The 139,865-nt window shown below is 55.9% G+C and overlaps 2 protein-coding genes and 1 long non-coding RNA gene across 8 annotated transcripts; 1 reads left to right on the top strand and 2 right to left on the bottom strand.

The window, feature by feature from the left end:
- Positions 1–35,059: 35,059 nt before the first annotated feature.
- On the bottom strand, positions 35,060–42,519 carry DUSP7 (dual specificity phosphatase 7). The gene is made up of 3 exons (XM_004780068.3): positions 41,871–42,519; positions 39,996–40,430; positions 35,060–37,237 (listed from the first exon to the last, which is right to left on the bottom strand). The coding sequence occupies exons 1-3, from the start codon at positions 42,385–42,387 to the stop codon at positions 36,930–36,932; spliced, it is 1,260 nt and encodes a 419-aa protein (XP_004780125.2). The 5' UTR covers positions 42,388–42,519; the 3' UTR covers positions 35,060–36,929.
- A 1,025-nt stretch (positions 42,520–43,544) lies between these two features.
- On the top strand, positions 43,545–45,590 carry LOC101677970. 2 transcript variants are annotated; one of them, XR_201342.3, is made up of 3 exons: positions 43,545–43,878; positions 44,587–44,663; positions 45,233–45,590. It is a non-coding gene; the product is annotated as an uncharacterized LOC101677970 (long non-coding RNA). The 2 variants fall into 2 exon arrangements; XR_001177448.2 differs by lacking the exon at positions 43,545–43,878 and adding an exon at positions 43,888–44,262.
- Positions 45,591–59,709: 14,119 nt separating this feature from the next.
- Positions 59,710–127,017, bottom strand: POC1A (POC1 centriolar protein A). Of its 5 annotated transcripts, none has more exons than XM_004780065.3 (11): positions 126,669–127,014; positions 124,367–124,451; positions 122,981–123,152; positions 122,402–122,581; positions 120,983–121,090; positions 119,940–120,055; positions 112,035–112,168; positions 102,868–102,936; positions 100,897–100,995; positions 79,665–79,808; positions 59,710–60,458 (listed from the first exon to the last, which is right to left on the bottom strand). In XM_004780065.3, the coding sequence occupies exons 1-11, from the start codon at positions 126,684–126,686 to the stop codon at positions 60,360–60,362; spliced, it is 1,224 nt and encodes a 407-aa protein (XP_004780122.1). In that variant the 5' UTR covers positions 126,687–127,014; the 3' UTR covers positions 59,710–60,359. The 5 variants fall into 5 exon arrangements, 4 of the variants coding, with proteins under 4 accessions (XP_004780122.1, XP_012905221.1, XP_004780123.1 ...); XM_013049767.2 differs by lacking the exon at positions 126,669–127,014 and adding an exon at positions 126,401–126,585; XM_045079317.1 differs by lacking the exon at positions 59,710–60,458 and adding an exon at positions 60,489–60,650 and having other exon boundaries at positions 126,669–127,016.
- Positions 127,018–139,865: the final 12,848 nt, after the last annotated feature.

Here is a 139,865-nt window from a genome sequence, read left to right as displayed (position 1 = left end):
GATGGCAGGGCCGGGAGCTGGCAGGCTGAGCGGTGGTGGTCGTGGTGGCTGGGAGGGGCATACGGAGACCCCTGCCACTCCTGGCATCCAGGCCACAGCCCCAGGAGCCCGAGGGTGAGAGCCCAGTGGACCTGAACGGGCCTGTCTCCGAGCGGCTGCCCGCCTGGCACAGGCCTGGCAGCTCTGGTTTTAATCGTTTTCCACCAGCAGCTCCTGGAGGTGCGGGGGCGGCTTCCCCTCCACTTGCGTCTCCTGGAGGATGAGGCTTGGCTAAAAATAACTTGAATTGCTGTGCTCCCACCCTAGCGGGAGGAGGGGCCTGGGGGCTGCGGGGGTGGGAATGTGGCAGCAGCCCTGAGAGGGGGTTCCCTGAGAGGAGATGGAGAAAAGCCTTGCTGGTAGGTGGGCAGGGCTGCAGGATACTGCAGGGGACCTGGCCCTTTCTCACCTCCTTCCCCGAGGCCTGCTCCCAGGGCACACCCAGGGCACAGTGCTCGAGGAGCAGAGCTGGGGGCCGAGGCGGGCCTGACCCCTGGACTCACATCGGGGAGGTGGTGGCAGCGGCTCCTTCCAGCACACAGTCTCTGTTGGAGGATTCCCCCCACCAACACACACTTTCAGGACAGGGGTCCCTTCCACTCATTCCTGCCTAGACCGGAGCTTGGATCTAGACTCCTGTCCCCTATTTCTCCCTTCCCTGCCATGTGACACTGAGCCTCACTTGAAGACTGGGTGCAAATATGAAGCCCTTGACTCCCGGGCCTGCTGAGGCTTCTCCCCATCCCATCTTCTCCATCAGTCTGGAGAGGCGGCGTTGGGCTCCCTGAGGGACCGTCCTCAGAGAGGTGGGGGCTGTGTCGGGGTCCAGCAGCCAGGTTTCTTGATACCCTGCAGTAGGGTATCAAGAATGGGGAAATTTCACCCATGAACATCTCTCAAGAGCCCACAGGGTACCGGACACTGTTGATGCTGGACGGGGTGCGGCCGGAGCGAGACAGACGGGAATCTAGGGGCTCAGGGAGCTTAGGTCTCTCGAGGCAACCCTCATTCCAGGCTTGCGTTGTGTGATAGATTGCAGGTGGCCATTATATTATTATACGTGTGTCTCCCAAATATTCTTTTATATTAAATATTATATTTAAACAGGTAAGGAATAAATACAAATGTAATTGCTCTCTCCCTAAAAAAAAAAAAAAAAAAAATCAAACAAGAAAACCAAAGTGGATGGGCTCGGGGGGCTGGCCTCCTCTCTCTGCCTTCTCTCACTGATACTTCATCACATCCATCCAGTAGGAGTCCCAACCCCTGCACCCCGATCATCCCTCCAACCTCCAGTCCCAGGAGAACATGCGACAAGGTCATTCTCTGACTCTTTGGCAGGCAAGGGTCAAATTTGGCTTGGAGTACCAGACTGGTAGATGGGGTAGGATACTTGACCTCTGGGAGAGCCAGAGCCAGTGGGGAAGATAAAACATGATAGACAGGCGTGCAGAGCCTGGGAAAGATCCCTCCCTTGGCCCAAGGCTCTTGCGCTACATTAATAGAAGCAGAGGATGCAGAAGATAGGAGGTTAACATGGTGCTCTGTCTCAAGCTCTTTATCGCCACTTGGAGGGCTCAGTCGGCTGTCAGCTCATCCATGAGTCCATCCATCCATCCATACGTCCATCCATCCATTCACCCGTACATGTGAAACCACGAATTCATGAATCCATGAAACCAACTATCTATCTATGACAGAACAATGGCCCTCAAAAGATGCCTACCTTCTAATCTTCAGACCCTGTGAATATGTTATTTAACATGGCAAAGGGGAATTAAGAGTATGGGTGGAATTAAGGTGGTTAATCAGATGACCTTAAAATAGGGAGATTATCCTAGATTATCTGGGTGAACCCAATGAAATTACAAGGGTCCTTAAGAGTGGAGAGGGAATCAGAAGAGAAAACATGATGGCAGCAGGAGAAAGACTTATCCCAACGTCGCTGGCTCTAAAGATAAAGGAGTGAGATCATAAGACAAGCAAAGTGGACGGTCTCTAAAAGCCGGAAAAGCAAAAGAGGGGAGTGAACCTTCGGAAGGAACACAGCCCTGTCAGCGGCTTGATTTCGGCCTCGTGAGAGTCATTTCAGATTTCTAACCTCCAGAACTGTAAGATAATAGATTACTGTTGATTTCTGCCGCTAAGTTTGTGGTAATTTGCTAAAGGCGCCAGAGAAAATGGATACATCATCCAGTGATCCAATCCATCAGGCAACCGTCTGTCCATCCATTTATCCATCTGTCCATCTGTCCAACCAACCAACCACTCCTTTTAGAAATATTCACATTAAAGGGGTGTCTCCTTTGTGGCAGCAGCCAGACCGCGAAAGAGAACAGTGGTCACCTCCCGGGAGCTCCCTGTCCACTGAGGGAGACAGGCACAGGGTGACGATCCGGGGCCCTAAGTATACCGTGATGGTGCACAAGGCACTTGGGAAGGATTACGGGAGGACTCATGGTAGCAGGAAGAGGACAGGAAGCACAGTGAGACCACGGTGAGTTGACAGGGGTGGGTGCATATCCGTGGGCACGCACGTGAGTGTGGGTGTCACGGCACTCTGGCTCTTGGCAGGAGCCTGGAGACCCCACATCCCTACAGCTGTGGCCACGCAGCAGATTAACGTGGTTAGTAGGAAATGCCTGGGTAGCCATGGCGATCAGTGTTGTGGAGCACAGGGCAGTCACACCGGTGATTGTCAGGAAGCCCAGGCCCTTGGAAAGGGATGGAGAGGAAGGGGCTTTCGGCCACCTTGCTTCTAGACTATGCTGCCGCTTCTGACCTCCAGCCACGCTGAGTCTTGCAATAGAGGAAGCCCACAGGCCTTCCAGGCCACTTCACCAGGGCTCCCAGCTCAGCCTTGTGGGACAGATGGGGAAACTGAGGCTCGGGGAGGAGCAGTCTAGGGCACATGCCTAGAAGAGGCACCGCTGGGCCCCTACCCACATTTGGCTCCGAGTGTCCTCTGCAGAGTGAGTGCATTCTTAATTTCCTGGCTTGAAAGATGGTTTCCCACAAGACTAAGAATGGGACCAGGGAAGGAGCACAGCTCACGGAGTCAGGAGACCTGGCTTCAAAGCTAGGGGTGAGGGTGGCAAGTCCAGGTTCAGCCCGCACCTGGAGTCCCTGCGCCAGGGCTTCCACCTGTGACCTTCACCTTCTCACCTGGTCCTGAGTGGCTCCCTGAGGGCCATCCTAATGCTCTCTGTCCCCCAGGGCCCTGGCACTCAGCACAGCGCCTGCTGGATGAACACTGTATTCCTGGAATGCCCAGGGGCCTCAGGAAGGTGACTGGCTGGCTGAGCCTCAGTTGCTGCATCTGTAAAGGGGGATGGTCACAGCAGCTCTCGGGAGGACTCGGCATGTGTGGGAAGGCCCCAGGACCTACCACACCATCCGCGCTGCTGTCGTGATTCTATGAACTCTTCTGCTCCTGGGACGCCGGGTGTGCTTGGTTGGCGCAATGTGTGACTCTTGATCTCGGCTTTGTGAGTTGGAGCCCCACGTTGGGTGTAGAGAGTACTTTAAAAATAACAATCTTAAAAAAAAAAAAAAAGGGAAGAAGAAAAAGCAATCTTCTGCTCCTCCACTCTGACACCTGTTCGCTCTCCTCTTCCCAACTCTCCCAGCCCCTTTTCCACCACGACCACCTGCGCTCCCGCCTTCATGACTCAGCGCACAAAGCTTCCTTCCAGGAATGTCCTTCTTCTGTCCCTCTGCTCATCCAAAGCCTGTTTTGCCTTTTGCTTTCTGCAAGGGCTCCCTCCCTGTCTCCTTCTTTCCTGGCTGTCACTGACCTCCCCGCCACTCTGAGTCAGTCTCTCTCTCTTTCTCTCTCTCTCTCTCTCTCACACACACACACACACACACACACACATGGGACCACGCCACATTCCTCTCTACTCCAGTCCACTCTGATCCCCTCGTTACCACCACAAGCAGGCTCTGCCTGAACCACAGGTCCTTGAGGCCCCTGGTCTCCTGGAGCCTCCCCGCTTCCTTCTGGATGGATGTTCGTGCCCCTGCGAGGTGTCATTCAAAAGCCCAGAATCTGGAAGTTCTGGCGCATCTCAGTGACGCCCAAGGGCAGAAAGTCAGAATGTGGGGAATCAGGATTGCTTCTGACTTTCTGGGCTGTGGGACCCGTTTCACAGATGGAGAGACAGAAGGATTCGAGAGCAGGTATGCACGGCTTATCTCCGATGACATGTTTTGTCTCATTTTATTCCCACCGTAACTTTCAAGGGAGGCTGTCTCCACATCCCCCTTTCATAGATGAGGAAACTTGGGATCTCAGAGGTCTCAGAAACTCACATAGCTACGAAGTGAGGGAGTCACTTAAAAATACTCAGTGGGTCTGTACTTCACAAATGTAGCAACAATGAGAGCTTCTGGATGATTTCTACCTACAGAAGAATGCTGGGATGTTCTGAGCCTCTCCCGACTGTCTGCCTTCAGGCCTTTCCGAGCACATCCCTACGGACCCCTTCCTATCTCATACCTGCCCCAGAAGGCAGGTCCCTGGGCTGTCCCACTGCCTGGAAACACACAGGGTCAGGGTCTCTTTAGGGTTCTGGTCTCACTACCCTCCCCCCATTTCTTTTGGAGAAAGAAAAGTCTGGAGGTGGAGACTAGGCTGGGAGATGGTTTTGGCATAACTTTGGGCAGCCAGGGAGATGAGCTCCCAAATGCAGGGTTCAGCCTCTTCCCCCGACCACCCCACCGTGTGGTCCTGCCTCCTCCCGGCCTCTCTCTTACCCTGCTGCTGTGGTTCCGTCCCCGGCTGGGGCTCAGATCTCAGCCTAGCGTCTTGACCTCTCTGGGCTGAAACTGGTTCCCTGTGCAGCAGGCAATTTGGGGCCTCCAAGGCCCCCAGGGAAACAAGGGAAGGGACTTTCAATCCTACCACAGAAACCAGGAAAGGAAATAAGTCAGGGAGGTAAGCCAGTTCCTCTCTGAAAGCTGCCCCCGAGCTACTGTGGAGCACTAAGAGAGGCAGGCCCGTACTCCCAGACCAGACTTCCTCCTCCAGGCCCTGTCTGTGAAGGTGGCATCTCCCAGCATGCTCAGGTGGAGGGACAGTGCCTTTGCCTCCGCCAGCCCCACTGTGTCCACCCGGCTCCCCTGCTCAGGCCCCCGGGACCAGGCGGGTGTCACTGCCAGGCGCATGCCAGAGCTTTCTGTGGGGGAAAAATCCACCTCAGGACCCCACACTCCTTGCTCCCTCTGCTGAGAATAGCGCAGCCCTCACCTGGCTCAGCCTAAAGGTCATTGCCTCTGGGAGGCTCTCTAGGACTACCCAAGTGGAGCCAGGCCCCTTTCTCCACACTTCCCCGCAACACCACAGGCTTTACTCTGTTCCTGCTTTGTCCAGGTCCCGCTCCTGCTTTGAAGAGGGGGATTCCCCAGGGGCAGTTTTGGTCCAGCATGCCCTGACCTGGCTCCCAGGAGAGCTCTCAGCTTTGTCTTCTGGGCCGTTCCTATTTCCAAACGCCATCCGGTATATTTTCTTTTTTCTTTCTTTTTTTTTTTTTTTTAGATTTTATTTATTTATTTGACAGAGAGAGAGAGGGAGAAAGGGAATACAAGCAGGAGGCATGAGAGCAGGAGAAGCAGGCTTCTTGTTGAGCAGTGAGTCCTCGATCCTGGGATCCTGAGATCATGACCTGAGCCGAAGGCAGGTGCTTAACGACTGAGCCACCCAGGCACCCCATCCAGTATATTTTCCCCAGAGGAGCCAGGCAGAAGGGGGAGGTCAGTCATGTCATTCCCCCCGCACAACCACTTGGACTCCACTTTCTGAGTCTTTGCCTTGCCCTAGCAGCCCACCCGTCTTCCCCGATACCTCCCGGGGCTGCAGAGGCATCCTTCCCTCTTCTTCCAGGACTGCCCTTGTCGGGAGAGATTGTGGGTGGGAAGGGCTCAGGGCTGGAGCGGGGGTGGGGGGGGTGGGGGGGTGGACTACAGAGGTTCCCTGACAGACATCTCCGCTGCCTCCCACCCCCGCGCCCCCCGCCCCCGCCACGGCCTGTGATGCATGCCCGGTGGGGGAGGGGCGGCATGGCAATGGCTGCTCCTTGGTCCAAATCCAGGTCACTCCCAGCCTGCTCAGCAGCCGTCGGTAATTACGGGCCAGCAGGACGTGGGCAGGCGGGTGGCAGGAGGCCTAATTGTCTGATTTTTCAGGTAATTAACGGGAGGCTGTCTGGCCTGTCCCCACAGGGCCCAGCATCCGCCACCCCATCCCCTGGGCAGCCCCAGCCGCCTAATGAGGCCAATTACGGAGTGGTGCCCAGGCCCTCATTAGCCACCTGGAAAGGTCATGTGGAATGGCACCGGGGGCAGGGCTCAGCCAGCCGTGGTGGAGGCCAGGCCACCCCTGGAGATAGGGGTGAGGACGCACTGGCTGTAGTTCTCTGCCATTCCCTGGGGCAGGGTAGCCCTAGCCTGTCCCACACCTGAGACCTCACTCGTGCCCCTCCTCTCCGGACAGCAACTTTAGGTCTTTTCATCCCCTACTGCTTTCCAGCAAGGTGGCCGTGGGTGTGTCACCCCATCTGACTCTGTTTCCCAAATTATCGATGAGCGCACAGCAGGTGTCCCATGTGCGGTGCCCACCTTCTTCCAAAGGTGCTAACTGCCTTCCTTCACTCTCGAGGAAAGGGAGCCCAGCGAGGGTTGGACCTGAGGCCACTGATATGTCCAGAGCCCACTCTGCAGAGTTCCCGGAGACAGCAGGGATGGGCCACTGGGATTCACCCCAAGGTACTCAGCATCTAGGCACGCAGTCCTGGAACGGGTCGACAGCGGCAGTCAAGTGCAGGCCGGAGGCCTAGGAGGGAGGCCTAGGAGGGGCTGGACCTTCCCAGGCACCTAAGCCGAGTAGAGGTGGAGAAGAAGGAAATCCCCCAAATCCGCCTCAAATGGGAGGCTTGGAAGATCCTGGGGGAGCTGAAGGGCCCCTCCCCAGTCCCTGGATGCTGCAGGACTCCCAGGGAAAAGCAGACGGGTGCATGCCTGTGCCCCAACCTGCCACCCGAGGCGGGAAGCCATCCTTTCCTGGTTGATGCACTCCATTCTTGAACTAGGAGAGCACAGTGCCTTCAGATGTGCAGTTTTTGGCTTCTGTGGCTCCTCTGTTTTTAAGAATTCTGTGACCTAATTCCATGCTGACAAATTCCAGGCTGTTCCGTCTCCTGTAATCATCGACTAATGCTACTTTTGGTCCTACTGCCAGCCTAGAATTTAGGTCAAGGGTTTCCAAACTGTGTCCCCCAGGGGCCCTTAGGTAGGAGCGGAGGGAGAGGCTTTCCACCCTCCAACGGAAGCAGCAGGGCTTTGATCTCTGGTGGAATATTGGCAGCTGCTCCTGCTTTGTGTGGGGCATACACAAGGATGGCATTTCATCTTGATAAAGGCCTGTGAAGAAGGTAGCATCACATTCCCATTTTACAGAAGAAGATGCTGAGACCACTGGAGGCCGAGCAGCATATCCTAGGTCTCACAGCCCGTGGGAAGGACAGCCAGGACTTGAACCCACTTTCTAGTGTGAGCTCCCCTGCGATGTGGGTTCCACCGCTGGAAGGAAAACAGGGTATGTGTTGGGGGGGGTCACATTTACCATAATTTTTTTTCCCCCAGATCAGGGTGGGCAGGCATGCCTGCCTCTCTGCCCTGGGGCAATGTGGTCCCAGCCCCAGGTTTCCCAGGGTCCCTGCACCCCACTACATGGTGTCGGTGTGCATGAGGGTCCATCTGCCTGGATGCTTCCCTTCCCTCTGCCGTGGGCGCTGCTTTCCCCGCACTCCAAACCAACAGGATCCAGCCCTGAAATAGCATATGTTTCTAGCCTCTGCTCATCCAAGTCATAAATCGCCTGGTGTGATGTGCTCCTGTGTCAGCTTGCTTCAACACTCAGGGTGGGGGAGGCTGAGTGAGTACAAGGGGCATATGCGGGGCCTCCTCCACATGGAGAGACAAAGCTGGAAGCCGGGGTGAGCCCAGGACGGAGACTCAGGAAAGGAAGTGGAGGGCCCGTTCTTGCCAGGTCTGGGGCTGGGCCTGGGGCTCAGCCTGGGGTGGGAGTCAAGGGCTGACGGCCCAGATTCGACCTGGGCCTCAGGGTTCAGACAGACTGGAGCCCAGGTCAGAGATCAGAGGGTTAGGCCTCCATCTTGTCCAGCAGCCAAGGTCCAGACTTTGCTTGGAGCCCAGGGGTCAGAGGGCAGGAGCCATGGCTCAGAAGTTGATGAGGTTGGAGAGCCAAGCACTGTCTCAGCTCAGGGTGAGGACTCAGGCTGATGTAAGTTCAGAGGTCAGAGGTCAGGATCGGCCTGGGGCTGAGGGCCGCAGCTGACCAAGGAGAAGGTTCCCGAAGACCCAGAAGCCTTCCTATTTCCTGGAAGTGAGTGGGACAGGACCGGTGACAGAGAGATGCCTGTGACGATCAAGACTTGGGATTGGGGGGGTGCTCCCAGGGATTGAACGAGACTACGAACAAGGCCATCCATCCCTGCTCCGGGATGGGCATCTCAGCAGCACGTCTCTGACACTCACATGATCTGGCCGCTTCCACGGTGCTCACGCCCTGGGGGGTTGGTGGTCGGCATTCAGTGCTGCATTTCTACCCTCATGGCTATGTATGGTCAGGGTGGGGCCTAGGGGAGCTGCTGGCGAGAATGTGTTGTCGAGGTATGTTACATGCCTGCTGTGGATATATGTCCCTTCCTGATCTCTGTGGGGGCACGGGGGGGGCGGCCCTCGTCAGAAGTGCGCCCAGGTTTTGGGTCCCTGCTCATGGCCCGGGGGCCCTGTGGCTTCCCCACCTGCCCCACCCACCCTAGCCTCGTCCAGGCAGGTTTTCCAGGCCTCCATTCCGACAGCTGGATTTTCCCGCCTCTTCCTGTTCTGGGCCCAGCACAGACAGATATTTGGGGACAAGCCCACACAGCAGCCAGTGGGGAATCTGGGGGCGGAGCGGGCAAGCAGGAATGAGAGGCCAGCGGGCAGAAGAGAAGAGTGCCAAGGAGGAAGCCTTATCACAGGCCTCTCTGTTCTCATCTCCCACGGGGCCTGGGCACAGACCCGTCTCAGGCCGTTCACCAGGCTCTGGGGCCCTGACCCCGGAGGTCCCCCCTCCCCAGGGCACCACAGGGAGATTCAACCAAAGTGGGGCAGGGAGGAGCATATGGGAGGGGGTGGCAGCTGGAGGTTGGTGGGAGAAACCCAGGGAGACAGGAGCAGCAGAGAGCCCATGAAGGCCGTGCGGACAGCTAGAGGGCTGCCCTGCCCACCCAGGATGCAAGGCCTTTAGGGTTTGGCTGTGAAAGTCCCGGTCACCTCCTCCAGCTGAGCTATTAATACCCAACTGCGACCCACGCACCCTTGTTGGGAGGACGCCGAGTTCCTCGGGGGCTAAAAACGGTCTGAGATGAGGGTGAGCCAGGCCTTCTCCCTTTCTTCTTGTCTGAGGAGATGGGGCCAAAGGCCGGGCTGGCCTGGAAGGGAGTGGGGGGAGAGGGGGGCGTGCTGAAGGTGACAGAGCCCTGGGGCTGGCCTGAGGATTCCAGCTGGGAGCAGGAAAGTGTTTGGCCAGGCCAGGCCCCTGGAGACCTTGCCTGGACATATAGGGCGGGGGCTTGCCAGGGGTCTCACCTGGGAGGAGACCACCGCCTAACTCTCCTCACCCGCACCCAGATCTCCTCCTTCCCATCAGACCTCAGCTTGGTCTGCCCCAGGCTGCAGTGGGGCTGCGAGCTACCTGTCTGCTGCTGCCAGGAGGGGCCTGGAGGGGAAATGGAACTCTGGTGGCAGCCGGGTCCTCTAAAGCAGAGCCATTCATGTTTCAACTTCGTGTGCGAAGTTTCAGTTTTTCACGGCATTCTCCGAGGAGGGCATCACTGGTAGCCCCATTTTATAGATGAGGAAACTGAGACTCAGTCATTTCTCTGGAGTCAGAGCTGGATAGACCTGGTTTGTCAGATTCCAAACCCTACCCTGTGTTGCCTCCTATTACATCATTATAAAAGGAGGTTTCTGGTTTGTTCCGGGGATCCATGAAACAGCTGTTTCCTTCAAAAATGCCCCAGTTGCTACAGAGTTCCAGGCCCACTGGCATGGCTGGAACCAAGCACTGGAACCTGCACGGGCGCCTTTCTCCTGCACTGATGAAACCCCTTCCAGGGACTGACAGCCGCTCCTTCATTCCTGGGGCTCAAGGGCACATCATGGGTCCCGTGCTGGTTTTCCGGGCTCAAGGCCACCAAAGGCCACCTGTTCCCTGCTGTGTCTCCCTCCTTTTCCCATGGCAGATGCTCCAGGATCCAGACGCAGACCCCAGCAGAGTACTGACTTGGCCGGGAAAGTCCAGATGAGAAAGTGGCTGAGAGGTGTTAGCCCCAGAGGCCCCCCGCCGGAAATCCCGACAGCTGCCTGGCTCGCAGGACCTGGGCCCTGGGCCCTGACTCCAGGCTGGCTGTGGCTGTGTCAGGTGTCCAGAGGAGTTGGGGGAGGGGATGGCTAGAGCCAGGGGCAATCTGCCTGTGGTTATGGAGGCTCTTGACACCTCCCAGGCTGCCAAGGCAGAGAGAGGCCAAGGGTTGGGGGAGGGGCACTGCCCTGGCCTGGAGGGTTTGAGGAGGAGAGATGGGCCCTGTCTGAGGGTGGAGACAGGCCCTGTCCTGAGGGTCTGAGGGCAGAGGCAGGCCCCGTCCTGAGGGTCCAGGGAAGGAAGCACAGTCCTGTCTTAGGCTGGGGAAGAGACCTCTAGTCTTGGGGTCTAGTAGATGGGATATATTTTCTAGCAGCTGGTGGGGATTGGGAGGTTGTCCCAGTCTCCCAACAGGGAAGGCTGCCTGCAGAAGCTCCGGACTTGCTTCCCCCCGTCCCCCTTCAGCCGGCAGGCAGGAGGCTCTGCATTTCCCCGGAGTTTCTCCTAAGCAGCTGGAAGGACATGGCTCTGCAGGATAAGACAGGAGTCCTCTGGCCTCGGGCTGACCGCACAAAAGAGAGGAGGTGGATGAGCCCTGCCTGGACTTTCCTGTCCTGAGGGAGGGTTCTACCTCTGCCTGTGGTGTCAGGCCAGGCTTAGAGAATTGGTTCCGGGGGCGCCTTTCCCAGAATGAGCCCCACGGCTCACTCATCCCATGCTCCCTCAGCTCCCCTAACGCCCATGTGCTCACGTCTAGAGCTTCCTCCACAGGCATCTTCCTGGATTATTAATAAGGATGCCTCCCACATCAGGCCTGGAGTGTCGCTCCCCTCCCCTCCCTGTTTCCTTGGAGCCCCAGCCAGCAAAGCCTGACCTTAGGAAGGCTTTGGGCCTCCATTTCTCCTCTCCCATGTTCCTCTCAATTCTCCTTCCCTCCTGGCTCCAGTTCACGGACGAAACCAGCCCCTCCGCCACACCAGCTCTGGGGCCTGCTCCCACCTCGGCTGTCCTTGCTGCTCGGCCGGGGCACCGGCTGCCACCTCTTTGCTCAGTCTCCGCCCCTGCGTCTCTGTCCCTTCTGTCCACATTTCTCTTTGTCCTTTGCTGACTCCGACGTGGCTCTGTCTCAGTGTCCATCTTCAGTTCTCTCTCCCCTTCTGGCTCTCTCCCACCCAGTCTCCGATAGCTCGGCCTTCCTGTCACTGTTGCTCTGGGACCCTGGCCTGGTAGGGTCTTCTCTCCCCATCTGGCCAGGATGCCTTCTGAGACATCTGCTCCGACAGCCACTTGCCGGGCCCCTGGGAAGAGCTCAGACGATACTTGTGGTCTCGGCTCTGGCCCAGCTCCAGGGGAGTGGCTGTGATTCCCAGAAGGCAGGCGGGAGACATAGACCAGAAGGCTGTGTGCTCGCCTGTCCCTCGGAGGGTCTCCCTCTGTTCAGGCCACTGATCTGTTCCCAGGACCCCGACTTCCTCCTCCACTTGCGGCTGTGGGACCCTGGGCGGGCTCTAAGCTTCTGTTTCCTCCTTCCCAGGGCCCACCACGCCTGCTGCAGCAGGTGCCACACGACTAAATGTCAGCACACTTGGCAGGTACTTGGCACCGTACCTGGCACGTAGCAGTACTAAGAGAGTCCCTGTTATTGTGATTGTAACTCCCCAGGGTCCCCAGAGCCATGATGGGTGGAGTGGGGGATGGGCTGAACCTAGGCCGCTTGTAGTGTCCCATGTCCATCCCGAGTCCCACGCCTGTCCCCTCCTCTGGGGAACAGAACACGTCCCCCCACACCTGGGACCTTCCTGTCCTCAGAGTAGGTCTGAATTGCACACTGTGGTGCTCACCAAATTAATTACTGCCGGCTTGGGGATATACTTTTTTAAGAAGACATTTTCCAGGGGGAGAAACACGCAGGAGCTATAATTAGTTGGTAAAAGGAAAGAAGAGCGGCGCGTGTGAATCACCAGCTCCAGTGACAGACTGTCAGAGCTGAGCAGAAGTTTTGGGAGAAGCCGCTGAGGTGTGGGTGAGCTGGGGACGGGGTGCGGGTAGGCTGGGGTCCTGAGGCACGAGGCACATTCACCTGTCACCCCAAAGTCTTCCTACTCTCCCCCACCCCAGACTTGTCAACCCATTGCCTTACGCAAGGTCCAGCTTCTCGGCTCCCCTGCAGCTCCTGTCTGCCTATCCCCAGGGGGGCTTTCGCCCATTTCATCCCAAGGTCACAGCCAGTCCATGCTGATGCGGACCTGGGCAGAGACCCTACAGCTCAGGTGAGGAAGGAGACACTGTAGAGGGTCTGAGCTGCCTGGGGTTCGAAACCATCTAGTCCAACTTCTCATTCATTCATTCGTTCAATCACTTGCCCATCAAGTGCTGAAATACTGTGTGTGCCTGGCCTATAGACAAACAAACTGAGGCCCAAGGCTACAGATCTGTGAGTGGAGCAGCCTCTCTGCCCATCCCGTCACACCAGCTGTGCCAAGCCAGACCCACTGAGGTGACCAGGACCAGACTTCCTCTTATGGGGCCCATATTCCAATGTGGGAGGCAGCCAGGCACCAGGGCAGAACGCACAGTGCTGTAAAGCGGGGAGCCCCAGGCTGCGGGAGCCTGGAGGTGGCCTTTGATCCAGGGCGGTGGTCACGGAGGGCTTCACAGGGAAGGAGGTGAAATGTGTTCAAAGGCTGGAATTGGCACTATGGCCCCATCATGCCTGGAGGGAGAGTAAGTGACTCTGTGGCTGGGCTCAGGGAGCAGCAGGTGTCGGGGGGGGGGGGGGGGTGGTTGCTGGGGAGGGCAGCTTCTGAGCCAGCTCACGATGGTGCCCATCCCCCCATGTTTCTTCTGAGCAGCCCAAGAAGGGGCATGACCTGCTGGGTGCCCCTAGGGCACTGCGTACCACGCGGCCCTGGCCCTTGGGGGCCCTCTGCTAGCTCTGTTTGATATCTGGGACCCACTGACTCAAGTTAAACTGTGTCTGAGCAGTCAGTGGCCAGGGAGAGGAGACCCAGGTTCCTCCCTCCCTCTCTCTGGCCGAGGGCTGGCTACCCAATGCTCTAGGTGGCCTCAGACCAGACCTCAGGGGGGTACACGAGAGCCATGTGGCCTGGGCCTGAGAGCAAAGGCCCCAGATCTCCAGCAAGAGGACACTTCCTCCCCTCGGAGAGTATGGCATCATCCAGCCCACAGAGAGCTCCCTCCTAACCCCAGACCAAATTAGCCTTCCAAATTACAGGCTGCATAGCCTCCAAATTGAGGATTGGGTGGGAGAACAGAGGCCCAGCTCTCCTTCCCACTTCCTGCTCCCCGACGACTCTCAGTTGGTCCATCCGTAAATAACAGGACCACGTTAGGAAAGAATTCTGGGTGCGCACACTCTCCCACCCCAGGGTGCAGGGATCCCCAGGTCCCAGGCCCCAGACTAACATCCAGGCTCAGGACTAGCCGTGCTCTCCTGGGACTGGACAACGAGCTTGGAACCAGGACATCTAGTCAAAGCCAGTTCAGAGTTCTGAGGACGTTTTGGAGGTTACTCATTCATTCAGTACTTTCTGGAAACATTCTCTGTGCCAGGTCTTGCGCTGGGCCCTGAGACGCTGAGCGGCGTGGAGCTGACAGACATGTGACCAGGCAGGCGTGGGACAGAATGAACAGGCTTGTGGTGGTGGTGGGCGGCGGCGGTGGGGCGGGGGGTTTGCTCAGTGGCTGTGGAAGCCTCTGGTGGGGTCAGGGAGAGCTTCCTAGAGGAAAGCGGTTTATAAACTAAATCTCTCCTTGGCCAAGGGAAAAGATGGGGGGGCAGTTCCAGAAGGAAGAACATCATGTTAGTGCAAAGACCAAGAGCAGAGCAAGGGGGTGGCCTCGAGAAGTGGGTGGAGACCCTGGTCTGATCCAACTTCAGGGTCTTGTTGGCCATGTTGGGCGAGTGGATTTTATCAGCAGTGCGAGGGAGGAGGCAGTCTGGGAGCAGGGGTGAGGAGGAGGATGGGGGTTGTGTGCAGAAGCAGAGATGGACCCATAGTCCCAGCCTGAGGGGTCCTGGTAGGTGGAAAGGGGACTGAGGGGGTGGTCTCGGGGACCTCCTACACTGGCCTCCCTCAGACCTCTCCCAGACGGCCTCAGACCTTTGGAGAAATAATCCAGCTGGCTACAAGGAAAACACAGGAGCATGACTGTATTTCTTTGTGTCCTGAAAGGAGGGTGATTTTCTATGTTTTTGCTAATTAGTTTGGGATTTTTCCTGTTTTTGTTTTAGAAGAAAATCATTGTAGATGCTGAGAATAAGGTGCTGAAGGCACGGAGTGAAAGAAATACCGCCTGAGCTCACCCACTTTTGTGTGGCAGAAGAGGCAAGGGAGGCGGGGGCATGGAGGGATGCAGGAGCAAGGCCACACAGGTGCCCCACCTCAGCTCTTGTCCCCGGGGGAGCAGGAGAGGGCGGGGTGGTTTCCAGGGCTCAGGGGAGCAGAGGACGCTTGGTGGGGGGTTTCTCACAGTGGGAGAGGAGGAGAGGAACTGGAAGCTCCTCCAGCTTCTGGTCTTGCTTACACACTTCCTGGGACGGAGAGCTCACTGCTTCCCGTTTGCCTGGGGTGAATTTGACCAGCTGCAGCTCTTTGGCCATTCTTCCTGAGTAGCTTCCAGCTCCCACTCAAGGTTCTCTGCATCCTAACCTCTGCCCTGCCCTAACCTCACCCATCATCTTCACCCCTGCCTGGGGTGAGGCCGGGGCCAGGGTGGACTCCATGGGCAGGGCCCTCTGGGCTTCTGTAGCAGTCTGCTTCCCGGATGCCTGGCCTGTTGTCCAGCACATTCTGAATGGCCCAACCTGGCCTGGCTGAGGACATGGGCCAATGGGTAGAGGAAGGCCCTGACAGACCATTCTAGGGGCATGGAGGAACAGACAGGCCAGGCAGCAGATCAGAGCACTCCCTCACGCGGCAGGTTCCTGCATCTGGTCCTAGGATGCTCAGAAATGAATGAATCACCAACCTGAGCCCTGCCCTTGGGAGCCCATGGGCTGGAAAGGCACGGGGAAGACAACAGACCCCAAGAAAATGCCTGTGTTGCCAGCCCTACCAGCAAAATCAGCTCCAGACTTTTGGGAGCAAAATCCTACATAATCCAGCTTCCACCCAGCCACAAGAGAGGGACCTCTAAGTCACCTCTGGCCTCCTGCTCCCTGTGCTTGAGCTGCCGGGGCTCCCAGTCGCAGGGCCCCGGAGGCCCTGTGTGCTCTCTGTTCCCTCCACCCCCCAACCCCAGCCTCTCCTGGAGCTCGACCCTGCTCAAAGCACTGAACATTCTTAGGTTTTAATGGTCTCTCTGGCCCTCTGGCCTTTTCCCAGGTTGTTCTGTCTGTCTGGAAAATGTCGTCTCCCTTTCCCTTGCTAACTCCCACTCACTCTCCAGACTCAGCATCCCAGCCCTCTCCTTGGGCAGCTTTCCCGGGTTTTAGACCATGACGGCCCCCTCGTGCAGCCCCCTGCACTGCCCTTGGAGCACTCATGGAACCTTCCATCAGATCTTTAATCCTGTGCTTATTTGATTGGCATCTGGCCCCATCCTGGAGAGCAAGAGGGGCAGGTTTCTCTTGGTCCCTGCTGTATCCTTTTGCCTCATCCCCAGCTGAGCCCAGACCCCACGCTTAATCGATACATGTTGAGTGATGAATAAATAGATATAAAAACCAGTTGTTTCTATTAATAGAAACTTAAGTTCAGGCCCATGGGGCTGGTAAGATTGGAACAAGCCTGTGCTGGGACTTTGCAAAGACCGATACACATCCTCCTAAAATGTAACCAACCCCTGGCCCTCCCCAGCCTGGCTGGCCGTGGCTGGTTCCAGGCAGCCTTGAAGTTAGCAGGCCTGGCCATGTGCTGGGAGCTACCTCAGCACTAAGAAAGTACAGAATGTTTTTTCAATGAAACATTATATTTGGATGCAAGAACCTAAGGTATCAAAGCTTCATGTGACGCCAAGATTCATTCATCAACAGATATTTCTCCAGCACCCACTGTGTGCCAAGGGTTGGCTGAGCCCCAAGGATTTGGCGGTGGACAAACAGACTTGCCTTTGCATCAGCCTGAGGCCAGGAACAAAAAGTAGGATCCGTGGACCTTCCTGCTGGCCCTCTGGCCAAGGGAAGGGAAGACATTTACTCCCACAGGACGTGCCACCTCTGAGCATAGCTGTTGTCTGCATAGAGGCACAGATTGACCCTGTTCTGGGGGTCCCTGGAAGGCCCAGGCCAGCCGGGGACCCTGGAGACTCCAGTCCTTTTGCCGGCCAGGTGCAGTCCTAGACCAGGTGGCCTCACACTCTAGGGCCAGTGTTCAAGCAGCAGTGAGAGCTGGGATGGGCCAACGGGCCCCACAGAGGCAGGCTCACTGCCTTCCCTTTCCCCAGGGTGCTACTTGACGGCATGTGCCTGGGATCCAGCCCCCTCCCACACTCCCCAACCCCCTCACCCCCCAATCCCCTGTCACCTTCTGCCGAAGGTCACATAAGGGGCAGGTACAGGTCATAGCTCAGAGCAGCCCCTCCCCGCTCCCAGATCATGGCTCAGTGAGTCCTGCTGTGTAGGTGTGTATCCGGGTAGGGGACACGCAAGGGACAGAGGGGGCTCCGGAAGAACAAGGCCTCGCCATCCCCTCACACTCCCCCAGACAGGGCCTTGTCTTCTGCTTCAGACCAGAGGCCCCAAGGGCCTTCACCAGGAAGATGACTGAAAATGAGACCAGAGCCCCCATCCCTACCTGGCAAGACTCTTGGGTCAATGGCCTGGACCCTTCAATCGCCGTGCTGACGTGCTGAGCAACCAGTCCTCACCCAGCTATGCCCTGCCAGGGCAGCGAGGGCTCTGAAGGACACAGACTGCTCTTCCTGTCAGGACAGTGGGGCCATTTATCAGGGAGATAAGCAGTAGCCAGAGGGCAGAGTTGGCGGAAGGAGCTGTCTGCAGGAGATAACCTGCGGTCACCCAGAGGACACAGGAGGGCTTCTGTCCCTAACCTCAGGCCAACCAGGCTCTGCCCCAGACCCTGCTCAGACACCTGCCTTCTGAAACCTGCCGGCCTCAGACATCTGACTGTCTTGCCTCATGGAAAAAGCTGCTGTCTTCCAAGAACAAGGAGCTCGTTGCGTCGTTCAGGCATGGAGTATGCCTCCCACTGCAGGGCCCCTGTGATTCTGCCTTACCTAATTTACAGATGGGGAAACCCCCAAACTGTCAGAATTTTCCGAGGCTGTTCCGCTCACTCTATTTCCCTATCCTGGCACTCAGTAGGGCTCAGCAAATACTTCTGAAATTAAGAAGTCAAAAATGGGGGCGCCTGGGTGGCTCAGTGGGTTACGCCGCTGCCTTCGGCTCAGGTCATGATCTCAGGGTCCTGGGATCGAGCCCCGCATCGGGCTCTCTGCTCAGCGGGGAGCCTGCTTCCCTCTCTCTCTCTCTGCCTGCCTCTCTGACTACTTGTGATCTCTCTCTGTCAAATAAATAAAAAAATCTTTAAAAAAAAAAAAAAGAAGTCAAAAATGAGCTGCCACAGTGGCATGGATAATGATGTTTCCCCCACTTCATGAGCTCCCGGAATTGGTCGGGCCCACACGAGGGGCTGTTCACACTGGTCTCGCTATCTTCCTGCCTGGAACATGCCTGTCCATCCCCTGCTCGATCATAAAAGATAGGGTCACCCTTGGGAACCAAGGTGAGCCCAGGCCTTGGATTGCAGAGATGGGGAGGAGGAGGAGGCAGAGGAGGAAGGAGGAGGAGACGCCCCCTCTCCTGGGCTGCGGGTCGGACTCATCATCATGCCCCATGGGGGCACCTCTGCAGCCCTCGCCAGCAGAGGCTTTATGGGCTAGTGTTTTCAGCATGTTGGACGTCTGGAGGTCTGGTCTGGGGATGAACCCCAGCTCTCCTCTCTCAGCCCCAGTGTCCCAGGCAGTGATTTGATCCAGAACTGCAGAGGCTTTTTTGGAAAGTGTTGAAGGGAGCATGCTAGGGAGCCTTGGAATTCATCTGGCAGGTCCTGGGGTGAGGAGGGTGGCTTTTGAGAAGACTGGGGCCCCATGACCCATGACCACCTTTCAAGGTGAGGGGGTTCTGGGTACCCTTTAGCCTGGGCTATATATGGATGGTGCAGGAGAGGGTCCTGGGGGCTGAGGAGGTAGGCTGTGAACGTGACAGTTGTGCAAAAAGGAGACCACAGGGGACCGTGTTGGGGAGGGGAGGATGACAGACAGGCACAGCATTACCAGCTTCATCCCCCAGCCCTTCAGGGGTCCCCCATGTCCAGGGGGGCCCTGCCTTCAGTCTGGCCGGGGGCATTGGAACTTCAGGTGTGGAAGGGCTTTTTCCCCTCTGACACTGATTGGGACACTTCATGTCAACCCAAGGGAAGATAGAGGCCTCCAGTCCTCAGGAGATAAGCACCAGGCTGCCCCCTGAACCAGCAGAGACCAGCCCTGGGAGGCCTTCTCCAGAAAATTTCTCATCTTTGGAAGCAGCCCCGGGGGTGGTATATGGGAAGAGGGGCAGGGGTTGGCAAACCCCGCGCTGAGCTGGGCCAGCCTCTCAGGGTCCAAGCCAGACGTGTGACAATAATATTGATGATTTTTAAAAAATGGGGTGCCTGAGTGGCTCAGTGGGTTAAGTCTCTGCCTTCGGCTCAGGTCATGATCTCAGGGTCCTGAGATCGAGCCCTGCATCAGGATCTTTGCTCAGCAGGGAGCCTGCTTCCCCCTCTCTCTGCCTGCCTCTCTGCCTACCTGTGATCCTCTCTCTCTCTGTGTCAAATAAATAAATAAAATCTTAAAAAAAATCTTGGGGAGTAGCACTGCTGAGCTCTCCACACCCCAGTCAGAACGGAGTTGAACCCCCCTGCCGCTCTCCCATTTCATTTAAGTCTCATTGTGAGGTTTGCACAATTACTCCTCCTAGTTTTACAGACAAGAGCCAAAGCCTAGAGGGGTTAAAATCCTGGCCCAGAGTCACAGAGCATCAATAATCCTAAAGGCACGTGTGTATACCCTCAAAGGGTCCACCCTCAAAGGACGCTTTTCCAGGGCATGTCTCATTGCTAGTAAGCACACTCCTGACTGGGATATCTGGGATCTTAGAATCCTTAATGCGTGGGGGAGGGGTGATCCCTGGGTAACCCAACTTGTCCACCAATCAAGTTCATGCTCAGAACAGGAAGACCTCGAGGAGGGGGGTGTGGAAGCGGGCACAGAAACTGGTCCAGGCCCAGCGTCGGGGGAAGGTAATCGCAGTTGACTCAGAGGAACCCCATTCACATACGTTATGTGCTGTGTAAGCCCCAGGCCGGCGCCAGGACACCTTCTTACACACACGCCGGGGGCACCCAGATAGGACCCGAGGCCCACACCTCCGGGCACCTGGACATGCCTGTGCACACAAGGACTGCTCACAAGGATCCTGCCACAGTGCTCTTGCGCATTTTTCTCTCCTTCTCCCCTACCCTGACCCCCCCTCCCCTTTTTCTCTGGGTTCAGTTCCAGGGTATGGAGTCCTGGCTAGGGCTGGAGAGCTACCCCTTCTCCACTAGCAGCTTCCTGCCCCCTCTCCTCCTCCCCTCCTCTGCCTCCCTCTTGCCTGCTCCCACCACCCTCTCTCTTCTGAGAGGTTCTGAGTTCCCCTCAGTGGCACCAGCCACACAGGCGACAGGTCACCCTGCCTCAGGCACACACAATCCTGCCTCCCATCCTGGAGTCCCTCATGGCCTCCAGGCATCCATCAGCGGTCAGGCTGGCCTGTGGCGGGACCAGAAGTGATGGCAGCGTCACTCAAGCTGGCCTTGAGTCGCCATCCCCCTGTGGCAGCCCTGGGCCCGGGGGAGTTGTCGGAGGATGGAAGCTTTCGGGGGGGGGGCAGTGCCCAGGGCGGGCATGGAGGATGGAGAGGGTGTGAGAGAGGAGGGGTGAAATGGAGGTTGGGGTGAGGCAGGGGCAGGTCTGTGCCCCTGCAGATAGGACTCCACGGGGCAGGTCATGGCCCCCGTGCTTCTCCCTCTCCGCCTCTAGCCCCAGTGCCTGCCCGGCTGTTTCCTACGGCCTGAGGACACAGAGGGGGCAGGAAGCTAGGCAGCTTCTGGTGCACACTTCCTGTGGTCTTGGGCCGGTCAGGGCACCATGCTAGGCTCAGTGTCCCCATCCATTAAATGAAGCAAGATGAAGATGTTCTAAGGAGAAGACGAAGACACAGGTCCTGGAGATGCCCACCAAGAACCAGGGGGACAGCGACCAACCACCCAAAACACCACAGGCTTACCCAGAGTCAGGCCCTTTCCCACCCTGCCTCCAGCTCCTTCGCTTCGGTACTGTTGGCTCTCCTCTGCTGCTCTGAGCCTAACTCAGAACACTCACTTGGCAGGGGTTCGGGAAGAGAAGGTGAGGCTGGCCCTTAGCTTGCGGTCTCTAGGCTGGAGTTGGTGCCTGTTCATGGCAGTCGCCCAAGTCCCCAGTGCTGGCTGTTTCTGCACTTGCTGGGGGAGGGGGGGACACGGAGGGGGTGCCTTCTTGTTCCATGACTTCCCTGGGAGCTTGGTCAGCTCCCATGTGCAGGTTGGAGAGTTGTCCATCCTCCTGGGCTGAAACTTGGGGGTGAGGCAGGGACTGTACTGATGCCCCAGGGGCAGCGTCAGTCTGGACCAGGCCCCATTCCTGGCCTCCTGGGGTCTGCTTGACTCCTCCTGAGCTGTGATCCTGCCTGTCTGTGCCTGGCCAGGCTGAGCTGCATTAATGAGCATTGAGGATGAGAGTCTCCTGACAGCAGGGCCTGAGGGCTCTGGCCACGTCCCCTCAGACTAGACCCAGGACCTCCGCCACTGCCTGCACCACCTCCCTCCTCAGCAGTTTGGGAGGTTGTTTGGGACCAGGCCCACCCCAGACTCTCAACAAGCTAGTCTAATACCAGTGTTTGCTTGGTCTGCTTCCTCTCTGTTCCTGTAACCCAGACAGGGCCCATGCCCCTACCCACACCCCATTCCTGCCCTCAACCTAAAGTGCAGCAGGCTGCCCCCTCAGACAGCACTCCCTCACATCCTCACTCCCATCACTCCTTGAGAACAGGTATGTCTCAGCCTTGCTAAGCCTCAGTTTGCTCATCTGTAAGAAGGGGACAATGATGTCCATGTCATGGGATTTTTGTGTTGCTAAAGTGAGATTGAGCGTATGTAATGCTTGGTGCAGGGTCTGTGTAAAGCAGAGCTGCACTACAGGGGAGGATCCTCGTGATCACACCAGGCCAGACATGGCTTATGGGAACCTCAGAGGTATCAGTCTGACATTCCCCATTCCCCCGATATGGAATCTGGGACTTTGCAGGGTTGCCAACAGGCCCGAGGTCACCCAGCTCTAGCCTGCGGCCACAGCTCCATGCCTGTAACCCGTTCAACCCACACAGGGAGGTCCTCAGCCCGGGGTGACCAGTTTTGTCCCAGCTTTTCAGGGCTGTCTCACAGAGGGTCTGAACCCACCCGTCGCGAAGCATAGCTGCGTGGCTCAGTGTGGCCCTCCAGAGAGGGCTCTGCTGGAGCCCCCTTTGCCCACCCCCAACACACCCCTCTCCTGGGTTGGGAGGGGCAGCAGGCTGCAACTGAATTCATTCCCCTTCTCTCTGTACTGTATGGGGATCCCTGAGGTCGGGCAGAGACTGCAGCAGCCAGGACCTGGCCTGGAACCGCGGGGCTGCCGGGCCAGCGGAGGCTGCAGCTCTGTTTTGGAATTCCAGGCACATCCCGATGCTGCCGCAGAGGCTGCGGGGCTGAAGCCAGGGCCCTGGCTGCACGGCCAGCCGATAGAAGCCAGAGCAGAACTGCCCCCGCCCCACAGCACCTATGGCAGCACCTTCAGCGGGGTGGGTGCGGTGGGTGCTTAAAGGACTCCCACCCCACCTGCTCTCCAGCCTCCCGGGGGCCTCTTCCCCACGGCCTACGGAATCACAGCTCAGTTCCATGGCTCAGTGCCTCAACCTCCCTTCTGTTGCTCAAAAGATGGGAGCAAAGGAGCCCTCCCTATGAGGCTGAAATGAGGTTATATGTGCCTGGAATAGAGCCTGGCGCACAGGGAGGAGAATCCATGCAGGTGCCTCATCCCTGACTCAGGCGACCTGAGAGCCCTGGAGCAGGTGTCAGGGCTTAAACGTTCCAAGGTAGCCTGTGGTGATGGGGGTCTCATCACCTGACCGCTGAGTTGTCCTCCTGGTCCCGCAGCTTGTGTTTCCGTCCCACGGACCCACACAGAGTGCACAGGCCAGAAGCTCCATTCTCCTCCAGTTGGGAAAACAAAGGATTTGCAGGCAGCAAGGCCTGGAGGCAAGGAAGGGACAAATGTCCTCTGGAGGTCCTGCCCGGCCCTCACCTTTTCAGGACCTAGACAGGTAGGGGAAGCAGTGGGCTAACGCCATGTGGATGCTGGGGAAATGGCCAAAGAGGGGGAACGTGAGGGCAGGTCCCAGTGATCACCAAATGGGTCCCTGTGGGGCGGTGGGAGCACTTGCGGTCAAAGTGGCCACCAGCCCCTCCTGGAGGACATCAGCCTCACACCTTCCCAGAAAGTTTGGGAACTAAGCAAGGAGTGGCAAAAGAGCTCTGTGAAGCGCAGAGCCCATCCCGCTCACTGCAGCCCTCATCAGCACCCACAGGCCGGGCATGGTCCCCCAGTGGCCTCCATGGGGGATGGGGGTGGGGGTTGGGCAATGGGTATAGGACTCAAGGTGAAGTGTGAGCAGGCTCCCCAGAGGAGGGGAGCTCTGAAAGACCCATGACTGGGGAGACAGGAGGCTTGAGTTCCAGAGAGGAGAGAGGGAGGGCTGGGAAGGGTCATAGATACGGGACATAGGCCCAAGCAGTGGGGAGCTGGTGGGCGTGACTAGAGCACTTCTTCCTGTGGGAGGGAACGACCCACCCAGGAGACTCTGGACACCAGTCTCTGGGACTGATGTGAGCCAAGGATGGGTGGCTTCAGGGTCAGAAGACTCAGGTCCTGCTTCTAGACGTGGTGCCCCCACCCCTCACCACGAGAGGGGTACTTCTGGAAGGACAGTGTTCTTCCCCACAGCTTGCAGAACTGCCATGTCCCACCCACCTGTAGCCCCAGAGAAGGCCTGGTCTGCTGAGTCCCGCAGAAGCGTCTAGACCCTCACAGGGTACCCTAGCTGGAGGGCACTGGAAGGACCATCCTGGGAGTAAAGGGAGGGTTCTGCTTCATTGGTTCATTGGTCGAGGGCCTCTGGAGCCCATCAGAAGACACAGAACTCAGGTCCCTGAAGGAGTCTGTTTGACAAAGATGGCCCATGGACCGGCTAAGTTTTGACGGCTGTATGTCTGCAGCCCTTCGTCATACAGAGCGGGAACTGTATGGGGAACTCTCCAAAGATCACAGAGCAAGTTAGAGGCTAACTGCTTCTACTTTCCTTCAAGCAGAGATTTTCCTAGGGCAGTTTCCCAGACCGGGAACTGCGGGGTTAAAGGTTATGTGTATTTTTAGGCCTTTTTTTTTTTTTAAGATTTTATTTATTTATTTGTCAGAGAGAGAGAGAGAGATCACAAGAAGGCAGAGAGGCAGGCAGAGACAGAGGGAGAAGCAGGTTCCCTGCCGAGCAAGGAGCCCGATATGGGATTCGATCCCAGGACCCTGGGATCATGACCTGAGCGGAAGGCAGCTGCTTAACCAACTGAGCCACCCAGGCGTCCCCATTTTTAGGCCTTTTAACTCAAGTCGTCAGTCAAATGGCCTCTAGAAAGCATCTCCAGGTCCCCTGCCCCCCCCCACCCCGTGGGTGGGCCTAGAGGCCAATCCAAAGGGGAGGAGCTACCCCAACCCCACCCTGGCAGTTTAGTTTTACCTGTGGCCTGAGACTGAGTCACCTTAGCTCCCCGCCCTATGGTAGAAGAGCCCACCTGTGGGGACATCCAGGCCCACAGCCTCACCTGGCCCCTAACCTGGACCGAACTTCCCTGGATCTCAGTTTCCACCCTTATAGTAAAACGGGGACCTGGTGGAGGAGTTTGGAGAGCTCGTGGGAAGTCTCCAGCTCTGAGCAAGGGTCCATGCTGGCCCCAGACACCCAGGAAGCAGAATGCTCCTGGGAAAGGGAGGGTAGCTGAGCCCACTGGTCACTGGCTGAGGGCCCAAGACTACCCCAGCTCAGAGTTCAGGCTCAGAGCTGCAGGTCCCTCATGGCAGCCTCAAGCTTTCTGTTCCCTGAAGGGACACAGCTCAGGGATTGCCTCAGACTCGAAGTTCTATAGAACTGTCTGTCTTCAGAGTCCAGGTCTTGGGCTTTGGGGGCTGGAGTTACAGTAGGGGCTCAGCCCTTACGTCCTCCCAGGGTCCCAGGCTCGAATAGGCTGGGGGAGGCCTTGGACACGAGGGATTCGGGGGCTAGGGATCAGGAAGATGGGTAACCTGGCACCCTCTAGCCCCACCCCCACCACATGCTCCTGGGAGCCCAGAAGAAGGGGTGCCAGGGCAGGCAGGCTCCAGGGAGGGCTGGGCTGGGCATTTCCTGCCAACGGGTGCCAGGCTCCAGTCCCCTGAAGGCACGATTCTTTAGTCTTAGTCAGAGGAAGTGAGGCAGGGCAGATGGGCAATGTGTGTGCAGGGCCGCCGGGCACGGCGGGCAGGGTTGGGAGGACGGCGGCAGTCAGAGCCAGGGAGCAGCCTGGGCCCTGCACCTCCCTGACTGCTATGCCACCACGGCTGCCCTCGAGAGCCAGCTGAGCACCCCGCACCTGGGCAGGTCCCTGGAGACCAGGACCCTGCGGCGACCAGCCCCTGATTCCAACTCCCTCTTACCCAGGTGCTGAGTCTCTGCTTTGTTGCTCACCTCCCGTGTGGCTTACACTTGTCACTTCAACTCTCTGAACCTTGGGGTTCTCACCAGTGAAGCGGGAAAATTGGGGAACCCATATGCCCCTGGCCTTCCCCTGCCCCAACATCAGTTTGGCCCACCCCCGGGGTCCTGTGGAAAGAGTGGGGCAGGGTCAAGTCTCTGCCCTCCCTGAGCAGAAGGGGTAGTCCTGGGATCTCTCAAAAACTGGCTGATCTGGGCTCCAAAGTGGGTCAGTCGTTGCGTGTCTGCCTTTGGCTTAGGTCATGATCCCAGGGTCCTGGGATCAAGTCCCTCATCGGGCTCTCTGCTCAGCGGGGAGCCTGCTTCTCCCTCCTACTCCCCTGCCTCTGTTCCCTCTCTCGCTGGGTTGCTCTGTCAAATAAATAAATAAAATCTTAAAAAAAAAAAAAAAGGAACTAGTTGCTCCAACAGTTTTTATTGTGTAATTATGCCCAACAGTGATCCCCCGTTCTCAGTTTTGGCCGAGCTCTCTGCATCCCCACCTTTGGCTGGGTGCCAGACCAATCAGCCTTCCCGCCCTCCACTGGTTGGTGGTTGATCAATACCGCAGCTGCCTACAGGCTCAGGCTGTGGGCACCTGCCCCAGGCCACTCCCCAGCACCAGCCCCTGCTTCCGAGTGTGCCTTGGGCCCCTGATGTCCGGGTTCTCAGGCTTTTCTATGACCCGGCTCTGACCACAGTGGGTAGAAAAGGCAGTTTCTGTCTTGGCCCATGGTCTGGGATCTCTTCCCCAAGGTGCCACCCCTCTCCCACTGGAGAAGCTTAGCAAAGCCTGGCCAGATAGAAAAAAGAGGATGCTTGGGGGTTCAAGACTCCAACCTCCAGCCTCTGACAAAAGGAGGTGGGAGATTGAGGCTGTGCATGCCAAGAAAGAGCCCTGGTTGTCTTGGCCTCTGTACAGACAGGTGCTCTTGAGGAGCTGAGGCTAGCTCAAGAACAAGCAAAGGTGGCCTTGAGCTAGCTCACACCATGGAAGGTCCCTGGGAGCAGAGGCTGGGAAGGGACCTGGTGAAGACTGAACTGGAGAGTTCCCCTTGGGTTAGGGTCCCCTCCCTACCTCTGCTCTCACCAGGCTGGAGCAGGGACACAGGGGGGACATCTTACCCCTCTGGCTCCCAGTCACCCAGCCCCCTTCCCACAAATATGGGGACCGAGAGTCCAGGAGGGAAAGAACCGGGGGCATGGCCTGTTGCTCTCATAGTGGCTGGCTCTGTCCCAGCTCTGAGCTGAAAGGGAGGCCAGGTTAGGAAGGCCAGGAGGGTCTCCGGGACAGCCAGGACCACGCCAGGTGGAGTGAAGGTGTCGGGCTCTGGCCAAGCTGGGTAATCGGCTTCCCTGCCCCGGGCCTAGCTGGGTGGGGGCAGCCGGGCTCAGGCTGGCGGGCTGTTGATCCAGCCCAACAATGATGAAATGGCCCCTTTGTCCTGCGGCGCCAAAGTTACTGTGACTGGAGGAGGCGTGACGTGAAAGGGTCATTGTTCCCACTTGGGCGGCCACTCAGGGAGCTGGAGGACCGACCCAGAGCGGGCTCCGTGCCAAGGCTGCAGCCCCGCCTGCGGCCTGCGGCTGTCGGAGTGGCCTGGGCTCTCCGACTCCTACCCACGGCCACCGCCCCGCAGGGCCGGACTGAACACAGGGTTCCTCCTGCACAGCGTCCTGTCCCCCTACCTCTTCTGCGCTCTGCAGCTGGAATGATACTGGGGATCATGAATGGGATGCACCCGCCCGTGTGGGGGGCTCTTCTCTTTGCATACATGGAAACCGGATGCCTGTGGGCTTGAGGGGTAAAGAAGGTGTTTTGTCCTGGGGCAAGCAACCTGTCAGTGACATTCACATCCTAAGGGTGTGGCCTCAAGAAACCCCTCCCCCAACCTTCCAGATGAGGGGAGAGAGGCCCAGAGAGGGGAACTGGGTGGCCCTGAGCCACACAGCAGGAGCTTTTGGCTGATGCACCTCCATTCCTGCTGGACCGTTGAAGCCCCCTCCTTGCCAGTCCGCTTCTGCCACCCCCTCCAGTCCCTTCTCCCCTGAGCAGCAGACCCTGAGATCTTTCCAAAACCCAAACCTGACCAGGTCCCTCCTTGGCTTCCAATCTGTCATGGCCTCCCCTATCCAGCACCAAAGGTCAAGCTTTGGTGCTGGCGTTCAAGGCCTTCACTGTGCCGTAGCTGTCAGACGGGGAGCTCTGTCTATAGTACGGAGCATCCCTCAGCCCCTGTGTGGGAGTACGGAACCCAGCAGGGACTACTTTCCATCTCCAGATCCAGCCTTCACTCCTTGCTCCCGCAGGTCCTGCCCCCTCGAAGAATCCCCTTCTCCTCCACGGCTCGTCCGGGTCCCATTGCCTCCAGCCACTGGGGTCCAGGAAGCCAGGCGAAGGTGGTCAGGGGGGGTTTGGTCCAGGCCCAGATTGGAGCCTCTTCTCCTCACCTCGGGGGCCCAACTGGCTCCAGGGCCTAGAACTTACTCTCCTCCCCGACTCGCCACTGCCCCCAGCAGCTGGCATCAGGTTCAGCCTGACCCAGGCTAATTAAACCCTCCCTCAGCCCAGGCGAGGCTCTGGCTCTAGCTCTAGACTTTTTTCCCTGGAGGGACGGAGCTAATTAACCGAGAGGGTTTAATTAATCAATTAGCGTGGCCTCCAGACCCCTCCACTTAGCTGTGGCAGTAGCAGATATTTATAAACAGGAGTTCCAGAGCCTTCTCTGGCTGGCTGGGACTGAAAGAGAAAGCAGGCGATCACGGTGGGCGCAGAGGCTGTAAGAGACCCAGCCAGTGGCGCAGAGGGGTCCAGGGCCACCTCCTGGGCACCACCATAGGCCTCAGCAGCTGCAAAATTGCAACACTGGGCACCCGAGTTTCCACAGTGAGGCATGTACCCCAGATCCACCTCCACAGGCATGGGTCACGCAGGTCTGACATCCAGAGCCAGGCAAGTTTCCAGAAGTGCCCCCAGACAAGGGCCAGAGAGCTGATGATGCCCGGCTGGACCCAGCGCGGTGGCTAGCAAGGTCTCCAGGAGATGGGGCTGCACAGACGTCCATGGGAGCTAGAAGAGGCCCCAGAAGCCCAGCTGAGGGAAGAGGTTGGGAAGGCTTTCTGGAGGAGGAGGCATTTGAGCTTCGCTCAGGGAAAGAGTAGGAGAGGTAGCCAACTAAAGGGGCTATAGGTGATGCGAGTATTCTTGCAGGAGAAAATAGCATATGCAAAGCCCCAGGGGCAGGAACAGAAGGAGGTTCTCCACCACAAGACATCCCCTTCTGTGGGAAGCCTCCCAGATGGCCTTACCTGTTAGAATTGGTATCCCCCAGTCTCTGCCCCTCCAGCCTACACACTCCAGGACAGCCCAGATTCAACACCCCTCCCCAAGCCTCCTGACCTACTACCAGCATTCCTCCTCAACCTCCCCTGCCCCGTCCTGAAGAACCCACAGATGCATCCCAATCTCTTCAGAAAGGGGGCTATGGACTTCCTCCTCTGAAATGCTGCTTTCCCGGGCTTGGCACAGTCAGGAGCCCAGGAGGGATCTGAATTGGGTGGGGTCAAGGGCTCAAAGCTAATCTTAGCCTCTCCGGCCTGGGTTAGTTGAGAGGAGGGACTCCCGATCTAGCCAGACTTGCACCCTGACCCCAGAGAGGCACCTTCCAGGCTTCGCTGCTCTGTCTTGGCTTCTTCCTCAGGTCATCGGGGATAATCTAGCACCTTCCTCTGAGGGTTGCTGAGAGGATCTGTTGAATTTATCATGTAAAGTCGGCAGGGCACCCTGGCCCAGAGCAATGGTCACGTACGTGCTTTGCTATTATTACTCTTACTGCCGGAGGAGACATTCAGCAAAACTCCCAGGCAGGGCGGCCATGAGGGACCGCTAGAGCTGGTGACCCAGGCAGGGGCTCCCACTGAGGGATAGTTCAGCCCCCAGTGCTTTGCCGGGCCCCTGCTGGGTGACTAGCATGACCGACCGACATTCGGCTTTTCCGAATCAGCTACATCAACAACCAAACATAAAAGGTAAACGATCCTGCTTTCCTTTCAAAAACCAAGCGGCAAAATGGAGATAGGTGTTTGCCCCGGAAATGCCACTTCTGGGCATGGGGCCCAGAGAAAGAGCCTGAAATGTAGAAAACACTACACCTAGAGTCCTGGCCCAGAGGTCCTGATGGGACAAGGAAGACTGAAGACAACCTGAGTGCCCAGCAACCAAGGAGGGGAGGTGGTGTCCAGCCCCTCTCTTTCTCAGGGGCAGGGGAGACAACTGTGAGGCCTGGCTCTAGGGATCTGAGGGAAAGCGTGACTCTGCTCCTGCTGTGCCGTGACTTGGGGTGCCGTCACACCACCCCTTACCCTCTGTGGAGGAGAGAAGAGAAGCAGCTCCAGCCAGTCCAGGTCTCAGGCACCCAGGTGAGGGGCTGAGGATGGGCAGGACTTGGGAATTTGGGGGGCTGGTGAGGAGGGACTATGGACAAGCAATATGGGGTAACAAACAGTCTGAGCAAAGAAATAGAGCGAGAGGGAGGGGGTGAGCTCAAGGCCCTTTCTGACAACCCCACGAAGACATCTAGACTTCCAGATCAAAGCATCCTCCTGCTCCCTCATCACTTGGGCAGGCTAGGACAGGGATGGGCAGGCCATAGCGGTAGGACCAGGCACCAGGGCTCACCTGGGAGTAACACTCTAAATTTCTCAGCCTCTCAGAACCGGGGGACACTGTGAGAGAGTCCTCTAGGCAGGTAGATGGAAAGAACAAGTGTCCTTAAGGGACTGTAGCAAAGGAGTCTACTGGAGCAGAGAGGGGCCTGGCCTGGCCCATTCCTCCCCAGCCAGGCCCCCTGCCCAAGGTTCCCCAGCTCTGAACTCCAGCCGTCTCCTTGTAGGTGGGATATTGGCTCCTAGGCCACTCCTGATGCCAGGCTGTCCAGCCCTTGGGATAGAAGTGAAGGTCTGGGCCATAATCCCTAAGTTCCAAGTCTGAAGGCTGGGCCCATCGGAGTCATTCTCATTTGTCACCTGTGCAAACAGGGAACCTGGGGACCGGATAAGAAGGAAACATGTCTGAGATCACCCAGCCAGCCATCAGCAACAGCTGGCCATGGGAGGTGGCCCCTGGAGGGTGGTCACAGGTAAAGTGGCATCATCATGACTCACATTCCCAAGGCCTCACTGGGAGGAAGGCCCTTCAGCCTGCTTTCTCCTCTTGGACCCACCGTTCTTTATTGTTGTTGTTGTTGTTGTTTAAGATTTTTATTTTTAAGTAATGTCTACACTGAACCTGGAACTCGAACCCACAGTCCCAAGATCAAGAGTAGCATGCTCCCTCAACTGAGCCAGCCAGGCACCCTGGGACCCACGGTTCATGTCTCTGATGTACAGAAGAGAAAAACAAGGCTCTGAGAGGGGGCATCAGAGGTGTGCTGTCCCAGGAAAGTCTGCAGTAGGAGGGAGGACCATGGTGACCCCCGACTCTCTCTGGGTATTTGATGTGTGGGTAAACATTATGGGGGGCAGGTAAGGGGGAACTCAGACTCCAGTGGCCAGGATTCCACATGTCCTGGCAAAGACCCATGGTGGTGCCTTTCGGATCATGGACGTGGAGTCAGACAAGCTGGGAATTTCTACTTTTTTTTAAAGATTTTATTTATTTATTTGACAGACAGAGATCACAAGTAGGCAGAGAGGTAGGCAGAGAGAGAGGAGGAAGCAGGCTTCCTGCCGAGCAGAGAGCACGATGCGGGGCTTGATCCCAGGACCCTGAGATCATGACCTGAGCTGAAGGCAGAGGCTTTAACCCACTGAGCCACCCAGGCACTCCAGGAATTTCTTTTAAAAAATATTTTATTCATTTATTTGACAGAGAAAGAAAGAGAGACAGAGCATAGAAGGAGGGGAGCAGGAGAGAAACAGGGAGCCTATTGTGGGGCTCGATCCCAGGACCCTAAGATCATGACCTGAGCCGAAGGCAGATGCCCAACCAACCCAGCCATCCAGGAGCCCCAAGCTGGGACCTTCTGTCCCCACAACGGGCCCTCCCTCCCATGAGCTGTCTCCCTCCCTGCTTGTTCTGCAGATGTGCCTCACCCTCTCCTTGTCCATGGGGGTCTGCCCTCCCCCCCGAGTGACCAGCTCAGCCTCCTCTCTGTCCCCTGTTCTGCACATTCCCCTTGAGGATGTTCTCCACTTAGTAGCTAGGGGATCTTTCAAGTGACAACCAGCCACTGTCAGCCCTCGACTTAAAGCTTGTTAGGGCTCCCTGGTTCTCTGGACAGCACCTCGTCCTCCCTGGCTCATCCAGCCCTGGAAAAGGGGCTGCAGCTTCTCCTTTGCCTGCACCAGGGGTGTAAGGACCATGGGGCCATGGCGCGGGTCGATGGAGCTCCTACAGATGCGCAGAAGCCAAGCTGATGCCCCTGGAGGTACGTGACGGGGTAGCCCGGGGAAGGGGGTTGGCTGCCTGAGCAAAGGGTGTTATGGGAGGCACTGGAGTCCCTGTGGAGGCTCAACTGACCCAGCCAGAGACAATGGGGCTGAGGCCCCTTGAGAATTGTTAATGATGGTCTTTAATGGCCCTGCCTGGGAGGGGATGACCTCACCCCGCCCGCGCCCTAATGAGAAGAGGCTGGAGTCAGAGGCAGGCGGCTCCTCCATCACTATGGGATCTGCTTGGGCTTGTCCTGTCTGAGAAATGAGGGGGCCGTGGATGTGTGTGTGTGTGTGTGTGTGTGTGTGTGTCTGCGCGCGCACGTGCACACACACATATAACTTTGGTCCTTCACAGGGCCGGATAGAGAAGGCTCCCAGCCCAAGGCAGGAGGCCGGACCTGGACGAAAAGACTCAGGGCAGCAGCGTGGGGAGGCCTAGCTTCCTCCCTGACTCACTCTATGACCCTATCTAAGCCTCGCTTTCCCTATCTGCATGGGGTTGGAGGGAGCAGGGCCATTCTGAACCGTCTCCAGGCTTTCAAGTCTGCCAGGTATCAGGAATCAGATGGGACCGACCCCAGAAGACCTCTGGAAGGAGGTGAGAGGGCTGTATTCCAGTGGGGTCCAGAACAAACAGGGGAAATAGATCAATCAGGACCCAGATTACCCCTGCGCAACCCAGGCTCCAGGGACACCTGGCTCCCACGTCAGGCTTTCCAACTTCTGTTAAGAGTTTGGTTTGCGTGCTGGTGTCCCAGCCACGTCCAGACTGACATGGAAGGTGGCCTGAGATAGACACGGTGTCTGGAAGCAGGTCTGAGGGTGTCAGGCAGCAGGGGGGTGATAGGGGAGGGCACAGGTCCCAGCACGGGTTCTATGTTTGCATCCCGGAGAGAAGCCCTGGGGGGGGGGCAACCCCTCTCCTAAATGCTTCCTGCCCCTTCCCTAGGAAAGGGCAGGGCTACCCTAGGAAAATGTTCATCTCTTTTGTGGTCAACTTGTCAGACGCCCCACAGCAGGGACTGCTCCATAGTGTGGCAAGTTCTTTCTCGTGTCCAGCCTTAGTCACTCCTGCTGTTGCACCTGATTCATTTATCAGAGGACAAGCTGAGGGCCCCATTATCCTGCCACCCAGCCTGACATCACCAAACTGCCCTCGGGCATGTTCCCACTCCTAGGGCAGCCCAGCCGACACAGGAAATGGCTGCGGGATGAATGTGCCCATGAGTGAGTGGCTCAGATCTTCCTCCCATGAGAAGGCTGGGAAGTGGCTAAGACTTGGAGGGAGGGGGCCGCTCCTGGGGCCTGGGCTGAGATGGAGACAGAAAAAGGAATCCAAAGGGAGGCAAAGAGGGGATCAGGAGGAGATATGGGGCCGAGAACACATGGACTAAGCAGATCCACCTCAGAGAGCGAATGTTCCAGAGCTCAGGGGACACTGGCATCAAGGGCTTCAGCCAAAGGTGGCCTGGGCCCAGCGGGGAAAGGACAGCAGAAACCGGGTAGAATAACAGGAGCTCAGAGAGGACTATGAGGTGGGAACCTGGGAGCCACGGAACAGGCATGTTCCCACTCCTGGACCATCCGGAGTAAGCATGGCCCAGCCCGGAGTCACAGAGTGAGGACCCCCAGTCCCAGCTGCCCAGCTGTGACCAGGTTCCTTGTCCCCACTGGAGAGAAGCTGAAGGAAACCCATAGCCAGGCATGGTGCTGAAGTTTGAACTTCCTCAGATGAGGACACGGAGGGTCACTGAGGCTGCCTGGCCTGAGGTGGTCCAGGAGGTCAAGCCCCCTCGTCCTCTATTCGAGGAGCCGCCTTGGGAGGCAAGGCTACTCCCACCCCCCAGCCTGCGCTTGGGCACGCTGGTACTGCCAGGCACTCACTCGGCCTGTCAAGAGCCCAGCCCCCAGCCCGGCACCCGCGGGCTTCCCCAGCCCTGGCCAAGGGCAGCAAGAGGGAACAAAGGCCCAGTCTCTGCCTGCTCGGGCCCCCACCCCCTTGCCCGCCCCTGGCACAGAGGGACCAGGGCCGGAGGGAGCACCCGCCTCTTCGCCGAGGCCGTGAGGAGCCCCCGTCCCTCTCCTGCGGGCCTGCTGACTGCACCAGTGTTCCCCCATTCTAGAGATGGGCAAGCTGAGAGGGGCAAGGAGCTGGTAGCCACAAGTCTGGGATTAGAATCAAGATCCCTTTGTTTGAAGCTGGACAGCTCAGCTGGGAGTCTTTGAAAAGGGGCCGAGTTGCCCTTACCCACCACCCTACCTGCCGCCAACCCAGTGTGGTCACAGCGGAAGGGATAAAACCAGATGAGAGGCAAAGATGAGGAAACGGAGTCAGCAGCTAGTCCCCGACGGGGGCTCCCTCCATCCGGCAGAGGCAAAGGAGACATAAAGCCTTCCGGAGCCCCTGTTCCCCATTCTGGAGCTCCATTCCACATGGAGCTATGCCCCCACGGAGGGCCTCACACCCCCAGGCCATGGCCACCATCCTTCTCCAGTCCCCTTCCCTCTTTCTTGCTCCTTGCTTCCACCCAGGTCCTGGCCTGGAGCCCCCAGGGGGGCCCTGCATGGTGAGGGGGCACTCACTGGCTCTGGAGAAGCCAGGCATGGCCCCCGCTTCTCCTCTGCAGGCCCAGACCAGGAAATGAATAGAACCTGCTCCTCGTGCCCCAAATACAGAAGGCACTGGGTATCTCATGCCATTGGTTCTGCTTCAGAGATGGAAACAGAGGCTAAGGGAGGCTTGAGGGACCTGAGGACTGCCCAGCTCCTGAGGAGCAAAGTGGGGCTGATCTGTCACCAGCCAGGTTACAAGTCCCACTGGCTTCCCAGGGACTGTGGGGGTGGGGGAGGGTGGGAGTTGGGTGGAAGGCTGAGGTGACCAATGCACAGCCCCTGTTCCACCCACAAGAGCAGCAAGAGGAAAAGGTCAGGGCCCCCAGGGCCTGGTCAGGAGTCTGAGGCCCTGGGGCAGCTCTGGCCAAGGCCCAGCGGACAGCCCTGAGCCATTCAGGGTGAGTGAGGGCTGGCTCAGTTGTATGACCTTGGTCCACAAAACCTCTCCAAGCTTCCATCTCCCGTCGACCAATCAGCAAAAGCCCACGGAGAAAAGTCGCAAGGTCCCTGCCTGTAGTGTGTCAGGGCTGGGGCAACGCCACCCCTCCCTTCCTCCCCACCGGGCTGGGCCCCTCCTCCTCCTGGCTTAGCGGACTTCACACAGAACAGGTGCTAGGACGCCTCCTGCCTCTCCTCCCCACCTCCCTCCCCACTGCCAGTCCCTTATTGGACATCACACTTTGTTTTAAAGAAAAAATAATATTTATTTGCAATATAAACAAAGTCCCGTTGCTGGTTCGGGATATATATATATATATATGTATGTGTGTGTGTGTATATGTAGGGTCACAAATTTTCCTTCATAAGGTCATAAAGCAAAACTGGCCACCCTCTTCGCATACTCTCACGTACACAAATCTGATGCATCTTTCTGGGGTTTTTTTTTTAAAGGTAAAAAAGAGAAAGAACCATGTACAGCATGGAAGCTTTTTGTCAATTTCTCGACTGTGGCAAGATTTTAATCCGCTGCCTTAAAGAATCCCTGAAAACCGCCCCGTGAGGTAAGACGCAATGGGGCAGAGCTTCCTCGGCCTCGCTCTCGGGCCAAGTGCTGGCTCACTCAGGGACCCCGGCCTGACCACTCACCTTTCCCCGGGCCCCTGTGCAGTCCTGACACCTGGTGGGACTGAGGCTGGAGAAGGAACGAAACTGGAGGATAACGGAATCCGTGGCTTTGTTCTGTGGATCCGGGGGGGAGGGGGTGGACAGAGCCCCACGCCCCTTTCTCTTGTCCATCCTTGCCCCTTCTGCCCCTGCCCTGGTATTTTCCTGGTGCGAGTTTCCTGGTAGTAGAAGGCATGGGCAAGAGGAGTGCAGGGCCAGCTTCCATGGGACACGGGGGCTCCGAGTGGCAGCTGGACCGAAGCATCAGCCAGGGTAAGGGACAGAAACTAGGAGGCAGGGCTGGGCCTTGGCCACCCAGGCTCCCCTGCACCCCCGCCCGCAGCCGGGCCTCCACTCAGTCACAAACAAACGGGGAGAGAGAGAGAAAGACAGAAGTAGTGGGTACATAAAGAAAGGGCCCTGGGCCCAGACCCTCCTACGGGCTGAGCCCAGAGGGCTAATGCTACTGCTTGGCGTCCCCCACAGCTCCGCCTCCAGTGGGCCCGCTGCAGGGCCTCCCATCTCCTGCCTCCGGGAGTCTGCCCAGTCTGCAGGGACCGCTGGAGGGCCCAAAATGCAAAGGCCACCCGCAGCCCACCCTTTGTGACTTGCAGAGGTCGTCACGGGCAAGTGCAGTGCCACGGGGGCTGGGCCAAGAGATGTGGACACGACTTGGCGGGGGGCGGGGGGGGGTGGTGGTGTTGACGCCAAGAGAGCAGCAAGCCAACCCTTCGAGAAGGGCCTGCTGCTGCAGAAATGGGAGGCTTCACACATGTGCAAAACGCATTTGGTCAAGATCAACACGGGGTTTGTCTTTTCCATTAAAAACAAAAACAAAAACAAAAACAAAAAAAAACCAGTAATTGCTTTTTGAAGTAGTAATAAAAACAAAACTGAGAACATGTCTCTCTCTCTCTCTCTCTCTCGCGCGCGCGCGCGCGCACAGGATCAAGGAAGGGATGAAATACTGGTTTATACAATCCACTGTTGCGTGTAGCCTGAAAATAACACTTTTCATTAAAAAAGAAAAATCAAGAAGAGCTTGAACACTTGCCGTGCTCCAGGGAGCTTGGATTACCTGCCAAGAGTAAAAAGTAAACTCAGGTCCGTGGATGGGTCCTTAAAAATCAGCCCAACTGGCTGGCCCATCTGCTGATGGAGTGTCCTGGGACAAGGATGAGGCCTCGCTGGCCTCCCAAGGCCATCTGTCCCAGAGCTCAGGGCCTCTCCAGAAAGTCCTGTGGAGGGAGGCCTCGCTTTGTGGTCCGCCAGCCCCAAGGCGGTGAGGGAAGCTCGGCCACCTGCCCACCGGGGGCCTCCAGGCACTGGCCATGTCCGAGGCTGCCTAGCTTCTGGCTGGACGTAGCAGGAGTGGGCCACCCACCTGGCCCGAGGAGCTGTGGGGGGTGAGTTGGGGAGGGGCCGGCCCCCACCACCTGTGCCCCAGCCTCACGTGGACTCAAGGGTGTTGAGTGGGAACAGGTTGTGGTTGGTGGGCGTGGAGAAGTAGAGCTGCTCGCTGGGGGTGTGGTTGTCGCACGGGCTGCTCAGCCCCAGCGTCCGCTCGAAATCCAGCAGCTGCCCCATGAAGTTGAAGTTGGGCGAGATGTTGGACTTTTTCCTCTTGACGAAGTCGTAGGCGTCATTGAGTGACAGGTTCATCTTCTGCATCAGGTAAGCCACGGTAACCGTCACCGAGCGGCTGATCCCTGCCAGGCAGTGCACCAGGACACCACACTTCTTGGAGCGGGCCTCGTCTGCAACACACAGGCATGGGTCAGGAGGACACCTCTGCCAGGGAGCCGGAGGTGGGGGGCTGGGGCACAGAGGGCAGCAGGTTCACTGGCCGGTGCTGCCCAACACTTGAGGGACCTGGTGAAGGCCCACACGGGTGGGACAGCCACTTGGGGTGGAGGTCAAGAGCGTGGCTATGGAGAGGGCTCTGCCACCCGTCAGCTTCGAGTCACTGGACGTCCCTGTGCCTCAGTCTCCTCATCCATAAAATGGGCCCCCATGTTCCCAGTGCTCTTACAAGGACCTGAGCCAAGAGAGGGTTCTCCAAACCCTGGTGCTTGTGATGGCTACACAGTGCCCAGCCTGTGCTGAGGGTGTCACCTGTGTCCTTTCAGGCCATCTGCACCTGAGATGGTCAGCAAGTTCATTTTATAGATGAGGTTCACAGGCACAAAGAGAGTGATAGGCCAAAGGCCACAGACAGACTCCTCCTAACTCCTGGCACATACCACGGTCAGTCCTCGACTGGTGGCAGAGGCTAAGCTCACTCTTCTGGTGCGGCTCCCATGGGGATCCCCTGAGGGTATCCTGGGAAACAGGCCTGAGGGGAGCCCTGGAGAGGGAATGGAGGGCCCCGGCCCAACACCCAGCTCTGCCCTGTCCCCTGCCCCTCAGCCTTACTCCTGAACAGCCAGGGTTGGGAGGAAGGCCACACCTGAGGTTTCGCCAGGGAGGCTCTCTTAGTTGAGCCCCCTCCCCCACCTCACTTACTAGACTTCCCCCAGAAGGCCCATGCACCAGCGACCTCTCCCACCACCACCAACCAGGTTCTGCCCACCCTCCCAGCTTCTCCCAGTGTCTCTCTCAGTCTCCTCAGCCTGACACACAGTAGGAGCTCAATAAACACTAGCTAAGCCACTGAACAACTCAGTCCCATAATCGCTCCTCCCCTAGGCTCTAGGGCCTCTATGCCACAACTGTGCCAAGGATGGAGGTTAACAAGAGGCAGCTCTCTGGGGCCCTCCAGGTCCCTAGCTCTCTGATTCTGAGCCCACTGGGAGCCAGGCATACAGCTGGCACTCAATCAGTGCACTCCCACAAGATGATGCACAGGTTCTCAGGCTGTTCCGCCTCTGATGCTCATTCCCTCTGGCCTGGCAGAGCTTCCCCTCCTCATCCCCATGAGGGCACCCAGGGCTAAGCATGCAGTAGGCACTTAATCCAGATCCAGGCACTGCCTGGGGGCAAGAGAAGCTGGGGAAGAGAGAGAAGCTGCAGCCTGGTGCAGAGTGGTGCGGTCTGACCTTGAGACTTGGGGCTAATGGGGCGGTGGAGATGAGCCCCCCAATGGTGACACACCAGGATATGGGGAATGCCTGGCCCCCAAACCCACTCCCGGGTGATCCAAAGTGAAACTGCTTCCACGAGCTTTATTTTTAGCCTTCTCAGGGTGTGGCTGAGCAGCGTGGGGCTTGAGGCTTGATCTAGTCCCAGCGAGTCCTGGGGGGTGCTCAGGCCTCTATTCCTTCACTTGTCCCCCTCCCCCACTCCTATACCCTGTTCTGTCTCCCTCCCCAGATGCAAAGGGACCTTCAAGAAGGATAAAGGCACCCATGAGCCAGGCTCTGTCCTGGGAGCCAGGGATCCCCCTTCTCTGCTCCCCTGTCTTGTTGGGGAGAAGGAGTGAACGCTCAGGCAGGACCCAGAGACCTCCTGGCCTTGTCCCTCCCTGGGCAGAGCTGGGAAGCTCCCAATAGCCATGGTCACAGCAGCCCCTCCCCCAGGCCTCAGCTTCCTTCCTTCCTCCCAGCCAGGCACCTAGTTTTGGTTCCCAGTAAGCGGATGAGGCGGGGAAGCCTCCCACTTCCTGTTATTAAAGCTAGCCCGGCCCAGCTGACACCAAAACGCCCTCCACTGGACACAGCGGCCAGCGGGAGAGGACTGCCCAGGCCACCTCCTCTCTGCCACTGGAGGCTGGGGAGAAACACGGGGTCATCAGGCTCCGAGAGCCAAGGGTTTACATTCATGCTGATCTGGTAGCCCTTCCCTGCACCCTGGGTAAGAGCTAGGGCCAGGAAGATGACCTGCTAACAGCTTCCAGCTGGCCGCAGAGGAAGCAGGATGGGGAGGTCGAAGATAAGGCAGCTCATGGAGCTTGAGTCAGCTGGGGCCATCGGGGGCTGATGGTTCTAAGCGCAACAGGGGGACATACTGCTCTGAGGGAGGCCTCCTATACTCCAAGCAAGCCCCACAGGCTGCCAGGAGCACCCAGGGCCCTACCAAGTCACTCTGGCTCGCCACATTCCAATAGCTGCCCATCTGGGGTCAGCCTTCGGCTCCAGCACCACCCTTTAGCCCCCTCAGGTACAAAATAAAGTCCAAAGAGGCACAGTGGCAGCCCCCTCCCGGAAAACACGTGTGCTGAGGCATGAGGACGAGCAGGCAAGACCTGTGGGAGGTCTGAAAGCTGTGATGCTTCAGCTAGCCAAGCCCAAAACAGCGGAGCCACAGAAACACAAGCTGGACAGCAGGGTCCGTGGGTGAGGCAATGGGGCGGGGCAGGGGGGGGGGTCCAGGACTCAGGGGACCACTTGGGTCCCAAGGGCCTCGGTGACTCACAGCAGGCATGGGTTCGGCCACGGGCACATGCCAGCACAAGCAGGGCACGCACAGGCTTCGACAGGCCCAGAGGTACCCAGCCAGGCGCCAGTGACACCCAAGTCCCATACACACCTCGACACAGCTGCCCACCCACCCCGCCCAGAGAGCAGCAGCACCTACCAATGAAGCTGATGGCCTCGGGGAAGAACTGGGAGAGGTTCTGGCTCCAGTGGTCCGAGATGGGGATCTGCTTGTAGGTGAACTCGCCACCATGCTCAAAGGCATTGGGCAGGTTAGGCGTGACATTGAGGATATACTTGATGCCGTACTTGCCAAGCACATCCAGGTTAGTGGAGTCCTTGGCGCAGCCGAGGTAGAGGTAGGGCAGGATCTGGACGGGGAAGGCTGGTTGGCTGGATGGCACAGGGCTGCCATCCGACTCCGTGGCACTGCTGGGCAGCTCTCGGTCGGACTCCCCGTCTGAGCAGTCAGAGCTGATCCGTAGGCCCCCCAGGCCCAGCACGGAGGTGGGAGGTGAGCCACTGGGTGAGGATGAGCTGTCCACGTTGGTCTCGCAGTGCTCTGAATACTCCGTCTGGAACTTGTTGAAACCACCTGTGGCCAGGGTAAGAGGGCCTGGGTGAGAGACTGCCCATGCCACCGGCCAATGTCTCCAGACCAGTGGGCTGCCCACATCAAGCACTTTAACACCGACAACAGCCAATGTGGGCCCTGCCAACTGGGTTACACGTGTACCTGCTCCTGTGTTCTCTACATCCAGCTTATGACCCCCGACAGAATGGGAAACTGAGGCCCCCCAGGAGGTGAAGTAACATGCCTAAATGCCATATCCTGACCCATTAGGCTTCAGGGCCCCAGCTCATTTCGCTTCCACAGCCCCCAGGCACACCTGGCACCCATGGGTGCTGAGTAACGGCTCAGTGGTAAAGGAAAGAAGACAACCCCGTCTCCGGCCAGCACCTGTGGGTGTGCAAACCCCTCTTACAGAGGGGACTGCAGGGGCCAGAGCTATGTCTAGGTCAGTGAGAGGCACAGAGGTCCTGGGCCTCCTGCCTGGGAGTCCGGTCCCTGCCCCCCACCCCAACCACAGTCAGGGAGGACAGTGTGAAAGTACTGGCTGGCCCTTCCCTCCCACAGTGGCAAGTTCATAAAAGGGGTCCCAATCCACCTTTCCCCCGCTTAGATCTCAAGGACCCTAGTTTTGGAAACACAGGGGGAGGGCTGCTGGGGCTTTACAGAGACAAGAAATGGGGAGCGTCTTGCAGCTAGGCATGGGCCCTGCGCCCGAGGGTGCCGCAGGCTTCCCCTCCCCTCCCTGCCTGCACGCCTGCTGCCAGCGAGAGGCCATTTTGGAATGTTAATTGGAAACACCGGCTGCAGCCACTCGCCCCCCAGCTGCCTCCCCCTTCCACAAGCTCAAGGGTAGTAGGCTGGGGACTTGGGGGTCCCAGACAGCCATGGCAGGGGACCCTGGTTACAGTTCTGCCCCAAGTGTTTCCAAGAGGCTGTGATCCCCAAGTAGTGAGCCCAAAGCCCAGATGCCCAGAGTTCCCCAACCCAAACGGTCCCTATACCTTAGGGGCGGGGATAATGCTGCCAAAGGTTCCTATATCCTGACTCTGGTCTCCCAGGGACATGCATTCTAGACTGGAGCAGCAGGACCTGGTGTCCTGTCGCCTTTGGGGTCCCAGGAGGCGGCCCCTTCCTCCTCTGAGGGGCTCAGCAGGAGACTAGGCGCTGCCATGGCCCCAACAACAGGAGAGAAAAAAAAAAAAAAAAAGGAAAGCCCAGGTTGGCAAAAGTTTCTTCAGCCCACTCGAATTGTGTCGAGGACGAGATGCAGAAGGGACCCTCGCGCCAGCCTAAACCCTCACCGCGGGGGCCGAGCTCCCGTTAGAGGCGGATGCGAGCCGGGGGCGACGTGGCGCCGGCCGGGCAGGCGGAGCGCACGGAGAGAAAGCAGCCTCCGGCGGGGGCGTCAGGGAGCCGCGGGAGAGCCCGAATCCCGGACGGGGGTCTCAGTGCTGCCCTCACCTTGGAGGTAGTAGGCCTGGCAGCCGTCGTCGCGCAGCTTTTGCAGGAGCAGGCCAAGCACCGAGGCGGGAGCGCCGGTCTCTGGCTGCCACTCGGCCGTGGCCTCGTCGTAGAGCAGCACGGTGGCCGCCTTGCAGCGCGTGGCGAAGCGCTCCTTGTCGGCGTGGTTGGGGATGATGGAGCGGATGGGGAGGTTGCCCTTGCGCAGACGGCGCAGCATGAGGCCCGGGATGGCCAGGTTGATGGCCGTCTCGATGTGCGACGACTCGAAGAGCTCGTGCGGCCGGCAGTCGAGCAGCAGCAGGGACGCGCCGCCGCGCGCCTCCAGCTCCTCCTGCAGCCACTCGGCGCTCTTGCACGGCATGGCCCCCGCACCCGTCGCCGCTCCCGCGCCGGTGCTAGCGCCGGACCCTGACACCGCACCGGGCTCCGACCCCGCACCGGTGTCCCCAGCAGCCGACGCCCCCGAGGCCGACATGTGCGCCCGCGCTGGGGGGCCGCGGAGCTGGTTTTTCATGGGGAGCGCGGGCGGCCCGGGGCAGGGGCCGGGCAGCCCTGCCCTGGGACGGCGCCCCGGCCGCGCGGGCCCCAGCCGCGTCTCCGGGCGCCCGCCTCCCGCCGAGCTGCGCGCCCGCCGCCCCGGCCTCCCGGCCTCCCGGCCTCCCGGCCTCCGTCCCGCCCGGCCCTCCGCGCGCGCCGCGGCCTGACAGCCCCAATTAAACGGCGGCTCCGGCGGCCGCGCGCCGAGGCGTCCTCGGGGGGGGGGGGGCGGGGCCGCGGGGCCGGCGCCCGGGCTTAAAGGCGCCGCGCCTCCGCCGCCCCTCCCCACGGAGTACGCGAACGCGCTCGCGGCCCCGTGCACCCTGAGACCTGCGCCCGCCCGGGCCCTCGGCCCACCTCAACCCCGACCTGGCTAAGACCAGCCGGGAGTGTCCGGCCAAGACCCTTCCTCTATGCCCGCGCTCGCAGCGCTTCCGAGTCCTACCGTGAAGGGCTGCCCTAGGAACGTCCTGCGCCTCGCATCCCCTCCCGACTTTTCCCTGAAGCAGAGCCTCCCCAGGGATAGGGCGGTGGGTGGGGGCGGTCACGCTGAGGCAACATCCCCCTCCTCCTGTCTGTCAACCCCACTCATTCATTTTCTCAGCGAGTTCATTCAACAAATGGAAACTGAACGCCTACTACGTGCCAGGCACTGTGCTTAGGATAAGGTCACCGTTTCAGGCGACCGACTGGTCCCTAGGGTGGCCACAGGCTCCGAGACCTGAAAGGGGATCCCACCCCAGCAGGCCTGATGGGTAATCAGCGAACAGGGGACTAGAGGACTAGGAGGACCCAGGGCCGCCCCACACTCCGCAGGCAGGAGCGGAAAAATCCTGGAAAGGGCCAGCCCCAAGAAGACAGAGCTAGCCCTTTAAGAAAGCTTTACAAGCTGGGAGGTGACAGGCGCCGAGTGAAGCGCCACGTGACTTTCTCTCGGAGGGGCGGGTGGGCGGGGAGCTCTCCTTTATCAACCTCTCTCCTCGCCAACCTCCTTCCCAGTGCGCCAACCAACTTTCGCGGTAGGCGGGAGCGCGTCGCGCAGATGGCCAATCGTGACTGAAGGAGACGGTTGGGAGGGAGGGCGGCTCGTCACCCGTTCCACCCGGCGCAGGGAAGTGGGCGGGGTCTCCGCGAGCGCGGTGTGTTGACTCGCTCGCAGGCGGGCGGGGCGGAGGAGGTGAATGGAGCCGCAGGTAGCGCAGGAACAAAGCGGCTTGACTCCAGCGGCGCGCGTGCGCACGGACTACCGCGCTTTCCCTACGGAGCCAGTGTTGTCTGCCCAGGAAGGGAGCTAAGGGCCGGGCCCTGCGGTCCGCCCGGTCCGTTCCCAGCGGGCGGAGTGCCTCCACTTCCTCGGGGTTCCCATCTCCCACTCTGCCCTAGGCTGGTTAGCACACAGCCACCTTGCCTGGACAGAGCCCAGCAGGCCCGTCACAGATCTATCCAGCGATGAGGGCACTTCTCTGAGGTCAGACCCTCGACTGGCAGTCCACGTGCTGGTTGTCAGGGACGGCGGCAGCACTGGAAAAGGAAGCCTAAGCAGACCCACACTGGAGGGGACCTGCTGGCTGATGAATCATTCCTCAGCGGGCTTGTTGAGGGCTGGCTGGAGCTTTGGGGACAGCAGGGCCTGGTGAATTGGTTACTGCTCTCACTAGTGGGAAATGGGAGCCTCCGCTGTGTCCCCGCAGTCCCTATCTCCCTGGACAGAGGAGGGAGGCCGTGCCACCCCCCCCTCCCCATTAGCTCGTGATGGCTCCCTTGTCTCCCCTTCAGGACTCCTCCAGGGGAACCGTACAGGCTGGAGGAGAGACCTGTGAGGATGTGAGGAAATGGAGAAACTCCCCGGGAGGTGGGTGCATCCTCCAGCACGGAGGAAGAGGCAGGGTTCAGATGCATCCAGAAGGAGGGAGGCACCTGAGGAGAAGGTGACAGTGAAGCAAAGGAGTGGAAGAGAACTAGCCTGGCTGTAGGAGCTGCCTGTGGGGCCCTGGACCGCCATCTCTCAGCTTGGAGGCATAGCCCAAAGCCTTGGTTCTTGGGTGGAAGCCCTGCCTCCAATCTTGAACAGCTAGACACAAGGCATAAAATGGATCATATCCGGGATGCCCTGGGTGCATATGCATGAGTGTGCACGTGCATGCAAGGGGGGGACACAGAACTCTCTGACTTACAGAGCACAGCAGGAACTCGCCCCGTGGTCAGACAGCAGGAGGCCAGGACCACCTCTGCCCAGGACCTTGCCCTACAACTGTGAGTCTCCCTCCAGAATGCTGCGAGACATACCTGGAAGAGGGAGCCCTGTGCCCTGAGCAAGGTCTTGGGATCAAAGACATTTTTCCTCTTCAGGAATGTGGCCTTTCCTGCCCTTCAGGGTTCAGGCCCTCCCCCATCTGCAGCCCCCAGGAGAGGTGCCCCACCTCCCCCTCACCCCCTCACCAGGGTTTCCCTGAGGGGCAGGGTGGGGACCCCCAGAATAGGTCCGGGTCCCTGGGGGTAAGCTGGAGGTGGAGTATGGGTGGGCTGTCTCAGGGCTGTCCCTTTCTCCCACACACCTTCAGGCCTTTGTACACCCTACCCCCATGGCCTGGACATTTTTTGGCTTCACCCTTTGCCAGCCTTCTAGAAGATCACAGTTCGGTGTCACCCTCAGGGAGCCCTTCTCTGCTAGAATTAGCCCCCTACTCCATGCCCCTGGGACCCTTGCCCCCAATTTTGCACTGGAATTATCACTGTTGTTGTCCAGCAACCCCACCAGACTTTCTCCCTTTGGATACCCAGTGGCATGTCTGCCTCCCCAAGTCTCACCCCTTTTCCCCCAGGTGCTAGGCCTGAACCCATGAGGCGTGTGTGGAGCTACCTTCCCTATCTGCTCATATCCAGCCCCAGAACCAAGCAGTGAAGGGGACTTCCAGCACGACAAGGCTTGGCTATGATAGTGGGATGTTTGATGTGAACTAAGCCAGATGTGAGCTGGTGTGCAGCCTCCCTGCCATCCACCCCTCCCCCATCCACGTGGCTTGGTGACCCAGGAACTATGTCGCCAAGAATAATTTAAGCATTGGGGCGCCTGGGTGGCTCTGTCAGTTTAGCTTCTGCCTTGGGCTCAGGTCAGATCCCAGGGCTCTGCTCAGTGGGGAGCCTGCTCCTCCCTTTCCCTCTGCCCCTCCCCTCTGCTCATGGGCGCACAGTCTCTCTCTCTCTTGCTCTCTCTCTCAAATAAAATCTTTAAAAAAATAAGAATAGTTTAAGCATCTTGGAAGCAGACTTTCCTTTTCCTACCAGTGTCCATGGATTTCTTAGAAATGGGCAAACATGTTTTGAACAGCACATGCCAGAGGGAGAGGAGGGGAGGAGAGTCTGTTCCTCCTATCCTTAGGAAACTAACACAAATTTCAGGTGAGCTCCTGCTGCTTGCAGGAGGGCAGTTTGCAACGGTGATTGATTTCACACCCCGCCATGAGAGCTGAGCAGGGGCTGGGGAGAGTTCCGGCAACTCCAGCCCATCTGTGTCTGAGACCCAGACTGGGGGTCACTATGCTTGTCCCAGAACCATGGGACAGCTTCTTCCCCATCCCCCAGTGAGGTGCCTGCCTGGGTTGCCGTGGGAACAGGTAATGTCTAAACCAGGCCAGAAGTGAACCGTGAAAGGCCTGGCAACTCTCCTGCCCTGGGCAGAGCTCTGGCTGTGCACGCCTGAGCTTGTACATGCACATGCACTCAGGTAAAGACACACACAATACAGTCCCAAACACACATAGACCTACCCTGTATCCACATATGCTCACAGGCAGAAATATGGGTGTGTGCAGAAATACACAACACGCATGTGCGCACACACTCTCCATTAGCTACATACACATACACAGACCCTGTAATGTCTGGACATTTGCCATTCTTGTTGGAGGAGTACCCACAGACCAGTCACAGAGGGCTTGTTACAGGCTATTGGCTATTGCTTGGATCTCTGTGGTGACAGGTTCTAAACGGAACCAAATTCTGCCCCTCCCTTCCTTCCAGGAGGGAGCCACCAGACCCTGGGTGATAGCAGTGTGGCCCGGAGAAGCTATTGCCTGGAACAGCTCTCAGGTTGGGGAGCCACATGCCTATTCATCTTCCCTTCTACCCTGCCCAGGTGTGAGGCAGAGGGATAGGAGGAATAGGGCCCTGGGGAGCAGGTGGGAAAGGGTCAAACTCAAGAGAAGCAGAGACCAAGAGCTGGCAGGATGGAACTCTCCAAAGCTCCCTGGAGGAGATAAAGGGGAAGAAGTGAGGAGAGCCAGGCCACTGTGGAGCCTCCCCACTGTTCCAGCTTACATGTTTCCTGCCCTAGGCCAGGGCGTATGCATTGGGACCTCAAAGGGGAACTAGACCAGCATAATCGCTCTCTCTCCCAGCTTCCCACAACGGCAGAGCAGGCCCTTAGCTAACCTCCCCATGTGTGTCCCCCACTGGGGCCAGCCTGAGGAGCCAGACTAGAGGACAAACCTATACTACTCTGCCTTGCTTTGTCCCTGGCAGACATTACTAGTCAATCACAGCACTCCTGATTGCTGAACCACCCTCTGGCCTCAAAACCGTCCTAAGCAGGCATGACCAGCTGATTGATTGTGGTAGACAAGGGAGATAAAACCTATTTGCTAAAGCCTCAATTCATAGCCAGGCCAGCCATGGCCTCTCTGTCCCCAGCCCTGGCTCATGTCACCCTGGCCCCTTCCTGCCCCCTAGTCTGTGCCCAGACATGGCACCCCTGCTTCCACACACTTCCTCGTTCTGTGACCCCTGCCTTCTGAAATCATCTGCAGCTTCTGAGGGGTGTTGACCCCAGGAAGTCTTCCCTGCCTGACCTCAGCAGAGTGTGCTCCTTCTCTGATCCTCCTGGGTGTTGTTCCTGTTTTCTACCCTCTCCCCACTTAAGGGCAGTTGAGCCTGGAGGGATCTGGGAGGGAGCCGATCCAGCCAGGGAGCATCTGTGTGACTTCACCTGTGTGAGCCCCTGTTGTCACTGGAGTTCCCGAGGTCCTGGCTTCTCACCCAGAGTCCGGCCCCTCCCCCTCCACTCCCCCCGTCAGGCCTTCCTCCTGGCCCGGCCCTCTGTCCTCCAAGCTCTCCTCAGCACGAGGGTCCCCGTAAGGGAGATGGGGGCCTCCTGGGATGCTCTCTGCTCAGGACAGATTAGAGACTGATTTCAAGCAGGCCCAGTTTCTGTCCCAACGCAAAGGTCACACCCTGTGCTGCCCTCCTCCTACGTCCTACAGCGTTTTTCACATCCTCAGCCCTGCGATCCTTGGCGATTCCCCAGCGAGACCAGAGCAGGCCTTGTCTGTTCTGCAGGTGGGGAAGCTGAGGCCCAGGAAGGGAAATGTCTTGCCCAAGGGCCTGGCTCCAGGCCCAGCCAGTTACTCAGCCATTGGGCCTGAGGTGAGTCATGGTGGCCCAGGTGATGGGAAGGAAACACATAAACACAGGCAAGTGGGAAGGGCCGTCTTGGAGGCGGGGTGAGTACCTGCCTCGGGCTCCAGCTACAATCTCCCACACGCAGACCCCTGTGGGCTTAGTGGGCAGGTGCACACCTGACTGTCTCAAATCACGTTCCCTTTTGGCTCCTCGTCCAGCCTTTAATCAGCCCTGGAAAGGCTGTCAACGCATTTGACGGATGGGGACACTGAGGCCCGCGGTTACCAGTCAAGCTGTGGCAGGGGCTGGGCCCCAGACTAAGAACCCAGAGCTCCTTTCCCCCGGGAGAGGTTCCCAGCTGGCTCTTATTGCGACTCCCGGCCCCTCCCACAGGAGGGGACCCAAGCACAGTCCACAGGGACTGCTTACTCTTTGACTCCTTGCTCTTTCCCATTTCTGGAAGGTGGGGGCAGGGGACAGACTGGAGGTATGTGAACCTATTCACCCCATAACAAGAGGGGCCTATCTATACCTTGCACATAGCGTCTGTGCTATCAAACGCTCTTCCCATGTCCCAGGCACACCTGGCCGATCCATCCCATAAGCCGGTTTCCGAATCCACCTTCACTGACCGTTACAACGTAGTCCCGGCCCTCCTCCCTCTCCCTGGCCCACCCTGCCAGCCTCGTTCCCAGCCCTTGTTCAGTTCCCCTAGGTGCAACCAGAGGCATCTTTTGAGAATGTGGAATCAGACTTGGCCTTCTCCCGCTCTGGAGCTTCCCATCGTCCTGACAGAGTCCCAGCTTCTCTCCGTGGCCAGTGTGGCCCTTAATGAAGCGGCTCAGCCCCTCTCCCCACTGCCCTGCCTCTCCTCAAGGGCCAAGATTGTCTGACTCTCTTTCCCTCACTCTCCCAGCCCAGCCCTGCCTCCTTTGTTGTCCTCCTGCACCGTCTCTAGGGCCTTTGCACTCACTGGTCCTTCTGTTGGAAACTTCTCCTAGTTCTTGCCTTTAAATTAAATACCTTCTTACCCATTTGTCTTCCAGAGCTGGAGTGGGCATCTAGGAAGTGGCTGAACCAGCATTAGAACCCTGGCCTCCTTCTAGACTTTGTGTTGTCAGCCACCAGCCGTGATTTCAAATGCCTTTGGCTCTCCCCTGCACACTGGGTGATTCTGGAAGCCTCCCACCTCCATTTCCCACTTGGGCCTCTCAGCCTGTCCTGCATGACCTGCTGGAGTCACTCAGTGAGATTACCTGAAGCCCGAAGAGGCTCCTTGCTGTCGAGGGATGGATTCCTGCTCTCAGTGTGCCTAGCAGCACCTGGTCCCCAACCTCCAGTGGCAGGCCTCAGTTTCCCTGTTTTGGAGAGGGCTCCCCTTCCCTGCCATCCAGGTGTGGCTCACCCTTTCTCCAAAGGTCGAGCCAAAATGCCCACCTCTTGGTGGACTCAGAGGGCCCTGGGTCCCCAGCCTGCGTTCCAATCCTACATATACCACTACCCACCAGTTGGAGGAGGGGCTGGCCTGGGGGTTAGACTCAGCTGGGAGCCCCACCCACTGACAGTGAGGTCATCCCTAGAGGGCCAACAGCAGCTCAGCTGCCTCAGGAAACCAGGCAGGCCAGGCCAGCTTTCCTGGGTGTTCAGAAGAAACAGCAGAGGGGTAAAGAGCCCAAGTGAGCTCAGGACCACCCAGTCCCTGCCCCAAAGCCACATATGAAGGCCAGAGCCCTTTCCTTCCCGAAGTCTGTACTCTGAGTTGATTCCCCCTCCCTCTTGTGAAACTTGGAATTTGGGGGTACCCAGGCCACCCAGGTCCTGAGGGATGCAAGCCCAGGCTTAGGGGGAGTAGGAGTCCTAAGCCACCTGCCCATCTGCTGCCCTGGCCACCATGTTGCCCTTGGCCTCCTGCTCCAGGCTTCTGATCCTTCTGAGGCCACCTCTGTCCCGAAGGGCCTGGAACCCTGCGCCTGGAGCAGGGGTGGAGGCAGGAGGGTGTCTTCGACAGGCACTGCTGGCCAGAGCAAAGGCCATAAGTAGTGATGGAGTCAGGAGCGGCTGCCTGACTCCCGTTCTGTCCTGTCCGAGTCTGGGTCCCGTTCTGTCTTGGCTGAACCAGCCTCTGGTTTCCCCGTCGGGAGAACCAGCATGGGCAGGGTCCTGACGGTAAAGGCGTTCCAAGCTTTGAGGCTGAGAGGGTGGAGGAGGCTGGGAATTCCCAGGGTATCTGGCGGGGCGGAAGTGCCAGGGGCCTGGGCTGGGTCTGCTGCGGGTGGGCCAAGGGGTGGAGACTGTTCGGTCTCTCTGTAGCTGCCAGGCCTAATTGCCTCATTAGTATCTGCCTGCCGCCTGGGCCTGTCTGCTTCCCTCCCCACTGGCCCACACAGCCCTGTTTTTCAGGAATCCATCCTACGAGGCCTTGGTGATGGTGACCACATGATCATGATGAGGCCGGGGGAAATGGCCTGGGACCCAGCTGTCCTGGGCCAGGCGCGAGGTTGCGGGGTTGAGGCCTCAGCACCCGGTGCCATCCTGCATGGGCTCAGCCGTCTGGCTGCCTGGGCTGGACAGCACCAGGGGCAGCACCAGGAAAGGGTCTAGAAGACTCCCCTCCCCGGCCTGGCCCTTATGCCGCCCTATTCCCGCCACAGAGGCACGTGCCCTGGAACTTGGCAGAATCCATCCCCACAAAGGTTAAGATCTCCTGCGGGAGAGGAATCTAATGGACTCTGAGTCTCAGGGCTCCAAGCATAATCCAAGGCGTGAGTGTGCCGTGCGTGTTGCGACAGGGCGGGAGAGGAGGGGTGGTGGGTGGAGACTGGGGTGGGGGGGAACCTGACCAAGAGAGACCTGGTTCCAGTCCTGATTCCACCCCCAGCCTCTCCTCTTGGGGCCTCAGCTTCTTCCTCTATAAAGTGGGTGTGCGCTATACCATGCCAATTGCGAGAAGGCAGGAGGAAGCCCACCCCTGGAGGCCCCAGCCCAGGGATGAGCACGTATCCCTGGGCTCAACCCTCTTGGGCCAGGACAGTGGGGAGAGGGCCCTGGGGGCAGGCGATGACCACCCCAGGGAAGGAAGCTTTCTGGAGCAGAGGGATGAGAAGGGGCCTGCAGCAGCTGTGCCAAGGAGTGTGAGCAGAAGGGGCTCGAGCAGAGAGGCCGGCCCCACAGGGAGGTGAAACGGAGACAGAGGAGACCGAGCACCACTGCTGGGCCTGGCGCTGGTGGCTGCCCTGTCCCGAGGCTGATGGTTGGGTGGGTGCGGTGGCGTGGATGCTCCCAACACCTGGGGCCTGCCGGTGCAGGTCCCATCCCGTGGTGCAAGGCCCTGCCCGCCGGCCTCACGCCTTTGACTCTGCAGCCACGCCTGCCCACCCACCTGCCTGCCCCCCCATGATGAAGGGCGGGGAGGGAATCAGTGTCGTCAGGATCCTAACAGGGCTCAAACATGATCCCACCTCCAAGCATCGGCCACACCAGACCCCTGTTGCTTTCTCTTACCCTTCCTCAGCTGTCACCCCCATTCAGTTCCCACCTTTCGCTCAGACCCAGCAGACAATAGTCCCTCCTCTCTGAACTCAGAGAGCCTTTCCATCAGGGGGCTTTGACCCAGACCTCCTGCCTCCTCAGGGCTTTTCCCAAAGTGGGATCCATGGAACACTGGGCCTCCCCAGTACACCTTGATATAAAAGGTTATGTGGGGCACCTGGGTGGCTCAATCAGTTAAGCATCTGCCTTCAGCTCAGGTCATGGTCCCAGAGTCCCCAGATGGAGCCCAGCATCAAACTTGCTCAGCGAGGAGCCTGCTTTTCCCTCTGCCTCCCCTGCTCCCCCTACTTGTGCTCTTTCTCTCTCTCCTTCTCTTTCTCTGTTAAATAAATAAATAAAATCATTTTTTTAAAAAAAAGTTATGTGGTCAAATGTCTGGAAAACACTATGAGCGCTGTGGCCCAAACTGCCTGGCACAGAAGTGTGTTAAAGGCTCTGACAAGTCCTGCCAGGATCTAGCTGGGTTTATTTTGTTCACCTGGCATTTCCCAAACTCTGGAGACCACAGCGGGGACCTGGGTGGCTCAGTCTGTTGGATGCCCAACTCTTGATTTCCGCTTGAGTCATGATCCCAGGGCTGTGGGAGCAAACCCCCCGTCGGGCTACACGTTCAGTGAGGTGTCTGCTTGTCCGTCTCCTTCTGTCCCCCTGCCCCCTCAAATAAGTAAGTAAGTAAGTAAATAAATAAATAAGATCTTTTTAAAAAAAAACACCAAAAAATGCTGGAGACCACAGCATCCGTTGCTGACATGACCTCCACTATCCGCTCACGGGACTATGCCCTCAGCGTGTCCTTCAGGGGAGAAAGTGGCTTTATGTTGCCCAGTGGCTTCTCACACATCTCTTCCCTGGAGTGTCCTTCCCATCTTCAGATGGAAGCGGAGGGTCGGCCAGATGATCACGCGGAGCCCCACGCCCTTCCAGGCTGCTGTAGGACCCTGCGGTCTATTTTCCACCTCAGGCCCAGCCCATATTGCCACCCCCCCAACTCCAAACCGTGGGATCAGAAGCTAGCCTGTTGCCTGGTGGGGAGGCGATGATAAATGGACACGGTGGTGGGGGGCAGGCTGGAGAAGGAGGAGGTGAGCCAGACACCCAGCCATGCCTCCCCCAACCAGCAGGCACCAGCCCTTGGCCCTGACCAGCTCTGGTGGCTGCTGGCTCAAAGCTGCTCGGGGCAGGGCCGGGGTGGATGGGGAGGCTGCTGTGATTCAGCATGGGAGCCATGGACAGGGCCCCCTCCGCAAGCCCAGGCCAGAGTTGGGTTACGAGCCCTGAGGGTCTCCTAATGAATTCCACATGTGAGTGGATGCCTCGGAGAGGAAACGAGGAAACGGGAAGGGGCTGGGGTTGGGGAGAGGGACCTGAGAGAGGATTGGAAACATGTGTGGAGGAGGAAGAGGAGGCAGAAGGGGGGAGAAGCATGACAGCAGCAAGAGGAGGAATCTTTATCTCCAGAAGTTCTGGTGCCTACCTCCCCACCACGAGGTTGGCTGCCAGGATCCCAGGCCCTCTAGGAGGCCCCAGGCTACCAGTCCCTTGGGGGAGTGGTAGGAGAGACCCTCTTTCAAGTGGAGAAAGCCCTAACCTCCTAGCCTTGCTTGGCTGGGGTTCTGAGCCATTAGGGGCAAGATAGAACAAGCTCTTGGTGGGGGGCAGGGGTGGCTTGAGGAAGCTCCCTCAGAGCTAGACAGCTGGCCAGAAGCAAAATGCTCCTTGGGATCCAGCCCCTCTTGGAGCTGGTGTAGGGAGCTTCCCCTACTCCACCAGAGAGCCCTGGGGTGAGCAAGGCCACTGACATGTCAGGCCTGACCCCCACCTTTGCCGCTCTTGGCGAGGTGGTGGGCAGGGAGGCCTGGCCTGTAGGTTGGCTGTCCCCGCCCCTGTCAGGTGGGGGCCATGCACAGGCACCTGGACTGGCCTGACAGCTGGAAGCCTCATTAGGAGAAGAGTGTGTAGGGAGCCATGTTGACATGTGTGTGCATGTGGTGGGGGTGTTGTCCAGTGAGAGAGACCCATGGTGGTTAGTGCCAGAGTCTGGGGGCTTTGTGGGGTACAATGCGTAACCCCCCCCCCCAGAAGCACTGGTTTTGAGCCCCAGGTTTCCAGCTGGCCCACCTTCAGGACTCCAATGCCAGGAGCCGAGCCCTTCAGCCTCTGCTTCCAGCCCCTTCTCCAGACCATGTACTGGAGCCCAGCAAGGACAAGGCCTGCTCTTAGAGCTTTGTATGAATTGTCTCAGTGAAGCTTCTCAACAGCCCTATGCGGCCACTCCTGCTCCCATCCCATGTTCTGGATGAGGAGGCTGAAGCGCAGAGAGGTCGAGTCCCAGTATTCCTGGCAGCAGGAACAGAGTGGGTGCAAAGGCTCCCTGGGGCTGAAATGCGCCAGGTATGGCCAAGGCTGCTGTGGCTGGAGGAGCATGAGAAGAGGGCAGAGGGTGGCAAGAGACGGGATGGGGGCCAGTCAGGATTGAGGAGGGCCTCAGGGCTGTGGTCTGCACTGGGGCCTCCACTGGCCATGGAGGAGGCTGGGGGACCACCGGAAGCAGCTGAGCAGGGAAGGCACGGGCTATCTTCCCAGTTCTTGCTTATTATTTATCACTTTTTCTTCTGATCGCCTAGCTGCCCCTGGCCACTCTGATGAGAACGGATGGGAGAGCAGAAGTGGGAGACCAGGAAATGATCAGGCATCTCAGCGGGTTCTGGATCCTTGTGGGGGGATGGGGGTGGTGGTTAGCTCTGGGATGGCCTGAGTGGTAGGCAGGCCCAAGCTTCTGGGGGAGGTTGAGAGGGCCCTCACCTCACCTGCACCAGCTGAGGCTCCCATCCCTCAGCAGAGGGGCCTGTGGAGCTGAGGATGCCTCAAACCAGAGGCACTTATCCCTCAACGGAAGACTTCAGAACATCTCTCCAGAGCCATGGGCATTCTTATAGGGGATCACAAATGGCTCTCAAACACACCCTAACTACCAGGGGTGCCAGACCCAACCCTAGGACCAGGGCAACCCCAGGAGCAAAGGTCAGCTTCACGGTTTGAGCTAAGAAGTCCATGGCAGCAGCCCAGACACGGGCTGGCCCCAGCCTCTGCAACAGAAAGCACCTTCTGCTTCCAGGTAGCAGACGTATGTGACAGGCTGCCTGGAAGGTCTGGGAGGACTAATTATACTGCTTTTCTGGCTCCAAGTTTTACAAGCTTCTGAGGAGCCAGTCTAGGAGCAGTTGTTACAGAAGAGATTCTGGGAGCTGATCTGGGAATGGGGGGCACGACTTGGGCAGGAGGGCATGCCTTTGGGTGGGGTCAGGGTTTAAGGGTCTCAGTGCAGAGGTGGGGTGGGGCATCACAGTTCTAGAACTAGGTGGTTCTAGAGAGATGTGCCAGGGAGAGCCAGGGCAGGGAAAATTCTGTAAGAGGCCAGTTGAGCAGAGCATCAGTAGGACACATGAGCCCTCCTTGGCCAGACCTGAGACCAGGAGAGCGACACGGGCTGGATAAACACAGGCCTCAGCGCTCAGGGACATCCACGGCCCCGAAGGCTGTCCTGATTCCAAAGCCGAGTCCAGGCACCCAGCAGGAGGAGAATGGAGCTGGACCAAGGCCGACGTCAGGATGCGAGGCAGAATGACACTGCTGGTGTGAGCCCTGGCTCCTGTGGGCCAGCCCCCTGCCTCCTGGCTACCCACGGAAGGTGCCCAAGTCCCACTTGCAGGAACACACACTGTGCCTGAAGGAGAAGCTTAGAGCCAAGAAAGGGAAGCTGCTGTAGCACAGGGCTTCCTTTCCTGCCCAGGTTCCCTCCCCAGGTGCTCAGATCTCTTTGGTAGGAGAGTGGGGGTCGGGAGAGGCATTCCTGCAGCCAGAAAGCACTCCCAGGCAGGTGGGGCTCAAGGTGGCCTCACCTGAAGTGAAAGCTCTCCTTGGCCTTGCTCTATAAATAGGTTCTTGGGAGACTGTTTGCACACAGCGGCTCCCAGCCCCAGGAGAGGCTGGCAGGAAAGCCTCCTAATGCCTTCGCCCCCGGCTCTCTGGCCTGGCTCCAGTCCTATCTTGAGCACAGGCTGGGCTCTCCTCGGTAGGGAGTCAGGGGCAAAGCCTCTAGAAGACTTCCCCAGAGTGGCCAAGCCAGTGAGCCTAGGTTGCCTCGGCCTCCTGGCTGGGCTGGGCTAGTGCACGTCAGGCAATGGGACGAGGCCCTGCGCCAGGGCCCGGTGCCCAGTGGAAGTGGAACGGCACCCTGGGCCCCTGGGCCCCCTCCGGCCTGCCACTGCTGTCTTGGCCGGGGGTCCCTCCTCAGCAGCCTGGAGCGGGTGGGGTGGAGCGGGGGTGCTCAGTGAGAAGCCCTGGGGGGATTTCTGGCCCCCTTAAATGGCCACACACCAATTAAGGCAGGAGCCATCAGGGGCCCATCTTGAGCACATCATCTAGGAAAATGAGGTTAATGACAGTGAGCCAGGACAACAGGGCCAGTGTGAGTCACCATGCTCTCGCTTGCTCAGCGGGCTGGGTTTCCGGGATTCCGGGTCATCACAACACCCACCCTCTAGCCCGTGCTGGCCCGGGTGGCGGCCTTGGTGACAGTCAAGGAGGTGGCCTTAGAGTGCTTGCCTTTGGAGCAGGGGTGGGGCTGCCTTGAGCCCCTTTGCCCACCAGCTGACCCAAATCCCTCTTGCACCCCTGGGGATGTCCAGGGCAGGGCCCACTGCATCAAAAGATTGTAACTCTTGCCACCCAGAATTCCAGAGCTAGAGGGACCCTGGGACCATCAGCACATGGACAGAAGGACTAACTTCCAGGGAAGGGGCCTGACCTGCTGGAAGTGACAGCACCCCAGGCTGGTGGAGGGGGGATCACACAAGGACCACAGTCACGCTCTGTGCCAGTCACTGCTCTGAGCACTTCATGTGCCCGATTAGACCAGTAGCACCTTCCAGATGGAGATGCCACAAGCTTAGGGAACTCGTTGGAGATCTCAGAGCCAGCAGGTGTCAGAGTCTGGACTCGGGCAGTGGGTCATGGGACCATGACTTCCAGAGCGAACCCCTGGCTCCACTGCTCCGCCCTCTTGGTAGACAGACACACAGCCCACCAGCACGGCGAGGTCGGGAATCTGTGGCCAGTGGGTCCTGGGACAGATGGACAAGACGGTGCTGGGTAGGAAGATGGCAGAGTTTCCAGGTCAGCCTGGCCGGTCTGTCAGGACCTCATGGGGAGCAGATACTCGGGAATGAAAGGGGACTGGGCTTGCCACGGGTGACAACAGGACTAAGCTGCTGCTCACTGGCTCGGTCGTCCAGCTGGCCCGAGGGACCTCCCCCAGGGTCTCTGGCAGAAGTACAGGTTCATCCTGGAACCCCAAGAATCTGGCAAACGTAGGTGGGGGAATCACAATTTAAATCACCAAACAGGGGGCGCCTGGGTGGCTCAGTGGGTTAAAGCCTCTGCCTTCGGCTCAGGTCATGGTCCCAGGGTCCTGGGATCGAGCGCCACATCAATCTGTCTGCTCAGCGGGGAGCCTGCTTCCCCCCATGTCTCTGCCTGCTTCTCTGCCTACTTGTGATCTCTGTCAAAAAAGTGAATTAAAAAATCTTTTTAAAAATAAATAAGTAAAAATAAATCACCAATCAGGGGCGCCTGGGTGGCTCAGTGGGTTGAGTCTGCCTTCAGCTCAGGTCAGTATCTCTGGGGCCTGGGATGGATCCCTGCATCGGGCTCCCTGCTCAGTGGGGAGTCTGCTTCTCCCTCTCCATCTGCCTTCCCTCCAACTCGTGTTCTCACTCTCTCAAAATAAAATCCTTTTTTTTTTTTTTAAGATTTATTTATTTATTTGACAGACAGAGATCACAAGTAGGCAGAGAGGCAGGCAGAGAGGGAGGAGGAAGCAGGCTCCCCGCTGAGCAGAGAGCCCGATGCGGGGCTTGATTCCAGGATCCCGAGATCATAGACCTGAGTTGAAGGCAGAGGCTTTAACCCACTGAGCCACCCAGGCGCCCCAATAAATAAAATCTTTAAAAAAAGAAATCACCAATCACCGACACCTGTTCTTTTAGTTCACGTTAGGAAAATTGGGCCATGAGAGGAGGGGGTGGTGGGAATTACCACTGTATATACCTAACAAAACCCCCTAACCAGCTCACTCTTCTAGCAAACAGAGAGAGAGAGAGAGAGAGAGAGAGAGAGAGAGATGCAATTTGGTTTTTTTTTTTTTTTTTTTTTTTTAAAGATTTTATTTATTTATTTGACAGAGAGAAATCACAAGTAGTCGGAGAGGCAGGCAGAGAGAGAGAGAGGGAAGCAGGCTCCCCGCTTAGCAGAGAGTCCGATGCGGGACTCGATCCCAGGACCCTGAGATCATGACCTGAGCCGAAGGCAGCGGCTTAACCCACTGAGCCACCCAGGCGCCCCTGCAATTTGGTTTTTACAGAGCTCGGTTATCAAAATCCACAATCAGGAGAGATGGTGGCTGAGCAGAGGCATTTGCATTTCCAGACGGCTGCTTTTGAGCCTGGCAGCACCAGCGGGAGGACTGGTAGGAGCCCCTACTACAGGGGAGCTGCTGGCGAGGCCTGGCAGGGAGACACCATCACAAGAAAGGCCCTGTCCCGTGGCCCCCAACCTTGCCAAGCCGCCTCAAGCCCACCCGGGCTCCATACTCCTCTCTTGCTTATGAGGCCCCCACAGCTGACCAGCCCAGTGTTGCCCAAGTCAGGGTCCTGCACGGGGCGGGGAGTGGGGGGGTCAGAGCACCTTAGGGTCCTCTGTCCCCTTTCTCTCAGGGGCAATCTGGGCTCCTAGGTCCTCAGAGCAGTGAGGTCCCAAGTCAGGCCCCACGGGAGCAAGAAAAGGAACTCTGGGCAAGAACTTGGCTCCTTCATAGTTTTGGCCTGTGTGTCACATGCTGACCCTCAGGCTTGGAGGAGGTGGGTCTCTGTGGTGATTCAAAGACAAGCGCTGCTCTCCGAGAACCATCTTGCCTCCCATTCCGAGTCTGGCTGGTGACTGCATCCAGGCGGGTGTGTGAGTGTGCAGAAAGCCCAACAGGAGGGCCCTGCCTCTCAGACCACCTGTGGCTGTCTCTTGGAGAGCCCAGGGTGGGGCTTCCAGGGACCCAGAGACACCATTGCCGCCAGGCCATTTCCCAAATCCCTGACAGGGTCTCAATCCACATTTTCTTCACAGAGAAACTCAAAGCTCAATCCTGGTGTAAACTGAAGGCAGGGAGATGGTAACCTGGCTTGGCCCGAGCAAAAGCAGCCACACGCTGCCTGGAGACGTGGTTTCTGTCCTGCCGTCCCCAGTGAGGGGTACCATCTGTGTCCCTGCAGATGACCTTCCCCTGGACTGGTGGCTCAGATCACCAGAGCCCCAACACTGGGGTCTCCAGCTTCAGGTCTGGAAGCTCCCACAAGTCCAGCATGGGAGAGGATGACCAGACCGGCCCCACAAGGGCGTCCTGAGCAAGCTCCCTTAGCGTTGCCCAGACTCCCTAAGAGCCTTCACGCAGGGGGAGCTCCTGACCTCCTGAGCAATCTGAGCACCTTACCTGCCAATTCAGACCCACAGGCCTGCCTGGCAGTCTCTTCCCCACTCGCAGAGCTCCGGGGGAGACGGTCTACCTCCTAAGCCCCTGGAGGGGTACTTACCAGCCCTGCCTAAAACAAGAACTTGAGACTCAGAGAGGTTATGTGACCATGTCAAGGCTACACAGCTGGCTGAAGCCTGACCCTGGACTGTGGCTTTTCCCCTACTAGCTGGGGGAGGCAGCTTCCCCCTTCTTGCCGTTCATCCAGGCTCCATGGAGGCTGCCTCCGTGTGGGTCCCAACTCCTTCAGGCTCTGCTCCCACCTGGAAGCTGCAGAGGCTGGGAAGCTCATTAGCTGCGTGGTACCAACAGCTCCTGAGAAGATCTAACGCGGGACCCCCCAGCCCCCCAGGGCACAGCAGGTATGTTGAAGGATAAATACCTCCCTGGCTGGCTGGGCCCCAAGAAGCCAAATGCCGGAGACACGGACAGCACCCAGACACGTGGAGGGCACTCGCCTGGCTCTCCCTGTGCAGTGCACAGGAAGAAGCCTGTGGGAACCCTCCGGAGTTAAGTGGAAATGCAGCTGCCTGAGTCCTCCAGGACCCAATTGACGAAACTGGCTGAGGTCAGCCAGAGGGAGGTGGGTGCTGGGCTGGGGCTCTGGCTGTCCTGGATCCCCCAGTTCCCTGAGCAGATGCAGATGAGTGTCCTGAGTGCCCAAGGTGACCTGGTAAGGGCCCTCCGAAGCCACTGCTTTCATTCTCCCTTTAGGGGCCCTGAGGAGTGTGTATGGGGGGGGGCACTGATGAGGTCTCACTCAGAATGAGCCACTTTTATGACAAGCTCAATAAAGTCCATTTTAATTTCAGATTCCTTCACCCTCAGGTGTACAGAGGAGGAAGCCACTGGGCCCCAGTGAACACGTGTGGGGCAGAAATCCAGGCCACAGTGAAGCCACCGCCGCCCCACCGCACGCTTGTTCCTGGACTAACCTGACTCAGATGGCCCCCATGGAGCCTTTTGTCATATTTAGAGGAATCTCCTGGCTGGCCCAGCCAATGGGCAGTCAGTCCACTCCTAAGCTGTCATGGGTGGGAAGAGTCAGGCATTCAGCAGAGAGAGCGACAAAACCCCATAAGGCGGCCTGGGGGCAACCTCTTCTGGGGGGAGGGTGTGTTGTGATCTTCAGGCCCACGAGGACTCCGAGGTAGCAAACATTTTCAAGTGACTCCTTCCCATTAAACCAAACGCAGTCCTCTGTGTCTGTGCAGGCACTGCCCAGAGGGGCCTTCTGCTGACAGGTTGCAAGCCTCCAGCGGCAGAGAGCAGGTGGGGGACAGAAGTGCCTAACCCCGGGGTCTCGGGGGCGGAGCTGAATCCCCTTCGTTTATTGACCCAAGTCCCCCAGTACAAATCCCCGGCCTGCCATCCCCCACCCCACCCCCCCAAATCGAGCGAGCTCTTGATCCTGGCTCCCCTGATCACGGTGGTGTTCTCTGCATGATTAGCTGCTGGTTCTCCAAGCACTGCTTCAGCCTGTCTTCCGTCAGCGTCAGCCGCTGCTCCAGGATGGAGACCGTCTGTAAAACAAATGGCACAGTCAGGCCTCAGAGGACAGAGGGGCTACAGGGCTGCCCTGGGGATCCCCTCAACCAGTCCTGCTCGGCTGCCCAGCCTGTTGTCCTGCTGCCAGGTCCCTGTCTCCGGTGGCTGCTAGGGATAGTTCAGGCCTTTGCGTCTCCTCCTGGTTCTGCGTGGCTGTCCTCTGATGTCTGCAGGCAAGGGGAGGACACAGGGAAGGGAGGCAGCGGGTCTCAGCCTTGGTCATTCCCCAAGACAACCAATGGTCAGGATCCACAGCCCCGAAAGTCTGGCCTTTAGACGGGAATCCAGAGCAGAACCACTTCCTCATTTGGACTAGGCTTCTGTCTACAATCAACTGGAGATCACCACCCATCTCCATTCCAAAGGTAAGAAAACACCCCCAAATGAAGGCACCCCATCTGGGTCCTGCCCACGTCTCAGACCCTTCACCTCCACACCCGGAGGGGCTTCCCAGGCTGGGAGGTGAGTGACTGAGCAACTCTGAGCCTAGGAGGGCCTCTGCCTTAAGTCCAAGGAGGACCACTGCAGGAATAGGTCGTCTGAGACACAGGCGCTAACTCCATCTCGGAGCCCCTTTTCTCCTCTGTGATGGAAGGACAATGCCAAGGTCACAGGAATCCTGGAGCCTAGGAGGTGACTCAAGATGGTGGCCAGCACTTCTTAGCTTGATCCATGCTGGGAACGTCTGTCATCATGTTGGCTTCCAGAGGCTGAGCCCGTAGCTCCCTGTCGTCTCCTGCCCACCCAGCATGGCTGGCCTGTGGACCTAGCCATCTGGCTTGCCAAACGCTGGTAGTCCCACGTGCCGGGGAGGCATGTGCCTCATGGGTCAGGGCCAGTCTTACAGACATGGCTGCTGGACAAGGCTGTAAAAAACATGCCCACCTTCTCTGGCTTGGGACAGAGTGCTGGCAGAGGGGTAGTGCTGTCTGGGAGCCCATGTGTTCCCCACAGAGCAGCTGGCTCACTGCCCTCAAGGACTCCTGCCCAGGGCCTGCCCACCAGTCACACAGCCAAGCCCAGCCCTCGCCAGGCTGGCCATGATGGCTGAGTTCTCCTTCACCTCCTCCCCGAGGGCTGGGTGAGTGCCAGGCCTGCACCAGGCCTGGGGTGAATCCACCATGAGCGAGGCAGGCTTGGTCCCTGTGCTGTGCAGCTGACAGCCAGCAGAAAGGGGTCAGGTTAAGAAACAATACTTTCTATTAATTTTGCCCATTTGTCTATGGGCTTTCCCAAGAGGTTCTGCCACCTTCCCTGAGGCTCCAAGGAGGCTCTGGGCCTTGGTCCAATGAAAAGGAAACTTTCCTTTCATACATTTAATAAACCATTGAAACATTTTGGGAAGGAGTTTATCCTCTCGGGCAGCTATAAATTCTCACAGCATCCCGCACGGATGTCGGCTGCTCATGGAGGCTGCTCCTCAGGGCGGCTGGCCATTTCTGAGGGAGCTGACCTGGGCTGCAGGGGCTCTGAACCCGGGGGTATAGGCCTGAAAAGGAGCACTGCACCCCAAGAGGCAGAGCCGGGCTGAAGGGAACAGTCACACTCCCCCTGTGCTGGCCAGAAGCCGCTGAGGGGTCTGTACCTCGTAAAAGGGGCGGCGGAAACAGCCCCTGGCTGGCCCAGAGCAGCATTCCTGGAAGTTTCCACTGGCTGCTGTGAAACGCGCGCTGAGCCAAGCTCCAAAATCCTTCCCCATCCAGACTTTTTCCGATGGCCCTGGACTCCAGGTCACAGTAGGGGAGCCAGCCTGCTCTTCATCCGTGCCCACCCCCTCCCCGCCCTTTTTAACTTTCCACAGGGACCGAATCCGCAAATGTGGAGGCAGTGGGTGCGGGGCGAGCGTCAAAACCGGGGGTGCCACGCATTTCACGAGGCCTCCACTTAGTTCCACGGGGGGCCCATGCTTCTGCTTGGTAGAAATACGGCCATTTGTCCATATTATACTTCTTTAAACATAACTGCACACCCATCTCTTCCTTGCAGCCCCGGAAGGAGGGTGCCGGCTGGTTGTCCGGCTGGTTGTGGGCCCTCCCCTGGGGAGCTTTGAGGACGTGCTTCCTGGCCTGTTGCAGACAGGAAGGCTTCACATCCACGACTCCTCAAAATCTGCAGCCCCCTCCTCCCTGTCGTTCTCCCGCCTCTCCCTTTCTCCAGCTGCAACCGACTCTGGAAGAGTCACCATCTCTGGTCTCTACTTCTAGTGCCCCCCGGCTCTGCCCAGATGCTGAGTGACAGTCGCCATCCGGGGATGAGGCCCACCAGGCTCTTCGCACTCACATTTGATCCCACCCGAACCCGTCTGAGCCGGAAGGATGGGCCAGGGAGAGGAGGACGAGTTTTGGATTATCTGTATGTTAGAATGTCGTCTGGTGTTCTCTGCTCCACAAGTTTTCCTTAATAATCCTACTCTAATAAAGCATGGGGTGTCGTTTTCATGGAAAATGGTGTCTCTCAAGGTCAAGTGAAACCTAGAAATCCCAATGCCTGATATTGCTGATGTGCCTTCCCTCTGCCACGGAGAAAGATCTCTCCTGAGACCGAGTGGGTGCCTTTGGGGCACTCAAGGAACAGAGGTCAAACATGCTCAGGGCTGGCGGTACAGACAGCAAGAGGGCGGGTGGGCCATCCGCAGTGACTCAGCCCAGGCCACTATGGTGCCACGGAGCCTCCCAGCTGCTGGGGCCTCTGGCGGAAGGGGAAAGCATTGGGGATAGCACATGGGTGGGTGAGGGCGTCCCCAGCAAGGACTGGTTCCAGGTCATACTGCATGGCCTTGTTCAAATGTCAGGCATACCACAAGCCTCAGTAAATGCGTGCTGCCTCAGCATTCAGATGGCAGAGGCCGTAGTCCATTCTTCCAGCTGCCCAGGGCCATCCACGCTAAGCAGGCTGCTCACCCCGCCTTGCACTCTGGGTCCTGCCACATGGTGCCCAGAGATGAGGCCCACCTGCCTCAGAGGGTGGGGAGGCGCACTACTGAAGCAAACAGCCCCACAGTCTTCCAGACACCGTCACCCCTGCCCCCAACCCACCCTTTCACCCTCCTTCCACTCAGGGCAAATGAGGTCTGGCCTTGCAAGCAGCCCCAGGGCCCACAGGCCCCTCCCCTTTCTCTGTGCAGAGGAGCGGTAGGCCGGAGGTCTGGTCCCAGCCTCTCCCCCTTATAAGTCCCACAAGTCCCCAAGGAGGTCTGGTGGCAGATGCCAATGAGGGAAGCAGCCCTGACTGACCCAGCTGTCTGTAGGCCTCTGCCCTTGCAGCAGGGCAAAGGGAAAGTGGAGAAGCGGCTGAAGAGGCCAGGGTTCTGGCTGCTGGGCGGACCTGTCTGGGCAAGGTAACCCATGTCCTAGGCCTCCTGCACGCTGGGGTCCAAACTCCTTCGGAAAGGTCCCTCTTGTCTGTGGACTGGGGAGAAACCATGCAACTCATTCCCTCTCCCTGGGCCTTGTGCCATCTGGGGAGCTTACTCGAGTCCCCGCTGTAAATGGAGTGAGGAGTCCAGACTTGAAGGGAGAATGGTGGGAAGACCCAGGACAGGCTTGGGGAAGCCGGGGGTGTGTGTGTGTGTGGGGGGGTGGTGGCGGTCATCCTCATGATTTCTGACACACTTGGCTCCAGGGGCCGCTCTTGGCAACTGCCGTTCACGGAGAGCTCATGATACGCCAAGCACTCCTCAAAAACCCTCCGGGGTGGGAGGCTTCATCATCCCCATTTTTCACATGAGGAAACCAAGGCACGGTGCTATTAAGCAGCTTGCCTGAAGTCACACAGCTTATAAATGACAAGCCAGGGCCGTGAACTAAGAGGGCCCAGCTTCAGAGTTTGGGCTAAAGCACCATGAGTTGCACCTTTGCTCTGTTCCCATGAACGAATAAGGTGAGGCCTGGCCTTCCTCCTCCCCTGCTCCAGCCACGCCTGAAGGGTACCAGCCATGTAACCCCAGGAGACCTGTGTGTCCCCCACCCAAAGCCCTAACTCGGGCAGTCTAAGGAGAACCTCGTGCATCTCTGTTCTTATCCATCAGAAGACACCTCTGTCCTGTCCAGGTCACCTGACCCAGTGGCTCCAGTTTAAATGGGAACGAACAACCCTCCAGCGTCACCCAGCATCTCCTCACACCATCAGGCCGCCCTCAGAGGTGGCTCCCAGGCCTCAGATGCCCCCAAACCCCACAAAGCACTCTCTCATCTGACTGGATATTTAGGTTTGGAATTATCACAAAAGTCACAATTTTGGCTACAAAAAGGTAATGTTATATGGACAAAAGGGACATTATCAACAAGAACCTTTTAATAGACACGTGATGAGAAACCACGCGAAAACTTGAATTTTAGACGCTTTCTTTTACTGGGGGCCGTGTCACTCAGCATAAATGATCAATTCCCAAACACGGCATGGAACTCACCCCATTCCCTGCTCGTGCCCCACCCCTCACAGCACAGGGCTTGACTACTCTCTCCCTGAACCACAGTGACAGGAAGCAGAATTCAGACCCCACCGGGGCGCCTGGGTGGCTCAGTGGTTTAAGCCTCTGCCTTTGGCTCAGGTCATGATCTCAGGGTCCTGGGCTCAAGCCCTGCATCAGGCTCTCCGCTCAGCAGGGAGCCTGCTCCCTCCCCCACTCCCCCACCTGCCTGCCTATTTTTGATCTCTCTGTCAAATAAATAAATTAAAAAAAAAAATTCAAACCCCATGCCTGGACACCATCACCCCTCACCTAACACCCTCCACGTCCAAGGTCACAGCCTTCACCTGCCAGCTACGGGGGAGCTTCATGGGCGGGCAAGGTCACAGGAGACCCAGAATTTTCATTCTCAAAGTCACACCTGGTCAGCAGGTCACCTTGGAGGGCTTGTTTCTGAACCACTTTCTGCTGCTCCTGTCACTGGTGATTTCCAGGATGCCACAGCCCTGGTCATGGGAAACAGTGCCCTTAGGAACATTCCTGCTTGCTGCCCAGTTTTGTAAATAAGGCTTTATTGCCATGCCCGCCTGTTTACATACCGTCTATGGCTGCTTTCTGGCAAGGATGGGGTTGCACGGTTGTGACAGAGACCCTCTGGCCCACAAAGCCTGATAGCTACTGTTAAGAAAGTTTGCAGACCCTTGCCCCAGACTTTCTTCACGCTCAGCCTTGGCACATGGTCCCTGGGCTGACCTATGTCACCGAGGTTGACAAGGGCACACACCGACTTGGCGGGACCCGTGGGGTACACGCCCCATCCAGAAGCCAAGCACTAAGCAGCAGCACAGAGCAGGAGGGTGTGCTGGGAAGAACCGAGGGTTCTGGGTGGGGGAAGGGAGGGGTGAACAGAGGCTAAGGAGGAGTTCACCAAGCAAGCAGGCAAGGAGGGTGCTGGGCCCAAAGGGTCAGTGGGCACAGAGCCGAGAGGTGGCAGGGAAGAAAGGAACAGGAGGGACAGAGCAAAGGAGGGCCCTGTACGGGAACGAGGAAGGGCCTCATGGAAGCAGGAGATGGGGCAAGGCACTGCCGGCCACGCCCGGCGGCCTTGCCTTCAGCCTTAGAGCACAGGATGGTGTTTGGTGGTCCTAGGCTGAGTGGGGAGCAGACCCCTCTGGCTGCCACACGGGGATGCTCTGGGGAGAGCCTGCATGGCCCTGGTTAGGTGTGTTAGAGGCCTAACCAGACACACCCACAAGGTATGAACCGCCAGCACCCGGTGGTAAGTCGGTGGGGGGGATCGGAGAAGGGACAGGACAGCACCGCAAGAGGTGAGAATGGGCTCCCGAGAGGACAGGTTAAGTGTGAGGCCCCTCTGAGGGCCCGGCGGGGGATCAGAGCCAGCAGCAAGGCTATTTTGTTTTGCTGACATCATCTTCACTGCTGGGGGCAGAGTGGGGGACACAAGCAGGGAGAGCAATGGACCCATAAGCCCCGGGTCTCAGACAGAACCAGGGGCACAAGGATGTCAGGGACACGGCTGAAGCCCCCTGGAAAGCAGCCTGGCCCCTCAGTGGTTGACAAAGAAGGGACAGCCCCACACAGGGGACCAGACAGGGAGGAGGGTGATAGAGGTGTTGGGGACCAAAACCATGAGCACGAGGGAGTCCAGCTCCAGCTGGAGCAGGGAATGGTTTCCAGCCTGACTTGGCTGCCTGAGCTCTCCAGGGGAAAATCCTCCCGGGAGAGGCCGAACAAGGGCATCTCACGCGAACCCTCATTTTCCTGCTCAGGGGACAGCAGACACTGATCTGTCCCGTCAAGTCAACATTAACAGGCGAGCGGCTTCTCTCACTCACAGTTCAAGACGTGTAAGACGGTTCATGTAACACCCTGAAGGGCCTTCTGAGTGGGGTCTAAAAATAACCGATTTTAAAGTGACAGGCTTGTATTTTTAGTCCCCTAAGAACCTGAGTGATGCTCAAAGAAGCCACACCAAAATGCCAGTCCTCAGCCACACGTCTGGCACCCAGGGCCCCCAACTCCAAGTGGGAGACAACACAGCACAGGGGACATTTCCACAGACACCATGGCTCCATACCTCATGGCCTTAGACGCCTTCTACCAACAGGCATCCAGGTCTCCACTGCCTGCCTGAAGCCGTGGGGCTCTGGCAGCTGGAACAGCAGAGCCCAGCTCCCCCTACACTGTCCCTATGCCCCCCAAGGGCTCAGATGGGCCAGTCTTGGTGCCCTATGAGGGACAGCGCCTGGTGTGTGCATCTCCACTAACTTCTGAGGTGGCCAAGGGGAGGCCCCGACTCCTGGTGTGTGACAGGGATTCAGGAAACGGTAGTGCCATCAGAGGCCAAAGTGGGTTTGCAGGGCATCTGCCTGAGCGCGCTGCCCAAGGGGGCTGGTGCCAAGGCTGGGGAGCCAGGATGCTCCCACGGCCGCTGCACGGGCATCGTGTGAAGGTGAGAGTCCAGTGCTCCCTGGGAGGACTCCCCCACCCTCGGAGGCCCCGCTCACCTCCTAGAGCAGTGTGCAGTCCTCTGGGGACCACTCTCTCCCTACCAGTTCTGCCATCGTGCTTTCCCTGGGCTTGGTGGGCTTCTCCTCTGTCCCTTCTGCCTACTTCCTGGCCCCCAACTTCCTCACGGCATGACCTCCCCTTCTTTCAGCCCTGCTGGGTTCTTATTTCTCCCCAGACTGGTTTCCTACTGAGGCGGGCTTGTCTTGCATTTTTTTCCTCAGCTCCTTCCCCCACTCCTTGTTTCTACCTGTTTTTCAGGTCATTTTTCATCCCCTTTTCACTTGTGTCTGGAGATAAGGCAAGACAAGGAGCAGGATGTATTCACACAGAGTGAGATCCAAGTGAAATCTAGGACCCTGACACGGCTCACCTACTCTGGGGCTGACAGACCTGGTTAGGAGACCTCCAACTCTGACCAGGGCTTGGGAGGCCTTTGTGAGGAGACAACACAAGATGGGCTGAAGGAAACGAATTCCAAACCCCAGGTACAGCAGGTACAAAGGCCCTGAGGCACAGAATGGTGCACTTGGAACTATCAAGGAGCTCGGTGTGGTTGGTCTGGAGTGGCTGAACAAGGAAGAGAGTGTGGTGGCCACGGGCAAGGTGGAGGAGGGGCCCCAGGGCCCTCAGCCACAGGGGACAGGAACAGGGAAGCCTCCACTCCCTGGCACTGCCTTATTGCATTCACAGGTCTGAGCAAGTTTCAGAGTGGCCAGTTCTCAAAGCTGATTCCAAAGCGAGTCTGGGGAAGAGGCTCAACCCGGGAACTGACCGTGGCCAAGTGGTGCCTCAGCTGGAGGTGAGACGGAAGGGAGTGACCTGGCACTTCAGAACACAGACCCAGGGCAGACCCTCCGAGCCAGGGCACCTTCTGCAGCTGCTCCTCCGCCCAGTGCACGGCTGCTACCTTGACCTTTCCTGAAAATCTCTCTCTTATATAGCCTGCGGGCAAATGTAGCAGCAAAACTGGAGCCCAACTTCCATAAAGCCCCGAGGGCACCACAGTACACCAATGGGGCCCTCTGGACATCCCCACATCTGTCAGGTCTGTCACCTGCCGCCAGCAAGAGACTCTGGCTTGTGGGGGCTTCTAGGCACTGGCGTGGCTGCCGCACCTGTCCTGTCTGGGCTGGCTTCTGGCGAAGCACCTCGGCCACGACTAAGAGTGAGTAACGTTTTGGAAGGCGGAAGAAAGATGAAGGGAGACCAACCAGCCGTTCTATGTGCACTTTTCAGCTATCCGGCCAGTTCCTTACAGAATGCTCCTGCATATGGAGGCCGTGCCCCAGCTTTTCCCACAGCGACCCCCTCTTCCCAGGCTTCTCTCCCACAGCCCCCCACCCCAGCCAGGGAACTTCTCCACATCCGCCTCCTGCTCTCAGTAGAGCTCTGGGTACAGCACGAGGCCCCTCCCAGGCCTCCCAGACCGTGGAAGATGTGGCCCAGAAGTGACACCCCCCCACCCCCACAAGCACTCTGCCAGGCTTGGGGCACAGTGGTGAGGGGAACTAAACCTGTCCTAAGACAGCAGTGTAGCTGAAAGCCAGGAGACGGAGCCACCAGTGCCCGAAGGGGGCAAGACAGGCAGTGAGGCAAGAAGGCGAAGTGGTTGGGGTGGGGGGTGCCACTTGTGCAGCTGTGTGCCAGGGCCACCGAGTGGGGAGAAAGTCGGAGGGAGGGAGGTGAAGTATGCAGGGCGGAGGCAGCCCGGGGCATAGGCCCAAAGGCTGGGAGAGGGCAGGGGGAGTGGTGAGCACAGGGGGGTGCTGGAGCGGGGAAGGGCTGCAGGAAGGGCTGACCGGGTGCAGGAAACCAGTCCCGGGACTGGACCGTGCTGTCTGCGACCCCTCTGGCTGCTGAATCAGGCTGGGCAACGCCCTCACCTCAGGGCTCTGCTCGAGGAGTACCCTCACCGGATACAGGCAGGCTACCCCTGCCCCAGGGCCTCCCCCTCTGCTGCCTCAGCTTCCCGGGACTCCTGGGTCACCCTTCCCCTCCACCTGCTTCTCCCACGTTACTTTCCTGTGCAGGAGCTCAGGGCTAAAGGCTGGACTCCAGGCCCGCGCTGCCTATTACCACGGCTCTCTCTGACCAAAGCCCCACTCCAGCCCTCTTCCCCTTGAAGACCTCCGGGTCCCATCCCACACTCAGTGCCTGTCCTCCTCCTCCCCCAGGATGTCCTGGCCACAGCATGGGGGTGGGCCCTTGGAAAATGCTGCCATGGTAACCTCCGGTCCCCACCTTTATCCTGTGGGAAGAACACAGGCTCCAGGGCTGTTCTTCTGGGTTCAGATCTGAACTTGACTCTTAGCTTGCTGAGCAGCCTTGGGCAAGCTACGGGACTCAAGGTTTCAGATTCCTCATCTGTACAATGCATCTCTCTGGGCTCCACTGTAATCCTGTACTAACAGCTCATATTTATGTGGCCCTTGCTCTAGACACGGGGGTGTACTCCCCACCTCACAGGGGCCATGGAGGAGCTCTGGGCTGCAGGGGGCCTTGCGCACAGATGGGCCTGGATGGGGCCCTGAAGAAGGCAGCCTGTGGTCAGGCCTGGTAGGGACTGAGCCATCAGGGCACGTGGTGGTCTGGCTGCTCCTTAAAGTTCTCTTGTGACGGAAAGTTCCTTTTAATCATTTCCAGGCTTGTGGTTGCTTTGGGCTCCTCCAGGCGGTCTCCCACAGGGGTGGGGGCATCCCAGCCCCCGCCCCCCACCCCAGAAGCCAGATTACTGGTGGTAGTGTCCCAGGCGCCCTGGGGCTTCAGGAGAGAGCACAGCTGCCCAACCACACTACTGGGGACCCTGGTGCCAGGCTGCGGGAAACATCCTGGCGTTGGCCATTGGCTCAAGGCCCCTGTCTTGACTATGCCGCACAGAATGTCGAACTTTCCTTTGGTTTCATTGCAAAGATGGAAAAATGTGGAATTAATCTCCCCCATAGCATGGTTTTGACTTCACTCAGATTTTAAAGATCTAAAACAGATGCAAGAAAAGGGGAATCTCTTTGCTGTGGGGTCTTGTGAGCTATCAAAACAAAGTGGGTTTGCCAGGTTCAGCGCCCGCACAGCTCTGCCTCGTCTCCTGCCAGTTCCAGCTTTGTCTGCTGGTGTATGTCTGTGTGAGCACACATGTGTGCATGTGCACACGCAGTACCCTGTCTTGGGGATGGTGCCCTGGCCAGCCAGTTGCCCTGTGTCTGTGGGGTGAATGTGGGCTGGAAGGGCCAGCACACCTTCCTGAGAATGGGGCTGCTGGTCTGAGCCCTGCTCTTCCCACCAGCCAGGGCTCTGGCCCTCTGCCCCAGCCTCTGTCTGGCACCCCGTCATCTGTGGCACAGGGGCCCTCAAGTTGAAGGTGCAGATGCTGGCCCTCGACAGCCTGTTGACCTCCATCAATCTAAACGTCAGCTTCACGAGGACAGGGGTTTTTGTCAATTCTTGCTCACCGCTATCCTCCTGTTTCCAGGCACAGCTCCTAGCACACAGTAGGTGCCACACAGGGCGCTGGATGGACAAATGCCAGGCCCTGAGCGCCACGGAGATGCAGAGAATTTGGGTGCTGCCCCAACCAGCCCAGGTCCCCATGAGCCCGACTGGCTGGTAAGGAACCCGCTCCCCTCCCTCTAGCCTGGGCCTTGGACCTGGGAGGCTTGAGGGAACGGTGGGGGAGGGGTTGGAGGGTAGGTAGGACGGAGGGGCCCCTGTCCGCTGGCCTTGGCCTCAGCAGGATGTGGGGGTGCACAAAGTAGGTGGGGAGTCCAGGAAGCAGCCCACTTCCTCCCCTTCCCACCTCAGACCTCATTTGATGAGGGCGAACAGCTCTGAGCCCTGAACTGTAGAGGGGAAGAAGGAGACTCCCTCTCACGCTGGCGTCGGATAGACTGACTTGTCTAGGATCACAGAGTCGATATACAACAAAATGTGTTTTTGAAGAAATTCTTCCCAATCTCCCCAGGCTAGGCAACTGTCTTTTTAACCAACCCTTTTCACCCCCCAGTTTGCTGCTAACAACACAAAATGAGCCTTTGTCCCTCGAGCCCATAGGTCTATGTTTCTGTTTCACATTATCTCAGGGATATAGGATTTCTCTGACGTTTCTGCATCCCCCAATCCCCACCTCTACGGAGGATTAGCTCTCCTCGAGAAGTACATGAAATACTATTTTCTATTGGTGGATTAGCCATGGGATTAAGGAATCTTGGCTAATTTACCTTCCTTGTGACTTAAAAGCAGCTCCTTTTAAATGAACACAGGCTTTTCCATCTTACTACTTACCCACAAAAGAGAAGCTATTAAAAGTGGGTCCACTCACCACCATCCATAAAACCAAATGCTCCTGGGACCCATGGGGGGCTACCTGCACCAGGACAGAAGATCTGAGCTGTGTATCCCACCCACACTGGCCTGAGTGCAAGGTCTTTGTCAGCCCTGGGCAGGCCACCAGGGAGGCAAAGGGTCTAACGGGGACAGCCCCAAAGTGCACGATGCTAGTCACTGCTGGGCCAGAGGCTCTGTACTCTGACCCCAGGGTGAGTCCAAACAGGGCCGAGCATGGGGCGTGAACTTTGGCTTTGACCACCTCCTGCATTCTGTTTCTTTGGAAGCTGACTTTTCCAACAATCCATAAATGAACATGCTAGTTAATTTACCACAACCCAATAAAACACGATCATCCCAAGTCAGACAGACTGTCAGGTAGCTTGCTGGAGGCCTCAGGACAGCCTGGCAAGTCAGGCGGTAAGCCCCAGCCCAACAGGACCAGCTCAGGCAAGAAGGGCTCACAGGATTTCCCTGCCCTGCTGAGGACCCACTGATCCATGGTAGGAAACGTAGCCTGTCATCTTTAATGGTTTTCTGGAGCCACCAGCAGGGCCCAAATCAGAAGGAGGCAGGCATGGACCTGCTCCTCCAAAAGCCATGCCTCCCTGAGTTTAAAGCATCTTTCTGCCTTTCCTCCCCCATCAAGGAGAGGATCTGTACTGGCCGTCCAGGCCCGGAGAGGGCCCTCCGAGGGGCAGGGGGAAGGAAGGGGCCAGCCTGACTGTAGCTCTCCCTGCCCCTGCTCTAGCGGCGCCTCATTTGGGACAGTGCCAAATGGCCACAGGGTCAGCTGTGACTTGGTTCATCACAGAGCCATGCAGGCCTATATGGCACTGCTTGTCCAACCAGAACAGTCATAGACCCCTTCTTGTGGCCAGCGCTTAACCCTTCCCCGGAGGGCCCCTGGGTCCCAAGAAGAGTGCGAGCAAACAACCTGCAGTCCCCTTCTTCCTTTCTCTAGAGTAATCCTGGAGTCAGTCTGAAAGCGATGCCCCTGCATGGGCCCTGTTATCCCACTTCAGCCCCTGCTCCCCCACCCCTCCCCCCGTGCCGCCCACCCCAAGCAGGCTTGGGGCCTCACAGGAGAAATCTCCTAGGACCGTGAACATTCCGGGCCCCGGAGGTAACCACAGCCATCCCAAGTCCATCTGGTGGGCGGGGGGCATTCGATCTGCAGCCTCTTTGGAGAGGAATGCTTTTTGCCACAACCGCAGACGGCAGAGAGGACAGAGCTGCCACGAAGCCTGCCATGCACTCATGAACGTGAGCTTGGCCTATCTTTGAGTGCCTTGAGCAGCGCCAGCCTTTGCTTTTTGCAAAGCCAGAGGGGCCTATGGACACATGGCCCAAAAGAGCAACAGGGTGGGGGAAGGGCCAGAGCCCAGCCCCTCTGCAACCAGCTGGAGTCAAACCCCAAGTATGCCTCTGACACAGACCACAGAGTGTCCTGTCCCCAGGAAGCAGCCTCTTGACAGAGGAAAAACAAATCTCGTCTCCAAACCCCCAAGTGGCAGGAGCGCAGGCTGTCCTGAACTTGATTTTGGCCCAATGGCAGCTTTTGAATGTCTGTACAGAGGACAGCTAGACCCTCTCTGGACTAGGTAGGCCTGGTGGTCAGATGTGCTGATGTGGAGAGAAGCACCACGTTTGCCGGAACCTGCAACCACCACTCCAGGCTGCTGCCATTGGAGGGCTGCACACACTCTATAAATGGGAGTCCTGGCAGGGGTTGGAGCAGCCAGGAAGGCTGACTTTCACTCTACACCCTCCTGAAGAGTTCGGTCCAGGCACACCTGGGAGGGCCCACCCCCAGCTAAAATGGCACAACTGCTTCAAAATCGAGTCTGTTTGTACAAACAACAGTTCATCTGCCCAGGAAAGAAGTAGACCGAGAGCCCCCGAGAGGAGTCAGGTGGGCCCTGCGTTCGCACCTTCCCTGCCAGCACGGAACTAGGTGTCTCACCCAAGCAGCTCATCAAATAGGGAACCACCAGGACCATGATGGGGAGGGTCGGGATGTCTCAAAATAAACAGGCCACTCCCCAACTGTCTAACTCCCCGAAGCACACAGACACAAATCCTTGGCCCTGCTGAGTTAGGTCAGCAGAGTTACAACCTGGCTATTTTTCTGGCTATTTCACGAACTCAAATGTCAGAGGCCCACACTGGCGGGGCTGGGTAGGCCTGCCCCCGCCTGCTTCCCACTGCATGCATGTTCTAGTCCCGGAGCCCAGCGGCCCCTGGTGAGTCACAGGAACCTGAACGTGACATCACAGCATTGCTGTGGCCAGCCCGAAGCACGGGTGCCATAAAAAAAACATAGCTGGAGCAGGAATTTCATGGTTTGGTATTTTTAAAAAGCAGCAAGATGTGAAACTAGAGTCAGAAATAACTCTGCTGTGGGCTTCAGAGGCAAAACCTCCAAGCTGTTTGTTGGGCCCAGGCCCCTCACTGTAGCCTCCCCAGCTCCCGGGTACTGTCTGCACCTCAGCGCCCTACTTCTGGCCCTTGAGGAAGATCCAGGGACTCTGCAAATCCCAGAAAGCCCCTGAAGCTCTGTCATACAGGAGTTGCAAAGGAAGCAAAGGGGACAGTGTGGGAGGGGGAGGGGAGTTCACGCAGCCAGGCCGGTGATGGGACGTGGCCCCCAGATCACCTGACACAGGCCCACAAGAACATGAGAGGAAAGACCAGGGCCTCTGTCTGGATACAGAACCCCAAGCAGGCAGGTCTGGCAGCCACGGGGCCTACCCTGGAGTGCTTCCTCAAGGGGAGCAGAGATAGGAAGGCGACTCATGGAAAGAAGGCCCTAAGGGAAGTCCTGGCCCCATGTGAGGTGCTGACCTCTGCTGCCTACCGCACGGGACAGGCAGATGGGCAGTGCCCAAAGTCTCCCGTCTGTAGAGGAGGAAACCAAGGCTTACTCAGATCTACACAGACAGAAAGAGGCAAAGCTGGGCCGGAGCAGTTTTTTTCTGGACCTCATAGTCCTCTAAGGTTGAGTCAACTTTCTCAGGAAGAGAAGACTTGGGACAGGCAGTGACCCCGTGATAGCCATAGGACAGGTGTGTGTTCTCTCCAGGGTGTGTGTGTGTGTGGACAGGGTCACAAGAGGAAGACGGGGCACCCACTCAGCCCTGGCAGCTCCTGAGAATTGCCATCTGGGTTTTGAGGAGCAAAAAGTTTCCAAAGAAAAACCTAAATCCCAGTGCCTGGGTGGCTCAGTTAAACATTTGCCTTTGGCTCAGGTCATGATCTCAAGGTCCTGGGATCAAGCCCCACATTGGGCTCCCTGCTCATCAGGGAGCTTGCTTCTCCCTCTACCCCTCACCCTGCTTAGGCTCTCTCACTCTCTCAAATAAATAAAAATTTAAAAATTTAAAAGAAAGAAAGAAAAACCTAAATGCCATTATTAGGAAACACATTTCCCCCAACAATCATTAGGATAACTGGATTAAAAGAACAGCTATCACAGTAAGTATACGTCTTTGAAGAGCTTCAATCTTGGCCAGATGCCTGGGTCCAGGTTCAAGGCTCCCATCTCTAATGGGCCCCATGACCCATCTCGGATTTTCAACAACCCCTTGCACCCCGGTCCCCCGTCACCTCCTGGACTCCCCTCCCTGGACCTGGGAAAAGAGCTCTTCTTTCTCTCCCTCTCATCCTACTGCCAAGTCAGACCACTAGAGTCTCACTGGCAGCTCAAGGGCATTCCTGGGACTCAAGTCCAGCAGCTGCGGAGGCCTGTGGAATGTCCACTCCCTACACTCCTATGTTACCTGGCCAGCCTGGTGCTTTCCCACACTCTCCTGGGAGCACACGGACTTCGTGTTGTGCTTCACGGAACAGCTGGTGCCGGTCTAACACATCCATTTAACCAAGGGCTTCCCAACGGCGCTCGGAAACATGAGCTGGCTCGACTGTCCCAACTTTATAAGGCTCTGGGGAACAATGTCACCTGATGAATGATGGGGTTGGTCCTCAGATCCGGGAGGGCAGGTGTGTCCAAGCTGATGGGCCGGTGGTCACTCTGCTTCCCACAGCTGGCAGGGGAGTGTAAGGCTAGACAGACCCCAGCTGTTCAGAACACAAAATCCAGCTGGGATGGGGTCCCAAGGAGCACAGTGGAGGAATCCGTGAAGCCCCAAACCGCAACCTCAGAGGGGTAAGGAGGGGTGTCTTCCACACAAAGAAGGGTCAGGGCAAGGGGGTGTACTCTCTAGCCTGGGACCTCAGAACTACCAGGCTCTGTGATCCCAGAGCAACAATGTCTGGCCTTAACTTTCAGGTTAACGTTCGGCTTGCAGGTAGACTCCTCGAGGAAGCCAACCCTGACTACACCAAAACTCTCCAGCAGGGGAAGCTGGGGAACCCCAGCCTACAGTGGCTTGAGCTCAGGATCACCCAGGATCCTGGAGAAGTCCCCGGCTGAGTGGCCCCAGGGGCTGGTCCAGGCCCAGCAAGCCATTACCCACACCCTATCCACGACTGGCATGGTGCTAGCTGCTGGGCACCAGGCGGGAGGATGACAAGAGGGTCAGGTAAGAGTGCCTGTGGAAAGTTGCAGGGCTCAGATAAACAGCGGGAGGAGGCAGATGACAAAGCATACATGATCCCTACCCTCTGTGGACTTCCCATCTAATACAACACCATAGGGAGGACTGCCAGGCCGGGTCAAAGAGAACACTCACGCGGGAAATGGACAAAGGCCTGTGAACCTTGCAACCATTCCAAAGTTATCGCCCCGAACGAGTACACTTTTGAAGAACAATGTGTACCCGTTTTGAAGAACACTTTAGAGAAAAGGCATTCCTAAAAAAATAAAATGGTCCATCCTCAACTGGAGAGTCAAAGGGCTGGATTTTGGATGCTGTACATGGCCCAAGGAGAGTTTGCTTCCCAGGCAATGCCGAGCCTTTTGAACGCTTGCTGGCCCCAGATGCAGAGAAAGCTCAAGCAACGAAGGGAACTCGCTGCCCCCTCTGCGAGGGTCTGAGGCACGGCTCCTCCAGGCAGGGAGATAGGGGGGAACTGGGGGAAGTGTTTCTGGTGTTGCTGTGATCCCCCCGCCACCCCCACCAGACCCTAATGATGAGGGCAGCACACGGCACTGCTGGGGACTGTTCGCAGAGCCTCACACGAGCTAACACATCTAATCCTCACGACAGACCTGTGAAGTGGCTACTCTTATCAGCAATGTGTTCCAGATTTGGAAACTGAGGCACAGAGGTTAAGCACCTGGCCCAAGGTCACCAGAACGTACACCCAAGCAAGCTGAGCCACTGTTCTCCATGGGCGCACTCAGCCGCCTGACCTCTGGGGGCCACTGAGGAGGACTGAGATTGGTCCTGGGCCTTCAGACTGGCACAAATGGGCCGTGAACATCCAGAGAGGAGGAATCAGTCACTGGGCCACCCCAGCCTGTTGAGCAGAAAGGCAGGCTCTGAGGACTGAGGGCTTCCGCAACGGGGTGTCCTGCTCATGTCACCCAGGGGCGGAAGGCTCTGTGACTCACTCAGTAAACATTTCAGCCACTGCAGCCCCCACACTTCTTCCTTGGAGGATGTTCTGGGGGACGGAGGATGGAAGGACCCAGAAGGCAACTTCCCTCTCAGAACCCTCTTTGAAGTAGACTTCCTTGTCGGGGAGGGAAGGGGCAGTGAGGGGGTTGGGACAGAGGGGAATAGCATGATTCAGATGACTCTGAGGTAGGAGTCCTTGTGGGGGTAGCTGAGAAACCCCTGCCCCTCCAGAGTACAGAGGTACGTCAAGATGGCGAGCAGTGCTCACTGACGGGGTCCTGTGTGAGACCAATACCCATAGGCAAAGGAGGCTCAGAGCCCGGCTGAGTGACCCACATGGGTATCTCAGCAGGATCACCTGGCTCTGGGCTCTGGACTTCAGAGGTGGGGCTGCCCACAGCCACACTGGTCCCAAGAGAAAGGAACACCCAATCCCACAAGAGACAGCTCTGGCTGTAGCTTGGATACCTCAGCCAGAGCCCCAAATGGAAGAGAGGAGGTACGTCTGGAAAACAACCAGCAGCCAAACTCAAGGACAGCACACCAGAGAGCACAAATGCACCTCCTACCACTTGGAAACTAGGCTGCGGCCTCGACTGGGGGCTTCAACTGTGGAAACCAAGAATCTTCTTCAGGATGTCAAGTCCATCAGGAACATTCAGGAATGCACACTGTTTGGCAGAGCAGGTGCCTGGCTGACGGGCCTGGCATCTGGTCGGGGGTGGAGTGCTGTTTGGATCTGCAAAGGGGCTGGATGGTGTGAGGTAGGACGAGGGTGCCGCACAGCCATCCAGACCTGGGGCCAGAGGCCCAGGCCACCTGAAAGCCTTCATTATTCTCGGTGATGGAGGTTTCTCACAAAGTTACTATCACACTCCAAACTGCTAACACGTAACAAAACCTCCCGCGTGCACCCCTGAAACAGTGACGGGAAATGCTTCTAGTGCTATACTCCAATGAAGCGATCCAATGAAGCTATTTTTAACCATCTTCTCAGACTTAATTTCCAATTTTATCCTATAAAGTTCTAATTGATTCCACCTCCCCTGATCTCTCACACTTGACAAGGCTGTGAAGAACATGAGGCGGGCTTGGCGGTTTCTGATGCGTGTGAGATGGGGGATGTGCATGTTGCTCATACCTCTCTCAGCACAGGCCTTCTCAAGGGTTAACAGGCTTCCAGAAATGTCTGTCTGATGTGCCTGTCTTCCCCACCCCCGACGCCCCCCAGCCCCAGCCACTGACACCAGACCTTTCCCTTCAAAGCTCCTTCCTTCCCTGGGCCCAAGGTGTGCAGTACCAGCTGGGATGCCACGACACGCCGTGGGCCACATGACATGATAGAGAGCTTTTCTCACTTGGCCAGGGATCCAGAGGGAGGGAAAGGATGGTACGCCACTTCAGCTCTATTTCTACCAGGGACTCAGGGCTCCCTTGTCTTCTTCCCACACCCTTGGTCTACCCAGGAGTTGGCACAAGAGAAGGCAGTCTGCATCCACAGCTGAGGTGGGGAAAGGGCCTGACGACCTTTAAATCCTGCCTTGGCACCACCACCCCCACCTATACCCCATGCCAGTCACGCTGGGCTTTGCTTGTTGCTTGGATGTGCCTGTGGCCCCCTCCAGTCCTGCAGGCAGGCTGCTTCCCCCTACCAAGGCCACTCTCGTGCCTGCGGTGCCAGCAGCCACCTCTTGCCAGGGCACTCTGTTCTTAGGGAAGCTGTTGTACTCCAATTCTATATTAGCAACTGCCAGATGTATCTATGCTCCAGAGGCCTGGGTCCATGTCTACCTTGCTGATGACGCTGGTCAGCACCACCGCTTATGTTTACTGAACAGCTGCCTTGAGCCAGGTGTAAGCCAAATGCTTCCCACAGATTCATCTTCTTTAATCCTGACCATGAACAGGACCTGGAGTCCACGAACACCGCACATCATAGAGGAGTGCACCAGGGCTTGGGGAGTGCACCAGCCAAAGGGATTTCGCCAAGGCTGCTTGGAGGATAAGAGCAGTGCCAGCTCAAAGCCAGAGCCTGGGCTCCCAGATGCCTGACTCACTGCTCACAGCTCCCTGGCACACCCCTGGAGGGTGCCCACCCCGCGATGAGCGGGATGAATGGACAGTGTTTCTTTCAAAGCTCTGCTGTGGGCCAGGCTGGCCCTGCGAGGGCACACCCTGGCAGGACTAGCACTGGGGATTTTTGGGGTCCAGTGGCTTGGCCGGAGCTCGGATGGCTCTGAGAGCCAGGACCTCAAGGCAGGCAATGCAACTTTATTAATTTGGACTGGAAAGTAGATCCATTATGATGATTTTTTTTTTTTTTAAATATAGCACCTGCTGCCCAACTTCAAACGGCCCAAATGCCAGGCCAAGTGGGGTGAACGCATGTCCTGGCCTACCTGAGTGAGGACGTCCAGCTGGCCCACGATGTGCTCCAGTGTGCTGGTCAGCGTCTGGGGCATGCTGGTGGGCTCCTGGGGCTGGCTCTGCACCGACTCCTGACTCCTGCCTCTGCCTGGAGGGATGGGGAAATCCACTTCTGGCTAAGGACAATGAAAAGAAAGGGAGTCCTTCAGTCCTCATTCAGGACTTAAAGAAACACGGAAAGAGGAACAGCCCCTCCAAAGGATAAAGTGGAAAACTACCCACAATCTGGAAAACATGAGTTCTAAATACTGGTGAGAAATGCAGTGTGGCGGTACTCCCACATCCGGGCCACGCACCCGCTTCCAGGACTTCCTTTCTGAGCAGAGGCCGTGAGTGAGGAGTGCCATCTGAGCACATGGCAGTGAGGGCTGGAGGAGCCAGGGGGGAGGGGCAGGTGGGCCGCAGAGTGCCTTCCGTTGGTTCCTCATGCAGCCCGTGCCCGTAGTAGGCCCCCTCAGAGTCTGGAGACCCTGAAGCCCAGGCTGGCTCTGATGTCACTCCTCTTCCTGGCAAGGCCCAGGCCCATTCCCCACCCCCAGTGTGGGCTTGGCCTAGAACTGGGGGGATGTTCCGACCCCGCCCTAGGCAGAACCCCTGGGAAAACAGGAATTGTGTGTGAGCATCCAGATGGCTGGTGGGAATCCTGTGCCTGTTGGGACAGGTACCCCGAGTTGCTGTAGAGAGCCTTCCGGAGAAGTGAGGGATCAGTGTTCCTGCCTGAGAGGCTTCAGTCCCCAAATGCAGAAGCCTAACCTCTGCACCACTCCCCCACCAAATACACACTCACAATCACTGAGCGCAGGTGATTCCTAAGGGGACCCATCCCAGTCCAACTTGGGTCTCCCCAGATTCAGGCACCACTCTGTGTACGTATTAGCACTTCTCTTAACCCATGAACCGCTGTGCGCATGTTCAGCAGGGTGGAACTCCCAGAGCCACACCGTTCCCGAGGACACAGATGGCAGATGCCCCAGTTTTGGTCTTAGAACCTTCCTCTGTGGACTTGCTCCCTGCGGGAATGGTGTGCTTAGTGAGACTGACACTCTTGGCTGGCCCCAAAGCCCCAGTAACCCATAAAAGGCAGCCACACATGGGGCTCAGGGTTTTAAACCATGACCTCAACAAATTTCTAAATGTTACCACATCACCCCATGGCTTTGCCAGTCCTCCAGGGCTCTCTACTGCCTTTGGGAGAAAATTTGAGCACCTTGACAAGGCACCCCACTCCAGGCTACCTCCTTGCACAACTCCCCTCCTGCCTCTGTACCCCCTTGCCCAGATCCCAAGGTCCTCCCCTACTGGAAGGCCCTCATCCAGCCTTCCTTCCCCCTGACCCCAGCACCCTAGCCTCTACTCGCTTTGCAACCTGGAACGCCTGATCAGCAGCGCCTCTGTGCTCCCGAATGCCTGTGCCTGCCCCAGCCCTGCCCAGTTCCTCCAGCCACTCCATCTCCAGTGCCAGGACACACGAGTGGGCTGAATCAATGCCGGCCTGTCCATAGGGCCTGCTGCCCATCCATGAGTCTGTGTGCCTCTCTCTGTTTCCTGCCTATGCTCATCAGCCCTGTCCCTTCTGAATCTAGGATATCTCTGGGCTCAAAGCATGCCAGCTACCCATGTGCCACAGAGCTATGGCTACTCTACCCGGCCAGGAGAATTTACTGGCTGTGACTGGGGCTCCCCGAGGCTGCCTGCACATGTGCCACCAGCAGCTGGCTTGCATCTCTGAGTCTGCCCATCTCCGGGATGGACCCATAGTAGCCCAGCCCTAGGAAGACTCTGCTCTGGCCAGGGTCACCGGGGTGGGCATCAGAGTCCTAGAAGAGAAAGATCACAGGGGAGGATTCCCAATCAGCCAAGGAGGGCAGTTTGGCTCCTGGGCCCTACTGCCTATTTTGCTGTAGTTGGAAAGTGTTCTAGTCTCAAAGATAGCAAACTCTCCCATGCATGCCCATTGGAACCTGGAGAAACACAGGCTCTGGAGGTTAAAGAGAACATGAAGGTCAGACACAGAGCTCGAGGGGTGTTCTCTAAAACAGGAGCAGTGCCAAGCACGCGAGCCCATTGTGGGCGTGCCTGCTGTGTGCTATGTGTGCCCACCAGGACTGGGGCCCTGGGCCTCCAGAAACCAGTGCGATTAGCTAGCGTAGGCCCTGATAGGTGTGGGGTTTTCCTTCTGGTTTGTAATGCAAGTGCTTGACTTCTTGACTGCCCAGGCAACCACTTCAGAGAGGCATCCACTTGAAGAGGGCTATCTTGAATAAACATGCTGCCCGCCCATGACCAGACGAAGAGCTGGGACACCCCCCACCACAGAGGTTCCTTGGTTTCCGAGATCTTGGCAGATTTAGGGAACTGACCATATGGCCATGTGGTTTTTTTCTTAAAATTCCCACTCTTATGTTTAAAATTCACCAATAACAAGGGAGCCCTGAAAACCCCCAGGCCTCTACCCTCAACCCCAATAAAAGTGCAATCTCAGGTGCTTGCTCTCTCTCCTCTCCCCTCACCCTTGCTGTGTGGCCTCACGTGTGCTGTGTTACTTCTAGGTCCCTTCATTTTTTTTTTTTTTTAAGATTTTATTTATTTATTTGACAGAGAGATCACAAGTAGGCAGAGAGCAGACAGAGAGAGAGGAGGAAGCAGACTCCTTGCTGAGCAGAGAGCCCAATGTGGGGCTTGATTCCAGGACCCTGAGATCATGACCTCAGCTGAAGGCAGAGGCTTAACCCACTGAGCAACCCAGGCGCCCCGGTCCCTTCATTTCTTCCAAAGGTTCCTGATGGTTACTGCTGAAGGGTGTCTTGTAATTATATTAAGAACTATGAGGGCGGGTTCAACCACAATGTTGGTCATTGACAGGTAGCGGCACACAGTTTCAGATCCCAATGCCTATGCAGGAGTCCACCCCAAAAGGAAATGTTCCAGAAGCCTTGAATAGCCCTCACCTCACCACAGCAGCCCCAGGCCCAGGCAGCAATGTCAGGGGACCCCGCACAGTGCACTGGGGAAGAGCAGGGATTCAGATAGGCCCTGGCCGACATTTGAGCTCCAGGACTGATAAGCAAGGTGGCCCTGGGCAAGAAGCTTAACTTCCCTAGGCCTCTCCTTCCTCATCTGCATGATGGGAGTGATGACTGGGCCTATCCCACAAAGGGCTGGGCTGTGAAAGGCACTTCTCTGAAATCACTTGCAGGCCCTTCTTGAGAAGTAGCTCCAGCCCTGCGCCCCTGCCCCGAAAGATTCCCCCCCACTCCACCCCCGCCACCCTTCCAGACACACACACTCTTCGTTTGGACAGTGAGTCCCTGTGGCTCCCTCAGGAAAGGCCATGAAAGTGAGGGTGGGAGCCAGGCAGCCCTCTGTCCCGACAGCCAGCATCCTCCAGGAGTGGCCAGACGGGTGCTGCCTGCTGCCTGGGAAGGATAGAATGGAAATTCTGAGTGTTTCTGAAAAACGGCCCAGAAACTGACAGCCCCAAGCTGAGTCCCTGGGAGCACAGTGACGACAGCGAGTTGGGGGGACCACCGCTGACTCACAACAGGAACCCTTCTTCTGAGCCCAAAGAGAGCCAGCTCCAAAGGTGCACTGAGGACAGCAGCCACGTGCCGAGCCAGGGAGGAGGCCTTTGGAGGACACGGTTGTGGGAACCGCCATGCTCCCCTGCCCACTCTGACCTCTCACAGGCTGTGACCAGGTGACAACAAAGGAGATGGAAGCTCCGAGAGCAAATGACCATTGGGAGGGCCCCAGCCTCAAGCTTCCCCCACAAGCCCAGGGTCCTGCCTGCCCCAGGCTATTCCTCTGGCTGCGCCATCTGGTCCCTGTCTTTCCTCCCCCAGGACGCAGCCCTTTTCTGCTTTCTGTCCATCCTCTTACTGGTGGATATGACAGCACTGCACACGCCACAGGGCCAGAACATAAAGATAGCAAGAGCTGTTGTCCCCTTGTTACCTACCACGTGCCAGCATTTACACACATTTAATCCTTACAGTGGCCCTTTCTTCACAGCAGGCATCATTAAGCTTATTTTTCGGTGGGTGTGGGGGCAGGCAGCAGGCTCGGGGAGGTTAGAGATCTTGCTCAAAGTCACCCAGGAAAGGAGAAAGCTGGGACCAGGACCCACGTGAGAGGCCATTCCCTGACATCAGGCAGCCTCTGACAGGTGACACGGCCTGTGGTTTTGCCTCCACATGCCTGCCACACAGGTCCGGCGTCAAACACTGTCTGAGTTACTCCCCCACCCGCCTGCCCGGCTCAGAGCTGAACATGGAGTAGGCCCTCCACACGCACCCACCACTTCGGAGAGCCCAGCTCACCGCAGTGACATTCCTGGGTAATGAAACCCTGCCATGCCAAGCGGCGGGGGGGGGGGGGGGGGGGGGGAGGTCTACGGCCCCACCCTGCACAGCGCTGCAGCCCCTCACCTGCAAGCCAGCTCCCTGGAGATGCAGTGTTTCCCAGCGCTGGGCGAGCAAGCGATAAGCAGAGATAAGGAGATGAGAAGGGATGCACGTACCCGGCTGTGAGTAATGACAGTGACGGAACAGCCGGGGCAGCACGTGAGGGGGAAAGGCTATAAGGACTCTGCCCCGCTCAACATCAAAGGGTCCCGGGAGCCCTGCCGGCTCAGTAACGATGACATCAGCACATACTATGTATCTACACAGCGGCACCGAGCGGATAGCTTTCATTTTTGCCATATACAGACCTCCTAACGTCCGAAGAAAAAAAGGTGAAGACTCAGAAAAGACAAATACCTTTCACTTTGTGGAACTCTCACTTGGGGTCTGCATGTACCCCCTGGTACGGTCCCCTGGTATGGTCCCTGGTATGGGATCCTGAGCTCTCACAGCAGGTTCATCTTCTGCTTGCCTCAGTTTCTACGGCCGCCAGCCTGTCATAGGCTACCAGGAGCTCAGCATCGTGCACAGTAGAAACTGCAGAAATATCCGACTGATCTCAGCCACTTGAACACACGGTCACCAACCCATACATTTATTAAAAAACAAAACAGCTGGCAGGTCTTCTTTGTGACAAGAAATCAACCCATCTGGACTGACTATGGTCTCACTGGTTCAACATCAAGATGTAGATATGGGTAAGGAGTAACACTAAACTCAGCTCAACTCCCGATAAGGCTATCTACTTCTGTCTCTACTATCCTAAACATGATGTATGGGCATTTAATCAAAAATTATGACACACACAAAAAGGCAAGGGAAAAAACCCCACTGTCCGATAGCATCAGCAGGAACGCCTGGCTGCCTCAGTCTGTTAAGCATCTGCCTTTGGCTCAGGTCTCGATCCTGGAGTCCCGGATTGAGCCCCATATCTAGGCTCTGCACTCAGCAGCGAGCCTGCTTCTCCCTCTGCCTCTCCTCAACATCAAATGTGATCACATGTGCAAGCTCGCTCTCTCTCAAATAAATAAAATCTTGGGGAAAAAAAGTTATCAGCAGAATCAGATGACTTTGATGCTGGTACTATCAGACATGAAATTTAAAATAACTCTGACTACTATGTTAAAGGTTGTATTGGAAAGTGTGGATAACACACATGGACAGATGGGGAATTCCACCAGAGAGGTAGAAAGTCTAAGAAAGAGTCCGTGAAAATGCTAGAAATCAGAAACCCCGTAACAGAGAGGAAGAATGGCTTTGACGGGCTAATTGGTAGGCTCAGCCCAGCTGAGGAAAATGAATCCATGTCCTTCAACACTGATAAGTTCCTCAAACTGACACAGTAAGGGGGGAGGAAAAAACCCCAGAACAGAGTATCCATAAACGTGAGACAAGACCAAACTGTCTGACACGTGTGACAGGAATCCCAGAAGGAAAAGAGAAAAGAGATATTCCTTACAGAGCAAGTTTGCTGGTAGCAAATTTTCTCAGCTTTTGTTAGAAAAAAAGTCTTTATTTCTCTTTCATTTTTAAGAGATATTTTTGCTAAGTACAGAATTCTGGGTTGACACTTTTTTTTTTAAATACTTTAAAGATGTTACTCCAATGACTTCTGGATTGTGTAGTTTCATAGAAGTATTCTTCTATGGTTCTAACCTTTGATCCTGTATACAATGTCACTTTTCTGTCTACCTTCAAGATTTTCTCTTAATCTTTGGTTTGTAGAAGCTTGAATGTAATTTATACAGGGTTTGGTTTAGGTTTTTTGTTTAGCCTTTTGTCCTTTTTCTGAGCTTTTTGGGTCTGTTGTTTGATCCCTTTCATTAATTTTCAAAAATCCTTGGTTACTATCTTTCCTATAACATGAAAAAATCATGAAATGTGTTATTCCTTGCCTACAGTTGTTCTAACAAACGGTCATGCTTGGTGACTTAAAACAATAGAAATTTATTCTCTCCGTGTTCTGGAGGCTGCAAGTCCAAAATTAAGGTATCAGTAGGGCCCCTGCGCTGAGGAAGCACTGAGAAAGAATTGTTTCTTGCCTCTTCTGGCTTCTGGTGGCTCCAGGATTCCCTGGCTTATGACTGTATTACTCCAGTCTCTACCTCCATCTTCACATGGCCTTTTCTTCTGTGTAGCTCTTGTAAGGAGACTTGTCATTGGATTTAGGGCCAACCCAACAATCCAGGATAAAACCTCATCTCGAGATTTAATTTCATTGGCAAAGACCTCCTTCCCAAATAAGATCATGTTTGCAGGTTGTGGGGGTCAGGACAGACATATTTTTGAGGGGGCCACTGTTCAACCCACTACAAAATGCTTAAACATAAATCTAACAACATATATGCAAAATCTGTATGCTAAAAACTACATGTTTTTATGCTAAAAACTACAGTACACTGATGAGTAGTATCAAAGAAGACCAATACCAATGAAGAGATATATCATGTTTGCATACTGAAGGCCCAGTGTTTTTGAGATGACAGCTCTCTCTGAAATCAGCTATAGAAGCATAGAAACATTACCTGATTTCAAGACTTAGTTTAAAGTTACAGTAATTGAAGAGAGTGTGGTACTGGTAAAAAGACAGACACATAGATCAACGCCATCCAGAAATATACCTACAGAGAGCTGGGCAATTAATTTTTAATGAAGGCATGCAAACAACTTAGTAAAGACAGTTGCTGGAACAACTGGACGTCCATATGTAAAAGAATGAACTTTGGTACATATTTCATACCACATATAAAAAATAACTAATTCAAAATGGATCACAGACTTAAATGTCAATCCTAGAACTATAATATTTGTATAAGCTTTTCTTCTAAACATAGGTGAAAATCATTATGGTCTTGGATTAGGCAAAAATTTCTTAGGTATGGCACCAGAAGCATGACCCATAAAAGAAACCGCTGATAAAATGAACATCAAAATTGAAAACTGCTCTTTGAAAGACACTGTTAAGAAAATGAAAACACCAACTATGGACAGGAAGAAATTATTTGCAAGTTACATATCCAGTAAGGACTTGTATCTAGAATATAAAAGAACTTTCAAAACTCAATGAGAAGACAACCTAATTAAAAGAAAAAACAGGGGCACTTGGGTGGCTCAGTGGGTTAAGCCTCTGCATTCAGCTCAGGTCATGATCTAGGGTCCTGAGATCCAGCCCTACATCGGGCTCTGCTCTGCTTCTCCCTCTCTCTCTGCCTGCCTCTCTGCCTACTTATGATCACTCTCTCTCTGTCAAATAAATAAATAAAATCTTTTAAAAAAAGAAAAGAAAAAACCCCCAAAGACTTGAACAGACACTTCACCAAAGAACATATAAAGATGACAAATGCACACATAAAAGATGCTCTCCATCATTAGCAGTTAGGAAAATGCAAGTTAAAAATCACAGACTCGCGCGTGGCTCAGTCAGTTGGGCGTCGGCCTTCAGCACAGGTCATGATCCTAGGGTCCTAGGATCAAGGCCCATGTCGAGCTCCCTGCTCAGTGAGGAGTCTGTTTCTCCCTCTTCCACTGTTGCTTCCCCCGCTCTCTCTCTAATAAATAAAATCTTTAGAAAAAAAAAAAAATCACAGTAAGATACCAGTATACACCCAGTAGAATGGTCTAAAGTTAAAACACCTGACCATACCAAGTGGTGGCGAGGAAGTAGAGAAATTCAAATTCAGACACTACTGGGGAGAATGTAAAACGGTACAACCACTTCAGAAAAGAGTCTGACAGTTACTTGAAAGGCTAAACATACACTTGTTATGTTCCAGCCATTCCACAGCTAGATATGTACCCGAGAGAAAGGGAAATACATGTCCATATAAAGGTAAGTATATAAAGGTTAACAGCTGGGGCACCTGGGTGGCTCAGCGGGTTAAAAGCCTCTGCCTTCGGCTCAGGTCATGATCCCAGGGTCCTGGGATCGAGCCCCACATTGGGCTCTCTGCTCAGCGGGGATCCCACCTGTGTCCTCCTTTCTCTCTGCCTGCCTCTCTGCCTACTTGTGATCTCTGTCAAATAAATAAATAAAATCTTAAAAAAAAAAAAACAACAAAGTTAACAGCAAAAAAAACAAAAACAAAAACAAAACTAACAGCAGCTTTACTTGCAATAGCCAAAAATTGAAAATAACCCAGATGTGCACCAACAGGCAGATAAACATTTGATGGAGTACTACTCAGCAATAAAAAGAAATGAACTGGGGCACCTAAGTGGCTCAGTGGGTTAAAGTCTCTGCCTTCGGCTCAGGTCGTGATCCCAGGGTCCTGGGATCAAGCCCCGCATCGGGCTCTCTGCTCAGCGGGGAGCCTGCTTCCCCCTCCCCCCGCCCCTGCCTGCCTCACTGCCTACCTGTGATCTCTGTCAAATAAATAAATAAAATCTTAAAAAAAATTAAAAAAGGAATGAACTATTGACTCATGTAACAACATGGGCAAATCTCAAAATAATTAGACAAATTGAAAAAAACCAGAGAGAATATATAATTACATGATTCCATTTGTATCAAATTCTGAAACACACACACACTGACTGATCTGTAGTGACAGAAAGCAGATTAGTGGTTGCCTATGGGTGGAGGTAGAAGGAGTAGATAGATAGAAAGAGGCAAAAAGGAATTTTAGGGATGATGGGAATATTCTGTACCTTGATCATGGTGGTGATTAACTGTACATGTCTGCCCAAACTCAGAGAGCAATTCACTTTTTAAAGATTTTATTTATTTATTTTAGAGAGAGAGCATGCAAATGGGGGAAGGAACAGAGCGGGAAGGAGAAGGAGGGGGGAAGGAACCCCAAGCAGATTCTGTGCTGAACATAGACCCTGATGTATTGGGGCTCGATCTATGACCCTGAGATCATCTGAGTTAAAATAACCAAGAGTCGCATGTTTAATCAGCTGAGCCACCCAGGTGCCCCAGCAGTTCATTTTTTAAAATGGCAAAAGCTAAAGTGCATGGCTGGTTCAGTCTGTAGAGCATACAATGCTTGATCTCAAGGTCATGAGTTCAAGCCCCATGTTGGGCGTAAAGCTTTCTTAAAAAGAAAAAAAAGAACAAATAAAATGGTGAATGCTACGATTTGTATGTTAATAAGCCTGACTTAAAAAAAAAAAAAAAGATGGGCACCTGGGTGGCTCAGTGTGTTTGCTTCCCGCCCCCTCCCCCATCCCGCCTGCCTCTCTGCCTTCTTGTGCTGTCAAATAAATAAATAAAAATCTTAAAAAAAAAAAAGATGTTTTAACTGAAGTAGCCCTAGAAGCCCAACCTGCCGATCACGTAACACTGTACTTGATACTACCCATCACGGCCACTCAGTATCAAGGTGAAGATCACTAACTCTCCACTGGACATTACCAAAAGGCAAACGCCCAGGCTGAAGACTCCAGGTGAGGCCCATGAGGCCCATCACTGGTCTGGGGATTACAGTTCCCAGATACAAAAAACCAGCTCACGTTTCAGTGCAGTTCAATTCCCAAAGCCTCAGTTTCCCTGGTCATCAGCAGAGGTTTCTGAGGCAGCGTTTCTGAGGCAGTGGCCACCCTGTCTGTGGAATGTCAGGCCCCAGCTGCTCAGAGGTCCCTATGTAGCTTGACAGTCAGCAGCAAGCAAGGTCTGCACATACCTGGCCAGCAGCCAGGAGTGGCCGGAGATTTACCATGAAGATGCTGTGAGCTAATGTGACCCAGTGGCCGCTCTGGTAAGTGGGGTGGTCAATTATTAACACCTGCTCAAGGTGGAAATTTCTCCTTTTCTTTTAATCTCTAACACTGGACCTTGCCCCCTGCTCGGCCTGTTCTGGAAACAAACTCTGTCACAGACAAAAGTACCCTGAACTAGTCCACGGGCCAGACTCTGGGCCAGAAAGGGGAGAGGAAGGTGACTTGTGCCCCAAATCTGGGCTATCTCACGGGGACCCAACTTGTACAGAACCGAGCAGCCGTCTGGCTGGCCATGGCCCACTAAAAACACCAAAGCGTGTCACTGTGTCTCCAAAGCAGGGCTGAGCACGAAACTGGAAGAAATGGACAGACACACACACACACACACACACACACCATGATTAAATCTTTCTCAACTAAAATCTTTCATCTGACTGCTCACTGCATAGTCTGCTAAGTGAGGGTGCAGAGATTCACGCATTTGCTTCTTACAGTCTTTGCCTCGGGCCTTTGGCTCTGACAATTTGCCCTCATGAAAAGTTAATGGGTGTCTATGTCTGCCTGCCTGTTTGCTAAACCTGATCCCAGCCAGGAGAGCAGAAAAGAGGACAGAGCTCACTGGAGCTCATGCTTCTCTCCAGCTCTTCAAGTGGAAAAAAGGCACGGCCGTTTTCTCGAATCAGAGCTCGGAAGAAACCTGGTACTGTATCCACTGCGCATATTTGTGGACTAGATACACAACAGCCTTGTTTGCCCTATAATTTAGAGTTCCGGCCTGGAGTCCAACAAGAGAGAAAATTTCTGGTTCTAAACATAGCCCTGAACCCAAGAGGAACACTGGTGTCTTCAAATCATCTAATTGTTCGACAATCTTGCCAATGTTCTTCCAAGCCAGTCTAAGTATGAGTATGGGATCTGGTTACCATGTTGGCTTTTATCTAGGGTACGAATGTGCAGGGTGCTCTCGTGTGTTCCCCGCAGCAGGCTCCCAAGGAGGGCAGGGTGCTGGGTCATCTGTGTGCACAGAGGGAGCCAAGAGGCTCAAGGACACAGGGTCTGCGGCCAGCAGAGCAGCCTCTGAACGGAATTAAATGTTCTATGACAACGGGTCACGTTTGGGTCTAAGAGCCATCCCTTGACCCCAGGACCCGTGTCTTCCAGGGTCAGCTCTTGCTCAGCTCCGTTCCACAGATGTGACCACAGGCCCACCCCCGGCTGGGTGCTGAGGGGCTTAGGGTCACCTGCCCCCTCCCTTGAGACAGAAACACCTACCCTCCCAGTGCAAACACCTGAACCGGGGCACCCAGGGAGGGAGATGAAGCCCAAGGACTGACTAGAGATTTTCTTTTAAAAAATTAGACTGCTTTGAACTAATTTTAGACTTAGAGAAAAGTTGCAAAAAATAGTACAGAGAATTTCCATATATCCCTCCCCCAGGCTTCCCCAGTGCTAGCATCTTACATAACCATTAGGACAATGATCAGAGCAGGAAATTAACCTTGGGACAATACCATTAACCAAACTAAGGGCCCCGGCTGAGCTTCACCAGTTTTTCTAATGTCCTTGGATCCTGCTATTCCAGAATCCCAACCAGGACGTCCCCCTGCACTGAGTTACTTCTCCTTGGTCTCCTGCAATCTGGGTCAGCTCCTCAGTTTTCCCTTGTCTTTCATGACCTTGACACTTTTGAAGAAGAGTACTGATCAGTTCTGTTGTCAAACGTCCCTCGGTGTGGGTCTGTCCAGTGTTTTCTCACAATCAGAACGAGGTTATCCATTTTTTGATGAGAACACCACAGAAGCGAACCACCCGACACCGCAGAACTCATGTGGACAGGACGTATTATCAGTGGCGTTGACCTTGACCAATGGTGATGACCGCTCTGCCAGGCTTCCCCAGTGCGAAAATACATCTTTCCCTGTGTAGTTAATCTTGGCTTTTAAAATGTGGCTTTTAAAAAATTAATTGTTTTTATTAACATATAATGTATTATTTGTAAAATGTGGCTTTTTAAAAAGGGAATGTTTCGCTGTCATTACAAACTCCGCGCTGTCAGCCCAGCCTGCTGATGGCCACAGCTGCCCCACAGATGAGAGGCAGCTAATGAAGATGAGCGGCAGAGCCGACGTCTCTGGAAGACGCCGAAGCTCTCGGTGACAAAGAGGAACAGTAGCGGTTTATTTATAGATCCACTTGAAGACAGCTCATTGTAACTACTGGGGTTGAATTTTTAAAACCTCGGGAACAAAGGCTGGCTATTTTAAACTCTCCTTGCACTTAGTTCAATGGAGAGTGTTAGAGGCACTGACCACACCCGGGCATCACTCCCGAGCTCGGCAATTCAGAATTTGTGTAGCATCTCAGGACACGAGCACGGCCTGCCAAGGCAGATAACCACGGCCAGCTCTGCCTACCCTAGAGGCAGCGGGCCTCTTCTGGGCCAAAGCTCTCACCCCCAGGGAGGAGTCAAGGGAGGCTGCATCCTATGGGGTCTCTCAGCCTCCCCCTCCTGGAAAATTAACTTGCACACAGCTATTGTGAACCAAGGTTATATCACCTCTCTCTCTGCCTCCCCCTACAGGCTGCAAAGAGGGACAGCGCCCTCCAGCGGATGCCTGCCCAGGACAGCCGGCACTAGCAGACCCATCTCCAGGCCGGAACAAGGGTGTCCTGGAGCTCGTGGTATAAATGTCCCTGAGGACAGTGGGAGAGCGGCACCCCGGAGCTTCTCTTGCCCCCAGCCCAAATGCACCTCTACCAAGACTGCTCAGTCTCTCCAGGCACCAGAACCATGGTGGGGAAGGGAGACATGGGTTTTTTCAATGCCTCCCACGTCCTTATTTGAGCAAAAAGCACAGAGCCATATTCTTGAACAATGTGGAAAAATGTGAGTATGGACTAGGCATTTGATAGTAAGGGATTATTAATTTTGTTGGATGTGACAAGAGCACTGCAGTTATATAACCAAGAAAAGTCTTTATTTAGGGTAAAATAATGTATCTGGGATTAAATAAAAATACTCCAACTCTTCTAAAAAAAATGGGGGGAGGGAGATGAGCAAAATAGACCAGCAAAATGCTGAAGCTAGACAAAAGATCCAGGGGAGTCTGTGACACTATTCTCGCTACTTTTTGTGCTTGCTTGAAATTTTCCACAATATAAAGGGGGTTTTTGTGTTTTGTTTTACTTAGTAAAAAAGAAGAAGCTCCCAGGTGGCTGGAACAAGCCGTGGAGCTGAGGCCAGGCAAATGGGACCCCAGGAAGAAGTTGAGGACATGTCCCCAGCCTGGTGTCCAGGCATTTTCAAGCACAGGATGCAGATTTGTCAGAGTCCATCAACATTCAGGCCAGTCTTTGGCATGGCCACAGAGAAATCCCCCAGGGGCACCACAAGCATTCTGTGAACCCTGCAGCAATGTCCAGACCGTCAAAGAAACTAATTTTAAGATAATCTCCATGGAAACCATCTATTCTGATTTTTGCCATGGTAACCGATGAGAACATAAACACAAGCGCTATCTAACACCCTTACACCACATGGGCCAACGCTGCCATCCAATCTGGCAAATTCAAGCTGCAAAAGGCTTTTTTCCAGTGAAAACGAGAAGTACTGAAACTTCTAGCGCAGACATGCTGATTCTACCACCTCCGCTGCCTGGTCACTGCTCCTACCACCCCGTGTACCTGCCCTTGGAAACTGACAAACCAGGCCAGAAAGGGGTTTCCTTCCTTTAACCTAGGACCGTCAAAAACACTAAAAGAAAGAGCCAGAGCCTGCCTCTTGCCTCAAAGGCTCAACCCATGCTGCCCTCAGCTGCAAGCACGTGTCCACTGAACCCGGATTTCTAGAACATTCTGTGTTCTGGTGACATACAGGGCGCCAAAAAGTGACCAAGTACCTAGCCCTCCAGGAAGACCACAGGCCGGAGAATAACCAACTACAGGAAAGAAGGGCTGCTCCGAAAGGTGGGGCAGGAAGGATTCACAAGCTGTGGGCCTCCCGGAAAAGGCTACATGGAGGAGAGGTCATCTGGGAAGAAGGGAAATGCGGGGAAAAGGAAAACCTCCAATGGTTATGAGACCCTTGAAGAAGGTAACAGAGCTCTGAAAGGTGTGTGTGCGTGCCCGGTTTACGCTCCATGTCCAAGCACCCAGAGCCAGATGTAAGGGTCCTCCGGGCCTTGTATGGGTTCCGGAGCTAGGTTCTTGGATCTTCCTGACACCATGAATATCTTACTATGCCTTGCCTGGGGTTTCCGAGAACATGTCTGCTGTTGGTTTAAGTCATTAAATAGGCTTTCCTTCCTAAGAATCACGCTACTCTTCTCTAGATAGTGACCTACCTGTTGGTGGAACAGATGAGAATTTTCCAGTGGCAGGAAACGACCACTCCAAGGGGCTACTCTGAGAAGGGTGTACAGCCAAGTCCCATCCTACAGCCCCATCCTCTCACTGCCACTGCGGTTACCGCTGTTCTGGGACTTACTTCTGCTCCTAATACCTGGAGGCACTTCCCCAAAAAGCTCCTTGACCTGAGGCCTGAGACGTTGAGACACCAGCACCCAGGTCATCTCAAGCTCAGGGGCCAGAGACTCTCACCTGCTGGCTTCCCTAGAGGCCCCGCAGGCTCTGGAGGACGGCGGGGGATGATAGAGGCACACACTTGCACAGGCACAGGAGGCAGCGGCACTGAGGATAATAGGCAGGTGACCACAGAATGCGGGTTTAAAAACAGGTCACTGGACTAGTGCAGCAGCGCTAATGGACGGAACAGGAACCGAGACAGGAAGACCGGCGGCAGAGGCCCACGGAGGGCTGCCCTGGGTACCATCCTCCCCCTTAGTGCATCCTGGTTGGTAAGAAAACCAGCTGTCTGTAGAGCCCAGTGGGTGCCTCTAGGTTTAAAGAGCCCACAGGGGAGCACTGGGATTTCTTTTACCACTAGACAGAGATTAGAACTAAAGCCATTATAGCACTTTTCCCCTCTTGGAAAGAGGAGCACTACAATTCTCCAAATTGGGCTGAAAGGGACCCCAGTTCTCCAAATGCTTCTCCCAAACTATAGTCCCCATGAACCATGGAAAGTTCCCAAGATGGTCAGAGACTTTCTTCTTCCTGCTACATCCCTGCTCAGGAAGCCATTGTCACAACTGGCTAGACTGTTTTCCAGTAGACTAGCGACTCTTAGAGTGGGTCCCGGGACCATCGACATGACCTAGAAATTGCAAATTCCTTTCCAAGTCAGACACTCGGGATGGGACAAGTTATGTTTAACAAGCCTTCGGGGTGATTCGGAAGCACAATGAGGTTTGAGAGCCACAGCAAGAGGCTTATCGCAATCCACGTGAACTGGTCAAAGGCCTGTCTCCTCGCTGCGCTGCCAAAGGCAACTTCCTCCTTCCAGTAAACACAGTCGTTATTGAACATGCGCCTGGCTGCAGCCCTGACCCACCTCCCAGGAAACTCAGTTGTGGCCTCTGGAAGGAAAAGGAGTGGGGATCTGGCCTGCTTCCCAGGAGCAGATGCAACAGGTCAGAGCCTGAGGGAAGGGTCCAACCCCCCCATGCTGGTCCCCAGGCCCAAGGTGCCCCTCTGCAGGGAACATTGGAATCTTTGGTTCTCCTAGACTGGGCGCAGTCAAGTTACCGTCCCCGGCCACTGGGCAAGGATGCCTGGACTCCAGCAGGACTCTCTTTAAGAATTGTAGCTTGGTAACAAATACAGAATCTTCTTTGTTTCTATTCTCCTCTGTCTTCCCGCTTAAACTAAGAAGCCCAGAGCACTTTTCATGACTTCTACGCCGGTAAAGGTGAGGAAAATGCAACCAGAGTGTGACGTGAGGCCTCTTGTCTGGGGCCTGCTGCTGCCCAGAATCAGCAAAGGCCGCTGCAGTCACCCTACCCCCATGCCGGCAGGAGAAGCTTTTTACGTAGTGAGCCGGGAAAATGGAAAATGCCCGAAGGATGTACCGTAGGCTGGTGGGAGGAAATCCGAGTACAGAGAAGCAATATGGACTGCCTGAGGTTACAGGAGAGACTCAACACGTCAGGCTAGGCTCCAGCTTCCTCTTAGATCAGCAAATAGGGGCAGTACAGCTCTTAAACCGCCAACCAACTGGTTATAGGCTGTCGGGAGTCTGGACCCCAGGAAACCAACCCTCTTCCAAGATGCGTAAGTGCCTGGGCCTGTCCCAACTCACCTGCTGACTAGAGCCCTTTTGACTAACTAGTCCTGGGAAATTCAGAGCCAGAACCAGGGTCAGCTGGAGAAAGGAGAGGTTCCCTTCTAATACACATAAATCCGGACTTCATTCTTGCCGTAAACACCCACAATGCCTCGTCTGCCACGCATCCCCTCAAATGCATACCTCTCCCCACTACTGAAAGCAAATGCCAGCCAGAAATCTACGTTCTCAGCGAGAGACCCCAGTCCTCCACGCTCCATACAGAGGGAATTCCACAAAGCAAGTAGAAATGGATCCCGTCCTCTGCCTCAAATCTGACTCCTCAGGCTAGATGCCTGGGTTAAGAACCCAGGAGCCTCAGATCTTCAGCATGGGGTAAGAGGCAGTGCCAAGACTGGAATCGAGCCCGAGAACCCCTACATCAAGCGCCACCCATGGTAGCACCCCAAAACAGAAAGTGGAAGCATGGGTGTAAGAGGCGGCTGGGGCTTCACCCTCAGAACAGAGAAACTAGAAAGAAGAAACAGGCCATCCTCAGGGAACGCTGAGCACTCGGGTCAAGCATTCTTGGCCAACCTTGCCACCTCCTCCTGGGGACAGCTCTAGCACTGAGGATCTGGATGGGGGCGGGGGGCCATGGGCAGCCACTTAGCTTTGAGGAGTCATGGGGGTGGTGGAAGAAAAGAAGCCTGTTTCCATTCACCTTATGGACTGGCTTTTGGATCTGGGAACACAGAGGACTTGGGTCTCTCATCAGGAAGCAGAACTGATTCCTGCAAGGGTCTAAAACCCTTACAGGACCTCACAAAGGCGACCTGCAGACAGCAGTCAACATCAAAAATTATCTCTGTCAGAATTGCTCCCTCTGCTGCACGTTGTCCCCCCGCTCAGCAAGTGGGGAACACACAATCAGCCCGACTGGGCAGGGGGCTCATCCTGCTCTCGGTCTGACAGAGGAAGGAAGAGGAACATTTTAAAAACAGCTAAAGCTTGGTGAGTACTTGCCATGTGCCAGGCATGGTTCCAAGTGGCTGCCTGGCATGCACCACCTCGTGAAATCTCATGAAGGCCTGGCGTCCTCCCATCTGAGGTTGAGGGGCCCCAAAATTCAAGGTTACTGTCTGAACTGGAGGGCAGCCAGGCCCGAGAACGTAGGAAGTGGTTTTCAGTTTTCCTGAATTACCTAGAATTCTGCGCTCTTCCCCTCCCACCCCACTCGGCACAACCTTCCTTCGCAATTACATAATAGGCTCTCAGGTGTTTGTGGAGGAAAGGCAAGAAGAGTAAATCGGAACAAATGCATCTTTGCTGTTAAAAGTGGTTTTAAAAATGCTTCTGTGGTTGAGGCAGAAATCAGTCCTATGGCAGCTGGGCTTGGGGGAGCAGGGGCCAAATCCAAGGTCAGCCAAGACACAGTGACCCTGATGCCTCATGGGCTGGCAGGAGGGAGCTAAGAGGAGCTAGAACCTGAGTGGCTGAGTGCCGAGAAAACAGAGAAGGCCGGGGACTACAGCTCAGGACAGAGGTGAGCACCAGACCCTTGAAAACAGCAGCAGGAGCACCTGCTGCCTAAGACTGGCAGGGCCCACCCCCTGCCCCCACACGTGCCCCTCTGGGAAGTGCTCATCTGCCCACAAGCAGCCCTCCCGACCTCCCTCTGGCCTTGTATCATGTCACGGCAGAACACGGAGCTTCCCGGCCACCCACAGCTCAGCCATTGGGCTGGAGCCCTTCCTCTGCAGCCTTCCAAGCAGAGAAAGCTCCCAGCCACAGTCCTAAACTCTCTCCTCCACAACTCAGCCAGGAATAGAGGGAAAATGGAACCCATTATTCTCATTCTGAAGGGCTGGGAAATGGCTTGTGCTTTTCAACATGAAATGTGCCTAAAAATAAGCTGTGAATTTCAACCAGAGGTTGAAAATAGCTCTGGCAGTGAACAGAGCTCTCTGTTCAGAGTGAGCTCAAGGATGGCCTTCATTCCAAGAGAGAGAGCTGAATGCTACAGTCCGAGCAGGGGTACAGGGCAGGGGGCTTTCCAGGGCACAGGGGCTGTCACACGCTCACAGGGCTGCCCTGGCCATGGTCCACCGGGGGGCCTGCCCTCCGGCTTTAGAATGCCATCCTCCGTGACACACACAGTATCTGGCCTCCTGGCTCCCTAAGATCCTCAAATGCCCAGGTATGTGTCGGGCAGCTTTAGGGCCCCAGGCTCTGGGAAGAGACAGAGCTGGAGGGGGAGGGGGTCAGAAGGTTCAAGAGCGCCTGGGGCATGGGCTGAGCCAGGCCACCCTGGCCAGCCACCAAACCACTCACCAGTTACAATCTCAGGGCCAGGGAAGCCGGCAGGCAGGAAGGCCAAGAACGCACTCCAATGGTAAGTTAAAAAAAAAAAAAAAACGAGTTGCTAAAGGTCTTTTTTTGTCGTTTACCGTCACCTCTGGAAGATTCCAAAGTTTGACAGGCTGAAATGACATTTCTATAAAATAGACTTCTGTAGAGATAGTCTAGAGACCTGAGCCATGGCTGCCGGGTGAAGCCCAAATCTGGCCCAATCGAGCAGGGGCAGGAGCTCCAGAGTCATCGTGCTCAGGGCAGCCTACCCTCCACACCGTGGCTGTGCTGTTTCTGCCAGAGATGCCCCGGACCCACCTGATTCCTACCCTCCTGCTGTTGCATTCACTGCCTTTCTGGGATCACTCCTGAGGCTGGAGTTAGGGTAGCAATTCTCAGCAGGGGGCCATCCTACGTGCACCGCACCCCTCTCCCCCGGAAGTGATCTGGCAATGTTTGAAGACATCTGGGGCTGTCACAACAAAGGGTGGGGAGATGCTACCAGCAGCCAGTGGGGACAGGCCCAGGAGCTGCTGAGCATCCTGCAAGGCCCAGGAAAGCCCCCGATGCAGCCTTCATAGGGCCCCGGGTGGGGTCTGCGGGAGGGGCGGGAGCTCATCGGATGCACCAGTTCCTGGCATGTGGCTGCAGAGGACCTGGGCTCCCAGGGGAGTGGTGACACTCTGGCCAACCATGCGATCAGTCACCAACTCAGTGCCAGGGAAGCCCTGGGGCAGGAAAGGTGAGCCCGTACTTGTCAGCTTCCCTTCCCACCACAGGGGCAAACCTAACTGCAGGGTAGGACTGGGCCAACGGGCTCCCCTGGGCGAGGGGGAGCTGGAAAAACTCTGTGGGTGACAGTGGTGATGGCTGATGGCTGTACAACAGGGTGAATGCTCTTCTCACCATTCAACTGCATGCTTCAACTAGTTCAGAAGGGAAATCTTATGTCATGTACATAAAACAGAACAAACCAACCAAAAACCCCTTAGCCCTCCTCTTGGCCTGGGAGTCCTGAGATCAGAGACACTCCTCGCCATGTACTCCAAGTGGTGTGTAGCCTTGGGCATGGGGGTTTGTCTGGATAAGGGCCCACACACTGCCTCGGCGTGTAGAGGAAAAGCCATAAACAACAATTTTAGGACTAATAAATCCAGTCATGTGTGGATTAGTAAAGTTCACCTATGTCCCACATGGGGTCCTCAGAACCTGCCTGCGAGAGTACTCAGGTCCCACTGTAGAAATAGAGGTGTGGGAAGAATGGGTGCTTCGTCTGGGACCACACAGCCAGGATTCAGACCCAGTTCTCTGACCCCAGAGCCCATAACCTTTCCCCTGTGTAAGCACCACGTGGTGACGTCCAGGGGAACTGTGGCCATAGCTCCGTCGTGGGCCAGCAGGCAGCATGGGAACACATGGTTTTCCTGAGTACCGGTGAGCTAGTCTCCCATCCTTGCCAAACCCTGCCCTGTCCTGCTGGCTTCCCCTACCCTGAAGGCCTTCGTGCTAGAGTATTAAGCCCCACAGCTCTGGGACGCAAGGATGCTCCATACCCCTTATCTGAGCAAGACTGAAGGGGAGAAGGTCCTCACCCCACAGGATCCCAGTCCTGCAGTTTGAGAAATGCCTTTCTAGGCAGAAGACCAAATAGTAGCAAGCAGGCCGCAATGCAACCCAGTCATCCCCACCAAACCCCAAAGCTGAGAATCAGCTACTCGTTAACAAATGTGGAAGGAGAACAAAACCTCCCAGCCCAGGGCCACCCTCGGAAGAAAAGCTTTAAATCTCAACCCGGCCTATTCCTAGAGGTAGCTCCAACATACAGAATGGGGGTGTGTGTGCGCGTGTGTGTGCGTCTCAGGCTGGGGTGGGGGATCCCTCTGCTGGAGCCAAGGCAAGCCCAGGATGGACTCAGAGGCTTCCTGGTTCTATTCTGGGCCAGCCTTGACTTGCTGGGGGCCTTGGGCAAGCCGTTTCCTGTTGTTCAGGCTGGTTTCCGTGGGTGGGAGAGGCTACACTGCCTCCAGGGTCCGGGAGGGAGAGATTTAAACACCCTGCGGCCACTAGGGCTTAAAACCCTCAGGGCTCCACACCTTTGGCTTGACAACTTACTCCAGCCACAGCGGAATGCAACCTTATTCAATGAGATCATGGCAGTTATCAAATTTTCCCCAAAAGTATCTGTCAAAAATTGCCGTTAACTATTTTAATTCAGGAACACTAAATGCCCTTTTACCAACAAAGATACTAAAAAACAGTTTGTGGCTGAGGAACTTCCTTTCCATGGTTTAAAAAAAAAAAAGGGAAGTGAAAGCAACAAGGCTGGGCCTTTCCCATCCGTCCCAGCTGTGGCTCAGGCCCCACGCCCTCTAGGAACTCTCCAGTGGGTCCTCGGCCCAAGGCTCGGGCATGGGACAGGTCCTTCCTCTCCTCAACCATTAGTAGCCTGCGCCATGCAAACACTCCCCCCACCAGACAGCACAGGACCTTGCACCCAGTGGTCCTCACTCTTGTTTGTACACTCTAGATTTGAAACAAAGTGCAGCAAGTGCCAAAGTATGATTTGCCATTCACCATGACCCACCAGAGTTTCAGGGCTCGGGACATGCCTGTTGAGTCACTTACCAGACTCCCAGAGGACGTGGCCAGTGGGGCTGGGGGCCTGTGCACTTTTAGGACTTCTCCATAATCCACAACATCAAAGTTACTCTTCCAGACCATCACCTGCGGAGAGCAACAAGCACAGAGACATCACACCAGCCCTACTTCATGGAAGAAATGAGCCCAGAGGTGACCCCACCCCCCACCCCAGCCAAAGTTGCAAGACAGTCCCCACCTGACAGCCCAGCTCAACTCTGGGACCTGCCCCACCTCCCAAACTTTTCGGACGGACCACCGCGTGGGCTCACTGTGTGCTGTCCCTAGGCCTTTGCCCTTTGCCGCCCCTTCCTGGAGTGTCCCAGCATCAGTGTTGCTAGCTGCTTGTGCTAAAGTGTCTGCTTCAGCAGCATCTTCTGAGAGACTGTCCTGGTCTCCTGCTAATTTTTATCACAGCCCTCTAGTGATTTCTTTCATAGCATCAGACTCGACAATTATTCAATTTCTCTGTCTCTCGTCCTCGTTTATCGTCCCTCTCCCCACCAAACAGAAGCTCCCAAGGGCCGTGGCCTGGCCTTAAGTTACAGCAGACCACTGTGGTTAAATTCCTGGGTCCACCCTGTACTGTGTGGCTCCAGGCAAGGCACTCAACCTCTCTGTGCCTCCGGTTCTTCATCGGCGAAGAGGGGATGATGTTACTTCCAACCTCACAGGAGACAGCTCGGCAGACACTGGTAGCCAGGGAGCCGTGGGTAACACACCCATCACTCCCCGCTCCGCTTGAAGGAGCGTTGCCTCTTGAGGGTCCCCAAGCAAAAGGCTGGAAAATGGCCCTGCTGAGGAGCAAGAGAGCTCCTGCTAGAAGGTGTCAGCCCCAGGTGGCTGCCCTGCACCAGGGTCACTTACAAGGTGTCAGGAGCTACGGAGTGTGGCTGGTGCTCAGCGGAGGCCCCAGAGTCCCGAAGCCTCGTCAGATGCCAGCTCACCACACCTGAGAGGCCTCCCTGCTTGCAAAGCAGCCACGAGCTTGGTTCTGTGGGAGGCCGCACTCCACTCCCAGGGCAGCCCACCGCTTACTGCCCCCTGACTGACAGGCACTGAGGCCTTTGTTCCTCCTCCTGTTTACAAACAGAATTAGCACCCCTCCCACCCTATTTGTAGGGCCCAGTGTAATCGCAGTGTAGTCCAGCTGCTGACTACACTCCCGGGAGGGGGACAGATTCGCATGTCTCTCTGCAAAGGCTCTTGGGAGTTGACTTTCAGAAAGCAGCCAGGGTGCTGCTCACAGGGATGGCCTGAGGAGGGGCCAGAGTGGGCAGAAGCCCTACTTTCTACTAGGCTGCCTCTTGTACCCTGTGACTTCTTTTACCAGGACTATTTATAGTGTGACTTGACTGTACGACTTTTCCCTTGTTTAAGCAATGAGCCAGGCCTCCACACTCGGGCACAGCTCAGGGGTCCCCTGGGCCTTCTTCCTCCCTTGTTTGATTAGCACAGGAGCTGGTGCTGGGAGGGGAAGACGCCCACGGCCTCTTATCCAGGCCATGCCACAAAAGCCTCCAACCACCTTCTGCTTTCCTAGCAGACACTCAACCTGAATCTGTCCATGGGGCTGGGGGGGCTCACTGGGAGGCCAATGGGACTTTCCTGGGCTGAGCAGTCAGAGCTGTGAGGCCCAGCCCCAAGCGAAGGAACATTCTGGGCTGGAGGCACCAGGGCTGACAGGCAGAAAGCCTCGGCACAAAGGGTGACAAAATGGGACAGGACCTCCTTACACGTGTCTTCCCCCTGCAACCAAACAGTTTGAAAACGGGGCCCCTCAAAGAGCTCCTAAGTGGAGCACCCCGGGTCTGAGCACCTCAGCCCAAGTTTTAGCCTTGATGGTCACTCAAAGCCACCAAGGAAGCTGGCAAGAACTGGCCCATCCTCAAGGTGCCTTGACCTCCTGTTCCCTTCTGTAAGTATCAGCCAACGTTGCTCACACCGTTCTTTACTTACTTGTTCATCAGAACCTCCAGAAGCAAAATACTCCCCTGTTCTTGAAAAGGCAACAGTGGTGGCGGGGCCCTATCAGAACAAACAAAAAAGAACAAACACCAAAGGTCACTCTAGCTTCTAAAAGCACAGGAAGAAAACCAGCTCATGAACAAGAGCAGCGGGAGGACCGAGGGCTGGACCTCATGGAGCTCCTAGTCCTCCCCAAGCTTTAGCAGAGGCACCTGTCAAAGCTCAGCCTCAAGCATCAAGGCTGAGTCCTCTGTTCCCAAGCACTGCTGACAGCACAAAGGCCAGGCCACAGAGTTGTGGTGGGCAGGGAGGAGTGAGCAGCACAGTGCACACTGACAGTTCTGCTGGGTTGACATCACTGTCCCCGCTTCAAGGGTGAGCTGGAGGTCAGAGAGGTGCCCTGACTCATCCCGGGCCTAGCACTGGCTCCAGAACCTGGTCCTCCTGGCCTGGGGCCGTGCTTCTCCCCCACACTGCCCTAAAGCCAAGCAGAGAAGTGCATGGCCCAAACCGGAGCCAAAGAGCAGAAGCAGGGTGCTGTCAGGGAGTCCAGGGGACACAGGAGGGCAGAGCAGGGCAGGAAGGGGGGTGGGGAAGGGATTATCAAATGTGCCTGAGCACAGGAGTGACAAGATACATCCCCCTAATGTGCATCACCTGCCTTATGTTAGGACCCTGGGGGGAGAAAGGCCCACTCTGGCTTTCCGGGGCTGAAGGTCTGGATGACTGTGGGAAGGGGGATGCCAGACCAGTACAGGCAGCGCTTGGAGGGCCCAGGAGCACATCCAGGCTTGGAGGAGCAGGGCGTGATCTCCTGGGAAAAATGGAAGGCTCTTTCCCACACGCCTGCCATCCACAGCAGAAAGATGCCCGAAGCAAGTCTGTTTACACGACACAGTGAACCAATCCCTCCTAGCCAAACAGTCCTTCTGCTAGTACCTGGCATACCTCAAGCAAAACCAGAAAAAATAGCTTCTCTCCTAACTGATGACGGCATGGCCTCTGTCACAAAGGCCATCTCTGTTCTTCCAGACCAGAGCAGGGAGCAGCAAGAGACCCAGCTGCCCAAATGGGTGCCTCTGGCCATGGGGAACACTGGGATGCACCTTCCACTTGATACCAGAAAAGACCAGACAAGTTATGGGCTAAAACAGGAATCTGTGGTCACAGAACAAGACAAGCTTCTGCCTGCCCAGAAAGGACAGGCAAGCGGAAAGCCACCCCCCTGGGCCCAAGCATCCTCAGCAGGACAGAACATTCTTCCACTTCCCAAATCTACCCATGGCTCCTCCGCTCCAAGATGCCCATAATGAGGATGTTGAGGAAGGTAGTATGGGGCCATTTAACACTGCTGTGCACTAACCCACTTAATCTTCGGAGGATGGTTTGCATGCTGACCCCTCCCTACAGGTGACATGTCCCAGAAGGGAGACCCAGGTCTGAAAGGTCCTGCCCCTTCCCCCTGCGCCTCTCCCTGCCTTCTCTCACAGGTGGGACTCCAAGCGCCCTGGGGATCAATGCAGCCAGGAGCCCTACATGGCCATCCAGTAGGACAAAGGAGATCCATCTTTATGACTGGGAATGATGTCAATGGCATCAGTTGAGTGCAAAATGCCAGTTGCAAGGAATCATGGGCTGCCAGTGCGGGGCTGAGTGCATGGCGGGGGGCAGCTTGAGCATCCCTGAGATACTCTTTCAGGGTGACAACCCCCAAGGGTGAACAGGACTTCTGGGGTGGTGGGGGGAGAAAATTTCAGATGACTCTTACTTGATTCTTGGAAATCCTGTAATTTCCCAAACTTTGAATTCTTAAACAATGAGTATGTGGCGTTGCTATGTTAATATAAAAACAAAACAACAAAGCTATTTTCATTCTGAGGAAAAACAAAGAGGGGAGAGGGAAAAGAGAAGGAAACCAGGGCACGGGAGTGTCAAAGGAGCTGGGCTCTTTGCCTGCCTGGAACTCATGGAGGAATAGCCAGTTCCCACGAGGTCAGAGCAACTAAGGAACCAAACAAATACTCATCAGTCTCCTTTCCTGCTGTCACTCAACCACCAGATGCCAAGTTGGGGACAAGATGCCGGAGGCCAGCAGTAGCAGCACCCCTGAAGAAGGCAGCCGGCAGCCTGTGGCTTGGTGGGAGGCTGGGACCAGAGAGCAGGTGCTGAAGTTTCCCCAGAGTCCAAATGCCCAGACACTCTGGGGCTGGTGCCTGCAGCAGGCAAGCAGTAAGGCAGCAGGACCCCAGTCCTCCCCGGTAATGCCCATTTACCCAGAGGATGCTTGGCTCCTGTACCTTGCTGTTCCCAGAGGGAACACCCTTCCACGGAGGCTCTCGCCTGTTTGAGGCCCACAAAGAGAGCTCTGCTGTGAGCCAGAGCCAGCAGGGACTGGAAGGCAGCCCGGGCTTCTCCACCACTGACAACCCTCATCCCACCCCTTCCAGGGCCCACACAACCCCCGTCCCCACCGACCTCACCAGACCCCCCCGCCCTGCACCGCTTCCAGCCCTCACTGGTGCTCCAGCCCCATCAGCCTGCTCACTGCTCCTCACCACAAGCTCCAGAGGGTCTCATCTTGCTTCAGGATCTTTCGTTGACTTTCAGCATTGAGCTCTTGATTCGATTTTTTCCAATCTTTCTCACAGTTTTGAATCAACTCATTTAAGGCTACACGTGTGCCTCCGATTTACTACTTTAGCTACACCCCCAACGTTTACAACATGCAATACTCTCACTGGCAGCCACCTCCAGACGGTGTTTCCACTGATTCTCTTTCAGCCCAGCAATCATTTAGGCGGGCATTCTAGCTTCCAAACCACCGTGGCTTGGGGCAGGGTGGGGGGTCCCTTTTATCACTGACAACGATCTCGGTGCATTAGTTCACTGGCTCAGGCCAGGGATGTCACCGAGTGGTCTCTGCACCCAGGCAAGAGGGGCCTCTGCAGTGACTCCCGGCGTGACTCTGAGCTCTTGGCTGAGACTTCAGCAGTGTGCTCTGATTTCCTGAGGTGCCCACCTGCCTGACGTCCTGGTCCCCATCCGCCTGCAGGCCACATCTGCTGGCAGAGACCCCTCAAGGGTCCAACGAGATCCTTCCCTCCCTCTCCAGATCTGGCCAGTCAGGCTTCGGTGAGATGATTCTGCTCAGTCGTCACAAGCACAGGACACAGCCTGGCCTCCCACCCAGTCACTTTAACACATACTGTCTCTGCCTTGACAACCTCCAAACCCAAGGGACCCACAAAATCTGCTTTCTTGGCTCTCACATGGCAAAGCATCAAGCATCAATCAAGAAAGTTTAAGAAAAAAAAAAAAAAGGCAAAACAAAGGAACCCACAGTGTTTAGATCCCATAGGTCCTGCTGATTCTCCCTCTCCAGCCCTAGTAGCTTGTCCAGGTCCTTCTGCTCTCCTCATACGCTTCGACCTGACTCCCCGAGATCCCTGTGCACTTGAAACTTTGACCATGGTGCCCACAACAGCTACGCTGCCGAAGACCCAGCACAGTACCCCACCCACCACCACCTTCCTAGGCTTCTGAAATGTTTTTCACTGGCCGCCAGCAAACAAACAGGAATGTCACACCATATGTCTCAAGTCAGAGGTAAAAAAGTGACCATCCAACAAAGATATGGAGACCAGGGAGGCCTGAGAAGCCCCTGGCGTGGGAGCTCTGGTCTCTGATGCGCCCAGGCTGCTCCTTCCACAACCCCCACAGCAGGGACGCTCCTGCACTCGCTCGCTGGCGCCTGCCGTGGCTGACTCTTCTGTATGAGTAGTGACCCTGTGGACAAGGAGTGGCCTCTGGGAGGAGCTGGGGGTCAGGAATGCTGAGGCTCTCTCCTGACCTTGGCCAAGGATGCGGGTTCCCAATCCTCAACCCTGGGCTGGTGGCAGCGAACAGAAGGCCAGGCTGACCTCTCGGCTTACACAAGTTGAAGTAAATGAGCTGTTCTCCCTCTTGATGTGCTCTCATCCCTCCCCGGAGGTGCCCAACTATCCAAACTGGGTCTGAGCCTCCCAGGCATAAAAGTAATTCTCCAAAGTGAAATGATTACACCAGGCCTCTGAGCACTGGAAGAAACAAAGGGGGCAGGGCACTTTCTGAGAGCTTCCTTCCACCTGGAGCCGCCTGAGGGACAGCCCACGTGCTCCACGCCACTCTGTCATGCTGCCCCCTCTCCTCCTCAACCCTGCAACCCCCCTTAATGCCACTTCCCCAGTCCCAGCCTCGGTTCTGGCATGGCCCAAGCTCCCACTGACCTTGGTGGACCCCATACCCTGAGCCTGTGATTTCACAAGCACCAAGCCTCGGAGCACAGCCCCAAGTGTGGAGAGCAGCCCTGGGTTGGGGTTCTAGGCCCTCGAGCCAGCCGGGGTGCACGGAACCACGTGCCCAGTGGTCCCCGTGCAGCTCAGTCACTCCGCAGCAGCACGAACGCCAACTGCCTAGCCAGAAACGCCAGATTTAACTCCCACCCACGTCCCGCCCACTATCCTCTCCCAAATAGCTCTGGGGACTTAAACCAAATGAGCATGGCTCAAGATTATGTTTCAGAAAATACAGAAAAATAAATCTGCATTTCTAGCACACTGCTCCCACACTTGCCACACGGAGCTATGGGGGCCTTGCGCGGGGCATGGGGCTGCAGTACAACAGCTGTGCTCAGTGGGAAAGCTCTTCCTTCTCTTGCTCTTCCCTGCTGCAAGGTGAGGGGTGCCAGAGGAGACCCCTGTATGCTGACATCCCGAAGTCTGCATTGGGTCCAACAAGAAGCAAGGACCCCTCTTCCTTCTGCTTAACTGTCACCGCCGTGGCTGACCCTAGAGTGAGACCCTCCAGAGCCTCCAAGAGGGCAATGGCACCCGGCCAGCCTCCTGCTAATATACCTGGCCCATCCTCCGGGAGGCAGGCCCTAGAAAAGACAGCCTGATGGGTGGGACTACTAAAGGGCCCGGCAGGCAGACCTATGGACCAAGGCACTAACAGGCCACACCTACTCAGAGCAATGGGCCAGGACCAGTGCACTGAGGCAAAAAGCCTGCGCAAGGACAGGTTTCAGGAGCTGTGTGGCCAAAGAGAAGCCAAAGCAAGAGGGTGTTTTAGGGGAGATGAGGATGAGCCCAAACAAAACGAAGAGCTAGATAAACCCCTGAAAGACCCTGTGGGTGATGGAGGGAAGGGAAAGAGGCACTCCCCAGCCCCGAGAGGGCAGGGCTCATGGCTATGGGCCGGGCCCATCAGAGACCCCTACTTTTCCTACAGAGGAATGCCCACGTGGGCTGCCAGAACTGTGCCCATAACACAAATGTTCAATGGCCTTTTAACGAGCGCTCACCTAGAGCAGCCTGGGATCTTTCCTAAGAGCTAAAGTGGAAAAGGACCAGTATCTGTAAAGACCTACCGTGCCAGGTGCTGGGGAGTGTAGACACGTGCTCCCCTGTTAGGAGGCAGACGCAGCAGTTCTTACAAATAAGGAAGAGCTCAAGGTCCTGCCCAATGTCCCAGGTTAAGAGGCGAAGCTGGAATGGTCTGACCTTGAGAGCCTTCTTCCCGCCTCCTGAGGCTCAGGCTTGTCGGCTGAACTAGGTGGGAGAGGAGCCGTGGCTTTTCGAAACCAGAAACAGGTGGGTACAAGCTGTTTGTTCCTGGAGATATTGGGGTATTTCCTTAAAAAAGCTGGGCACCATCACCCGCCAGACAAGGCTGTGCCCGACCCCCCAGAATGGCTCCTAGCACTCTCCTCAAAGACGCTAGCAAAGGAGACTGGTGCAGGCTCTTTACTAGCTCAGTCCGCTGAGAGAAACTGCCCTGGTATTCCTGGGGACAAAGGTGGAGGAAAGAAGGCAATGAGCCCCATCCAGGCTGCCAGTGCCCTCCCTACTGCGTCCACCCTCCACCTGGGGTGGGCAGATTGGCTGAGGTAGAGGGCTCCCCTCAGCCTGTCCCACCAGCCCCACCAGCTGCCTCCTCACTGCGGAGAGCCCTCACAGCTGAAGCAGCAGAGCTGCTGAGGGCCTGGGGCCTCCGGGCTGCAGAGAGCAAAGGGCCTGTCCAGCTCTCGGCCCAGCACCCAGTGCTCAATCACTCGAAGACACTCATGTGGCAGCAGCCTCTGAAGAGCCCCCACGGGCCCTAGCAGCAGCTAAGGAACCATTCCTGGGGGACAGCCGAAGTGGCATTGAGCTCCCATGGGGCAGAAGCCTCTCTCAGTCCCCGGCTACCTCCCCTGAATGAGCCTTCGAAGCTCAGAGTCCCAGGGCCAGGACTGTAGGAGAAAAACACCAGAATCCTTGAGGACCACAATGAACTTAGGATTGACATCCACCCCTAACCCCACAAAAGGAGCCAGCTTCACATGGGCCGATGGGCGCTATGGCCGACTGTGTGCTAGACAGCAACCAGCAAACTGCTGCTGTGGCCAGACTCCTGGGCTGACAAGCTGCCCTCAGTGCAGCGTAGGAGACCCGGGCTGTCTCAGGTGATCCTGACCTTAGTTTTGGCACTTGACAAGCACCTCCATCCCGGTGCCCTTGTGCCTTTACGAGACCATGAAGTGGCCTATCAGACTTCTGGCCTCAACCCAGATCAGTGTCAGCCCCACAGCACTGCCTGCCCTGAGCCTCCTTCTCCTTCCTGACCCTCCCTCACTGTTTTTCCAAAGGGGCTGGCTCAGGCCTGGCCCTCACATGGGGACAGAGAGACACTTCCCTGGCATACACCCAGAGCGCCCTCCCGGCCAAGGACTGCCTCCCGCCGGCCTCAGCCCCCTGCAGCTGGCTCCTTTCGGCAGGCCTGACCCTGAGCCTGGGCTGTCCCTTCTCGCAGGTGTGGAACTAGAAGCATGAGGAGGTGCGTTCCACTTGGCAGAACAACTCGCTAGCCTTCCCTCCCACAACTCTTCCCTCCCATGCCTGGGGACTGTCCCAAGGAGGGCTGCCAAGTCCAAACCTAAGTTTCACGGGGTTCCCTCCTGCTGGACCAGAATGAGGTCATGCCGCAGGCAAGGCTGGAACACAAGCGGTCACAAAGCCTGCTGGTCTCCTACACCGACCGGGAATCGCAAAACAAGAGCGAAATCACAACTCGACAGCTAAAAGCCAGACGTGTGAGGCAAGTGAGTAGGGTGGGAACCGCGGAGACCTGCACGCCAGTCGTCGCCCTGCCACCTGAAGCTGTGTGCAACCCCTACAGTTCCCAACCGCTCTCTGGGCCTCGGCTGCCCCCACCAGGATCGGAAGGACTTTCAAATCCGCCGCCTTCACCTGCAGGACAGAAGCCCAAGGCACCGACGATCCACTCGGGAGCCCAGGGGCTGCTCAGTTCCATGCTTCAGGAAGTGGCTGGTGGTACCTGGGCCTGATGGGGCACTCAGCCACCTCCTGGAACAGAATGTGAATGCTCAAGTCCCCGAAGAGTCCAGGTGCACAGCTCCCTGGAGAGACGGACCAGGGAGCGGACTGCACAAGCAGGGAGCCCAAGAGGACAGCACGCCCGCACAGGGCTGTGTGAACTGCCAGCCGTCCCTCAGCCTAGTTCCCACATCTCCAGGTTCCACAACCAACAAACCACTGCGCAGTTTCCCTTGTTCCCTGTGTCACCTCTCCAGGAGAACGCCAACAGGTTTCCTTTACGTGCTCAATGCTGTGCCTGAACACGGCACTGGCATTCTAGACACCACATTTAAGGCTTATTAGGCTGAGAAGTGAGTCAACAGTTTAAAAGAGAACCCTCACACACTCTCACACACACACACACAAACGCACACACACACATCCCAAAAGCCCTAGGTGATCACTTGGCATGCCTCTGTTTGCGTGATGCTTCTGGATATTGCTTTTTCTTTCTGTGGGGAGTTGGAGGGGAGAGCAAAATTCATGTGGTTTTAAAATATCCTCCTGGTTATTGAAGAGCTCAAACCGGTTACACATGAGTCTGAACAACCGATTTGCCAAAGGGCAGACAGGGTGGCTTCCCAGCAGTCACCTGGAGGCCAGATACTACACCTAGATGGGCCGGCCGCTGCGGGGAGGGGACCACCGGTCCTGCACTCCAGACATGTGACAGGGAGCACAAGTGGTCACCATGGGCTGAGGGGAGCAGGCAGCCTTCCAAGTCCCAAGAGAGCAGAAGAAAAGGCCCACCCTCCCCGCCCCCTCCCCAAGCCATGGCCAATGGTCCCCACATGGCCGACTCAGAGGGCAGGAGAAACCAGAGCCCCAGCCTGGACGCCTCACACCTTGCTGCCAGCACGAGATGCATGAGCACAGCAGGCCTCCCTCAGCCCTCAACAGTCCACTCCCGCTTTCCCCTTTGCCTGCCTCTCTCTCACAAGTGGAGAAGGGGATGAACTGAAAGAAAGCTCTGGTCTCCGTACTCCCTGCCCCCTTTGGTGGTGGCAGTTATGTCCCAACTGGAGACATTCCAATGACTGTTCTGCTCAGCCACACTTCCTGACTGGGCGCTGGAAGCAGCCCACCTTCCCATGGCCTGCGCACAGGGGCTAGTGCTAGTGCTGGTCAGTGGCCGCCCACGGAGTCCAGGCCACTGGCTACACTGGCAAAAGTCACTCCGAGAGAAGGTCTCTGCTCCCTCCATTCAATTCCAGGAATTCACAAACGTGCACGCACGTGCACGCACACGCACGTGCACGCACGCGCACACTCACACACACACACACACACACCCACGAAGATTTCCTCCCTTAGCACCTGCCTGAGAGACACCTGTGGTTTCTGTCTCCAAAGACAATGTGTCTGGAGAACCCCCAGAAGACCCCCATTCAAGGCAGGGGTTCCAGGCCTCTACTCAAATGTTGGACCCAAGGGACACTGGAGGTCACTGAGGGACAGATTCCATGCAGCCCCGTGGGGGAAGTGTGACCATGTCCAGATGCCTCTCCCACCCTCAAAGTTAACCCCTGGACTCCCTTCTCAGCTATAGTACCAGCCCCAGCACTTCTGCCAGAGGTCATAGGTCCTGTGAGGGGTGAACCTGTTTCTGCATCTTACCCCACTGCCCAGGCTGTGAGGGGACCACAGAAACCAACCCCAGCGGGGGTGCCAAGGGAAGGGCCTCTCCCTAGACCCACATGGGCCTCGAGACGGCACCTCCACCTCCCTCCACAGCACCGAGCACCAGGCTGATGCCCTCACCTGATGCCCATGGAGTGTGTAGAGCAGCCGGCCCTCCATGAGGTCCAGAATCTTCAGGGTCGAGTCGCTGGAGGCGGTGAGCAGGTAGTTTCCAGACGGGTGGAAGGAGAGGGCATTCACCGCTGCACTGTGCACTAGAGGGGGGACGTCAGTCAGGCGCTGGCAAGAGGCCCGGGGATGCAGCCGGAGCCTGAAGATGGGTGACTGGGGCCAGCCAAGGCTTGGCTCGGAGCCAGGCCAGGGTGGCCACAGCTCTGATGACAAGGGAAGCCCCACAACAGCCCCTGGGAGAGGTAGAGGACTTGTCCGTGCCCTTGTCACATGGGCTCCCGCCTGCCCTGTGTCTCCTGATGCCTGTCCTCAGCGCATGGAGCGGTCGAGCTGGAGCAGAACGGAGTGCTCAAACGTAGTGTCCACTCTGTCTCTCTGACCACTACTTAGGGGAAACCGAATGGGGGATCGGAGCAGGCAGGCAGATGGTGAGATGCACACTCCGGAGCCAGTGAGGCCTGGCTTCCGATCCGGCCTCCCCACTGTCCCTCACCGTAGGACCCTGAGCAAGCACCCTGACATGCTGTGTCCGCTTCTCCTACTCTACCTCAGCACCCACGGGTTGGGGCGCAGTGGGAAGGGGCCTACCATTGGCCTCTGTCCCTGATGGGTCTCTCTGCTGCCCTGGCTGTCACCCACAGCTTCCAGGTCCTGCCACTTTACCCACTCCATAGCTCCCCTTCATCCGTGTGACTCTTTCCCCCAGTGGCCCGGCCTGAGCTCCCCCATCCCAGGGACACTCACTCTGCGCAATCCAGCCACCCCGGCCCGTCAGCTCCCCAGCTGTTCCACACAGAGCTGGGAGACTCTTGCCCATCTCCAGCCCCGACCTTGCAGCTCACTGCTCAGTCACCTCCTCCAGGAAGCCTCCCGATCTCATCAGAGCCACCCCCTTGAATTGTCCCCCCGAAGCACCACGAGGCTCCAGTGGGTGCACTCTTCACCGCAGTCTTTCACGTTTCGGTGTAGCTCTTTGACTTGTGGCCAGGTCCCCCATGAGATTATGTGCTCTACCAGGCAGGGGCTGTGTCAGGTCCTGACTCAGCGCCTGACACTGAGCAGGACTCAGAAAGCGGCTGGTGAGCTGGACCCAGGCAGGCCATGTGGGGACGACAACGTGACACCGGCTACCTTACATCTTCTTAAAGAAGTTGCTTTAAGACCTCAGTGCCTTCATCCATGGGCCAGGTCGGGGACACCAGTGAGGGTGAGATAACCGTGGCCTGCCGAATCAGAACTGCTACAAACAGAAAGAAAAATTCTAAAACCAGCCCCTCAGCCTGGCCCTGGGAGGATGCAACAACCAGCGTTAGGCCAGAAACACACCCACCACAGGTTGGCCATCCGCAAAGCCCACAGGGGTACAGGGAGCCCCCCCAGACACCAGCCCAGCTAATGTGCCAGCATGTCTGGGGAGTGTGGGTACAAGCTCCCAAGCACACTTAGGGGAGACAGCCAGGGCTTTACATAACACAGTGTTTCCGTCTGAGTACTCTCCAGGCACCAGAGCTCTGCAAGCCAGCCTGCAGAGGCACTGACAGGGGCTCCACAGAAACAGAGGACAGAGCCCTCAGCCTGCCGCACTCCCCACACTCGAGGCTGTCGGGGGTGGGCGAGGTCAGAGTTCTCAGTGTTTGCTAAGACTTGGGGCATGGAGAGCCAGAGAATTCAGCCACAGCTGACCCCAGCGGGAACTGAACAGGCAGGAGCCAACCACAAGCAGAAGCAGAAAGAACGTTCGTAACAGAATGTGACTGCCAGTACCCACATGTGGAAGGGGACACGCACATGCAGAGGGAAGTGGACAGAAGCCCCAAATAGAGACCTTCTATAGAGTCCTCCGGAGAGGACTGGAATATGGGACTTCTCATTTTTATTCTGTATACTTCCAAATTTTTTTTTTAATTTGAGAGAGAGCGAGAGCACATTTATGTGCAAAGCAGGGCGGGAAGGCAGGCGGAGAGAGAGAAGCAGGCTGCCCACCAAGCAGGGAGCCCAGTGTGGGGCTGGAGCCCAGTGTGGGGCTCGACCCCAGGACCCCAGGATCATGACCAGAGCTGAAGGCAGACACTTAACCGACTGAGCCATCCAGGTATCCCAGATTTTTTTTTTAACCATCAGAATACAGTCACTGTGATTACACAACTGGGTGAATGATAAAAAGTGAATCTTTCCCTCCCCGCAAAGAGTGAGTCATGCCCAGGGAGGCAGGAGCCCAGTCTGGCTCAGCACCCTCCCACCAGCCCTCTAGGTCGGGTGTCTACAAGCTAAGAGCTAGGGCCCTGTGCTCCCAAGTGGCCACTGATGCTCGCCAGATTGCTGCCTCACGCTGGTAGTGAAAGTGGGGTGGGAGGAGGGGAGCCCCGCCACCCTTAACCCCTCAGCCCCCCAGTGGGACAGCTCTGCGAGGCAGCCTGCCCCACCTCTACGTCCCCAGGACCCCTTCAAATGCTGCTCCTGGCCCATCTACCTCCCTGCGCCTGGAGAAGGACACGCTATTCTCATTTCTATGGCCCTTGGCAGCCTGTCCTGGAATGAACGCCACCCCACCCCAGCCGAGGCAAAGCTGGCAGAGCAGCAGTGGGGGCAGGAGGGTGTGGATCAGGGGAGGGCGAGCTCACGGAGTCCAGGGCTTCCCCACACTGCCAGGGCGGCTGGTCAGGATGTGGATACCATGCAGGGCCTCCCAGCTGGACCAGTCTACCCCACAGAGAGAATCTCCCCCAGAGACGGGTACCACAAGTCCTGGTCCATTTTAAACGGCAGGAATATCAAAGCTCTCCTTGCTGGGATGAAAACAGCTGGAACCATTTACTCCAGAAGAGCATTCAGCCTGAGGGATGAGGATGTATTAGATAGCAGGACCCACTGCCTAGCCCTCCCCATGCTCCTCCCTCTCCCACCGCCCCGCCAGCCTGGGGCAGCCCTTCCCGCTCCATGGAGGTGGGAGACACATTCTAGGGAGGCCTCATCCGAAGAATCAGCCCTGCACAACAGTCCCCCAGGGAGGCTCCCGCCATAAAGTCCCAAGCAGTGACTGTCCAGAACAATCCACTTCTGATCAAGCTCAAAGCTTGCAGGCCCTCTTCTTACTTCCAATGCCGCAAAGGGGGGAGGCGGGGCATGGGCTGTCCCAGGGAAGACATTCCAACCCACGGTCAGAAACACGCCAACATCAAGATTCTACACGTCACCAGGAGCCCAGAGAGGGTGGGACGGAGGCCGTTGCAGACCCTGACCCTATGCACTGGGAACTAACCATCACTTATGGGCAGCATGTGGCATTAGGAGAGTCCTAGGTACCTACAATCCCGCTGCCTACACAGCCCTGCAAGTACAAGCCCTCCACAAACCCAGCCCACTCCCCAGTGGGCTCCAGACGGAGCAGGGGGCCCAGAGAAGTCCCAGGCACCCACACAAAGCTACCCAGGATGTAGCTTTGTAAGGAGGTAGCATTGTAAGACAGGCCCCACCAGGCCGAGGCCCAGTCCACCACCCTCACAAAGGGCTCGGCTCTCTTCACCCGGGGCGGCTTCTCACAACGTGCCACTGGCGTCACCAGCGACCTTGGGTTTCCAGGGGCCACGGAGTCACACAATGACAGTGCTCTGAAACCAGCAGGGAAGGGTGCTCAAAACCTGCCTCGGTGTGAATGTCCCATAAATGCCCACTTAGGGATGCCATGTGGGAAGGCCAGGTTATGTGGGACAGTGCTCTGCTCTCCTGACCAACGCTTTTGGTCTCCAAATGTCAAGCAAAGAACACAGGCCTGCCCCACTGACTGCACAGCCCCCTGAAGACCCTCCATGACCACATCTGGGGTAGGGTGGAGGGGTGTGGTAGGAGCCAGGGAACAGAGAACCTGGGACTCTGAGCTCTAACTAGAATGTCGGGAGAAGGCTGAGCCACAATCTCCCAGGGACCTCAGGAAGCAAATCACGAGATCCAACATGGTGTAAGGAAGCCAGCATGTGGTCGCTACACTCAGAGGCCTTCTGTTGGAGATTCAGATCCCCAGCTTCCCAGCTGCGGGACCATGGGCAAGCCTCAAACTGCCCATCTGTGAAATGGGGAGTAGCCCTGTCCTGTTCGCCTACCCCCCACCCCCAGCCCATCATTGGACAGCGGACCCACACGTGCCTGTGAGCCACAAACCGCACTGTGAGTTCCGGATGGGGGTTGCTGCTCAGATGTCTGAACAGCCTTAATGTGGGCTCAGAGCATATGGAGCGGAACCCACCTCCGTGGGGCCCGGCACCCCCAGGGCTCCAGTAGCCCCACTGTCTCCTTGCTGAATTGGGAAACCAGAACCGCTCCCCACAGTGACAGGCTAGAGCCAAAAACTCCTTGCCTGAGACAAATGGTGCCAGCTGCCTGCTGTTGCCCGAATTAAGTCCCGAAGACCCAGCACAGGACAGAAAGCATCCTCTCTGATGCACGCAACCACAGGGCAGCTGGACATGGGCAGGCTGGGCTTGCTGACCACACACAGTACCAGGAATCAAAGGGTCTCAGAAAAGCCCGACAATCTCACGTGCCCCAAGCCTACCCAGGAACGCCTGGAACTCATCCAGAGTCACCAAGAGAGACATGAGGGATCACGGCAGCCTTAAAAACATTCCTCCAGGGGTTGGGAACCTTAAAGAGTTCAGGCATGTGCTACCAGAGTGCCAGAAGTCCTTCTCCGGAACCAGCCTCCAAACAGCTCCTCTAAGGATGAGGGAGCAGCCATGAAGGGGCGAGGGGGAGCCTCACAGGAAGAAAGTTCAGCCATGGAGCCCTTAAGGGAAGCCGCTAGACCTAAGCAGACCTAGCCATGCCCTCAAGCAGCAGAAAAGTGAGGGCTCCATCCCCCAGCCAATGTCCTCAGATCCACCAGGCTCTCCTGGAGCCCTAGAGGGTGAGCTTAGAGCCAGTGGAATGAGTTTGCTGCCCCATGCACCATGCACTGGGCAGGGAGCTGAGGTATTCCAAGCCACCCAGGTGTCTGATCTATATTAGGGTGGCTTAGGAACAAGACGCCGGTGGTTCTGTCACAGGAGCAAAGAACAACAGCAAAAAAACCCACTGAAATCTCTCTGCAGGGCCTGTCAGCCTCTTGCACCTCCGGTCCCCTCAGGGCTTGGCTCCTGGTACCACCTGAGCCCTCCCACCACCTCCCCAGCCCTGCCAGTCACTGACCTCCCATGCCCATCCACTGCCAAGCCTGCCCCCTCAAGAACTCCAGGGACCTCTCTCCAGCAGCCGGCACCCTCCTCGACTGCCTTACATCACTCCTCCTCTCAATCACACTCTTCAGGAGACGCTGTGCTCCTTCGTGCCTCTGGCTCTGCCCCTTCAGCCCTCCCATACTGGGAGAGAGGGCTTCTACCCCTCACTCTGGCTGCTTTGTGGACCTTCCATTCCGTAGCCCCTCAATCGCAGGGACCCAGGATATGGCCTCAGCCCCTCTCAAGCCCCCCGATTCCTGGGCCCAGCTGGCTGCTCAACCCACAGCATGACCTCCTGACTCTAGTCAATCTCCAAAACCTATCCCTCTGGGCCCCATCCCCGCCCCATTCAGACACCCGGCCCTCACTCAGACACTGGGTGCAAACGGCCCATCCACCAGTCACCCAAATGCATCAACTCCCCCCCTCCCACGCCCATGCAGACCTCCCAGCACTGCTGTCCTCCCAGACAGACCTTCACTCCTCGAACAATGACCAGTCCCAGCACGGCCAGCCAGACTGCATCTTTGGGACCATAGGTCAGAGTATGGCATTCCCCAATGGGTACCTGCTGGTGTATTCTACAAACCCAGACCCATGCTCCTGATCCATCAGAGGTGAAGCTGGACCCTCCCAGGGTCGCCTAGACATCCTCTCCCCTCAGTGTCAAGACTTATGTGGTGAAAAAAAATTAAACAAAAAATTAAAAGAAAAATACTTCTGTGGTACAAACCACATTTCCGGGACTCACGTGGATTCCCCCAACAGAGCTTCACAAACCCCATAAGGTATTATTACCACCCCAGTTACAGATAGGAAAGAGCCTATACTCCCAACCTGCAGTGCCTCATCACCTTCCCTTCCCCTCTCTCCTGACCCCACACTCAGGGGCACCTTCCTGCCCAGTGCTCCTCCATACCCACCAACCTTCCCCTAGTTAACCGTGCAGATGTGCCCATTCTCTAACCCAGGCCTGGCCCAGAGCAGAAGAGAGGCCTCTAAAGCCTGAAGAAGGGGAAGGAGACTTGTGGTCTCCAAGTAGAGGGCAGATGCATTGCTGCTCTATTTTGGAAGCCCCGTCTGGGACCCTGGCTATGACAAACACGGGGCTCTGGGGAGGAAGGAACCAGTTATGCGGCTAGCCCCTGCCACCTGGTGGTGGTGTAGGGCAGTGCAGGCCAGACTCCCTCCTCCGGGATCTCCAGGACCCAGACTTGGCAACTTGGGCATCATGAACACAGCACCTGGTTCCAGACCACCTTGTTACCCTACGAACACCATCTGCGAAGGAGACCCCATCACTGTCCCAGGGTGCCCAGAGGAGTCAAGTGACCTGCCCAACATCACAAAACTAGGAATGCAGAGACTGGCTGCAGAGCCCACCCTCCACCAAATGCTTTTTAAGACCAGGAGCCTCTCCCTCTTCTTGGAAGATCTTCTCACATCGGTTACCTCAAGAAAGTGCCATCCTCAACATCTGAGAATCAGCTAAGAAGGGCTCAGAGCGGGTAGAAAGGAGAGCTCTGAACCCCAAGTCCCACACCTTTGTCCAGACACATCCTCCCCATTTTCAGGTGTGAATTCTGGAACATAGCCCATGGACTTTAAACTTAATCCCAGGGGCACCTGGGTGGCTCAGTGGGTTAAAGCCTCTGCCTTTGGCTCAGGTCATAATCCCAGGGTCCTGGGATTGAGCCCCACATCGGGCTCTCTGTTCAGCAGGGAGCCTGCTTCCCTTCCTCTCTCTCTACTTGTGATCTCTGTCTGTCAAATAAATAAATAAAATAAAAATAAATAAAAATTAAAAAAATAAATAAACTTAGTCCCAAGTCAACGACCACAGGTCCTCAAGCAACTCCAGCTCTCCCCCTCCCCAGTCTCGGCCACGGGCCCACCCACCATTTTGCCCCTTGCACTTTGCCCCAGTTCCTCCCATGGACCTCACCAGCTTCCTTCCCTGGCCCCATCCCCACAACTGAGGTGGCTCAGGGCCCTGCCCAGTCACACCTGCTCTCAAGACAATTCCATACTCCAGTACCCTCGGCTAGCTCATCCTAATCATACCAAATCCGTCCCTCCCCCACCCCCAAGCTGGAGCCTGATGTGGCCCATGTTGACTGCCTGCCACTCTGCCTCCCAAGGGCTACCGCTAGATCAGGTCACACATCCCTGGGGCTGTCTCCTGAGCCTGGTCTCTACCCTAAGTGGACCCTCCATCTGGTTCATGGCTCTGTATCTATGGAGGACACCATGAGGCCAGAGGTGGCCAAGATCGCATAAACACTGACTTCTTTTGACAGACCTGCCCCCTTTGCCTTAGGCCAGTAGCACAGGCAGCCCCTGAGAAGTGGCCCGTGAGCAGGGCCCTGGCCAGACATCCCCCACGAACTCCTCATCTCGCCCTACAGCATGTGTAAGATTCCCAGAGGGCTTGGGGGACACCAGCTAGTGCCACACTCCACCTCCAGGCCAGTGTTCTGAGCCAGTATGGCCACGACACAGACTACAGACCACGGGAGATCCCAGCAGGCCCAGGGCTCTTCCCCACTGACCGGGGCCATCCTCAGGGCCACTTCAGCACCAGAGTGACAAGCCTGCTGCCTGCTCCCACGCAGCCCTGCCACGGCGGCGCATGGCCACTCACGCTGATAGTGCTGTAAGAGCCGGTGTGTCCGCACGTCCCACACCTTCACCGTGTTGTCCATGCCGGCGGCGGCGATGCATGTGCCACTGGGGTGGAAGTCCACGGAGGTGACAAAGCTGCAAAGAAAGTGGCCGCCACAGGCTAGAGAAGAACCATCCGGGCTCTGAACAGACCCCAGACATCCAATCCTTTCCTAACCATGCACATCTGCTCAGACTATTCCCCAAACACAGAAGACCTCCCTTTTGCCCTGTTTCTTTACCAGGGGCCAAGAGATAGCAAGGAGAGGGTGAGAACAGTAGCAGGTACTGGACGTGGACTCACCAGGGAGCAAATCCCAGCAGCCACTTCTAAATACAAATAGAGAAAGTAGTCCTCAGCCCAGAGGTCAGCTGATGACTCAGGGTGTTCTGAGTCAGAGCTAGAGCCCTCATCAAAACGGGAGGCAGGACAGGCCCTGCCCACTGAGGGCAAAGGGCCAGCAGGACCCCAAGACCACTGGTTGACCTATCTCCAGGAGACAGGCTAAGGTCCCCCAGTATGCCCACACGTGACACCCAGGCTGGCATCGTGGCTAGTTCTCCAGAGGAGCTTGGCCCTGGGCTCCCTGGGGTTCATCGAGGAGAGAATAGGGGAGGTCCAGCTCCAGTGCAGGCCCCTGCCTCTCCCGATGATGTGGCACAATGGGAACCACCACCAAGAACTTACAAGAACCTGACAAGCCTGTCATTGATAAAACCATCACCATAGGTAAGTAACATACTAATGTGATGTGGGGAGGTCTGGGGTCACCTTCTTTGAGAGAGACAAGTCACCAGTCTGAGAACTGGGAAGAGCGGCCCCAAGCATCACATGCCTTGAAGTTAGCCCCTCATATTTGTGGGGATGGGGATGAGGCTGAACCTCCTGCTCACAGAGGAAAGAATCCAGAGACAGAGAGTGGCAGAAACGTGGCCCCACATAAGGCCACTGGGGCCCCTTTGTCCCTAGGTCCATGCTCTTCCTGAACACCTGCAGGAGGATGACAGCGTCCAGTGACTTACCTGCCATGCTCACAGTAAGAGTGGACACACTCCCGGCTCGTCTTGTCCCACAGCTTGACAGTCTTGTCATCGCTGGCAGACACGATGAGCCGCCCGTCAGGGGAGAACCTGAACCAGGCAGAGCACAAGTCACATCACCACTGTGGACGCGGCACGCTGTCCTCCACAGCCACCTTCCTGCCCTGCCCATCCCCTGATTCCAGAACCAGCCAAAGCAATGAGCCCTGCTCCGGTCCTGAGCAATCCCAGGCAAGCGGCTTTCCCTCTGGGAGATGGGTAAGAATGGGACCTACCTTGTGGGGAGCGGGGAGCAGCGTCGCTCACATGAGGCCCCCAGCACTGCACATGGCATGTGGCAAAGTGTGTGCTGATGGCTGATGCTATTAGCATGAAGGTGTCCCGAAGCCACCATCAGCATCGTTATCCTGTTCCCAGGACCCCTGAGTTCACTTTTGACTTGGAGCACCATCTAAGGACAAAAGTGTGTGGAGGTCCTAGGGACCCACCCACGAAGGCTGGTGTAGGTTCCACACTTGTTTGCTGGCCTGACTCCTATTCTCAGGAGCCCAATGGTGAGGCCTCTCGGAGCAGTCAGGGACCTCCCAGGACAAAGGTGCCCTGAGAAGAAGTAACTTGCGTGGGGTCTCCAGAAGAACACTGTAATAGGCCCTGATCTCCGACTCCCTTTGTTTCCCAGAATCCCCAGCCCTCCCAACCTCTTCCTCTGGAGCGCAGAGATCTACAGAGAAAGGATCAGAATACCTAAAAGCGGGCTCATCTACACCCACGATCCTTGGCCCCTGAAATGTCCTCTGGGTGACTTGGCCCCCATCCCCACAGCACTGCCCCACCACAGCAAAGGGAGAACCAGCCTCCAGACCAGCCTCCTCAGAAGCCTCGACCCCCATCCAGCAGCTCAAGCAAAATCAACTTCTGAGCGGTAGACCGCAGGTTCAAATCCCAGCTCTGCCACTAACCCAGCGAGCGCCCAGGGGCAAGATACTGGCGCTGTCCTGAGCCTTCCTGTCCTCATCCGCAAAGTGGGAATGACACCATGTGGCCTGCAGGACTGCCGTGAAAAGGGAACAGAAATCGTAGTGAGGTAGAAGCGACATCACCTTGTCGCTCTTGCTCCAAAACAGCCCCTGCTGACGTGCTTCCAGCCACATCAGCCCAGATGTGACACACTCAGTCGTGGCTGGCAATGAACTCACTTGCCACGTGTGAGCTAGAAGCTCCTCGACAATTCACAAAGTGACAACTTCTCTGCTCCCATTTCACCCATAAGGAAACTGAGGCTCGGGAATATGGAAGAGGAACTAGTGTGCCCAAGGTCATGCTACACGGGCGCCCAGCAGCGCCTCAGGGCCCTTCAAGGCCCGGGTCCCTCCAAGGGACCTGGGCCAGGACGAGGCTCACCTGGCACAGCGGACCCAGTTGATGTGCTGGCTCAGGGAGAACAGGAATTTCTGGCGATGAGTTGACCACACCTTCACCGTTTTGTCATCGGAGGCCGTCACGAAAGACTGGCCGTCGCTGCAGAAGTGGACACTCCTCACTGTGGCCGTGTGGGCACGAAACACGGTAGACTCGCCTTTGCTGCGGGCACGAGTACTTCGACTCAGGAAACCCAGAGCGGTGACCAGAGGGCCCGTGAGCACATCGATGCTCTCCCCACCCCACAGGGGCCCCTCCCGACGTCAGTGCAGGCCTGCCGCCCCAGCCCCCCGACAAGGAAGGCCAGAACCACCACCCACCCTGCCATGCATGAGCAGCATCAGATGGGAGCCCTGGCGGGATGACAGTGGTAAGCCCCGAATCCCTCTCCTGACCCGGCGGGGAGGGCCCCAACCAGAGCCCCAGCTTCTGACAGCCCCTCTTCAGAAGTCGGGCAGATGCCCACCGAGACAAGTCCAGAGCCAGGGTGGGACCTGAGTGGGGACAGCTCTGGCACCAGGGCCGCAGGCTCAGATAAGCCCTTCCAAGTCTGTAACTCACACATTGGGTATCCAGATCCGGACGGTCTTGTCTCGGGAGCCTGAGGCCAGCAGGTGTCCCGAAGGGGAGAAGTTCACACAGGTGACAGCATCCTTGTGGCCCGCAAAGCGGTAGGCGCGTGACTGGGGCTTCATGTGCCAGACCATGAGGCATGAGTCCATGGAGCCACTGGCTGAGGAAGGAGGGATGCTGTGACCCTCAGCTCTGGTGGGCCACGAGCCTCTGAGCAGGACGATGGGGTGAGGGGACAGGAGACACATCACACTTCCAGCGACTGCTAAGCCTGGGTTTGGAGCATCGATGGGCTGTCAGCTCTCCAAGCAGCAAGCCCGAGCAGCAACAGGGGAGTGAAGCCAAGAGATGCCCTTCACATGCCAGCCCGAGGCTGCAACCCAGCAGGCCTCTGACAAAACTCATCCCCCGTGGGGACCCACATAGTCACACCCTAAGGGTAGTAAACAGCAATTCCTACCAGCCCAACCCAATGGCCTTCTACCATTGAGAGGGGCCAAGTTAGTCAGAAACCTAGAGATTCCCCAAGATAGATCAAATGACTTCATTTGTTCTTCATCTATAGTGACCAGCAGCCTCTGGCAGGGGACCCTGACCATGGGATGAAGGGGGAGTCTTGTCCATAGAAAGAAGAAAGCAGGGGCACCTGGGTGACTCAGTCGTTAAGTGCCTGCCTTCAACTCAGGTCACGATCCCAGGGTCCTGGATCCCAGGGTCCTGGACTCCCTTCTTAGCCGGGAGTCTGCTTCTCCCTCTCCCTCTTTCCTTCCCCTCCACTTGTTCACGCATGCACACCCGTGCTCTTTCGCGCTCTCAAATAAATAAATAAGTAAAATCTTAAAAAGAAAAAAAATGCATTAAAAAAAAGAAACAAACAAGAAAACGGCAGCCATGACGCTGTATAAGAACCCCCAAGCGACCAAGAAGCAGGAGTACTCAGCTGCTGCACAAGGGTAGGGAGTATGCGGCTCTGCTCTTCGCCCTTCTCACTGGATGCCCCCATACTGCTGTGGACAACAGACTTGAGGACCCAAGGAAACGGAGCCATTGTTTAGGGCCATTCCACCAGCCAGATCCAAGAGATGGCTGGGGTATATGCAGTGAAAAGCCCAGACCCTGGGCCCCACTCCCAAGGCTACGTGCCCTTGTCAAGGCCCCCAGACTCTCTTGAGTCTCACACTCTGCATGCAGAATGCAGTTCACAGAGACACCGAGCCCAGCAACCAGACAGTGACCAGCTGAAGCCAGATGCAGATTTAGACAAACCACCTGGGTCCTCACAGTGTCCTACTCCCCTCACACCACACCTCCCAGCTAGAGACTCCGCCTTCTCGGCGCATAACCTAGCGCCTAGGAAAAGATGCCTCCTCTTACCCAACTGCTTCGTATTGAGACTGAAGTCCACGGAGGTAACTGCATCTCGGTGGCCCTTAAAATGCCTCTCCAGCGAGGGGTCCTCCTGTTGGAAAGCCAGGGTCAAATGTGTGAAACTTGAATGAAGAAGGAGCTTCCCCAGGGGTCAAGACTCTTCCAAACAGCCAGGAGGGTTCAAAAATGCTCAAGACACGATCCTATATATAAAACTCCTTAGGATTTTCATATAGCTAAATAACTATAACTAACATATAGCTAAAAAACTAATAGAGCTAATAAACCAGTTAAGCAAGGTTGCAAGATCAATATATAAAAATCTATCGTGGGGTGCGTGGGTGGCTCAGATGGTTGAGCGTCTGCCTTTGGCTCAGGTCATGATCTCCAGGTCCTGGGATAGAGCCCCATGTCCGGCTCCCTGCTCAGCTGTGAGTCTGCTACTCCCCATCCTCTGCCTGCCTCTCCCCCTCTCAAATGAATAAAGAAAATCTTTTAAAAATCATAAAATAAAATAATAAAAATCTGGGCCACCTGGGTGGCTCAGTGTTTGAGTGTCTGCCTTTGGCTCATGATCCCAAGGTCCTAGGATCAAGCCCCATGTTGGGCTCCCTGCTCGGCGGGAAGCCTGCTTCTCCCTCTCCCACTCCCCCTGCTTGTGTTCCCTCTCTCACTGTCTCTGTCATATAAATAAATAAAATCTTTAAAAAAAAAAAAAGGTGAATTTTAAGACATGTGAGTATTTCAACAAAGCAATGTTTCTAAGAGAATGAAGAAGAAATGGGGACCTTTCAGCAACTCCCATTTCGGGAATCAGATTCTGCACTTTCAATCTCACTGGTAGCCAGTGTTGGCCAATGAATCCAAAGGTCAGCCTGGACAGGCCCCAAGGGGCAGTGCCACCATTCTACTGAGGTCAAGGAAGCAGCTGTTCAGGACACAGCTTAGGAAGACATGGAGAAAATATTCTAGAGACTCTTACCACCCAACAGCAGCTTCTCTTAGTACTTGAAGAGTCACAGTCCTGCCATGCAAACATCTCCCCTTCCCTAAATATCAGAAGCATTCTGGGCACACCATGGAGCCCAGCAAAACCTCTTCTTGGTAAAAAAAAAAAAAAAAAGAAAAGAAAATGTCCTTGGGAACAGAGTAAGACTGATGCCACCTCACAGAGCTGTAACCAGAACAAAGGCCCTCAGGGCCCTGTGCCCAGCTCCACCCCCAACACACCTGCCCCAGTCCCCCATTCAAGGGAGTGGCAGCTGGGAGAGGGCCCCCAACAGAGCAGCAACTGCTACATCTGAACGTCTTGGGAGAACAAGAATAAGATAATGTCCACCTCTAGGTAAGTTCAGTTCTACCTCTGACCAGGGGACTCCTGAGACCGCCCAACACCCTTCCCAACTCCTCATCCCACCAGGCTCTATGGTTCCTCATCTCCCCAAAGGTGGTTTATATATGGAAAGAAGTGGGGAGGGATTTGTGGAAAGGGCTAGAATAGGGATCAAAAAGCCTGGATCCTGGGCGCCTGGGTGGCTCAGTGGGTTAAGCCGCTGCCTTCGGCTCAGGTCATGATCCCAGAGTCCTGGGATCGAGTCCTGCATCAGGCTCTCTGCTCAGCAGGGAGCCTGCTCCCCCCCCCACCCCCGCCTGCCTCTCTGCCTGCTTGTGATCTCTCTATCTGTCAAATAAATAAATAAAATCTTTAAAAAAACAAAACAAAACAAAACAAAGCCTGGATCCTAAGTCTAGGCGTTCCGCTCTACAGAGGACCATCTGATCTTCCTGACTCTCAACCCAGCCCAAAGACCAGACATGTTTACACAATCTCTCAAAAAGAGGGGTCTGGGAGTGCTTCCCTCTGGAGGAACCTGGGACTCGGGGCGCCCAGCCCAGAACACAATGCACACCTGAGCTGTCCGGTCCGAGCAAGTGTTCGCTCAAAAAAGCCCCGACCAGCCACCCACTGCTCAGGATGATGAGACTCAGGCCAGTGAGGCCCGGAGCTGGCTTCCGGCCCGACCTCCAGTCGAAACGTACTAGTACTAGCGTCTCCTCAGCTAGGATGAGAATCCAGGGAGCAGGGACTTGGTGGTCCGCCGCGGCAGTCCGCAAAGGGTCTGGCGCGCAGGAGGTGCTCACTACGTGTCCCGACCCAGCGACCCCTGCACAGACCGTCAAGCGGCTGGAGAAGACTGGCTTGGAACCCGGCGTCCCACTCGCCCCCTCGCAGCCATCGCTCGGGCCAGGCGCCTACAGTCCCAATGGGGAGACTAAGGCCGGGCAAACACCGCCGGCGAGAACTTACAGGGCAAGGTGCAGCCATGGCAGGTCGGGGGCGCCCAAGGCGCTGGAGAAAGCTGCGTCGGCCGTTGCGGCCGGTTCAGTTTCCGCGCCCCCAACCGCCGCCAATAGCAACGCGGGTCGCGTCGCCACGCCCCGCCCACGGCGATTAAAGGAGACGCAGCGCGTCGGCTTTTTCACCCCAGGCCGGAAGCAGAGCTGTGTGGCGGATTCCACGGCCTCCGCGCACAGCTCCGCTAGCCCAGCAGCCCACGGACGTAGCGGCCAAAGATCTCCGTCCACTGTCACTAATCCCCTGAGAAATGATAAAACGCAGGATGAGGTGTTCACACCGCCCACCCCTAGCTCCGTTTACGAGGCCACGAGCACAGCCTTCTGGGAAATGCAGTTTCAAGACAGCCACCACCTAGGGTATGTAGGAAATTGGAACTACTTTTCCCAAGATACCTTGAGAGCCGGGCGGGATTAACCACGCGTTGGAAAGGCCTCATGGATCCCGGAAGTGGAGGACACGTGCGTCATTCTTTGGGCGTTCTCTTAAAGGGCCCTTGAAACTAAGTAGTCGCCCAATGCCTTACGGGCCAATTAGTCACCCCTCGGAGATAGTTTAAATGGTCCGCTCCTCCGAACTTAAAACAAGTGTCGATTTGAAAGAACACCAGTCACTTGGAATGACATCCGTGGGATTCTCCGTGGATGGAGAAACCTAGGTTCTATTCTGTTATTGTCCTGCCTCCTTGTGTGACCTGTGACCTTGAGGGGAAATACCTCTGCCCAGGCCTCAGTTTACCCATTTGTAATACAGAGAAGTGTGAGGCAGCCTGGGCCTCTCCAGAACCCTCGGCCCTGAGAAGTGGTTATAAATGACATGTTTAAAAGAAAAGGAGACATTTCCAGATATGTGTCCTGAGGCAAGGGAGCCGAAAGCAAAATTAAACTATTGGGACTACATCCAGTTAAAGAGCTTCTACACAGTAAAGAAAGTAATTAAAGAAGGCAGAAGACAACCTACTGAATGGGAAAAGATATTTGCAAATGACTATCTGCTAAGGGCTTAGTGTCCAAAATATATAAGGAGCTTATACAACTCAACACCAAAAATGCAAATAATCCAATTAAAAATGGGCAGAAGACATGGACATTTCTGGAATGCTTGGGTGGCTCAGCTGGTTAGGCATCTGCCTTCAGCTCCTGATGATCCTGGGGTCCTGGGATTGAGTCTTCATCTGGCTCTTTACTCAGCAGGGAGCCTGCTTCTCCCTCTGCGTGACGCTCCCCATGCTTGTGTGCGAGCTCTCTCTCTGATGGAAAAAAAAAAAAAAAAAAGACATGGACATTTCTCCAGAGAAGACATCCAGATGGCCAACAGACCCGTGAAAAGATGCTCAACAGGGGCGCCTGGGTGGCTCAGTTGGTTAAGCAGCTACCTTCGGCTCAGGTCATGATCCCAACGTCCTGGGATCGAGTCCCTCATTGGGTTCTTTGCTCAGCAGGGAGCCTGCTTCTCCCTCTGCCTCTGCCTGCCATTCTGTCTGCTTGTGCTCGCTCTCTCTCCCTCTCTCTCTCTGACAAATAAATAAAATCTTTAAAAAAAAAAAGAAAGAAAAGAAAAGAAAAGATGCTCAACATCATTCATCATCAGGGAAATGCAAATTAAAGCCAAGATGAGATACCACCTCAGAGCTGTCAGAATGGCTAAAATAAAAAACACAAGAAACAACAAGTGCTCGCAAGGATGCAGAGAAAAAAGAACCCTCATGCCCTGTGGGTGGGAAGGCAAACTGGAGAAGCCACTGTGAAAAACAGTATGAGGTTTCCTCAAAAAATTAAAAATAAAATTGATGAAGTTCTAGAGCATAGGTGAGGTTCGGTGGGGTGAGGTCCGGAAAGAATTCTTGAGACATCTTTGGTGCAAAATGGTGGTTTATTAAAGCACGGGGACAGGACCCGTGGGCAGGAAGAACGGCTGCCCCAGGTTGTGAGGGATGCCAGGTTTTGTACCCCTGGGGTGGGTGAAGTAAGGAAAAGGGAGGTTTCAATAGAACTTTCATATGCTAAAGAGGACCTAAAAAGATACCAGATACCAGAGGCCTTGCCATTGCCAAAGTTGTTTTGCCCTCTAGCAAGGTATGAACATTAAATGGGTGGGAGATTCCTAAAGAATATCACATATGTCCCACCCAGGGTAAGGGGGGTAGTTGGAGGATGTCAGCTTTTGCTTTGTCCTTGGGCAGCCTTCTGTTCCCTCATCAGAACTACCCTATGATCCCATAATTCCACTATTGGACATTTACCCAAAGAGCAGGAAAACACTAACTCAAAAAGATATATGCCTCCCTTTGTTTATGGCAGCATTATTTACAAAAGTCGAATTATGGAAGCAACCCAGGTATCCATCAGTAGATGAATGGACAGAGAAGATGTGGTGTGGATGTGTGTATATATATCCTTGGCCATAAAAAAGAATGAAATCTTGCCATTTCCAACAGCATGGGATAGGTCTAGAGAGTGTAATCCTAAATGAAATAAGCCAGACAGAGAAAGACAAATACCATATGATTTCACTCATATGTGGAATTTAAGAAAAATGAACAAAGAAAAAAAGAGACCAAAAAAAAAAAAAAAAGACTCTTAACTATATGGAGAACTAACTGATGGTTGTTATCTGAGAGAAGGTGGGTGGGGAGAGGGATAAAATAGATAAAGGGGATTAAGAGTACACTTACTGTGATGAGCACTACACGACATGTAGAATTGCTGAATCACATGTAGAACTGCTGAAACAAACACTGTATGTTAACTCTACATCACCACTGTATGTAACAGGGTAGGTTAACTATTCATAACTGCTGTATGTAACACTGTATGTTAACTATACTGGAATTAAAATAAAAAATAAAAGAAGATAAAAAGGAGACATTCTAAGGGCCTGGCCACCAGGGGCCATCCCTGCTCATTTTATGTTGTTGGAACACCCAGGCAGTCCTTGTTCAGACCTTTTACCCTGTTCTGGGCATCTTCCCAACCTGGAACTGACCTGGACCGGATGTTTTGCAATATTCAGGAAGCTGTTGCCTCCCTGGACAGGCCAGTTTGGCCACACTCCAACACTGATTAGGATCTGGCCAGGCCCAGAGATTTCTCACTACATCCAGAGACCTAAGATGGTATCTCCATGGGTCTCCAAACCAGAGCAGATTCAGAACCTGGCACAGGTGGGTAGCTGGCGTGTAGAGGAATGGGTCTCTCTTTTGGATCTGGAAAGTCTGAGGCCAGACAGAAGAAACAGATACATTTAATCCCATCTTCTCTGTGATTTGGCACAGAATTGGTTTTTTCACATTACAAGTGTTCAGGCTCATTTAACTCAAGACACTGAAATTCTCCTTGAAACAAGTGTTGTATCATTTACACGCCCTGAGGTTGTGCCACACTGTTCAAAGAATGATTTTCAAGTCTTCCCCCCAACATTCACAACTTATTCAGTGATTCTCTTGCCTGCTGTCTAAACACTTAAAGTGAAAAAGATAAGGAAGGGGCGCCTGGGTGGCTCAGTGGGTTAAAGCCTCTGCCTTCGGCTCGGGTCATGACCCTGGGATCCTGGGATCCTGGGATCGAGCCTGCTTCCCTTCCTCTCTCTCTGTCTGCCTCTCTGCCTACTTGTGATCTCTGTCTGTCAAATAAATAAAATCGTTTTTTAAAAAAAGTTAAGGAAGAAAAAAAAATACAGAAAAATATATCCATTAAACTTAGAATTCTTTTCTTGCTGTTATTGGTAGTGTTTTTGGTTTCGTTTTGTCTTTTTCTTTTGTTTGTATAATTTTAGCTGTGAAATATCCCTGGTCTGTTGGAGCTCATAAGCTACAAAACCAAATTTAGGGAAACCCTTTGGTAAAATGATTTTCAAATGTTGAGCTCGCTCAACGTAACAGGCACTAGAAGATTTTACTCATTCTCCTAAGTCTTTCCAGATCCCACTATCTTCTATCCTTACCCACAGAAGAAGAGCTGGGGATGCCCCACCCGTTCTTGCTCATGTATTCTCCAAAAATTGCAACACCACATTCTCCCAACGCCACGGAGACAAGCCATGATCCACCACTGACACAACCTGTATAAACAAAGACTAGGGCCTCCACCTTCTGACTGAGCAGCCCCTACCCTGTGCCACCTCCATCTGATTGGACTTCGTTTCTATCTAAGTCCCTCATACTGGGGATGAGTATGCTCAATGTTGGAAGAGCCAACATTGTTGGCCTCCATGTTGGGGGGACCTCCATGTTGAGGGGGGCTGGAAGAGAGCTTTTTCAAACCCCCTTGTGGCAGGAATGTTTCTATCCTGGTATACAGCCCATGGGTAGGCACCCCTGCAAGAGACTCTCTCCCTTTCATCACTTGCAGACCCCCTGCCCAAGAGCCAATGTCACCTCAGGGTGAAGCAGAGAAAGAAGGAGGAAAGGCAGGAATCACGCCCATCCACATAGCCCAATCCAACCTGCCCCTGGAAAGCCCCATCTATTCTATCACCCGGCCCTGCACTGTGGCCTGGGCTTGAAACTCTGAGCTTGGCAGCTCAGGGCTTGTCCCAGGGTCAGACACATCTTGGGACAAGCCCAGACCCCGCCACCTCTAAGCTGGGTGATCTAGCAGGAGTCACGCCATATCTCTGAGCCTCCATGTCCTTGATTATAATCATAATCTATCTGCCACAGTGGGGGAGGAGGGATTCCATGAGCCACTAATTAATGTACGAGCTTGATACGGAGCTGCCACTTAACACATTTGACTTTCTCATCTGACTTCAGTAACATCACATGTCTTCTCTGCTCCAACCGTCTAGCTGATACCTCTATGCCTCTGCTCCCACCTCTGTTCCCTGGGCTGCCTCTGCTGCAGCCACATGGACCTTCTTGCTGTTCCTGGAATAAGAATGTGCGAGGCACACTCCCATCTCGGGGCTTTTGCACTGGCTACGGTCTCTGTGTCCACTTGGCTCACCCTAGCACTCCCATCGAGAATTTGTTCCTATGTCACCTTCTCATTGTGGTTTTCCCGGCCACCCTACTTTTTTTTTTTTTTTAAAGATTTTATTTATTTATCAGAGAGAGCGGGGGGGGGGAGGGGGAGAGTGAGCACAGGCAGACAGAATGGCAGGCAGAGGCAGAGGGAGAAGCAGGCTCCCTGCTGAGCAAGGAGCCCGACGACGACGACGTGGGACTCGATCCCAGGACGCTGGGATCATGACCTGAGCCGAAGGCAGCTGCTCAACCAACTGAGCCACCCAGGCGTCCCCCGGCCACCCTACTTAAAACGCCAACCCTCCTTCCCTCTCCCTGCTTTATTTTTCACCAGTGACTTTGCCATACGACACATCGGACTTCTTGGGTTGTTATCTTCTCCCCTCGTAGAACATCAGCTCCAGGGAAAGGATGTGACTATATTCCTGCACCCAGCACGGGGCCCAGACAGAGTGGGCTCACAGTAAATATCTGCCAGTGAAATCAATGAATCATGACAAGATTGCTCATGGATGGTTACAGAGCCTCTGAAGGGCAGGACTTGTTCTCACTGGGAGAGAAGGGGAAGGGATTAGAGTAATCAGGAAAAGCTTCTCTGTGAGGACAGGGAAACCTGAGCTTTAATTGGGTGGGGTGGGGGGTTCGGACACACAGGACAATTCCAGTGCAGGGAATAGACTAGGCAAAGGTCTGGTGGCAGGGTTAAATGCGGAGCATCGGGAGAGCAGGGATAAAGCAGGTGGCCTCAGAAGTAGGGCTAGACTGCAAGGTCACACACACATTGACAAGAATCATGGGGATCGGGCTCAGTGGGTCAAGGGACTGGCCACATGTCCCCTCCCAGGGCTGAGAGGAGCCAAAAGAGCCCTCTCACAGATGAGGCTATGATGTCAGGACTTCCTCTTGTGGGAGTGATGTCTGTCGGAGGGAAATCCCATGGCAATTCTGGGCCTCCGTCATACCCGCTGTGGAAATAGTGTGCCTGCCCCTGCTGGCCAAACTTCTCTAAAGACAGGCTGAACCCCAAGCAGGGAGGAGTCTAAGTCCAAGACTTTATCCTTCCTCAGCCCTCCTTCTCCATCCAACAGCACTGGCCACTCTGGTAAGAAGCCCACACTGGGGGCGCCTGGGTGGCTCAGGGGGTTAAGCCGCTGCCTTCGGCTCAGGTCATGATCTCAGGGTCCTGGGATCGAGTCCCGCATCGGGGTGTCTGCTCAGCGGGGAACCTGCTTCCTCCTCTCTCTCTCTGCCTGCCTCTCTGCCTACTTGTGATCTCTCTCTGTCAAATAAATAAATAAAATCTTAAAAAAAAAAAAAAGAAGAAGAAGAAGCCCACACAGGGGCATCCCTTTGGGTGAATGTCCACCTTGAATCTGTCCTTCCATATTGCAAACAGTGAACGGCATGTCTAGAGCTGCTATGGCGATTCGTGGGGGGGCAGTGATGTCAATGAATCTGGGACCAGTTTCCAGGAGGTGTGAAGAAACAGAGCTGGTTGGTGACCACACCTCAACCATCCACTCAAGTCAGATGGGGAAGCCTCTGTGTGCTGAGTCCTTCTACCCACATCCCATGAGCGTGACCAGTGTCCTCCCTCCCATAACCCCAAGCAACCCCTTGGGGGATGGTTTTGCCTTGTCCAGGAAAAAGGGAAGGGGCCAAAAAAGCCCAGCTGGGATAGAATAAATCCCACAAAGCTGAGGTCCGTTGGCCTTGGCTCCCTCCCTAGGGGGGCTGGGGTGGGTTGCAAATGCCGTAAAAGGTCTGAACTCAAACCTGAGAACCTTCCTGGTAGATCATTCGGACAGGGCTTCTGAGCAACAATATTCAGCGCCCGCTGCTGTTTAGAAGCTCTGCAGGTGGACCCAGCACTGGTGTCTAAGAGCTCCCCAGGTGAGTCCTTGGGCCAAGACTGCTCTAAACCAGAGGGACTGAGAGAACTTTCTATGATGATGGGAATGTTCTCTAACTACACTATCGAATACAGTAGCCCTTGGTTACATGTGACTATCGAACCCTTGAAATGTGGCTCCTGGGCCTACACAACTGAATTTTTAATTGTATTTAATTTTCATTAATTTAAATGTAACAGGCGTATTACCTAGTGGCCGTGGTACTGGACAGCACAGCCTTGGGCTGCGAATTGGCTCTATAGTCTTAGGCAAGTCACTGAGCCTCTTAAACTTCAGTCTTCTGGTGGTGAGGAACATAGGTTCAGTCCACAGTAGCCAAGGGAACTCTTTGTACCCATGCCCCACAGCCCAGCTGTGGGAGAGAAGCGGGAAAATCCGGCAGGGTGGTGGGAGACACCAGCCCAACCCTCGGGATGTGGACCAAGACAATAAGACGCAAGCCACAGCCCCCTCGCGCCCCATAGCAGGACTTTGCTGGCTAACCCCAGAGCATTTGGAGTGAGAAGATGGAGCCAGACACCTGAGAATCAGAGGATAATTGGATTTCCTTCCTCCAGGGGATCCTGAATTGTGGTGCAAGGGAAGGGCTGACCAAGAAAGCAACTGACAACTTTAATTTACCACAGAGTCACTCCACACCACATGTCACATGAAGTCTTAGCCCCAACCCCAGGAGCGATACAGCATTTTGCCCATTTTACTGGTGGAGAAACTGAGGTACAGAGTAAGTGGGAAGCGAGGATTAGAACCTGAGAACTAAGAATGCTGAAATAGTTCGGATCTCAGATGAACTAAAAAGGGCCTCAGGACTTTCACTCCTGAGGGTGCCTGGGTGGCTCCATCGCTTGTGTCTGACTTGATTTCAGCTCAGGTCAGGATCTCAGAGTTGTGAGATCAAACCCCACGTCAGGCTCGGTGCTGGGTGTGAGTCCGCTTGAGAGTCTCTTTCTCCCTCTCCCTCTGCCCCTCCCTCACTCCCTCTCTGGGGGGCAAAAAAAAAAAAAGACTTTGATCCCCAACAGCAGAGATGGGGACCCAAAGTGTCCCAGAGTGGCCAACCCCACATTAGAAAGTCCTTTGTTGTCTTGTGTTTTATTGTAAATGGGCAAGTAAATTTACTGTCTGCTTCTCTTTTAATGTCCTTTTAATATAAAATTAATATTTTGAGGATGAACCAGTTGACACCAAGTCACACTGAGAACTGAGACTCAGGACTAAGTCCCAGTGTGCCATGCGGTTTCCTGACCCCCTCCACCACCCATCAGTGTGAAAGGTGGGCTATAGAAACCTCTCTCAGCAGGTCATCCAAGGGGGTGAGCCTGCTCCTGGGGCGTAGGACTCAGGGTTTTCAGAATCCAGGATGCAGCTGGTTTAGATGCCTATTCCTAGGTCAGCTACAAAGCCTGACTCCATGGGTCTGGGTAATTCTTCTGTGATGGTCCTGGTACCTACCAAGAAGCCCTGGGCACAGTGGGGGCCTGGACAGCCCTGCCCTCCAGGGGAGCTCTCACCCATCTCCGATGCTCTGGCCAGGGACCCAAGACTAGACAAGTCTCAACTCTGACCCTAACTTACTCTGTGGTCCCATCTCGGACCTCAGTTTCCCCATTGTCCAGTAAGGACATCCATAGGGGACTTCTAAAGCCCTTCTGGTCTCAGTGGGTATATGTGGTTGGGCGGACTCCCCAAGGCAATGGGCTGGGGGCACACCTAGGCAGGCCTCCTCGGTCACCCCCTCCTCGTCATGCCACATTGGCCCCCCAGACTCCAAGCTCAGACCTTTCTGGGGCTTTGCACTGGCTGTTCCTTCTGCCCGACCTACCTTCCCCGAGATCATGCCTGTCTCAGGCCTGGACCCTCAGGCCTCCGCCTGAACAGTAATTCCTCAGAAACATGCCTTCTGACTCTCTCCTCCTTCCATCCCCCTCGGGCTTGTGTGCCATTGCTTTCTCGTGCATCTCCCCCGGGTTTATGAGCTCCAGGAGAGCAGGAACCCCACCTCTGCTGGTCACAGGGGGAAATGTCACCCAGACTTTGACAGCTCAGTCCTTGGGGTCACTTGGGCCTGAGTGATTCACCAGCAAATCCTTTCAAGGCCCCCCGTGATGCTTGGACTCATGGAGGGACTTGCTGTCAGGTTGGGAAGCAGGTAACTCAGTTCTACAAGCATCTATCAAGTGCCTGCTGTGTGCCTAGCCCTCTTCTGGCATCACCACATTATGCAGAGTCAGGCGTATAATAGCCCTTGTGCCTGGCTCCTCAGAGGACTCAGAGAGGGAAGGAACCATCAAGTAGGCTAAGGTCCATGAGTATCATCCCAGGGGCTCCAGCTCAGCCCTGGGGTGTCCCTCTGTTGACAAGATGGGCGCTTCCAGGAGGAGGTGGGTGGGGAAGCGGACTTGAAGAACAAGCAGGTCTTCCACAGAGAAATGGCATCGCAGGACCCAGAAGAAGAAGGGCTGGGTTGGAAGAGAGCCACAGCTCCTCCAGGCTGAGGTGAACAGGGACAGGCCTGACTGGTGAGGACTCACCTCCACTGCCTAGTTGACCGCGTAATGGAGGGCCAGCCACTCCCACCGCAATGGCCAGGAGCCCAGAGGTCCACCCAGGGGACAAAGACCTTCTGTGGTGAGTCATCCTCAGGTTCCGGGTAGGTTCACTCCCTACGGGTCAGTCATACACTCAGAGCCAGAGCAGCCACCCCATGCAGGGGAGATACTGAGTTCCAGAGAGGACGGGGCTTGTCTTCTGTTCCTTGTGGCAGGGCGAGAAGGGGTTTGGCGAAGATGTGGGATGATTACACTTGGCAGTCTGTATTCTCTGGGGCTGGCCCTATGCTCCCTCACATTAAACCCTTCCATGGCTCCCTGCCCTCAGAATAAAGCCAGGCTCCCCACAGCGTCTCTGCCCTCCCCTGCTCCAGGCTCGCTGCACACCCCACCGCACCTCATGGGCCAGACCCTCCCCAGCCTTGTGCTGGGTCTACACTGTTCCCTCTGCCTGTACAGCCCCTCAGGGCAACTCCTACCCTCTACCCTTTGTTCAAATGCCCTCATCTTCCCTGAGCAGAACGAACAAACAGCTACTTTCCCTCAGGCCCCCACAGGGCTCAGGCCGCTCAGACTCCCTCAGGCCAGATTCTCCACTTCCATGGCTCCCGGAGGGAAGATCTTGTCAGTTGAGTCTAGTCCCCTCTCTAGGGCACTGGACACAGGTGTGTGCATAGCTGGGTGTGTGTTTGTCTGCATTGTGACTGAGGGTGTGTGCATGTGTCTGTGTGTGAGCACGTCTGGGTGTGGCTGGCCGTGTGTGTGCGCCTGCGTATCTCACTGTAGATTCTTCCAGAAACTGACCCTGAGGACAGATTCAGGGGTAACTCATTTATTTGGGAGGTGATTCTGGAAAACAGCATAGGGAGAAGGAAAGTGAAACAGAGAAGGGAAAGCAACCAGTGAAGAGTGTGTTATGAAGCAAGTGACTGCTGTGGGTGACGGGGGCCCAGTCACACTGGAGCGGTCTTAGATGTGACACTGAACTGGCCTCGGGGCCGTCCCCCCTGAGGATTAGGGAGTCACGGTTTATGGCACCATCATGGTGGAGGCCTGGAGCTTCCAGGCTCTCCTGGGCCAGGCCTGGGGCCTTCTGGGGGAAGAAAGCCCCCAGTACAGGATCTTGGGCGCCAGCCAGGAAGTCAGGCTTGTGTGTGTGACAGGGGTCAGTATGGGGGAGGGGGGGCAGGGACATGAACTGTGGCCCCGTGTGTGTGCTGGTGCCCTACTGGGGCACATGGACACAGGGACTCCGATGACCCCTCTGTGCAAACTTCTGCAGGTTCAGGAGAGGGGAGTGCATTGGGCAAATGGTGGCCTTGCTCTCCTTCCCTCTCCCAACCAGGTCGACTCAATTTGCCAAATCATGCCAGGCCTGTACCAAATGAGGCCAAACAGACTTGCGCTTGCTTTGGGCTGTGGCAACTTCCACCCTTGGGCCAGGGTAGAGGGTCAGGGGGACCAAAGCAGGTGTAGGGCTGGGAGCCCAGGAAGGCCTGATCTCAGAGAAAGCAACAGGGCTAGAACCCAGGCCTCCTCTGGCTGAAAGTTGCTGCCCGTGGGAGCCTGGATAGTAGTGGGAAAGGCCCCGCAGACTGCACAGAGAAACTTGGCCTCTGTCCTATAAGCAGGGGGGGACACTAGAGCCTTGATATGCCAGTGAGGGGTACAGTCGGTGCTCCCCTTGGGGAGGATCACTCTGTGAGTCTGGAAGTCCGAGTGCTCAGAGAAGGCACTTAACTGGGCAGATTGGACAAAGCCCTAAGTATGACAGATGACTGGGCCAGGGCTCAAGGACATGTGCACGGGGTGACACTGGCCAGCAGGATACTCCTTTTGGGGGAGGGCTGGTATCCAGTTACTATCTGAGCAATGTTTAGGAATTCAAGAGCTGCAGGACAGAGCTGGGGTCAGGGGACTACGGGAATAAGGAAAGGGGAACTGCCAGTGTCATCAAGTTGGTCTAATAGCCATCGGGTGAGGAGCTGGGGTAAGACAGGAGGCTGAGTGACCCAGGGGAGTGGTCCTTGGCAAAGAGAGAGCATGGAGGTTCCAGCAGGGGTCAGCCCCCAAAGAAACCCCTTCAGGAAAGGGAGTGGTCTAGGAACAGAGAGGCCTGGGTGGCTCAGACCTAGGGAGCAGTGAGTAATGAATCCGGCTGCGGGGAGATCAGGACAGCACAGTGACGTGGCAGGAAGAGCAGTGGGGTGCTGGGCTGTGGGACAACCAGAATCCCCACATTAACTGAGGCCACTGTGGCACCCAGGGGTTGGGGGGATAGGGAGATGTGCCCCTGAAGCCTGCTGGGGAAGAGAAGGAAGGAGGTTAGGGCTGGAGCTTGGGGAAGCTTGGAACAGTCTAGGAGCTAACAAGGAAGACAGGAGACCACCAGCAGGGAGGGCATGGGATCTCCCCAGGGGCTGGGGGGTGGTGTGCTTTAGCAGGTCAGGGAATGGAGGCAAGGAAGAAGGTGACAGTTCTGGGGTCCGTAAGGGAAAGGCTGGAGCTGTGCAGATCTGGGTTCTATCCCAGGTATAACATTGACTTGCTGTGTGACTGTGTTCAAGAGCTTAACCTCTCTGAGCCTTGTTTCCTCATGTAATGGAGATCCTGTGGCATTCGTAACAGAAAACTGGGTATACCAGTTTCCTAGCACTGCTGTAACAAAGTACTACAAACTGGGTGGCTTAAAACCACAAAAATTTATTCCGTCGTAGTTCTGGAGGCCTGAAGTCAGAGGCTGAAGCGTTGACATGGTCAACTTTCCTTCTGAAGACTCTAGTGGAGGATGCTCCATGGCCCCTTTAGGCTTCTGGCAGCCCCCAAGTTCCTCAGCGTTGGGCCACATGACTCCACTCTCTGCTTCCTTCTTCAAGTGGCTGTCTTCTCTATGTGTCCAAATTTCCCTCTTCTTACAAGGACACCAGGCATGGGATCAGGGCCTACCCTCATCCAGTTCCATCTCATTTGACGTGATTATATTTGCAAAGACCTTATTTCCGAATAAAGTCACATTCCCAGGTATGGGGTCAGGAAGGGGGTGGTTAGGACTTCAACATGTCTCTTTGGGGAACACAACCTTAGGGTATAGGGTTGCCATGAGGATTGAACTGCAGGCCTGGTGCACAGTAGGCTCTAAATAAAGGGTGGTTTAAAAAAGCAGGGCAGGTGGGCAGAGATGGTGGGCAGACTTTCCTTGTGGTACCCAGGTACTCACACATGCACGCTTGTGTGTGCCTGGGTGTATATGAGTGCCGGGAAGCAAAACACTGCTCAGGGAGTGACACCCAGCACGGAAGGCCGGGACGGGTGGCCCAGGGACCTCAGTCCCCTCAGTCTATCCACCAGGCAGAGCCATTCAGAGCAAGGCTCGGGGCCTAATGTCAACTCACTGGGCAGGGAGCCCAAAGCCAAAGCCTTGCTTGTCAGAAAATTCCTTGGGACTCCTGAACAAGGCCACCACTGACATCATGTGCAAGTTCACATGGTCCTTGAGGGGGGCTACTCAAGGCCACCCAAACACAGCCTTGGCATGATGGCAGAGAGTCACAGGGGTACAGCCAGCATGGCGATTTTTGGGGAAGGCAAGACACAGAATCAGACAGCCCTGGGGACCGCAATGAAAATCCTGGGCAGCCCTCCCCCACCTTACGGAAGAGGAGGTGAGAGGAGGGTCTACCACTGCCCCAACCCCTCCCCGTAACTCCTCTGCACCTGTCAG

Source organism: Mustela putorius, unplaced genomic scaffold, assembly GCF_011764305.1.
Source record: "Mustela putorius furo isolate JIRA1106 unplaced genomic scaffold, ASM1176430v1.1 tig00000095_pilon_pilon_pilon, whole genome shotgun sequence".
Lineage (NCBI taxonomy): Eukaryota > Metazoa > Chordata > Mammalia > Carnivora > Mustelidae > Mustela > Mustela putorius.
Note: the sequence above shows the minus strand (reverse complement) of the source record. Positions and strands in the feature narration are given on the sequence as shown.

What these genes read in the sequence shown, in the direction of transcription:
- DUSP7 (XM_004780068.3), bottom strand. Translation starts at nt 42,387, where the DNA reads ATGAAAAACCAGCTCCGCGGCCCCCCAGCGCGGGCGCACATGTCGGCC. An exon ending in CCAGGCCTACTACCTCCAAG is followed by an intron (nt 40,431 to 41,870) that starts GTGAGGGCAGCA and finishes CCCTGGCCACAG; the next exon opens with GTGGTTTCAACAAGTTCCAG. An exon ending in CGAGGCCATCAGCTTCATTG is followed by an intron (nt 37,238 to 39,995) that starts GTAGGTGCTGCT and finishes TGTGTGTTGCAG; the next exon opens with ACGAGGCCCGCTCCAAGAAG.
- POC1A (XM_004780065.3), bottom strand. An exon ending in TCTCAATACGAAGCAGTTGG is followed by an intron (nt 123,153 to 124,366) that starts GTAAGAGGAGGC and finishes CTCCTTCCTCAG; the next exon opens with CCAGTGGCTCCATGGACTCA. An exon ending in AACTGGGTCCGCTGTGCCAG is followed by an intron (nt 121,091 to 122,401) that starts GTGAGCCTCGTC and finishes TGCCTGGTTCAG; the next exon opens with GTTCTCCCCTGACGGGCGGC.